The sequence below is a fragment of the Clavelina lepadiformis genome, chromosome 3, assembly GCF_947623445.1.
Source record: "Clavelina lepadiformis chromosome 3, kaClaLepa1.1, whole genome shotgun sequence".
Lineage (NCBI taxonomy): Eukaryota > Metazoa > Chordata > Ascidiacea > Aplousobranchia > Clavelinidae > Clavelina > Clavelina lepadiformis.
Genome location: NC_135242.1, coordinates 20,517,618 through 20,650,699, shown reverse-complemented (window position 1 = coordinate 20,650,699; position 133,082 = coordinate 20,517,618). Strand labels below are relative to the sequence as shown.

At 37.5% G+C, this 133,082-nt stretch overlaps 16 protein-coding genes and 1 long non-coding RNA gene across 24 annotated transcripts; 7 read left to right on the top strand and 10 right to left on the bottom strand.

Annotated features, from left to right (window-relative positions):
- Window positions 1-2,928: 2,928 nt before the first annotated feature.
- On the top strand, window positions 2,929-6,193 carry LOC143450601 (uncharacterized). The gene is made up of 11 exons (XM_076951212.1): window positions 2,929-3,066; window positions 3,140-3,271; window positions 3,390-3,491; window positions 3,769-3,963; window positions 4,072-4,199; window positions 4,325-4,445; window positions 4,562-4,684; window positions 4,903-5,022; window positions 5,140-5,201; window positions 5,338-5,542; window positions 5,777-6,193. Exons 1-11 carry the CDS (start codon window positions 3,024-3,026, stop codon window positions 5,854-5,856), a joined length of 1,311 nt encoding a protein of 436 aa, XP_076807327.1. The 5' UTR covers window positions 2,929-3,023; the 3' UTR covers window positions 5,857-6,193.
- A 1,066-nt stretch (window positions 6,194-7,259) lies between these two features.
- Window positions 7,260-13,567, top strand: LOC143448930 (endoplasmin-like). The gene is made up of 18 exons (XM_076948893.1): window positions 7,260-7,404; window positions 7,950-8,067; window positions 8,153-8,294; window positions 8,416-8,532; window positions 8,633-9,019; window positions 9,208-9,363; window positions 9,485-9,643; window positions 9,753-9,890; window positions 10,727-10,804; window positions 10,964-11,127; window positions 11,228-11,399; window positions 11,504-11,749; window positions 11,837-11,907; window positions 12,019-12,084; window positions 12,400-12,478; window positions 12,557-12,712; window positions 12,875-13,036; window positions 13,162-13,567. Exons 1-18 carry the CDS (start codon window positions 7,353-7,355, stop codon window positions 13,177-13,179), a joined length of 2,481 nt encoding a protein of 826 aa, XP_076805008.1. The 5' UTR covers window positions 7,260-7,352; the 3' UTR covers window positions 13,180-13,567.
- A 3,205-nt stretch (window positions 13,568-16,772) lies between these two features.
- Window positions 16,773-24,117, top strand: LOC143449297 (cAMP-dependent protein kinase type II regulatory subunit-like). Of its 4 annotated transcripts, none has more exons than XM_076949437.1 (10): window positions 16,773-16,931; window positions 19,587-19,773; window positions 19,951-19,998; window positions 20,349-20,485; window positions 21,281-21,387; window positions 21,659-21,818; window positions 21,950-22,051; window positions 22,213-22,359; window positions 22,571-22,697; window positions 23,285-24,117. In XM_076949437.1, the coding sequence occupies exons 2-10, from the start codon at window positions 19,680-19,682 to the stop codon at window positions 23,404-23,406; spliced, it is 1,044 nt and encodes a 347-aa protein (XP_076805552.1). In that variant the 5' UTR covers window positions 16,773-16,931; window positions 19,587-19,679; the 3' UTR covers window positions 23,407-24,117. The 4 variants fall into 4 exon arrangements, with proteins under 4 accessions (XP_076805552.1, XP_076805554.1, XP_076805553.1 ...); XM_076949439.1 differs by lacking the exon at window positions 16,773-16,931 and adding an exon at window positions 17,737-18,632; XM_076949438.1 differs by lacking the exon at window positions 16,773-16,931 and adding an exon at window positions 17,737-18,727.
- A 202-nt stretch (window positions 24,118-24,319) lies between these two features.
- LOC143449298 (alkaline ceramidase 2-like) lies at window positions 24,320-26,567 on the bottom strand. The gene is made up of 7 exons (XM_076949440.1): window positions 26,206-26,567; window positions 25,773-25,903; window positions 25,463-25,583; window positions 25,171-25,312; window positions 24,871-25,008; window positions 24,641-24,778; window positions 24,320-24,558 (listed from the first exon to the last, which is right to left on the bottom strand). The coding sequence occupies exons 2-7, from the start codon at window positions 25,872-25,874 to the stop codon at window positions 24,393-24,395; spliced, it is 807 nt and encodes a 268-aa protein (XP_076805555.1). The 5' UTR covers window positions 25,875-25,903; window positions 26,206-26,567; the 3' UTR covers window positions 24,320-24,392.
- A 3,880-nt stretch (window positions 26,568-30,447) lies between these two features.
- On the top strand, window positions 30,448-38,294 carry LOC143449900 (pseudouridylate synthase PUS7L-like). 3 transcript variants are annotated; one of them, XM_076950231.1, is made up of 10 exons: window positions 30,448-31,128; window positions 31,398-31,553; window positions 31,781-31,940; window positions 34,054-34,164; window positions 34,307-34,367; window positions 34,444-34,590; window positions 34,652-34,784; window positions 35,152-35,501; window positions 37,135-37,425; window positions 37,979-38,294. In XM_076950231.1, exons 1-10 carry the CDS (start codon window positions 30,480-30,482, stop codon window positions 38,249-38,251), a joined length of 2,331 nt encoding a protein of 776 aa, XP_076806346.1. In that variant the 5' UTR covers window positions 30,448-30,479; the 3' UTR covers window positions 38,252-38,294. The 3 variants fall into 3 exon arrangements, with proteins under 3 accessions (XP_076806346.1, XP_076806347.1, XP_076806345.1); XM_076950232.1 differs by having other exon boundaries at window positions 34,054-34,209; window positions 37,135-37,388; XM_076950230.1 differs by having other exon boundaries at window positions 34,054-34,209.
- Window positions 38,295-46,000: 7,706 nt separating this feature from the next.
- LOC143449337 (A disintegrin and metalloproteinase with thrombospondin motifs 9-like) lies at window positions 46,001-83,969 on the top strand. Its single transcript, XM_076949493.1, has 41 exons — window positions 46,001-46,700; window positions 47,778-48,310; window positions 51,708-51,873; window positions 56,424-56,884; window positions 61,130-61,219; window positions 64,557-64,681; window positions 68,487-68,527; window positions 69,918-70,023; window positions 70,159-70,308; window positions 72,451-72,589; window positions 72,700-72,816; window positions 72,921-73,066; window positions 73,180-73,243; window positions 73,408-73,545; window positions 73,668-73,805; window positions 73,986-74,202; window positions 74,451-74,641; window positions 74,868-75,011; window positions 75,091-75,197; window positions 75,275-75,350; window positions 75,491-75,643; window positions 75,881-76,045; window positions 76,206-76,370; window positions 76,443-76,665; window positions 76,753-76,976; window positions 77,094-77,264; window positions 77,407-77,619; window positions 77,829-77,966; window positions 78,167-78,328; window positions 78,573-78,749; window positions 79,488-79,664; window positions 79,916-80,086; window positions 80,393-80,575; window positions 80,803-80,988; window positions 81,100-81,336; window positions 81,563-81,657; window positions 81,805-81,938; window positions 82,456-82,547; window positions 82,623-82,727; window positions 82,820-82,911; window positions 83,063-83,969. Coding segments are annotated over exons 1-41 (6,735 nt in total). The 5' UTR covers window positions 46,001-46,378; the 3' UTR covers window positions 83,064-83,969.
- Window positions 79,713-82,999, bottom strand: LOC143449338 (uncharacterized). Of its 3 annotated transcripts, none has more exons than XR_013114558.1 (3): window positions 82,005-82,999; window positions 81,510-81,920; window positions 79,713-81,309 (listed from the first exon to the last, which is right to left on the bottom strand). It is a non-coding gene; the product is annotated as an uncharacterized LOC143449338 (long non-coding RNA). The 3 variants fall into 3 exon arrangements; XR_013114559.1 differs by having other exon boundaries at window positions 81,506-81,679; window positions 82,005-82,579; XR_013114557.1 differs by having other exon boundaries at window positions 81,510-81,679; window positions 82,005-82,570.
- A 1,155-nt stretch (window positions 83,970-85,124) lies between the features above and the next one.
- On the top strand, window positions 85,125-86,438 carry LOC143449589 (CD209 antigen-like protein D). The gene is made up of 4 exons (XM_076949854.1): window positions 85,125-85,363; window positions 85,517-85,556; window positions 85,662-85,812; window positions 85,961-86,438. Exons 1-4 carry the CDS (start codon window positions 85,289-85,291, stop codon window positions 86,223-86,225), a joined length of 531 nt encoding a protein of 176 aa, XP_076805969.1. The 5' UTR covers window positions 85,125-85,288; the 3' UTR covers window positions 86,226-86,438.
- Window positions 86,439-87,624: 1,186 nt separating this feature from the next.
- LOC143450711 (CD209 antigen-like protein B) lies at window positions 87,625-88,806 on the bottom strand. Its single transcript, XM_076951367.1, has 4 exons — window positions 88,628-88,806; window positions 88,497-88,533; window positions 88,192-88,342; window positions 87,625-88,065 (listed from the first exon to the last, which is right to left on the bottom strand). Exons 1-4 carry the CDS (start codon window positions 88,709-88,711, stop codon window positions 87,801-87,803), a joined length of 537 nt encoding a protein of 178 aa, XP_076807482.1. The 5' UTR covers window positions 88,712-88,806; the 3' UTR covers window positions 87,625-87,800.
- A 2,696-nt stretch (window positions 88,807-91,502) lies between these two features.
- Window positions 91,503-93,073, bottom strand: LOC143449588 (C-type lectin mannose-binding isoform-like). The gene is made up of 4 exons (XM_076949852.1): window positions 92,885-93,073; window positions 92,771-92,807; window positions 92,539-92,686; window positions 91,503-92,439 (listed from the first exon to the last, which is right to left on the bottom strand). The coding sequence occupies exons 1-4, from the start codon at window positions 92,972-92,974 to the stop codon at window positions 92,175-92,177; spliced, it is 540 nt and encodes a 179-aa protein (XP_076805967.1). The 5' UTR covers window positions 92,975-93,073; the 3' UTR covers window positions 91,503-92,174.
- A 2,775-nt stretch (window positions 93,074-95,848) lies between these two features.
- Window positions 95,849-98,863, bottom strand: LOC143449446 (C-type lectin domain family 17, member A-like). Its single transcript, XM_076949657.1, has 5 exons — window positions 98,308-98,863; window positions 97,343-98,219; window positions 97,041-97,077; window positions 96,813-96,960; window positions 95,849-96,590 (listed from the first exon to the last, which is right to left on the bottom strand). The coding sequence occupies exons 2-5, from the start codon at window positions 97,436-97,438 to the stop codon at window positions 96,332-96,334; spliced, it is 540 nt and encodes a 179-aa protein (XP_076805772.1). The 5' UTR covers window positions 97,439-98,219; window positions 98,308-98,863; the 3' UTR covers window positions 95,849-96,331.
- A 2,286-nt stretch (window positions 98,864-101,149) lies between these two features.
- On the bottom strand, window positions 101,150-102,297 carry LOC143449378 (regenerating islet-derived protein 4-like). The gene is made up of 4 exons (XM_076949554.1): window positions 102,087-102,297; window positions 101,932-101,968; window positions 101,597-101,744; window positions 101,150-101,518 (listed from the first exon to the last, which is right to left on the bottom strand). The coding sequence occupies exons 1-4, from the start codon at window positions 102,189-102,191 to the stop codon at window positions 101,254-101,256; spliced, it is 555 nt and encodes a 184-aa protein (XP_076805669.1). The 5' UTR covers window positions 102,192-102,297; the 3' UTR covers window positions 101,150-101,253.
- A 3,424-nt stretch (window positions 102,298-105,721) lies between these two features.
- Window positions 105,722-107,133, bottom strand: LOC143449016 (C-type lectin domain family 4 member M-like). The gene is made up of 4 exons (XM_076949034.1): window positions 106,929-107,133; window positions 106,649-106,799; window positions 106,408-106,543; window positions 105,722-106,345 (listed from the first exon to the last, which is right to left on the bottom strand). The coding sequence occupies exons 1-4, from the start codon at window positions 106,992-106,994 to the stop codon at window positions 106,081-106,083; spliced, it is 618 nt and encodes a 205-aa protein (XP_076805149.1). The 5' UTR covers window positions 106,995-107,133; the 3' UTR covers window positions 105,722-106,080.
- A 940-nt stretch (window positions 107,134-108,073) lies between these two features.
- Window positions 108,074-109,939, top strand: LOC143449017 (C-type lectin domain family 4 member M-like). The gene is made up of 4 exons (XM_076949035.1): window positions 108,074-108,833; window positions 109,193-109,217; window positions 109,285-109,438; window positions 109,501-109,939. The coding sequence occupies exons 1-4, from the start codon at window positions 108,771-108,773 to the stop codon at window positions 109,766-109,768; spliced, it is 510 nt and encodes a 169-aa protein (XP_076805150.1). The 5' UTR covers window positions 108,074-108,770; the 3' UTR covers window positions 109,769-109,939.
- A 1,224-nt stretch (window positions 109,940-111,163) lies between these two features.
- Window positions 111,164-117,197, bottom strand: LOC143450348 (uncharacterized). Its single transcript, XM_076950857.1, has 9 exons — window positions 114,694-117,197; window positions 114,269-114,433; window positions 113,991-114,102; window positions 113,790-113,912; window positions 113,347-113,554; window positions 112,510-112,719; window positions 112,115-112,229; window positions 111,636-111,791; window positions 111,164-111,421 (listed from the first exon to the last, which is right to left on the bottom strand). Exons 1-9 carry the CDS (start codon window positions 114,866-114,868, stop codon window positions 111,303-111,305), a joined length of 1,383 nt encoding a protein of 460 aa, XP_076806972.1. The 5' UTR covers window positions 114,869-117,197; the 3' UTR covers window positions 111,164-111,302.
- A 4,172-nt stretch (window positions 117,198-121,369) lies between these two features.
- Window positions 121,370-125,418, bottom strand: LOC143450247 (aldehyde dehydrogenase, mitochondrial-like). Its single transcript, XM_076950708.1, has 11 exons — window positions 125,281-125,418; window positions 125,085-125,189; window positions 124,678-124,818; window positions 124,397-124,526; window positions 124,198-124,259; window positions 123,879-124,044; window positions 123,432-123,611; window positions 123,113-123,297; window positions 122,315-122,482; window positions 122,021-122,178; window positions 121,370-121,822 (listed from the first exon to the last, which is right to left on the bottom strand). The coding sequence occupies exons 1-11, from the start codon at window positions 125,332-125,334 to the stop codon at window positions 121,675-121,677; spliced, it is 1,497 nt and encodes a 498-aa protein (XP_076806823.1). The 5' UTR covers window positions 125,335-125,418; the 3' UTR covers window positions 121,370-121,674.
- Window positions 125,419-125,549: 131 nt separating this feature from the next.
- On the bottom strand, window positions 125,550-132,432 carry LOC143450246 (aldehyde dehydrogenase 1A1-like). The gene is made up of 11 exons (XM_076950707.1): window positions 131,986-132,432; window positions 131,721-131,825; window positions 131,144-131,284; window positions 130,577-130,706; window positions 129,484-129,545; window positions 129,087-129,252; window positions 128,527-128,706; window positions 127,977-128,161; window positions 127,530-127,697; window positions 127,289-127,446; window positions 125,550-126,523 (listed from the first exon to the last, which is right to left on the bottom strand). Exons 1-11 carry the CDS (start codon window positions 132,034-132,036, stop codon window positions 126,367-126,369), a joined length of 1,503 nt encoding a protein of 500 aa, XP_076806822.1. The 5' UTR covers window positions 132,037-132,432; the 3' UTR covers window positions 125,550-126,366.
- Between the last annotated feature and the right edge of the window lie 650 nt (window positions 132,433-133,082).

Genomic DNA, 133,082 nt, shown 5'->3' with positions numbered 1-133,082 from the left:
TTCAGCCTATTTTTATCCCAAAAAGCCAACCAACTAACACTATTGTTTTTATGCCATTGGAATTTATCATGATTCCATGAATGGAAATATTGTGATGTAATAATGCTATTTCGGCTTTGTTGATCAGAAGCTGAACTTTTTAACGATCACTTATCGGTAATAAAACTTACTTTTATAAGCACAAAGTTTTAAAATAGCCTTTTAATACCTGGTGCTCGGACAAAAACCGTCACAAACAAGATATTTTTGTCACGCTGTAGGAAAATTAAAATCTTAAAACATGATCAAGAAGGTTGTAGTTGGAAAAGATAGAAGTATCAAGAAAATGTAAAAAGTGCACACGTCATCAAAAAATGTCAAATGTTTGGAAAAAAAACGAATGAATTTGACTAGTTTAAAGGAGAAAGTACACAGGAAGAGTGCTTTATAAGTTCACGCATAACGAGAAATTAAACATGGGCCTGATATCAGACTATCCGGTTACGGATCATTAATTATAACAAAGTTTTACTCGTCAACCTGCAAAGAATTGATTTTAAACTAAAATGACTTAATACGTCTAATCTGCCGGAATCTTCATCCTCAGTTTGAAGAAATCTTTAAACGACTTGAACCCGGAGACGATTCCTCACCGATCGAGCTCCGGTTGCCGAACTCGGCTCTGTGCATTTTCCGATGAATCCGTTTTTACTTTGTTTTTAGTTCTTAGCGGTCTTTCTCGAACCTCGGTAACCTTTTGGAAACTTTGTCGTGGATTCTTTTTATGTCGTTCTTTTTGTTACCTTGATTTTTGAAATTTTTTTTTGATTCTGTATTCTGAGGAAACCATGACAAATGTCCATTTTGAAAAGCGGCCAAGCTAAGGAGCATCTCAATGAATATTTACCGTACCCGATAACATGATATCCGGTTTATGCTTAATTACTGTGTTATGCCGGAATTTATCGAGTTCTACATTCTTGTGTGCTTCATTCGTCTTTAAACAGGTTAAACAAATATCACCTTTGGCATCTTTTATTGCGTTTATTATACAGTATTTTAAAGCTTTGTGCTTCTAAAAGTAAGCTTTAATACCGCGGTAAATTCTCATGAGAAATTAGGGTTGAAACGCTTTGTGGGAAAACAACAAGCGGAAGCTGCATTATTACATCAAAATATTTTCATTCATGGAATCATGGCAAATTTCCACGGTATAAAAACAATATAGTTGGTTCTTTGATGGTTTACTGCGATATCGGACATTTCGTGCTTCTTGCGGTGAAAATAGGCTGTGTAGTATTTTGAGCAACAATGGTATAAATAGATAGTATGATTTATACAATTCAGTCGATGTTTCTCGGTACCAAGTCCCAATGTCCTAATATCTTTATTTTCCAGCCGGGAATCTTTCCAGTCCTAAAATATTATTTGTAACAAACGAATAGGAAAAAACAATCGGTAAATGGAACGTTTCCAAAAGTTTAAACTTTTTTCGTCTGTCGTTAGAGGGCTTGTATAACACACCATCTTTGGTCAAGCCAGATAATGCAGTTATCTATCTTCTGCGAAATTTCACTAATGGAATAATTTTCAGGGTTTTCGTTTGCACAGAAATGTTTGGAGTATGTATATGCATTGCGATGTTTTTGGAAAACAAGGTCAAATATACTTCAAGGTTGGATTTGTTTACACTCTGCTGCTAGAAAGCTGACGTGACAAACTTTTCTCATAAAATTATTTAAAAACATTTCTTCGGTTATAAGCTTATTGACTTAGTGACGTGACAATAGCTATCTTATAAAACTATTTTGTTATAGTTGTTAAATTCCAAGTTTGCTTGATACTTCTATCTTTTCCAACTACAACCTTCTTGATCACGTTTTAAGATTTTAGTTCTTCTACAGCGTGACAAAAATATCTTGTTTGTGACGGTTTTTGTCCGAGCACCAGGTATTAAAAGGCTATTTTAAAGCTTTGTGCTTCTAAAAGTAAGTTTTATTACCGATAAGTGATCGTTAAAAAGTTCAGCTTCTGATCAACATGGCCGAAATAGCATTATTACATCACAATATTTCCATTCACGGAATCATGAGAAATTCCAATGGCATAAAAACAATAGTGTTAGTTGGTCGGCTTTTTGGGATAAGAATAGGCTGAAACCAAAAAAAGGAACAAACCTATGTTTAACTTGATTTCTGGAGATCGGTCAAAGTTTCACATAACATAGTGCCCAGTGCAGTTTGTTTTTCAGCCTGAAAAACTTCCAAGCCTATAAATTATCATTCGCAAGAAAAATCATAGCAAACAACGACAAGTTGTTGGAACGTTTTTCAAAAATTCAAATTCGAACAAACTGTTTTCAAAACAAATTTCTACAGTTTTTATCTGCGAGAAGAAGGCTTATAACACTTTTACTCACGCCCGGTAATATGTACCTTATTTTGGCGATGACGTTTCTTTTATCAATTTTGTACCTTTATTATCAAATAGAAAAACTTTTGGGTGTTCGTATAATGAAGAAACTCCGAAAATATTGAATTGGGAGAGAGATTCGTAATGTTTTTGAAAAACAATGTCAAAAATATTTCAAGGTTAGATTTGTTTACACTCATGATCTTAACCAGCCCTTCTGCTAACAAACTGACGTGACAAACTTTCCTCATAGAATTGTTTAAAAACATTTCTTCGGTTATAAGCTTATTGACTTAGTGACGTGACAATAGTTTCCTTATAAAACTGTTTTGTTCTAGTTGTTAAAATTCCAAGTTTACAAGCCGCTAAGTTACATGTTTTTGTTTGACTTACAGCCGGAAAACATGTGCACGAATTGTATATATACCAGGTTGGACTTTCAATCTCCATCAGTCGTCTCTTACATGGAGACAGTGAGCACATTTCAAAAAGGTTTCAAAACCTGACGTAAGCTATAGAGCTACATGGCAAATAGAATTTAGCGAAGTTGAAACAGGGATCGCGGACAAACTATAATATATCTGATGTGTTTTGCAGAGTTTTTATACCTGATTTAATTTGAATTCTCAAAAATGTTTAAAAAAGTTTGTGTTTCTCTTCTCTTGCTGTGTGTTGGTAAGTGGAAATGGCCTAAAGCATTTAACGCGATTTAGTTGCATTATAGCGCTAACCACAGTTTTATTTTCAGCAAAAGCAATCGCTGTTCCCACTGGATGGGGCTACATCGTTCCTGATCCAGAGGGTCGTTGCACGGGGCGGGAAAGCCCCGACCACTTCGCTATTCCCGGGATTTGTGACAAGTTTTACCGCTGCGTTTACGGTAAGTGATACTGAATAGCATGCACAATTGGTGATACACAATGTTTAACCTTATGAACAATATGTATATGCTTGTGCCGTAACTTGATCTCCTTCATATAATAACTTTATCACTGCAGGTTACTTGTATGAACACCAATGTCCGGACGGTTTAGTTTTCAATCCTTCCATCAGTGTGTGTGACTGGCCACGAAACGTTCGCGGATGTGAAGACGGCGGAGGTTGGTGTTCTTCTAGTTACATTTTTTTATAAATCTAAAATTGTGAGTTGTGAATAGAATTTATAGCTTTGTTGCTCTGAAATGCTTTGTGTTAGAAATATTTATATTAAGCATGTTTGCAGGTTTAAGCATAAGCATGTGCAGCAGGTAATTCCTCACTTATTCGAATAAATATTTTAAACAAGTTATTTCTTTTCTTCTGCTTTCTGTAAACAGTAAAACCTTTGCACACATTGGAACACAAATAATTTTAACTTCTATGTTTGTTTTGTGACAGATAAGCCAACTTATGTTGGATTTGTATTGGACGACTCGGGTTCAATGATCAGCGAAATCTCGGCAGTCAAACAATGGATGCAAAACTGTGTGAGCGGAAGTTATGCAACGTGCGCTTCTGCGCCAACTGGCGGATGGATTGTTTCGACTTTTAATGATCCATATCCATCTGGATCTTCTACCCCATATCCACCAAGTATATAAAAAGATTACAACGGATAACTTTAATTATTTATAGATTAATGACTGGTTTTTCATTTTTAACAACAACCATGAAAATAAAAAACACTTGTTTGGGTTTCAGCTTTCCCGTCTTCCTTCTTCACTCGTTTCGGGCCATCTACTGATGCCAGCGCTGTTGTCGACTTCATCGATGACATCGCGGTTCACAGCGGGTATGACTGCCCCGAGTATGCATTCTTCGGAAACAAAGTGAGTCTTCGTTAAGAATGAAGGCAATTGATATACAATAAAGTTATAACATATTAAGTGAAATAGAGTTTGTTGAAACTTAGATAAATTCAAGATAACTAAAGTTGAACTTTATGAACTCTCAGAATGCGCTTGACGTCATCCCTGATGACAACGGCGGCTGCAAAATATTCTTTTTCTCTGACGCAACAGCCAAGGACCCGTCAAGCGCCCTTGCTCCTCTTATCACTCAATTTGCCGCCAAAGGTAAGAACCATGAAGTATAAAAGCACGCAACGTCGCTATGTTGATAAGATGTAGTTGTTTATCGTCCTACATGAGTTCCAGCTCTAAGCGAATGAGCACGTTGCGTTTAAATCCAGGTTGTTCCTTCATCCCGGTGCTGACTGGATGCTGCCATAGGTGCGAGGATCCTTGCGCATCACTCGATTCAACTTATTGTCACGAACACGTTGTAGATGACAGAAGTTTTGGCTCAAGCTCAGGTAGACCTAATTATTCCAGTGTCTGGAAAATCACTACAAAAGCTCATAGTTTAGTCTGTGATAAATATTTCTATGAATTGGACCTGTAAGTTTCGTAGCAGCGTAAATGATGTTGAAAGATAAGTTTATTTGATGGCCAAGGGCCAATGCAAGATAGATGTTTAAATCGATAAAAAAATTCGTTTTTATTAATTAATCTTGTTCATGTTTGCAATCAGGCGGATTTGAGGAGCGTGCTTACTATGATCTTGCTTACGTCACCGGAGGTTCTATTTATCTGACGGACAAAGCCAGTGCCGATGATCTTCTGAAATTTTTGGAGGACAAAATCACACTTGGTAAAATATGAAACTTGTTTGCACATTCTAAAACTTTAAATTATATTCATAATTGCTTTAAATGATTTGCTGGTCTATGCATCACGCAGTAAATGTGACGCACATTTTTGGTTACAGGATTCTGTCCGACCACTTCTATCGCTGGACCACTTCCAGAAGGTTATACGAGTAAAACTGACGTAAGTGCTTATTGATGGTTACAGCAATACGTATAATTCAAATGTTAAACGAGAAATCATTATATCCTCAAAATATCACCAAATGCATTTTATTCATTCATGTTAAGTTCTAATACCAAGACCACTTGATTTTTAGTGCGAGTCAACCGGATCTTGCTGGGACAGCAGCGTTGGTAAATGCTACTGCTCGAGTGCAAATGAAACCTGTTCCCACCACCCTATTGTTAAGAAACCAAAATGCCTCGTCACTGACGTTCACACGTTTAAAGCCGACCCAGAAGGCTGTGCAAGATATTACGAGTGCGCAAGCGGCAGGCAATGGAACAGGCCGTGTGCACCAGGTATGGATAATTACAACTTAGTTGATGGTTTTGTACATTTTTCGCAAAGGCTAGCTTTTATTTTTAGTAAAAGAGATGATTTAACATTGTATTAAAATTAAAATTTTTTAATATTTCTACACTTTTAATTCAATTTTTTGTTAAAAATCGCTTCATTTACTGTTAACAGTAATTTCATTTACTATTAACGGGTTCATGGAAGGAAATTTTACTATCGTGTTATCTTGTTTTCAGGAACCGTATTTGATCCTGCTGTCGGCGTTTGCAATCACCCTTACCTTACAGCTCCACCGTGCGGAACTAAAACTGACTAAAAACGTTCTTATTGGAAGATTTTGACAATGACTAACTGACTAACACTCTTTTCTACCGATCTGATGCTGTTAAAAATCATGATTTAATTTTGTGTAATTGTTATTAATTTCCAAGGACTTACTGTAAATGTTTAATATAATAAAAATAATAAATAATCGAGTACTAAAGTGCGGACATTTTTGTAATCCCTTTTACGATTTTGACAAAATCATGTTTGTTTGTTTTATGTGTGTTATTTAACAATATTTTTGTGACTCTTACGCATTATTTGAATGGAAGTATGCATGATTTTTCGTGTTTCAGTAATAATATTAATTATCTTTCTATAAAACGAAAGTTTCTATTGTTTGAGGTAAAGCGTTAAGAAAAACATAAGTCAGAACAAACCTTCTCAGTATCATTGTATTGTTTAAAGTTTGAAAAAGTTAAGTTACTGCTAGGCCTATTTGCTACAACGGGATCAAAATCCTCTGAATCTTTTTCATTGAGCTTAAATAGCTCTGCGTACAAAAATCGCATTGAGTGACGGATTCTTGTGCACTTCATATGTTCTGGAGTATTTCCAATGTCAGGTTATATCGGAGATCTTAAATTTTTGACCGCTATGACCAAATAAGGAAGTTAAGACAGATGAAATCTCTTTTACACTTTACAGGTAGCAGTGTAAAAGATTGTAGTCTATCCGTGATTCCGTGAACAAGTACCTTTTTAACTAATCAATATCTATCAACAAACTACGTTTAAATGATGGGCCCATAATAAGACAATGATTTATGCGACTGCAAACCCGTAAGTAAACCGACGCTGTTGATCGCTAATTGAGTCCTTTAAAAAGTACTAAAACCTTAATGTCCCCTCATCCAGTTTAAAAACTCTTGCGTTAGTTAAAACATGCAAAGCTCATTTACAGACAACTACACTGGGATTTTCCTGTACTGATTTTGAATTAATCGTTGTGAAAACTTAGCAAAACAGCTGTTTCATGTTTTTTGTTTGATGTCTATGACCTACTACACATGTTTTCTTCATCCTGATTGTTTACGATTTGCATCAACCAATCAAAACAAGCCAAATTTTTTTGTCGATGACGTATGTGATGTGGTTTCTTGTGATTGGTTAAAAATGTTAACGTTGAATAAGTGACTTGTCATGGATGATTGAATGGTCACGGGAGACTAATCACAAAAAGACACGTTTTCTAAAACTCGGTATCTCATATCAGAAGTTCATAATATGCAGCTTGGCAGTATTTGCTCTGATCTTGCTGGAACCGGTACTCCTAATTTAGTAGTTACAAAGACTTGGAAAACTATTACTGTGAAGACTTAGTTGAAAAGCAAAGCGTATTTGCGGCCAAGTGATAACTTTCTTTTTGATAAGCAAGCCAATTCCAGTATCGCTTAATGCAGTAGGTGTATAATGTTTTGTTTTTGCATAGGTTCGGTGGGTTTATTTAGATTTTCTTTACTTAGGTAGATAAATAAATCTAGTTCAAATGTGTAAACAATTTTGGATATTTGCCTTGATTGCCAGCTGCCTATTATTATGTAAGTAACACAACGTAGGCTGTTTCCTATAGGCCACCAACAGTACAACGTACTATCCTAAGACAGCGTTTTCTTTGTTAATAAATAGCCTATTAGGTTTAGCCTAGGGATGTGCCATTTACGAAGATTCAGCTTGCAAAACTGATCTTCTAAACGCATTTCAGTAATATGGACTTAGTTGATTACAATTTATTAAAATAGGCCTACTGAAATAGGCTATTTCGTGAATAAATGAATCATGCTTAATTTGTTACATTTTTGGTTAATAAAAGTAAACTTGTGAAAATTACCAAGATTTTTGCAACGAATACATTGTATTTTCAATCGGACATACGACCCAAAAATTGTACGTTTTGCAGTTGGCTTTGCTTTATGCAAAAATTAAGAGGTTCCTTGTGAATCTGCTTGCAATATTCAATTCGTAAGAATAGCAAAGGTCAATATTCATGCATATTTGGATTTATGTTCAGTTCGGTACATCCCTGTGATGGTATTACGGATTTTAATTATCCATCATAACTAACTCGATGGTTGTTTTTCTGCAGCGGCATCCCAAGTCCGATCTGAAGAGGACGATGTAGCAAGTGATGACACCCCAAAAGTAGAAGATGACATTGGTAAAGCGTCAGAAGCATCAAAAACAGACGATGAAGTTGTGCAGAGGTAAGAAAAAAGTTCTTAAGGTATTAGTTCACGTTCCTTTAAGAAGTAGCCTGATTTGTTAAAAAAAATTAAAATTTTTCTATAGAGAGGAGGAAGCAATTCACATAGATGGCTTAAGCCCTAGTGAAGTGAAAAATCTCCGTGAGCAATCAGAAAAGCATGTTTTCCAAGCTGAAGTGAACAGAATGATGAAGCTCATCATTAACTCCCTTTACAAGAACAAAGAGGTGCGTATTTAGATGTGGTGTCTGAACTAGTTCATTTATTTTAACTTCGTATGCAATTTCTATGAAAGTGTTATGTTTATTCGTTTTGGATATAATATTAGTTATAAAAAATTTCGTGTAGATTTTCTTGAGGGAATTGATTTCCAATTCATCTGATGCTTTGGACAAAGTTCGAATCATGTCACTCACTGACAGCAGTGCACTTAGTGCAACTGATGAAATGTCAATTAAAGTTAAGGTATGGTAATGACTAATGAGTGTACATCTTAAGCTGATTTATTTCGCTACTAAATTGTTTAAAAATTAGGTATATATATAATGTGTGAACTTTTGTGTAGGTCGACAAGGAAAACAACGTACTTCATGTTACTGACACTGGTATTGGCATGACTAAAGCAGAACTTGTTAAGAACCTGGGAACAATTGCAAAGTCTGGCACCAGTGATTTCTTTGAGCAAATGTCCAAGGCGTCATCAGAAGACTCTGTGTCTGATCTCATTGGTCAATTTGGCGTTGGTTTCTATTCTTCATTCTTGGTTGCCGATAAAGTCGTTGTAACGTCAAAGCACAACGACGATTCTCAATACATTTGGGAGTCCGATTCAGAGTCTTTCTCTGTTGTCGCTGATCCAAGGGGTGATACTTTGGGAAGAGGAACCACTGTATCACTTTACTTAAAGGAAGAAGCATCAGACTTCTTGGAACATGCAACCATCAAGTCATTGGTATTTGCATAATACTTTATTTAGGAAAACAAAATTTGGTTTAACCTTCTTTCATTCTGATCAAAAAGCTTAAGTGTAATAATGTAAAAAGACTATTCAATATTAAATATGTAACTATTTAATTGTATAATTGTTGTTTTTGTTATATTGTGATAGTGTAGGTTAAAAGCGGTTTGTTTTCTTTTCAGATTGAGAAGTACTCCCAATTCATTAACTTCCCCATTTACTTGTGGTCGGAGAAGACCATCAAGGAAGAAGTCCCAATTGAAGAGGATGAGGCAGAAGAGAAGCCAGCAGAGGAAGAGAAAGATGAAGAAGCTACAGACGATGACGAAGAAGCAGAGGTTGCTTTTCTTTTGATTATCTTGCTATAAAGTTAAAGATTCTACCTGACGTTTGTCCTAGATTTTTGCATAATCATTGGATTGCTTGTTAGACGTAAAATAATAAAACAAATGGTCACAGGTTGAAGAGGAAGCTGAAGAAGACAAGCCCAAGACTAAGACAGTTGAGAAGACAGTGTGGGACTGGGATCTCATCAATGAAGTGAAACCAGTCTGGCAACGACCTGCAAAGGACATCACAGATGAGGAATACAACAACTTTTACAAGTCAATTACCAAGGTAAATTACGAAAATACGTAATTTGAAGTTTTGCCGTTCGGGAATAATACACGAGTTAGTAATGTTGGCTAGTTAGTGCTAAGTTGTTGTAAAAACATAAACCTTTCAGGAACATACAGAACCTTTGGCAAAAACTCACTTTGTCGCCGAGGGTGAGGTTTCATTCAAGTCTATTTTGTTTATCCCGGCTGGCGCCCCACATGGCATGTTCCAAGACTATGGACAGAAAAAGACCGATTTCATTAAGGTCAAATCCAGACTTGCTGCATGCCATTTCTAACCCCACACTTGCAACCTTGTTTCTTTGTCGATTGATTTGGCATGAACTTGCATGCGCTTTAATTTTAAACTGTTTGCTTTCAAAATAGTTTTTGTCTCTGCATGTTTCCTCTGTAAGACAACCAAGGAACCCCTGGGTCATACACACTTCACAGCAGAAGGTGAAGTTTCATTTAAAAGTGTAATGTTTGTGCCAGAAACAGCTCCAAAAACTATGTATGATACGAGTGGAAAGAAGGTTGACCATTTGAAGGTAGCATAATCTTAATAAAAAAAATAAACACTTTATGCAATGCATAAAGTGGGTTTTGGTAACAGAGGAATGTGCATTTGATTTGTTGATTTTACCTTTATGCTTCACTGACATTTGCCATTTTCTAACTTGCATGGTTACTTAACAGATGACATTTTATGATTATGCATAAACAAACTGCATGCTGTTGTCTTACTAAAGTGTGCCATTTGATGTATTTAATTGCTGGCTTGTTGCATGGACTGTTCACTAGTTTGGCTTTTACTCGCACTTAATAGTTTTAAATTAAAAATTTCTGTTTTGTTGTTAGCTCTACGTAAGAAGAGTGTTTATTACTGATGATATGCGGGACATGTTACCCTCTTACCTCAAATTTGTATATGGGGTGGTGAGTTAACCACATCGGTAGTACCTGGGGCCAGCTATTGGTGAGAGGGGTCCCAATATACAGTGCCAATGCGGAAAGCTGCACTATTTTGTACTGCTTTCTTCATTGATATGTTGGGTGTAGTTGTAGGCATAGTATATTAACCGTAGAGTTCATATAACAGATGTACGTTCGACGTGTCTTTATCACCGACGACTTCCAAGACATGATGCCCAAGTACTTACAATTTGTTCGTGGTGTGGTAAGTGCAATGGTGCATTTCTTAAAAACCACTCGTTGTAGCTATTAGTCAGTAAACATTTGATCAGTATGATCAAACTTTTAACTGGAATGTAGAAATTTTACACATTCCGATATAATAGTCTCAGTCTAGATGGTGATGTGTGTCTGCATTTCCCAGGTCGACAGTGATGATCTGCCTTTGAATGTTTCGCGTGAAACTCTTCAACAACACAAGCTCCTGAAAGTCATCAAGAAGAAGTTGGTGCGCAAGGCTCTTGATATGATCAAGAAAATTGATGCTGACCAATATGTTGAGAAATTCTGGAAAGAGTTTGGCACCAAGTACGATCTTTGTCATAGCAAACCTTGATTTCACTAACATCCTGTTTAAGTAATGTTAAACCCTCAAAATATAAAAGTCCATGTGATTTTATCTCCGCAGTGTCAAGCTTGGTGTGATTGAGGATCACAGCAACAGAACAAGACTCGCCAAACTCCTCCGCTTCTACACTTCCAACCATCCAACTGATGTGAGCAGCCTGGAGCAATATGTTGAGCGCATGAAGGAAAAACAGGAGAAGATTTACTTCTGTGCTGGGCACGGCAGAGAGGAGGTATGTCACTACGCCGTCTAATCAACTCTTATAACTGTTGGTAAGCAGAGAGAGGGTATTGGGATTTGTTATGTTATGTGCTTTAATGGCTCTGCTTTTTCTAGGTTGAGAACTCTCCATTTGTTGAGCGTCTTCTGAAAAAAGGCTACGAAGTCATCTATTTGACTGAACCGGTTGATGAATACACAATCCAAGCGCTCCCTGAATTTGACGGAAAGCGTTTCCAGAATGTCGCCAAAGAAGGTCTTGGTCTTGATGAGGGTGAAAAGGCAAAGGAGCGAAAAGAAGCTTTGGAAAAAGAATTTGAGCCCCTTGCCAACTGGCTTAAGGAAACTGCTCTTAAGGACAAGGTACTTTTTATAACAGTTTAAAAGAATTAGATAAACACTGCAATTTATACTTACTATAGTAATATACTTCATACTGTTTCTTTGCAGATTGAAAAGGCTGTTATTACTGAACGTCTTACTGACTCTCCCTGTGCATTGGTTGCTAGCCAATATGGATGGTATTTACTATTAACATACTGCATTATTAAATTGACGGTAGTATTATACCGCAAAAGCAATCCATGATATCCATGTTACATCAGTTAGGGTGACACTTTTCTTTTGCCTAGGTCTGGCAACATGGAACGCATCATGAAAGCTCAGGCTTATCAAACACAGAAAGATACATCATCTAAGTAAGTCTGTTTTGTTTTAAAGGTCCCCAAATATGGAAAGATTACAAATGGCCCAGCGCTACCAAAACCAAAAACAGTCGTGAGTGCTTAGAAAGTGTAGCAAGCCGAACATTTTGCTTTTGGCAATACTCATTCCCATAATTAGCAGACGGAAGGAAATTTAGATTCATTGGTAGTTGGACCTTGGTTGCATCATTTGCATATATGATGCTTCCCCTTTAGTTCTTAGGTGTACTTAGTGCTGTATTGATATTTTTTTATGTCCTACTTGGTGGGATGTGTATTTTGTTCTTACTGGGTTTGTTTTCATTATAGCTATTATGCAAACCAGAAGAAAACCCTGGAAATCAATCCAAGACATCCTTTGATAAAGAATCTTCTTGAAAGAGTTGAGGTGCGTCTCTTGAAGGCAGATCTTGTAATTTGGGTAAATTATTATATCGGTTTAAATTGTATTTATTTGTTTCTTCAGGGTGATGCAGAAGACAAGCAAGCCGCTGATATTGCCAAAGTTATGTTTGACACCGCCGTGCTTAGATCAGGATACAACCTTAAAGATTCAGTTGATTTCTCCAAGAGGATCTTAGACATGCTTTACAGCAACCTTGACATCGATCCTGATACTCCAGTATGTTTTTAAAACCTTGTGTTCCGTTAATATCTTTGCGAAAGGAAAACGATTGTTCTGATTTAAAGTTAATAGTTTTACTGAAGTCTTGGCTTCGATGCCTCCGACTTCCGATTCTTTGTCTTGAGTTCATCTTCCGACTCTATGTGTTAACTTCATCAGATTGAAGAGGAGCCAGTAGATGAAGAAGCTGAGGAGGAGGAAGAAGAGGAAGTGGACGCCGATGATGAGGAAGAAGTTGATGATGATGGTGATGAGGAAGAAGGTTCGGAAGAAAAAGAAAGCTCAGAAGATGCCGCTGCAGAAGAAACCGAAGATGCAGAGGTAAAGAAATTCACAACTCAATCTGACGTAGCAGCGTTACTCAGCATGGTTATGGTATATAGACTTTTACATATCTAGTTAGGAATAATTTTTTGACCAAGATGCGCATGTGTTTTTTTTTTCAGGCTCACGATGAATTATAAATCGCCAACAACCGTCATGCAGTTAACAGGAACAGCTGGCCACTTTGGTGACAAAACCCTCAAAATAAATTTTTGTTGTGGATTTTTACAGGCTGTAGGTATCGACATTTCGTTAGGAAAACTTGCCTATGATTCTACCATGTTTCCAACGTTTTTTGTTTAGTTAAAAGCTAAGTCTATAATTTATTGCGAATATGTTCCGCTGTTTTGCATTTCGTAACCGGTTATTGCGTCATACAATAATTATGAGGTATGCATCCTCTCCACCATTAGATTAGCATTCTTCTGGCCCCTCTTGGTGCAAGACACATTATATCGAATAATGAAGCGTTACCGAAGCCTTTGATTGGTCATTGTGGTTATTTGCCAATAAAGTTTTTCACTGAAACTCTACCTGTGTACAACATAAGTTCTATATCTTTTTCCTGCAGTTTTTCTGCCAATCTTACCGACTTGTTCATCAGTTTGTTTAGAACTGATGTATCAAATCTGGGAGGACGCATTTACGTCAGAATTACGTCAATGTAGCTGGTCGCGTAAGATAAAGAACAGCTGTGCTAGAAAATTTGTTGACCTTCTTAAGTGATCTAACTAAACACATGCATCCTTATTAACAATAAACCCTCGCCTACAGTTTTGGCTCTATTCGGTAAAAAAGTAGATTTTGATACTCAACTTACCGCACAACAACTCGGGTTAATTGCTGGGTCGTACAGCTAGTAGCTTGGTTTGGTCAAATTAAACAAACGAGGTAAAAATCCATACTTGCATGAGCCTACAAACACTTTTCATTGTGGAGCTATGCGCCGCCGAATGACTACAAGAATATTCGTTATAAAATCTCGGATATATTTTCAGCATTGCACTGTTCTGGTCTGTTAGAAGATGATAGTTTGTTGGTATATTGAGTGTTATTTTTAATTTATCTTGTTCCAGAGAGCAAGTTTAGATAAATTGTTAACGGTCCTGTGTTAAATAATTATGTTTCATATACACTACTTATGTGCATCGCGCCAAGATGAAAAACGTGAAGACGCATTATTATCTATGACCTAGAGTGACCAGCTGCCCCCAGAAAATGTAGGATAAATTTTAGATGTTTAAAATGGCACATGTCATACCTGATGGATACCATATATTTCTGCACAACAGCGTTGGTTGTTGCAGCCACTTGCAACCGTCGAAGGTGTAATAACCTATCCTATCTAGGTCCGCAGGCATGCTCCGCCAAAAATGTTGGATTTAGAATGGTGCAGAATACATTAAATTTTGTTTTTCTTTCTGAAATGCAGTTTGTCAGGGAATTTATTTATCAATTTTGCAATCGTTTTGCACCAGTTCATCGTCAATTGATCAATTGATCGAGAACTTTTAAGTTACCATATAGCCTGGAATATATGAAAAATATATGAAACGCATGACAGTTGGTGCCATGTCTAATGACATGTATTTAAACTTTCGAATATAGTCCTATAAGGCATAAGCTATATGGCAGTCATATGTGAAACATACGTTGCAAAAAAGTAATAATTAGATTGAAAGTTATGCATAAGTTAAATTAAGCGTACTGTGTTGTTAGTGCGGGTGACACACACAATTTTGCGTCATAGTGACGTCGTCATCCACAAATGATGACCTCACACAAAGGCAAGGAATAGTTCGCCGCCATTGCAAAGGCTAGAAAGAGGATCACCTTACTACGCCAGGCGAGTACAAAAATGAGGTTTGCAGCGCAATGGTAGAGACAAGAGAACGTTTTTGCTTTCATAGTTTGGAAGTTTGTCTACTTATTTTAATTCAGGATTGTCAGGACCTAATTCTACTGACCGTTGTACTTCTTAATTTTAAATCTGAGATTTTAGTATTTCAACTTGCGTGAAAAGTGAAACCGTTTGCCACAAAAAGAAAAGATCCACATTATAATTTTTAGCTTAAGTTCCAGATGTATTTTTAGGAAGAATTTAACTAAGAATGAAAAAGTTTTCTTTCGTTATGATAAAAAAATTTTCGTTTATAGCAAAAACAGTAAAGTAACGCCCTGCTCAGTAACAGCAGTAACAGTAAAGTAACGTCCCTAATTATGTGTAGTTGTGTATCATTGGCGTACGCAGGGGGAGTGTTTTGGGAGTAAAACCCTCCCTTTCACTGGCAATTTACATGTAAAAAACTAGAAAATTACCAAATTGCGAATATCATTATATGTACAATGTGACCTTGCAAAACCCTCTTCATGAAATTTTTCTGCGTAGGCCGATGGTGTGTAGGCTACTATATAGAAGTAAACTAAAATTGAAATATTTTCTTAACTGAAAACGGCTAATTTGACCTTTATGAATGAACTTTGATTTAAAACTTAGTAGTGTATGATAACAAAAAGCTCTGTACATAAGAAACTTATCCTGCAAACATTTTTGCTCAAACAAGAAACTTTATAACCACCAAGTCACCAAGTTTCTAAACCTTCAAGCCGAGGCTTCTTACAGAAAATGACCGTCATCATCAGCAAATAACAACAGCAAAAAGTTAGCTGTTGGAATCTGAATAAGTCACTGCATAATTAATGTTTAACCTGGATAATTTCTGTCCTGTCGAATGATTTTTCATGAAATGGGTCCAAAATTTTAGTGATAATTTTAATTGAACATCCAATCATTTCATAAATTGTGCCATTGCATATTTTTCAGTTTGAGTAATCCACACGCCGTATGAGCTTCGTGTCGTACTCGATATAGGTTAATTGGCTATGTTTATTCACACAAATATAACAACCCACTCTGTGCGTCACATGACGTCATGCTTTCTGGACAAAAGCGTCACCACACTTTTCTGCAAAAACCGTGTAAACTTCAGACAGAACTGTAAAAGCAGGTTGACAATGCCATGAATTCTATAATCGAGTTTAGTGAAGAAATCAACTTGCAGGATGTGATTAGTCATTTTACTCGCTCCCAGGCTTGCTGTGTCGAAAGTTTATCGAATTACAACGTGTTCCAAAGCAGGAAAGCAATTTCATGCCTGGTTGGACTTACGTGTACAAGCCCTGGTCGACCATTAGAGCACTTCAGTTATTGACGTGTTTTTGTTTGCCTTTCGCTGAAAAGTTGCTTTCATTGCCTTTTTTTAATCTATGAACTCCAGGTTAGAATTGACACAGCGAGGTGCGTTCTTATATAAAGAAGTTCGAAAGAGAGTCCAGAAATATATCGACATGGGAACTGTTGCATTGCAATTATACAACAGATTGCAGAACTAAAATTAAGATTTATCGGCAATTCCGAATTTTCTAATAATCCTGAGAGATTATGCGTAGTGAATAAAACTGAAGAAATTGCCATAAACGTTTAGCCACAATTTTTATTGCGAAGTTTGGATTCATTTAGGGACCCATTGATAGTAGCCTACTACAGTGGCGCGACTAGAGAATGCCTTCATTGCTAGTTTTGTTTGTTTTGAAAAGTCAGAAATAGTCTCAACGTATTTGTTTGTAAATTGAAATGGTTAAAATGAATTTTATATTTGAAAAACTGTTTTAAAACAGTATTTCCATTTGTCGTATTCACTTATCCCCTTTCCTAGAATTGAAATGATATGTTGCTCAGAAATTTTGCAGATCTTAGAAGACTGACAATAACAAAACTTTAACTTGTGGTAAAAGCAGTTTATAGATCGAACTCAAGCACAAAAGCTACTTCTGCCTACGAAGCACAAAGCATTAAGCGGGAAACTCTGTAGACTGTTGTCATGCACAGAACGTAAGTATTTTGCAGTTTACTGTATATTCACTTCGACAAATAATCCGATTAAAGTTAGTTGTTTCGTAAGGGTTATGTTGTAGATATTTTGACGTTATCTGCCAAAGGGGTTTGCCTTTTTGTTATTCTAGTTATTGTTTGACCGAATCAACGCTGTATAGGCCTAGTTGCTCTGTATACATAAGGCACACCTCCTAAATGATTTTGCATTCCATCCGATCATACAAAGGTACGTTTCTACGTAATAGCGGTCTAGCAGTTTCAACATGGGTTAAGATACAACTGTGGGGTTTATCTTGGTTTAGCTTCAAGTGTTTGTGTTAAATGTATCACGTGAAAGAGTTGATATCATATTTATCGGGTGATTTCCTTTGCCAACAAAAGCGGCAAAAAGTCTAACTGACGTGTACTACCCAAACGGGAGCAGAAATCAAAAAGTCGTAAAGCTGGATCGTAAAATAATACTATTACGGGTTGGATGGAATAAGACAGAGACAGTATTTAGTTAAGTATAAAAAAGTTAGGAACATGTATGGTTTTGATGAAATTATCAAGCTAGTTTTGAATTTATACCAGTGATGATCTATTATTCTGTACAGTACTTAATATACTGCATGAAAACGTGTCCCCACAGATGTTTCTTATTTGAGTTGATTTGTAGAATGCCGCCTGATGGGTTCTTCTCTTTCAGTGCATGTGTGCCGTCACAATTGCTTTTTATTGAATTGACGTCATATGACGTAATTGGCTTCGTAACAGAAGTCGGCAGCCGGTAGGCAGGCAGTAGGCCAAGCAGAGAGAGAGAGCTTATGTGACAAACATGCGTATAGCGATTGCTTTTGCACTTATCGGTATCGGCTATTTTGATGTCTGTAGTTTCTTCGAAACAGTTTTTAAATCAGTTAGTAACTTCTGAACTGGGTTAGTGTTTTTGCAGCCCGTTGGGCGCTGATGATTGAATGCGTTCAAAGGAGCAAACCCCCATGCAATCAGGCTAAACATTAACTTACACAGGAATAAAATGGCCAAGTTATTAAATATCTGTAACTTACATAACTTCGGTGTGAATTGCAAAAAATGCAGTTTTTAAGCTAGGCAAGGTCGCCAACAAGAGTCTACGTTATAGTCAAACTTGCTTTTTTGCGTTCTTTGGAGGATGGGTGTGTACCGGCCTCGTGAGTGCACATGGCACGCAGTGCATAAAATTGGCTTATTTTTACCCTTCCTGTCGCTTGTCATCGATATATAACTGGTAGTGAGGTGAAATAAGTTTGTGAGCGCACAGTCAACGCGGTGTAAGCATTCAGCTTGCGGAAATGATGATTTTACTTGTCGTCATATCTTGTATCATGTAACGACGCTCAAAACGTTATGTTTCTTGGCTTTTCCCTTTTCGTTTTGTAGGTTGTCTGTACAGACATGTCAGTCAGCACGCTAGGTTGTGTGCTAGTCATTCTGGTGGTTTTGGTTAGCATTGCTGCATTTAGGCTAGCTTACTAACACGCTTTCTATATAGAAGTTGTTTTTTATAACAAACGAGGCTCTGTTGCCTGTTTTCAAGGCCTTTTACTAACAGTTGTACTTCTGTGTTTCAGTGATGCACATTTGCTTTGTATTCCGACTATAATATATTTTTCACAGATTTAAGATCATCAATACGCAATGTTCTGAAATTTTTATAAAGCCCCACTTCAATTTTAGGTGATAAAGTTTATACAAAGCTGTTTTGTTTGAATTTTTAAATGAATCCATCTATGATTGATATGTTTTAGCATCAAGATTAAGCCAAGAAACTGGTATATAAAGTTTAGTTTTGAATTTAATACAACTACAGTAATATGGCTGATATTCCGGTACCACCTGGATTGCATGATATGCTCCAGGTTCGATATTATATACATATATTTATGTCGTACCTGTGTTGCTGTGATTGCATGCTCAACTTTTTGTTTGTCTGGTTTTAATAACTTTCGTTGTGTAAGATATTTGAACAATCGGTTAATGTTTAAAATGAAAAAGTGGCACTGTAAAAAATTCTAATATAACTTTCACTGAAAGGGTGTAGTAGTTGTATCATACAGTAGTTAATCAACATGGTTTTTTTTTGCATTTACTTATTTTCATTTTTGGAAACATTTAATTTTTGCAAGACTTTATTTCAAATTTTTTTATTTAGAATATCACAAATGTTTACTTTTTGTAGATACTGAGTGTATGTTTAAAACATGATGCAAACAAATATTACAGCATAACAAATAAACAAACTTTTTGTATAAACTCTTTCAATGTTTTCAAACTAATCCATAGTAACTAACAATCCTAGTAGTAAAGAATGGTGTCTTTACTCTTTAACAAGGTGTACTTCCGATATGTTAATATCAAGTGTTGTCAGCTATAATTAGTTGTTACCTTAATAAAACGCGTTCCTTAAATGGTTTGTCAGGCGAACCAAATAAATCACCGAATCAAGTAACGTGGTTAAATTTAAAGTCTTGTATATATAATACTGATTGCGTTGTTAAGGTCTTTCATCCTTCAGAGGTTTAATTATGAGTGTCCAGAACAGCTCCTTTTCCAGAAATGGTCTCTTTATAATGTCCATTGTATTCATAAGTGGATATTGATCTTGTTAAGCAACATCTTGTTATTTTTAAGGGCTTCGTGGTGAATGTATTGCGCCATCAGCCAAGTGACCTTGTAGAATACGCCGCTCAGTATTTTTCCGATTTGCTCGAAAATCGAGATCAGATGAGAGGAGCTGATACAATGGGGAGATCAGCTCACCAAGACGAAGTTGAAATGGCTTGTAGTGACAACGATGATTATATGGATGAAGCTGAAGGTTTGACTTGAAGTGAAAGTTATGGTCATAGACTTGTGTTTCTTATAATTTAAGCTTTTTAAAATATATAGTTAACAAAGCATTAGTCTTACTATAATGGCATATAACTAGTCAATTGATGAATATCGCTCGGAGTAAGAGTTATTTAAAGTTATTGATTTTTGCATTTGTTAATAGAAATGGCAATGATGGCACGTCGAACTAATGCTGGAAGAAGAAAATCAGGTAAGTGGCCCTAGTTCCAACATTTTCGTTTTTCAGCCACACTGTGTAAACTGCACTTCAGTGTATCCGCATACTAATATTTTCCAGTGGCTTAAGCCTTAAGAGCTTTTGAGCCGCTCGCGGTTGTCATGAAATGTGATCAAGTGCCATTCATGATTTTGTATGATGTGTCGAGTTGCTTTAGTGTCATGAATGATAAAAAGCACCACCGATCGATGTAAATTTTCTAAATAATCCTACAAAGATGGAGTACAATTGTAACAGAACATAACGGACCAATGAAAACAATTGGAATGCTTTCATTCTAACATCTTCAAAACATTTTGAAATTGTCGTGTAACATTTTGCAGTGAGTGCTGAGGGATTTGATCCTGATGCAGATGATGAAGATGAGGAACAGAGAGTTGTCCATCCAAAGACTGATGAGCAGCGGGATCGTCTTTCTCGTGTTATTTCAAAAATGCTCATATTTTCAAGCCTTGATATTGTAGGAAATAGTTTGTATTTAGCCCTATCTAATTATACCTATTGCACACAATCTACATATTACAAATTCTGTTCACTATATATATGTATATTTGTAACTTTGAAATATACATCAGGTGTATCTGTATCTTGTGTAAGTTAAAATTTGAATTATGGTATCGTTAATTTATTCAGGCTATTTAATGCTATATTTTTTGTGCTGATGAAAACACAGTCATGCTTTTTCGTGACAAGCTACTAATATAAGAATCCACCGTAGTGATTTTTCGTTAATATTAGGAATGTTCTAGCCAGAATTCTCATTAAAAATTATTCAGAAGTCTATAGGCACTTAGACAGTGTCAAACTGTATTGAATCAGATTACGATTGTCATTTGGTTTGACCATGAAGAATAATACATATCATAATGACTTGCGTGCACGTAGCATGGTATTGTCACTGGTTAAAAGTCGCAAATCAATATGTCGCGATTCGCTCCCCCAATCAATATGTTATGTGACTGTTAAGTCTATCTACCGTAGCTTAAGTCCTCTAAATTTGTGTACTGATCAGGCAAATCATAACAGATCAAATCAGTTTGAATTACACCTGTTAAACTGTTGTCTTGCAAATATTTGCTAAACTTTTCTGGAGCTGACGTAAAGTAATTTACATTCCAACTTATCTGCCAGTACCCCTCAAATTTTCGTGGTAAGCCAGGAATTTAACTACATCTTGAGCTATGTATGCAGGATTGCAGGTGGTACACTCAACGTGTAACTTCTGTAAACAAATTTACAAAGAGTTGTTTTCCAGGAACAAACCCAGTTTGTGCTTGATGCGATGTTTGAGAAGATTGTACGAGCCGGTGATCATGTTATTGACGAAGGGGATGATGGGGATAATTTCTATGTCATAGAAAGGTATTTTTACAAATGATTTTTGTGCCTATGCAGCCAAGCTAACAGCCTCGTATTGTGGTATGCAGTACTGTATAAAAATGGCAAGCATACGTACATAATTGTGAGCATTTTTGCTTAAAGTTTATGCTGTATTGTGCAATAAATATACAAACAATATTTTAAGCTGAAACACAAACCCATTGGTGCTGTTGGCTGCAATAGAGATTGCTAACTGGCTTACCCTAACAAAACACATATGACTTGAAATTTTACACATATCTTGGTTTTCCAGGGGAGACTTTGATATTTTCATCAATGATCCTGTAAGTAAAGTTTCTGCTCATAAAGGAAGTTACAAAGGTACTGGTGCTTTTGGAGAACTTGCACTCATGTACAACTGCCCTCGTCTAGCTACCATTATCGCCACCACTGACGGGTCTCTGTGGGCTATGGTAAGGCTTGAAATCTAGCATTATATCAACTCTTTGTGTGACTCAACAACGACACTACATTTCACAATAGACCATAAGTTATGTCACAAATTCTCAATTTTCGGTCGAAGAATACGATGTTATGTATACAGGATAGAACTACCTTCCGAAGAATAATCGTAAAGAATGCTGCGAAGAAGAGGAAGCAATACGAAGACTTCCTTGCTACTGTTCCACTTCTTAGCACATTAACGGTACAGTGTTTAAAATTGTTACCTGTCATATTTATGTCCTTGAATTATTAAAGATGACGTCATATGACATTAGCACCAGCAACCCATATTCTCGGGTTTGTAGCTTCTAGCTTTTTTCATTAATTGACTGGATTTCGGGTCATGCATTTACATCTGTAAAGGTCGAGGAAAGGATGAAAGTTGCCGACGCCATGGTAACCAAGAGTTACGACGATGGCGAGATGATTCTAAAGCAAGGGGATCCTGCCGATTACTTCTACATCGTGATCGATGGCAAGGTCACCGTGAAAAGGCGGGGAGACGATCAGGTATTTGGGCAACTTTTACTACGCGTATTGCACTTGGATTTCGTGGAACGCTTAAGCCAATTATCCTTGTTAAAACGGCGAGTGTCCTCTACTCATGGCTGCATTCTAATTACATTTTATGCTCTCCCGTTTTCAGTGTTAAAATCTTGTTAGTTGTGTAGCAGATGTCGTCTGCTAAACGCAATCTGTCATCTCCATGTTCTCGTTTCAGAATGATCCCGAACACGAAGTCACACTTAAACATTACTCGGCCGGAGAGTACTTTGGAGAACTCGCGCTTATCCAGAATCAACCCAGGGCCGCTTCAGCTTTGGCAAACGGCCCTTGTCAATGTGCCGGTAAGTTTCTGATTTCAGTAAAATCAAGTGAAACATTTGTTTAATAACAATGCGTGTTTTCGTAACTTGTAAATTAAGCGCGGACCGAAATTTTGGGAAAGTAAGATAAACACGGCGTTGTTGAGGCAGAAGTACATATCCTACTACCTTTAAAAGCGGAGCTATTATTGTCAAAAAGTGCTAATATTGGCAGGGAAATCGGCGTCGATTTGTAAAACAAACATAGATCTGGCGCGCTTTTGTTAGACCCATTGTTTTGTTCCGTCATAACGCCCTTAAACCTCTTTTCAAGATCGAGCACTTAGCAAGCATTTAGTACAATTACAGCTCATTTTTTATCTGAACACAATAGTTAAAATGGTTTGCTTTTCGGCCTTGCTGCTTTTCAATGCAATCTCTGCATTTACAATTTTGCTTACAAAGAGTGCTAACAATACCCACAAGACCAGGTGATTGAACAAACACTTTCTTAGGTGCTGTGCTAAAATCTCTCTTTGCTGCAATTATTTTCAATTTGTTGTAATATTTTTTTATTTCTTTTAAAATTTATGAAAAAATACCAAGTTTTCGTGTAATTTTTTTCTCAGTGCTCGACGTTCAAGCTTTCGAACGTCTGTTGGGGCCGTGCAAGGAACTTCTAATGCGTAACATCCCACTTTACGAAGAACAGCTAAGTCAAATCTATCAAGATATGAATATGAACGAGTAACCTTTATCGTATTGTGCCAGGTTTTTAATATTTAAATCTTATACCTTTTTATACGAAAACAAAAAAGTAATTTGAATATAATCGAAGAAAAACAACGTCCAAACGGTGGTAATTGCTATCGCCAACTGGTATAAGGTGCTTCTATTATCTCGGGACCTCTTCATGCAATAATGCTTTCATGGCTTATCCTTAACATTTGTGGAATTTTCTTATCAGTTTGCAGTTATATTGCTACATTTAGGCGAATTGCCCTTCGTGCTTCGACAATTGCGTCTTTTTCAATCGACTTTCCGGTTTTAGCGAAAGTGTATTGCATCCTACCTTCAAATGTAACGCGTTATTACAGAAAATGATTTGATTGGTTGGTATTCAAAGCGCTTGAATAGCCGCACTGTCATCAAGCGTTCGAAAGTTAAAAGAGAATTTATTCTAAGTATTTCACTATAAGTACTCTACTCTAAGTATCTGAGAACCAGTGTAATGGCTTGGTACGTTTTTAGACACTTTTATTGAAACAGTTACTCCACTGTTACAGTTCTCTATTGTCTGATTGGCCACGCTGTCATTGGTCATGCAACACATATTTCCAGAAAAATTAAGATATACGTATGTCGACTATGATTCGCTAGCTTGTATGATTTTGCATTGTACGATTCACTAGTTACTGGTTCGTTTGTTTTATTTCGTTAATACATTCCATGTTTTGAGTTGTTTGAAGCGTATTCCTGAAATATTGTGTAGAGAAATTGGGAACGACATCAACGCAGAATGTGTTAAATGAGCAACTCATGCCGTTGTTTGTCCTCATTGCACATGATTTGGTGCAGTGTAGTTTTGATCGTAATGAACTGGTCATATTTGAAAGCCAGTTAAGAATTCCTCTCGTAATCCCACGTTAAAGACCTTATGTACGTTCTGTAGCACACAATCAATGGTGTATTAAATTAAAGACAGTTGCAGCCATGCATAAGATGTTGTATAATCTACTAAAAGTTTTTTTTCTTGAATTCAATGGTCCAAAGTCCAATCCATTTGTTATTGCACAGACCACGAAATTTTAAGGTTGGATTCTTATGTGGTACTTGCTCCAGAGCGTAACAGTAAGCGTAACTGACGCAGCCGTTGCAAATTGCTGCCAGAACCACGACGTGCCTAAAAAAATTACAGCAACTGATGAGCAAATTCAGATTTGTCGCGTTTGACCATTTCGAGCTTTTCAAACATTTTTTCTCACCAGAAACAGTGAAAATAAGGGAAATTAATCTTCAACCAGAATGAACATAAAAGCTTATCGAGAGCCCAACACGTAAGTGATGCAACTCCAAGAGCAGCTGCAGTTTTCGAGATGTGTCTTAGTGTTGGGTTTGGACATCTGTTAAAAACGCGCACTGGTAATGAAACAAACTGTTATCAAATAGCAATAACAAATAACAAGAAATTAATACAAGGAGCAATACAGCTTACGTGCCGTATCCGTGAACCAAATACCCTATTGCAGGCAATGCGAAAACCATGAGGGTAACATGGTTAACTTCCGGTCTTACTATGCTCAAATAAGTCGCCGCTGTTCCCAATACCAACATAATTAGTTGAAATATCCATCTGTGATTTCATGAGTTAAACATTAGCAAAAGTAATTACCAAGGTTGGTGGTACCTATTATGATAATCAAAAATTGTATGTTCATGGTTAAAATGAACAACTACTTGGCAAGTTTGCATTTGCCTTTATTGAGTTTACACGTTGAATTTTTATGAAACAAACCTATTTTGGGCAAGGCAAGATGGCAAGTGCGCATTGGGCATCCACATCGCAATAAAGCCACAGCAAACCCATAATATGCTCAGCTCGTCCAGTAGTTGTCCCACTAAACTCAAAGTCGAATGAAAATAAATCGATCCAAGCCCTGAACGTTACAAAATTAGTAATGAGTTGGCCCGAATTAAACCAGTTATAGCTTACTACAGTGTATGTAATAGTGATAAACATGATTATGTTGAAATTAAATTCCGTTTCAAAACATTGCACACGAATGCCTTACATAACCTATACCTACCAACAACAGCGAGCAGGCCCCACACTAAGTTTATGGCTTCGCAATTGGGTACGTTTTTGGGGTAGTCTCTGTGAATGTACATGAGAATCGGTGGAAAAATTACCAATGGAAAGGAGCTCACCTACAAAAGCCAGGTTTTGGCAATTAGGCTACTGATAATAGAAAAATTATCGAGTGTCAATATTATTCGCTCTTCTCTGATTACATTAGACTGACTATACACTGTTCTTGGTAGTCTAAGCGTTTCAGCCGTCATATAAGAATGAGTTAATAAACACTTTCCAATAAAACAGTAGGCCAAATGGTTTACCGTATTCCAAAACTCTGTTATGTAAGGCGATATGACGTAATTCGGTTCACACCAATCAACGTCCGAGGAAAGAGGTTCAAATCCTTCAGTCGGAAGTCTCATGATTTTTCAAAAAATCTACAGTTTTGAGCCTAACACAGAAAAAGTCATAAAAGTTTTCAATCACCTCTGCACCAATGTACGAAAGTGTTTTCCTATATTTTACGGCAACGCTCAAATATGAATCGCATTACTATATAACGTGATAAAATGAAAGCTCAACATTTTCCCGATCTAAAAGCGCTGCCCCACACTAATACACAAAAATTTATACCAACACAAAAAAATTAAATTAAGGAGCAAACCCACGGTTAATGTCCAACTAAATATTGTAGATTCAAAATGCAGATAGAACAGAATCTGTTTATTAGAGTAATGGCCGCAGACTACTGACCTATATGTTACCATTATCATCCAATAGACAAGCAGAGATGCAATATCGTTTCTGTTGAAAATATTGCATAACGCTAAATGGATCAACATTAATTTTGTCCTATCTGACTTCATAATGATAATTTATTGACTTGCAAATTTGTGTTGAGCATCGTTGAATACTTATCTCCAGTAAACTTTCGTCTTCCTGTCGATCTATTAACTTTGCCTAGTTTTTTTTCTCAACATTTTGACTAGACGATTTTTAAACCGAGCACTCCTCCAAATGTTATAATTCTATTTCACTCACTTATAGTTTTGCTCTGCTGAAAGATTTCTCTGAATAATCCAAAATTATGGTCAGTTATCTAGATCAGGGTTTCTCAAACTTTTTAGTTCTGCGACCCCATTTTAGAAAAGAAATTTTTATGTGACCCCTTGATGGGTAGATATCATAACAATAAACGTCTAATTACAAACCTCAAGTTGTGTTTTGTCTCTGGCAAAATCATACAAGTGCACACAATCTACCAAAGTACAGTAGCTGTAGCGTACAATAATAAATGAACCGCATAATGGAAACAGCAAAGCGAATAAAAAATTAACAAAAACAATTTAATTTATTAAAATTGAATTTTTTTCACGACCCCAAACGGGGTTGCGACCCACAGTTTGATAAACCCTGATCTAGATTACTTGTAACTACATCTGTTGTGATTAACACGGCTTCATCCATTTCATTGTGTTGTTACGAACTCCGTTTCTCACGCATTACGTAGTTGCCCCATCATCGTGGTATCGTTTGTAGTGTTTTTATCAATTTGCGCACCTTTTGCGTTTTTGTTCTTATCTATGTTGATCACGTGGTTTGGCACCTTCATTAAATATAGAGGTTGTGCGTTTTTTTCTGTGAGGTTAAGTCGGTGTTTGGTTGTAACCAATTAAATGTGGCTTTTTAAAGATCATCAGTTTGTTTTATTGGCGTGACGACTCTATAGTTACTCACAGTTAAGGGTACTGTATTGCGGTTCTCCGTAAAAGTATAAATTTTAGCCTGGCCTCATGAACGAGAGAATTTTCGTTACAAAGTTTAAAAGCAAGTTTTTCCTTGTACATTTATTTTTTTATCCCTCTCGTCATACCAACTTTATACTATCGTTTGTCATTCTTAGAAACCGGTTGAAATGTGGTTGCTAGACTTGCTATACAACACAACGACATGTCTCACTATTCGGCGCTTTGTTTTACGACCAGACAAAAGCGAATATTAAGCCCATACGGATACGTGATAATCGAAAAGGGTCGGCCACAGTTGATCATTTATGGTTGATCAGAGCGTATCACTGTACAGTGTACAGTTCATATGTTTGACTGCTAGTGTTACCGGTAGAATATAAAAATGCCAGCTGGCAATAATAACAAAGAAGAAAATTGATTCTTAAAACTTATCAACAGTACGGTAGCCTAATCAACCACCGGTATGAACGTATTATTTCATGTAAATTAGAAATGTGCATCTATCTTTAATAAACAAGCTTTGTTATATTATCTTCTGCAATACCGGTACTTGCACCGTTTGTACGTACATCGATAGCTACGGTACCGGTGGACGGTAGAGGTTGCGACGGTAGCAACAAGCAACTAACTGTACCGTAAACGTCAAAAACTGAGGCCACATTAGAACAATAAACCCGTCTGCAACAAACGTGGATAACATAGCAGTAACTATACTTTTGACTAATAGCAATTATACTGATTAATAATAACTGCTAAATTTAATCAGTTTCGCGGTTTAGTCTTATCTCTAGGCAGAAGATAGGCCTACTATGTCATTCCAATAAAACCTTTCCTATTTTAAAAGGGGGCGTTTCTGTAACCTAGAAACAGCATCTATTACGTCACTATGCATTTAACTGCTTCATCAACAAAATCGCAGACCCGCACAAACCTTAGGGTTGTAGTAGCAAACGAATGTTAAACACATATTTTACTACATACATTGCTACCAATTTACAGTTTAACTGAATTTAAAAATGTACAAAATTAATTAGAAACTGTAGGGTGCCCCAAGATGTTAAATCTGCCTTCTTTAGGAAGACAGTAAGGGTTTAAAAACAGCAAAATTTTGCAGTAAATCCAAAAACCAAGATTTGAAAATTTTGAAACACATAATCACAGTGGAAAATGCGTTTTCAATGATTTTATAAAATTTGAAGTTTTCCGCATCACGGTACGTTTTGCAATAGATCGACCCAGGGCCTGGCAGCCGCTACAAGAAAACATTTTGGCACCACAGACGTTTTCGTTCGACGTGATACAACTTGCACAATTCGAATTTGTTTAAATCTGCTCTGGTTTTCATAGAACCCTATTTTCTTGTATAAATTATGTAATTTAGAATACATGGATTAGTGTTTGTTGTAACATAATCCAACTTTTAATTTTCAGATTTAGAATTACCTAGTTTGACAAATTTTTTCAAAATTGATACAGTTTGTTACCGGCCAACATTAAACCACAACAAAAGCTTTGTAAGCCATATGTAATGGTACGCACTGAAACATAAGATTTCAAATTACACTGGTTGCAGATTTTTTAGTTTTTTTACGCCTCAAAAGCGCATTAAAACGAATGTAAAAAATGAAATCTTTTTTATCCATTTTTTACGCTTACGTACAATAGCTTGTAGTTTATAGTGTACAATTTTGAAAAGCAGTAGGCCTATAATGCAATTTTGTATCGTCATGTACAATGATTTTGAAACGCCGTATAAACTGCCAAAGTAGCGACAAATAAGAAAATGTGAAGAACGAAAAGGAATGAAGACGTTAAAATGCCTATAGTTCCCAAGAATTTGCTTCATGATGGAGCATGGCTCAATAATTTCCCTAAATATGCTAGTGCATGTATTTCACCTTGTACCTTTGAACCAAATTTGGAAACTTTTTTATGAACTCACACCAAAATGTTTATGTTATTTGATGTTTTGCATAAGGTAATTTCCCCATTTTCATGAGCGAACCACACACCATTGAAAAATTTGTGATTTAATGCATACAGTACATCATATACTAAAATTCTTTTTTATAAGGTGGTGGTGATGAGCAGACACTGATAATAATCATACCTTATAATTGTTGCACAAAGATATTTAAAAAATACAGTAAGACACTAAGACAGGCTGCAATAAGACACAGTGCAGTGTACAATCAAAGGATATTTGTCGATTAGCCTATGTAGAATTCGAAAGTTTTTATACTAACTCAAGCCCAACCTTAAACAGTGTAATTTCCAGTTTATCAGAAATTTCTTACCCAACATACCTGTTTGCCGGTAATTGACTAATTGTCTACTTTTAACAACATTGTTCATAAGAAACACTCAGCTTTTGGTGAGTGGTAGGGTATCACAATTAATCTTTATCCTCGGATTGAGGAAAGTTTTTGCTTGACTTATAGGACTACTGATCCGAGACCCGGGTACCTAGTTTTGAGCTAGCCTTTGTGCAGGTTCCTTTACTGCAAGCTTTTATGTATTTTTAAAACTTTTTCTGTATTGCCTGAATTTGAAACCATTCATCAAGACCACTGAACAGGAGCTTGGGGGCTGGGGCGCTAATGCCTTGCCTGAGGGCGATACAATGGTAGGGCCACTGAGGATTGAAAACGAACTGCATGTTAATGTTAACCAAGCACTCTAACCACTCAGCTACCGAGTTGACTTACTGATGTAGGAAAATACAAATTATGTAAGGGGTTACATATACAGGGCTGGTGGTTATTGTACCATATAGACCCTTCCTGAGTTACTGACTGACTGGCAAGACTTTTTTCGATCGTCAATGCTTAAAAGTGGACATTTTTGCCCCACTTCGTATATTTTTAAATTACAAGCAATCTGTGCATTGGATTGTAAAGATTTCGCTCAGGTGAATAGCATACTAATTTTTTGCACGAAAAAAAAATATTTTGCCTGGTACAGGCAATCGAAAAAATCTTACCACCCAAAAAAATGGCAGGGGTAACTCGGAAAGGGCCTATTTATTGGAAAGTTATTTTCAATTGGTATATTGTGAAATGCCATTAAAAAGAAATTAACTGAAAAAAGCTTGAAAGTAAATTTTTTATTCGCAATTTTTGTCACTCATAAAGTGGCACACAATGCAAAATAGTCTTTCAAAAATAGATGTGTAGTGGCCTGGCGCACGCAGCCACGGAGTCAGATCATTAATTCGGCAGGTAAATTACGTCCGAATATCATAAGTTAAGACTGATAAACAGTGCAAGTCCTCTGCAGATGGAGAATTTACTTTTCCTGCAAAATAAAACTGTTGGTTTTGTGGCTAAAGTCAAATTGCATCCAAGTGATTTTAAAGTGGCTGAAATTAATGAAGATGATATAATCTGCTGTGGGGAAAATCTAGAAGAGATTTCATCTAAAAATCTTGCCAAGCCGACGATCTCTTCACAAACTGCCGAAAGCATTATTGATGGTGGTGTTAGGAAAACTTTAGATTCACATGATACATGTCCTGACAAGAAAAGAAAGCTAACTGATTCACCGCATGAAAACTTTTCAAAACCATTGGACTTTAAAAGTGACGTTGAATGGTGCAAATCCACCTTGAGTGGTATGCTATTACCTGAAACTCTAAAATGTCTTGATTTGATTGTTTCAAATCCATTAGAGATGCACCAAGCTGACAGACTGTGTACTCTTGGCAGATTTCCAAATAAGAATCATCGAACTTTGCTTCATAAGTGTGTTCAGTTTTTATATCCCCAGCTTGCAACAGTTACCGAAAAAAACAACGAAATCTTTCTGGAGCCTTGTTTGAAATTTCAGTCGTTTGAACCTTTTATGGGAAGAATTGCTGCTGTTGCCTTCATGCGTTTTGTTAATATTTTCAGCAAGGACAACAATAACAGCGCATTTGAAATAGAAGGTACTGTATTGTACTATGTTTTCTTATTGAAACAGTATATGGTAAACATATGCTATATTAAATGACTGTTTTTGCACACGATGACCAATGAATCATCTGTACTTCAAAATTAAACACATGAGTTTTCCCCCTTTGAGACATATTTCTTGCAGTTTTGCAAGAAAACACCATGTGCTAAATAAATTCCACATATATCAAGTTTTGGAAGTTAATCATTATAAACTTTGCCACACCTATAAATCACTTGATTTAAAGTAATTTTTTTAAAGGAAATTTTGATAAGGATACTCGTCGAAAGATACACCATGAAATTGATCAACATTTTGGGAAATTTTTGATGGCAAAAACTAAATCAAATGGAGCAATAATTGAGGTTAAGAGAAGGCCAAAGAAACAGGGTGGCAATACCTGTCAAACATACTGTCGTAGGTTCAAGTAGTCAGTCAATTTGTTTGAGCTTAACTGGTTAATTTAGGTCTATTCCAGTAATTATATATTCTGTAAGCTCTCTTATTATAACTAAAATCACATATGTGCTTTCAATGTAAATTTGTTCTTTTCAACAACTTTTTGATGTCTATGTCACTTTCTGTTAGTGTAAAAACTCTATACTTATACTGGTATGAACCATTATACAAAAACAAATTTTTAGAATACACATTTTACAAACACAACACTGAGAGCTTGGATGCCGTTCATCAACTGGCAAAACACTTTGACCTTCGACCTCATCAGTTTGGTTTTGCCGGCATCAAGGATAAACGAGCTGAAACTTGGCAGAAAATGACCGTGCAAGGAATTCGTAAGGAAAGGTTGGTACATGTACCATAGAGCTATAAAGTAACATGAAACTATACTGGCCGGTGATCTGATTGCAAGTTTTTCTGACTCGCTTTTAAGTATAATGATCTTAGTCATTGCTAAGTTGCAATACGCAATTGCGGAAGTGCTAGTGGATAAAACGTAAATGGCAGTTGTCTCTGATGAGCAGTTTTGAGAAACGGTGCCAATTTCAGGTAAGACCTTAAACTGATTTTTTGCCCCCATTGTGTCAATGAGGAAAAGAAAATGATTGATGATGATGATTGTTTGAAAACTCAAAATCACAAATAGAAATTTAGCAAATGCAAATGCAAACAATCAAGCTCAGTGGACAGCGCTTGGGTTGTAAAGCAGCTGAGTTTAAGTCCTGCGGAGATTTTCCTCAGTTTGAAGATAAACATTCCAATACCACCATAGAATTACAATGCAACTATTGTGTATTGTATAATTATAATGGAACCTGAATTTCCTGCAATGTATCTGTACCTTGGCACAGTTTTCAGTTGGTGATGCCAGTGCTCTTGTCAAATAACATTGAGATAAATATGCCTGATAGAAAATGAAATATTTTTACAGCAGTTTCAAACCAGTCAATTTTGTTCATTGTAACTCTTTGTCTTATAGTTGAAATCTATGACATGAAGTTATGCAGCAGAATTCACTTAACATGACCACTCGCTTTATACGGCCATTTTGGTACAGTTTTGAACTTTGCCGTATAAAATAATCTGTTTACTATGGCCAGTCTTTGTCTTCTATTACCACTTTTCTATCATTTTCAAAATTTCATGCCAACTATACAATGTGACGGTGACAATTGTGCAATTTATTCTCAATTCACCTACTGACATCCACCTTCATGTTTCTCTATAATGTTAATGACATGTTTTTTTGTCATTTTTTTCCCAACTGTATCGATCCTAGCGTAGTGAAACGGTACTTCAACAGCTTTGGTTATTGTGACCGTTCGTATATTATGACCACAATGGTTTGGTCCCAAGGTGGTTATAACAAGCAGAGTATATTGCTACAGGTATTGGTGGGCTGACCATTTTGCTTGTTATAACCTTGCTTGATCAGGGTAATTAAGAACTCTTTTATTGTAAGAATCACGTTAAATGCTTACTAATGCATGATCATGGTTGCAAGAATTTGCTAACATTATTTTTAGGCACAGAAAGACAATTCACCTAAAATATTCCTTTACAAACAATGCATGACTTATCTTGTATGTCCCAAATTTTTACCGTTAGATGGCGTAACGGAACAGTGATAGCACCAAGAAAACCTGGAAGCAGCCAGTGTGCACAACGCTGTCCATTTTTCGTAGGAAGTTGAAAAAAAGAAACCTGTAGCAAGACGACATCGGCAATAAAAGTTTTTGCCACAGCTAGTCAAACACGCTTTTCCGCGTTGCGTACGTCGTAAACAAGAGTACAAACAGCGATTATTACATAGCTATGACGTGTGAACGAATACAACGTGGATACGAAGTTATTACCCGTTGGCCCCTAGCCGGTTGCCCATTTGACATTAACAAGGCGTTTAGTTCAAAAGTTTTTTAAACATCTGTCGCCGTTCCGTTTAATTATGGCGGGGATTAGTTCGGATCAAAGGCAACACCTGGACCGCATTGAACAATCCTAATAAAGCAGCCGCCTGTCACTCATAACGTGGATATTACTTATTCAAAGGCGTGTTTGATCTGAAAGGAATTTTTTTAAATATTTCCTCCTTTTCTGTGAATGACTTCCAAAATAAACTTTTTAAACGCTTTATTGGTTTATCTTAACTTATGTAAACAAAGCATATTGTAGATAAATGGTTAGAGGTGTTATTGGTCGAATGTTAATCTTTCACTGAAACTGACGTTCTATTTATGCAGCATTGCATAGTTAACATATATTTCTACATTGAAGTTTTGTGTTGTAGTGTGTTGGTAAATATTTGTAATTTCTTGCCATTTATCTTGGTGAAGTTTTTCAAATGTATGGTTAGAGGGAATTATCTGCTAGCAGTTATTTGTAAACTAATAACTTATTGGAATGTGCAAAAAACTTGCTTTTTTACTTCGTCTTGTTTACGTAATTTTATTCGTTCCAGGCTTGAGGCCTTGTCACTGACTTTGCCCGATCATCTTAAAATTAGTGGCATAATTGTTACGTCACGTCCTTTGCGAACCGGTCAGTTGTCCGGAAATCGATTCATCATCAGGTTAAGAGATGTGTGCATGCCTGACAAAGTCGCTAATAACAATCAGTGAGAATATTTCAATTTTCTATTTCAATGCCACTGTGAATGGTTCTTGGATGTCTTGTATGAATCTTAAATCAAAATTTTCATCATAAAATTACAGATCTACAGCTTCAATAGTTTCGTTAAAACACAGCGTGAAGCAGTCTTTAGATTTAACAAAGGTAATTTTTCGATCGCTTTGGTTTGTTATAACGTCAATCAAAGTTTTTGCAGTTAACGACAGTTTTGTTTGATCAGGAACAAGGGTTTATCAACTATTTTGGAGCCCAACGATTCGGGCAAAAGTTGAATGAAGAACTCCAAGGAGAATCACGTGATAGCTTTAGCCAATCAGAAGTATTTGAGGCATCGTCTGTTGGACTTGCAATCTTACGTCATGATATGGTTCGAAAATTTTTTATCTTTTGCTTTTGGAAAAATTTCTATATTTTAACATGCTTTGCAGAAAATGGCTATCCACACATTGCTGCGTCCAACTCAAAAACGTCATAATATCGTAAGCGATGACGAAACGATGTCCGACGTGACCACCACCAATTGTGCAAAACGTTACTTTCAGGACACTGGCGACATTGAAGGTATGAAATAAGTTTTGCTTGAAAAGATAGTTTTTTGTCGAGCTTTTACCGAACTGCTTTCGATAACTTCAAGAAGCGAATGCAAGTTCGAAACGTATGTTATAGCAGTATTCATGTTATTGGTAAAATGTACATATACTGTACATACGTACTAAGCATACAAGTACAAAGAAATTACGATGTGTTTATACAATTATACATTGCATTTTGGGATACCCTATATTCACGTTGTGTTATTGACGCCGTACACGTATTATAATCATAGATTTAACACCCACTGTAGTTAAGTAGGTAATAATAGTATACCGGTAGTTAAGTAGGCCCTTTTGATCAATTTTAGTTCCCAATACAATGTATTCATTATAAGGCGCTCTGAAGAGATTAAGTCGTCACAGAGTAAGGGAAGTCAGTATACTCCGCGCTTTACGTCACTTTGGAGCAAATCTGCAGGAGATCGACGTCAGCACAACCGAGTGCAAAAAAGCTCCTGCGAAGAACTCAGCGTCGGCCGCCCAGGACACAGCCTCGGATTATTCTCAGCGCGCTTACGTGAAAGCTCTTTTGAGTCTACCACACAATGCCCTTGTCTTCTACGCGCATGCGTACTGCAGTTTTTTGTGGAACAAGGCCGTCACCGAAAGATTACGTCACTACTGTTATGACGTGGCTGAAGGGGATTTGGTGGTGCAGCGAGGCGAAGAACTGAAATTAGACCAGGTTTGTCATTAAAATTAGATTTTTAATTTGATTTATTGAGGTAATTTTGCTATATACTTCACAATACGTGAATTTAATGTCAATCATGTCTTTCAATTTTATTTTATGAATCTTTAAAACTCATAAAAAAATTTCCATTTCCATAATTACGCAGAAAATCTGCCTGCCTTCGAATTAATCAACATCTTTATAAAATACTATTGTATTTCGTTGAGAAAATCCAATCCCGCTTCTTGCCTTCTACTGTTTAATATCTTATCGCTGTAAAATGGTTAGCGACGTTCTAGGAAACGTGAGATTAAGCATAAGTATATATCAGGTTTTATGGATCATATTTTGCCGGATATTTTTACTTACCAATCTATCAACTTTCGTGTTTGCAGTAATAATATAACTTGGTCACAGCACACACACATCGCCCTTAATGCTCACTTTACAAACTGTTTTGTGGAATGCGAATTGCGATATTCCCTGCCTAGTTGGGGCCCATTTACCCCCAATGTCAAGCCATAAATCATCTGACAAAAATCTTCCTTCGTGTGTGTTCCATCCACCGCATGCTTCCATAATCATGATATACTAGTTATTATCACGTCACATTGCCTGATTATGACGCCTGTTTTCCGTTTGCGGTTGGATAAAGTGGTCAATGACCGGTAGTACTTACAAACATACACGATGATAACCTTGCTAGGTTGAATGCTGCAGCAAGTGGCGGTCGATGCCGGCATGAAATACGTTGCAAGCATAACGCGTTCAGAATTCCTTTGTGCGCAGTTACAAGCATCGCAAACCGCATCTCAATAACTTCTGCAAGCTCTATTCCCACTACTACATCGTTTTCATCCGTTTCCGCTGATCGTAGTTATGATAAAAAAGCCCCACCTTGTAGCTTAATTGAGTTCACAGCCGGAGAACCAGAGTTGCTGCAACCTCTATGTCTATAATGTTTACGTAACATTTAAGTCAGAGCCTTTATTACGCAAAAGTATGGTGGGCTCTATGCCCCAAATGGGAATCCATCATTTTTCTTATGCTGTACAATACACATCCAACTTCGTTTTTCATGAAGCAAATAGGGCAACTTCATTCGGTAGTTAAACTCCAAGTAGTTAAAGATTAAACGACGCTAATGAGTTGATATAAGCCCCCGAATAGTTTGCCGCGCATACTCTCATCATCTAATCTAAACATAATTTTCTCTGACGCTTTGCCTCAGAGTTCCGATCGAACTAAACTCCACGGCTTTAATCCAACCGACTGGTTATAATTATAGGTTGATGAATAAACAACCCACACATTACTTTTATTACTCACGCGCAAATGTGTTTGGGAAAAATTAATATGCTGTTGGTCAGTAACCATGTGCTAGGTCTTTAAACCTTATAAACTCCGAGTCGTTTAGATCTAGCAGAATTCTTTGATACATTTATCTTTAAAATAGTTTCAAATATTGTTCTTACAGAGAAGGACATTTCCCCCAGGCCTATTATCTCCAAGATCCAATGCCTGGTGGCATAATTTGACCTCATTAATTTATTACATGTTATGTTGTGCTGTGTTCGTAAAACTCAATAATATTCAATGGTTATCAATTTCATTTTGTCAATTAGCAAACACTGATAACTTGCAGATCCACGTCGTGACGTCAGATGACATCACCAGCCGGCGTTTTCAGTTATCTGACGTCGTATTGCCATTGCCTGGCAACCGCATCCGATTTCCACCGAATATGAAAACGTTTTACATCAAAAATCTGCAAGAGGATCGGATCCTAGGTGACGGATGCGAAGATGTAAGCGGAAGTTTTCGCATCAACTCTTTGAAAATCAATCTTCCGGGAGCTTACAGAAGAATCATCGAATTTCCTCGAAACTTATCTTACAAGTTTGTTAATAATCTTCAACCTTTTAAAACTTTTCTGGTAACTATAAATGTCCAGTTAATTTGTTAGTTAGTTAGTTAAGTTATTGATTAAGGTTGGTTAGTTGATGATGATTTCTGATGGTGTCACGTATCATGTATATGTAAGGTTTCAATAGGGTAGGTTTGCCGTTTTATCCATAAAACACTGTTCATGCTTGTGTGTTTTATTGTAGGCTATGCAATACACGGCTTCTAGGTTTTTTACTGACTTAGTAAATGCTGGGAGTCTGGTATGGTTGCGTTTTGTGACTGTAACCGTTGGAATGAAAATTGCTCACATTCTTGCTTATTTTTGTTTTCCTGTTTGAACAAAAATCTTTCTGAAATTTAAACTGTGAGCAATTTTGTTCGCTTCGCTTGCATCGTAAATCATCGTCCACGTCGCTTCTGGTAACGATAAGATTAACCAGTTACTTTGCAGAAATCCCAAAAACATAAACAAAACGTCTGCATCCATTAGCCTTTAAGGAAATTGCAAGAGACTTAGGCCTATACGACAAAACAACGCAGCTGTATACCAGCGATTAATTGCAATAAAACTTTATTTGTAGGTGGATGGCGGGAGCGGCGGAACGGGAAGTAAAACAGCACAACGTAGACGAGTTTTTCCACGATTTACCAGAGCCCCCTGTTTGCGACACGGTGCAGGTTTGGAGTTCGAATCCCGGCCAAGATGGATCTTCGATTTTAAAGTTAAAATTCGATTTAAACTCGTCGTGTTACGCGACCATGTTTTTGAGGGAAATTTCAAAAGGTGGAATTTCGAGATAAAAATTATGGCATTCGACAAAGTATTAAAAACAATTTTACCAACGTCTTCTTGAAAGCGTTTTTACCTTGTACAGTTAATTAAAAATAAACACTGTTGTAAAAGTCTGTGTGCTGGGATAAAGATAGGCTGATAGCTTACAAGTATTGTATCAAACAAGGCAGTAAATAACACAGGCTTGTAGCGACGAAACAGAGAACAGCGTCAGGTGTCAGAACGTACATGGTGAATGTTTCAACTAAGATGTTCTTTCCGTTGAGCGGATGTTTGTTTGTAATTAATGCAGTAATTAAAAATAACTTTTTCATGATACGTAGAAACTGTAACATGACCTTGTAAGGAATTTGTGTGGTTGAACACGAATTTAAAACATGTTAATGGAATTTATCGTAGTTGTTATGCGATTATCGCCAAACAACAAAAGATTAACGCTTCGACTTATGATTGGTAAACGAGATTTTTCGAATTGATGTTTACGTCTGCTGTTACGTAGGCTTTTTTCTCCCATCTAAACTCAGAATTGAACGATCAAAACACAACAAAAGCAGAGTAAAACATCACAGCAAAGTTCAAGTGCGACTTACACACGATTAGGTTTTGCTTTTAATCAAATCTTGCTCTTTAGCTTCAAAGAGATGTGATTTGAAGATAAAAATTACGAGCACGTACAACCAGCCAGCTTAAGTCTTAAATCGACTATGTTTGGCCATACCAAGAAAGCTTGTTGATAATGGAAATCCACTTTGGGTGCGATAATGGTTCGACTTTTCTGTGATTTGATCGAAATGTATCAACAAGTGGCGAAGTGTGTGTTTGTATCTGGATACGCTGTCAAGAGTCAAGACCGTATAGTATAGCACTGTGAAGTACAGAACTTTCTGCTCGGAAAAAGCTAGTCGCGGTCAGTATTGCAGAAACTATTACTTGAAATTATAAATTGTAAGATCGGTTTGCATCATGGGCAAATTGTACATTATTTTTCACTCTACATACAGTTGAGTATTGAATAATACATAGGATTACACGCATAAATAATAATACAGATTTGAAATAACATTTTTAACAAAACTAATTTTATAGCAAAAGTGGAAACAAGTTGTGGGAATTAGTTTTAAAAACTTTCTCACGTTTAAGAAAACTCTCGCTCGTAATAACATTTAACATTACTGCAATGGGCGTTTTCGTAACCTAGCGTAACCTCAGCACATGCTTTATTTCATCACAATGGCATAAGTGGGTTATGGTCGTTTGCCAAACTAGCCTTCAAACCCCATTTGTAACGTTTTGTCAAAAGACCGATATTAGCTTGTTTGTGTTAAGTTTTGTCAATTATGACTTTGCAAATAGAATAAAAAGAGCTTCTGGAATGTTGATAATCGTGAAGGTTGGTAATGCTGACTGCTCATACGCTTACCACATCCCTGAAATCTGCTTAATTTGATTTTGAACAAGTGAAGACAGATTTTCAATCAGTTAAAATTAGCACTAATGGACTTAGTAACACGAAACCTTCTTGCTTGATTTTAACTTTTTGTTTTCCTTAGAATACAAGAAAAATGTGGGCCGCCCCGATACGTTCCATTGTGCAGTTTGGTGATTTTAACCGAAAAACAAACTGCTAAATTTTCTGCAGTTATTATTTAAATCTTCTATTCTTGCTTACTTTGGTTTAAATGTGTTTTTGCAGATATCCCATTATCTTTGATTTTTTTATTCATGCACGCCTTTAAGCGTTAGGTAAAATGCAAGCGAGTCCCTTTCGCTATTCCTAATTACTCTAATAACTTTAACAATGTAAATAAAGCGTTGTTTATTTTGAATATATATTTTCAATGTGACAACCACAACTTTTTAATAAAGATAAACAAACCTAAACATCCATATCATAAATACCACTATTTCATACCGCTATTTCATTTCGAGGTTAAGTTAACTATTTTTATCGTCGCCAAAATTTTTTTTTTAAATAAAGCTTTATTGTGACATATTCATATAAATCGCACGTGACAACGATATCGTCTGGCTGGAAGCATCCATTTAAATTTTAAATGGTGATTGTCAATTCATCATGATTCGACGTACAATTGCCCACTTGTATAATTATAACTTTAGTCATTTCTAGGTAAACTTTGTTTTAGCGCACATAAACTGGTTGTTGGGCGCCAGACGCTTTTCCAAGGTAGCAAACAAATAACTATTTTTCTATTCTGCTTATGGAGATTCCACTTCTATAGCAATCAGAAAAAAAATAATACTTTGGAAATGGCTGAACTGAGGATTAAGCTTTTCTTTCATTCTGAGTGTATTCGCTAAAATTTTAGCTCTTTGAAGTGCAAGGGAGCGTGGTACAGATCAGACTGTTTATTTAGGACCCAGAAAACCACCACGGAAAGCGATCGGCATTTCGATCTTAGACATGAGAATTCTATACTTTTTAGATTACGAAACTTCACTACCATGATCGCAATGTTAATGTTTACTGCTGTCACATTTATGTATTTTTATAACCTATTGGGATGTGTTTGAGTTTAAGTCGTCGGTTTATGTTTGCCACTTACTGTGCTGCTTGCGACGTAGGCTAATATTCACGTATACACCAGAGTGACCACTTACCAGTAATCAACTATACATGTGTTTCTTTTTCTTTAAGAGAGGTCAAAATATTTTGGAGGTTTCTTGTTTATTTCGACTTAACTTGGTCATAATCTTGTTCCTAAGTGTAGATATTGTCATCACTTTAACGTTGCGTTGTACGCTTTGGCCCCTAGTGTTACATAAGGTACATTCTTCACAAGGCTGCCTACATGCATAAACACTTATCAATTTAAAAATATTTTTTCGTTATCTTTATCGAAGAATTGGTGGCAATTAAGTTACAGCAAATTCTTATAAAAGTTGTCGCTTATCTTTTTTCTGCTGAAGCTTATATGGTTCCTATCAGGGTGTGACTTAATTGTCAACACACCGGTGATTGGGGTGCTTGGACGATTGGCAAACAACCTAAAAGCGTTTTTTAATTAACAAATATTTGTCGCCAAACTTTCGAAAATGTTCTTTTGATCATCGTCTCAGAGTCAGGCTATGTTTTACGTGTAGTTGTTAGCGTCGGGGGATTAGAATTACATTGAAAGCCGTAACTACGTAGAACCCAAACCGCCAATGCTATAAATTGCATCTGCAAGCAGCATATGTGTATTTCATTGTACTTTATTAGATTATTTTCTTGCAGTTCCATTGAATTTATTTGGCCAGTTGCTACAACAAAACTCAACCAAGTATACGAATGATGAAAACTGACACTGCTTCATTACATTAAATAATAAGACACTATAGATAGATCCCGAAACGTTATGAATATTGTACCAGGCTGCTGAAAGGCAGTTTAATGGCGATTTCGGCCCATCATGAGTTTTTATGCTCGCTATGATATGACGTGTTCTAGTGGTTTCCTATTTAGGCGAGTTTTCGAAATTTTAATAACCTTTTGCTGGGAATTTGGCTTTAACTTTACGCCTGTTCGGGTATCTGAGATAACGCAGTAAGCAATTTGTTCTACATCTTCAAGATAATGAGATACGATTGAAAATTGAACCTAAAAATAATTCAATTTTCCTTCCTGGCTACATGTTCTCAAATTTTTGTAACTTCAGTTGCAAATTTCAGGTTATATATTACGATAAATCTCAAATTAATTTTTCAAAAATCGTTCCTGTCAGAGAATTCTGTTTTATGTAAAAAGAACTAAAATTAAACACTTTTTGTCATTTTAAACATGTTTCATTCTTTGATTCGTTCTTGTTTGACAATCGATTATTCAAATAGTGACCACTTCATCATAATTCAGTCCAATTCGCGCCCAGGGACTCCGCCTTCTCGTCCATTCAGACAAACGATATATAGTCCACATTTCTCATGTGTTTTGTGATGTCACAATGATCCTTTATGGCATCATAAGTGGATCGGACAGCACTGAATATAGGGAGCCCAACGTTGTACAAATATTAGCTGTGTTTGATGCGACCTGTCTTCCGAAGTTTACTTTTCACAACGTTTGAAACGACATGGTCGGCGACTACAAGACGCTGCTTCTCAACAGACCTTTTTTTAACCATTTTCTTAGCAAAACCCAATGTTATTTTTGCAAATTTGTCATCGTCAAATTTTTATTAACTTACAATCAAAGAAAGTAGGTTAAATACATACAGGTGCGTATACTTTTGAACACAGTTTTCTCTGGTTTATTAATTTAGTAAAAGCAGGTAACCGACACCCTTGTTTACACGGTAATGTATAAATAACAGATAAGAATCATCATAGATAGACCCTTTTCTAACACGTGTCCCGACGTATTTTAAAGTCTATTAAAAGTCGTTTAAACAAGGTCGACCCGACAAGTTTCGAAGACAGCTTCAGACACCAACTACCGTTTTCTTAATTGTCTGGACGTCAAAGTTTGTTCTTGTGGTTTATCTTCGTCATTTATGGGCAAGACGTCTTCTCGAAAGTAGATGGTCTGTTAGTTTTTTACTACAAATAAATATGTTTGTTGATCGCGGTTAGTTTTTAGCGTAGGCGTAGACTGGCTTCCTATGTTAGGTTTACGACTTCTATAACTTAACGTTTAGCGTGTAAGTTCATTTCAATGTTAAGAAAAAAATGTCAATGTTTTTTCGAAAAAAAAACACTTCGCATAATGTGATTGTTTAACTTTTTGAGTCACGCCGGACGGCCTTGATTTGGGCTACATTAAGGTCGGCGCGTTTTAAGTGTGTACGAAATATTGCTTTAACTGCATTGCTTTCCACTTGATCAAAGTAGCGTTTTGAGAATCAAAATTTTAACTTTGAAAAGATTTCATCTTCAAAGAAGAGTAAACATCAAAATTGCCTGATCTCGCTAAAGTAAGCTACCGCCACAAAGACTTTAACCGAGATGCGTACGACGGAGCGGGTGCAAAGTGGCTTTTAAATAGCATTTCTAAACAAATATCAGATTTATTAAACTTTTCGCTCAGTTAGAATGTTTGTAAAAAAAAACCTTGACCTTCTACTTGAGATATTACGTCATAATTTTGCCCACACAACGCTATAAGATAGAAATCATGTTTTACCTTTAATTTATGATGACTTTTATTGACAGCAGCCATCATAACCAACTGTCTTAACAACGGAAGTGTTTTCGACCCTTTCAAGTACATCGACGTTGTATATACAAATTCTGTTTTATTTTAAAATGATAAATTCTTGATGATTTATTGTACTGACGAAGAGGTTTCCTAGAAGCGGTCTCCATATCATTTTGTACATGACAAGGCGTTTGACAGAAGAAAAGTTTACTTAGAATAGTTAGAAGTGTATATTTTTGGTTGAGGTGGTGTCATTATTTTAATAACTTCAAAATTCTGATTTAACTGTAAGTGCATCTGCGTTTACACCTTATTTTGTTGATGGATGGTTTAAAATTCGTTTGGTTTAGACCTCAAGGTCGTAGAATTTCAATAAATGGAATTCTTTTGTGCAATTATTTCAAATTGTTTGGATGTTTTCTCTGTTTTGGGCTATTTAGTGTGATTTATATGGGAGAAATGAACCTATTCGTATTAACGTCAACAACCAGCATATTTGACCTAACATATGTCAAATTAAGTTGATTAGCGGGGGTAAGAGCTAAAGGAAAAAGAAACGAACATAACTTGTTTTCAAAAACTATGCCTATACCAACATCATACCAGGTCGAAATGAGACTTGGCATTTATGAGAAAGCACAAACCAACTTTATCTTTGATATGAAATTGGCTTTTAACCGGCTAACCCAAACATTCCAATCTCCTTGTTTAACCAAACCCACTATCTTCAACAAATTATTTAGTTTGTTTCGCTTGTTTTCAACAGATTCCTAGAGCCTTTTTGGGATAGTTTCTACGGAAAATTAACGAAGAATGGATACCCAGCGGATATACTGTTATCAAAGAAAGGTTTTGAATTGGCTTTCATTGTCAGAAACATGTTCAGCTTTCAAACGCAAAAACATAATTTTATTTGAAGTCCATAACGTAATAGCAAAAGTTTACCAATCGTAACCAAAAACAATAACGAAATCCATACGTACCAATACAGTTAAACAACCGCTGTAAACGTGTTGTATATAACATGGTATTTACTTACCTGTCTTCCACGCTATATTTAAACAAGGTTACCACTTCGTAAATAACACCGTTTTGATATGTACCATGGCAACGACATTAAACAACTACTTGCATTTTAAAACACAATACGAAACGGCATAGTATCAAGAAACGAACCAAGTTGAACGAAACGCTCAACACAAGCTCGCTTGGTAAATGTTGAATCTTTCTGAATGGATTCGACGCCGGTTGCCTAAAACATCAAGGCGTGTGAATATAAAAGGCTCGTAGTAAAAAAGTGAAGTGGTCGCCGGCAAAGAAAAAAGCGGCTATAAGAAAGAAACCAAGAAATAAGAGCTCGTGCTGAAAAGAAGTGCAACCAGGGCAAGAGATACAACCAACCGCTGTTGATGCTTATGCCTTCGACTTGGGTGCGATGATTAGACCAATGGTTTAGACTTTGCTGGAGGTTACATGGGAAACTTATCAACGAGTGTAGTCGGGAGTTTACAGTTCAAGTGTAAACCAAGTTACCGTTGTCTCATAGATTGTTTCGAGTTAACTGCTAGCAAAGATAAAGATACAGAAACTAAAATATTGCGGATTTATTTTGTATGTACTGTAAGTGTGAAATGCTGCATTTTAGGCGATAGCTGTAACCACATTCGAACTACTGTGTTTGCTTAATGACATAGCAATCAGGTTGCGAAAAGTATTAAGCAGTCCACAGCAGGGATAAGAAATGCGTAGCTATTAGGACAACTTCAAAGTAGCATTTTACAAAAGCCTGGACTGCAGCGCATTAGTGTAGACATTTCATTGCTTATCGCAGTTCTTATCTTCCTTGCGGGGTTACCGAGCGACCAACTCCCGCAAAACGCGGTGTCCCACCCGATCCGATTACGGACAAAGGCGACTGGCCTTCCGTCGATAGCTTTAATTATCAGGACAATCCATGCAATTGAGACGGAAACTGTTAACAATTGCTTCCGTCATTGGAATGGTATTGGAGCAGTTTGTAAAAATTGCTCACGCAATTTGACTTGGGAATTCGTGACCCGACCACAACGTAGAGAAAAGGTCCTAGTTAACATTATTTACTTATTAGTCCTTTGTTAGATAACAATTGCGATTGTGTGGCTTGTGCGTGCCGACTTGTCAGCTTAAAAAGACGGTAGAGCAAGGTCTTAACATTTGTTTTGTCGCCGCCTTGCTTTATGCTACTGTACCTTGACGTATAAAACGTTTAGTTTTAATCGTCCCAAGTAGCTTAAAGGTTGGTTCTCGGAAGCTCTGAAGTGTATTAGACCCAGTCAGACAAGGTAGAAATTTTATCTACCTCATTTGAAGATCTAGGTTGTACCTGTAATCAGATATAAATTGCACAGTATGTCGTCGTATGATTTTGACGTCGTGAAAAGCACACGCTCGGCAAATATACTTAAGCCGGTCTCACGCACCAGCATTTCAATGTATCCAGTCTGCCAGTGTAGACGAAGGAACGGTTTACGTGTTGGTACAACGCTGTTGATTGACCAAATACAGTAAGATTCTATCCCAGTAAGAAATCAGCTGACGGTGGCAGTGCTTTAATCACGAGCGATAGTTTTGTTTTAAATCTTTAATGAGTTGTTTAATGAATAACATTTATTGTTTTTGCTATTGGACGTTTACAGGGGAGCTAGTTTGAAGCATACAATCACATGTATGACATACTTTCTGCTATTACCTATTCTGTTATTCAACGGGACTTTATCGGGCAGAGCAATTAGCCGACGTCGACAACAGACCAGTCCTTCTCTATCTCCGCTACTTTAAGTGTGGAAGCATCTTGAAACTTGAGCTTTAAAACGGGGCTAATTGCTTCTTTGGTTGAGGGACTCGTTGCACCAGATTACCTTGAATTTGTTGAAATGTAATGGGAGAAAACTGTCATTGTTCACGGCGATTTGGGTCGTGTTTCGCCGCCATTTGCAAAAGTTTTTTACAATACTGCCAATTTGGAATTCTCATGGACTCCGTTTTTGTTAAAATCAGCCAGAAAGAAGGAAAACTGAAATGTTTTTAACTTTTCATTGCTTCCGTTTAAACAAAAACTTCAGCCCGGGCAAGGCTGGACGGTTTGGGCGAAGGAAACCGTCTTGTCCCTCAAAGTCTACCATGCTGCTACAGGGAACCGAATTTTTTATCGGAATTCTGTTATTATTATTTTTATGTCAAGTCGCGGCAGTCCGCGGTCTGACCCAGCATGAAACAATTGACAATTTTGCTCGCAATAATATTGAGGATGTTTTGCGAAATGCTAAACTTCCAAATTTGGAGTATTCGGCTCGGAATAGTGATACGCGACGCCCAAAGAAGCCGGAGCGACTGGTCTCAGGTTAGTTTTGTTATCACATCACCTTTAGAGGTATATACGAAAATGTTAAAGAAAATAACAACGAACTATCAAAGTGTGTCAATCAGAATCTTATCTTCATATTCAAAGTACCGCTTTTTACAACTTTTGAAGACCTTACACTGAGTTCTTAGGCTTTTGAGATTAGCATTACGAAATTGCTACTCCGTGTTCGGTGTTAACAAATTGCTTCTATCCGTGTACCGTGAAATTCCCTTCTGTAACGATCACCTTCTCACTTCTTTTCCGTTTATTTTCTTGTTGCTAATTACCAGTTTATCCTAAGGATTGGCATAACCGCAAAGTCGTCATTGTTCTTGTGCTGTATTGCTTTTAATGTACGATGACCACATGTACACGTCATTTAGCTTTGAAGATGTGTAAGTCGGTGCTTGTAAACCTTTTTGGAATAGTACACCTCCTCATACGATGTTAGTTAAAAAAAATAACACCCCAGTCATGTCCTATAATGGAAATCTTAATGTTGCAAACGCACTCAATCTGAAAGCATGAGCTTCGGTTAGTGAAGTTTTTGGGACACTTCTCTGTTTATATCGCATACGGAACGTTCGCCAGCAGTCAGTTTACATAACCAACGTGGCCAAAATTGATTCGTTAATTACATCGCATTTCAAAAAGTTCATCTCAGTCTAAGTTTTTGAAGGAATTAGCCGCTATGCCGCACGACAATTATTTCTGGACTATTTGAATAATAATACGATTTTTGTGATTGCGTAAACTTTTAAAAACTGTTATTTGATGAACAAAATTTAACCCACACTTGCTCACTCTGTGATGGTACATCTTTAAACTATTCTCGTACACTCTGAGGTTTAATGTACAAGAGGCTGACAAGCGCTGGTTCAGGAAATATGCGGATGTAATAATCATCTCAACTTCAGTATCATTCAAAGCATAAATGTTTATGTGTGCATTGTTTATGGGAACGCGGGCTCTATAATGATTCGATTTAAGCTTCCTCCGAGTTAGGGAGCTGAATAGACTTTTTTGAGATTTACTCCCAAACTTTATTATTGACAACCATTTCAATCTTTTCAGAAAACGTCGCTCACGGCTTTGAAGAGCACGAGGTGATAGTTCCCATACGTCTTCATCACGTGACCGGACATCCGGTTTCTCACGGACGTCACTTCCGAAAGAGAGCGCGGGGGGACGACGATCATCCAAAGAAGAGGAAAAGAAGAGATGTCGGAGCGCGGGAGGAAAGAGAGCACTACTTGAGACATCTTTTCAGACTCTCAGAGAAAAATGACACCAACGACGACAACAAACCGTTTTATGACGTAATACCCAACCAATATACGAACGATTACGTCAACGACTTCGTCGAAGAAGAAGATGACGATTTGGATCACAGATTTGCAAATTTCTCCTTGGATGCTTTCGGAAAAAGATTTCATCTTCATCTAACGCCCTACGAAGGGTTCCTCGCCCCCAACTACACCCTCCAGTACATGGGAGACCCCAAAGACGGGGCGATGCATCCTGACGTTCCGCGCCATTGCTTTTATTCGGGATTTGTCAACGAGCGCGAAGATCATCGCGCCATCCTGTCTGTTTGTCGCGGTCTGGTAAGTCGATATGGATTCTTCTGTGTTTAGTCAAGATGAAATAATTTATACAAATTGCGTTTTAAAATTACTTTATGTGGTGAATTCTGAATTTATCGCAAAAAAGTGAAGTTTTTATCTCTGGTCTTTTGGGAAACACTTTTAAGTAGTTGAATAGTGGCTCATAATGATCATTTTGAGTCAACAAACTGTTCTGGCTGCATATATGTATGAAGCTGTGTTAAAAATCGCCATAATTTCGATTTATGATATATGGCTTGATTCCATCGACAACTGCCTGACATTCACTGGTTTAGTGTGACAATTTCAATGACGAAAGCGTCGTCGCCGATGTCCTTAGAATCGTATCTAACGACGCTGTTTTGCGGCAAAGGTAACTGTTGGCGTAGTGAGCCGATTCGAGCGGTAACTAACAGACAAAAGAACATGCACGCATTGTAATGTGTGATACAAATTACTGGCGTGGCCCATCTACGTTTCGCTGATTTTGCTTTGTTCTTGCCAGGGCGGTGTTTGCAAACTTCAAAGTCTTCAGACAACTATCTCATGCTGTCAGCGCGTGGCGACCCATGACTGCTTTGTTTGTTTGTTTGTATTAAGCCGGATGTGTTATTGTTCCGTTGCGTTTGGTCTTATCCCTGCAAAATGTGCCTCGAGGCTTCGAGTTATTCGATCGAACGCCGATTTTGAACAGCGCTACTTACGCGCCGAACTTATGACTCAAAAGTCGCTCGACCGGCCGTCAAAGGCGACCGCTTTGGATGGTTGCTGGGTTCGCTTGACTCGCAGATAATTTTATATGATAATAATTCTTCGAAAAGCTGCGCATTCTTTGACAAACATTACCGTGGCTTTTCCTACAATTTAATTTTTCTACACTGGCAGGTTAAAATGCATTGATGCTATACATTGACATACCTGTACATGTGCTTTCAGTTGCCAGATTTCTAGTATTTTTGCGCTGCTGCGGGCGTGGTCCCAGCTATGCAAAGCGATTCAATGCTCCACCTTACAGCGGAACATCAAACGGCGGAATGCGGCAAATAACATTTTTCAAGTCCTGTGAAAAGATAATAGCAACTTGATAGCGTAAATGTCGCAAATAGAACACTCTCACCGCCAAATATTTGAAAATATTTGAAGAGGCAATGAAGGTACTTTTGCTATTTGCTTACCGCCAATAACGTAGCTGTCGGAAGTCGACGAGTTTGGTCCATTGCACAGCTCCCGAGTATATCCTACAAATGTTAGATTAGATTTATTTCCTTTGGAATTTTGTGCGTTTTTGCATTGACTCTGCAAAGACCAGATTCAGTTACAGCTCATCGATTCTGCCTTGTTTTCATTTTCAATACTTTATTGCGGGGATTTGCAACGTTGTTGCATTGTCGGGCTAAACCCACCATGCTATGTCGGCACATTCACCATGCATGCATTATGCTGTAGGGCCAAATATACGATTGTCGAATACTCAATGCTCAGATTTGTAATTCCCCTAAATTGTTGTCTCATTCATTTCAGTAATCTTACGCAACACTGGATAGCGCATTGTTACATCGACAAACGACCATTGTGAGATAACGTCGCGCGTGACCCAAGCTTGCTAATCTGGCTGATATTTGCAAATAAACACCCAAATCCGTTTCCAACCGCAGTTTCGAAGGGTAACCATGACAATACATCCTCATTAACGGAAGTCAGATGTTTTTGGCATCTTAAAACGGTTTAGAAGCTCGTTTATGCCAAAGCTCATGGCAATAGACTTGTGTAACTTTGCGTATGCTGTTGCTTGCTTTTGCAAGTAATAATCATAGTTCTGTAGCCTATTTGTAATTTCATTACCAATCACTAGATATTAGGCTATGACAGTGAAAGGTACGAACACTCCTATATTGCTTATCTTTCTAAGATCAAATTCAGTAGATCAAAAACGTGTTTAAGTATTTTGCAGCATTAATTTTTAAGATTGTACCATATAGTCGACCCTTTCGAGTTGCAACGACTAGCACACCGAATGGTTCGTTTAAGTCTAGATTTAATTTTTAGATCTTCTAGATCGCGGTTTTCCGCTACAGTACTTAAGCTAAAAATTAGCAAGGTGCCGCACCCATGCAAAACACGACCTTTCATACAATTTCATGATACAGTAACATGTCACATTACCACGGAAGTGCTATCCAGGCAAGATTAGCGGTATTACAGGCGTCATGTGTGCCGCTATTGTGTTTATTTTTTACATTGATTTGTAGTTTCAATCTATTTTCGGTCGTGAAAGCTTATTTTTCTGATTAAACATTCCGATTCCTTGTTTATTGTCAGAAATCGCTGCTTCTCAATAGCCGTGTGCGTGTAGAATTTACGCTATTATCCAAACGAACTTCGTCAGAACAGTGTAAGAATGAAAGGATACGAAAGTTCAGTTTGGATTAATTGCATTTTTGCTTTAAGACTGATCATTGTAGGCCGACTTGCTTCAAGCTGGGTGGTATAGCTTACCGTTCAATAGCATCATTGGCTGAAGTTTTAAGGTTGCTTCTGTTTAACATTAGATGACTTTCCAGGGATTTGTATGCAGGATGTATGTTAAGAAAATAACAGGGTTTTACGTTTTGCTGCATGCGTGGCTTCTGGTCGAAAAGCATCAGTGATTTTGTGGCACTCCGCGGCGCCACATCAAAGGCAGCATACCGACCACTTGCAACTTTAAAGCGGCCGAATAAACCTTGGCGTATTGCCAGGACGCAAAAGTTGCAGGGGTATTTTTAGAATCAATAACAACGCGTGTTTTAATCCCCTTGCAAGGCACAATAATGTGGCCTCTTGTATGTGCATATCAAAACACGTGTATGTTTTTCCTACAAACAAACTTTTCCCAAACTGCTTCCGTTTGAATATCATTTTTCTCGTAACAACCTCGTCATTTAGGCTAGTTTCGTCTGAAAGCATGTTTGGATTTGCCAACGCCACACAAAGACTGTTGCTCTGACCCATGACCCGCAATGGTGGGAGGTTTGTGAATTTTCTTAACACTTTCAAACCACATATAACACTGTAGTGTAATTGCCGTGAGCAAGTATACAGGGTTTTACGCGTTGTAGCTACCGTTGCTTTTGGTAACCGGATTGTTTGCAAACATTTGGAATTAAGCGAATAAACCCTTTGATGTAGGGTGACATTCAAAATGAAAATTGCAATTAAATATCAGTTTAAAAGCTCAAATTAAAGAAAAATTTGAAGTTAAATATGCTTATAAAAATTGACCTATTCCTTTTAGAGGTGATTGGGCGTTATTACGTAGTATTAAATGGTTAAACAGAGCTTACGCTTATTGCTACGTTTAGCGCAAAATTTCAACGTGTTTATGCTATTATTCAAAACATGCTGTTTTGTTTTTCAGTTTGGTGCATTTCGTACCGACACTGACGACTACCTAATACAACCTGAGGTTATGAGTTCCAATCCCAACCGGGCCGAGGAAGACGAAGAAGGAACGAAACCTCATCGAATTTTCAAACGAAGTGTCGATGCTGCGAGAAAAGGCAAACAATTATGTGGATATACTGGTTAGTTAATTTATAGTTAACATGACGATAACTATAAAATAACAGAATTGTACAAGAATTGAAGCCTTGGACTCCTTAGTACGAGTAATTTTGTATAAATGTCATTTAAATTATTTGAATAAGAGATTAATTTAACTCGAATGTAGATGTTTTCTATAAGTAACTTATATTTGTTGAAAATTCAGTATTTATAACTCATTTTTTTATTTTATTGATTTTATATCTCATTTCATTGTTGAATTCTTGTTCACCGTTTGGCCTTACTCGCTGGTTATAAGTTTAATTGTTTTAACACGCTGTGATTAATCTTCGTCAGTCTAAACTGACAGACGTCGGTGGATTTCCCCGGTGACTGTGACGTCATACTCAAAACAGTACACACGTTTCTTTTTCCTTGTGTAAACATGCAGTTGTGGATGATTGTCTGTGCAATCACTTGTAATGATTGTGACATCATAATCCAGACGGTCGCTCGCAGTTGTTGCGGAATTCGATTTACGACCTAACATTGGAAAAGCAGCTGTGGCGTATGCATTATCGCGCAACAATCGAGCATTATTACGTTGCTTTGGGAGAAAGTCAGAGCGACAACTTACTACGGAATGTATAACTTTAGATTAATTGTTTAACCCTGGCTATGTTAAGAAACCAAAAAACTTTTTAACCACTGGTATTGGCGACATAGCATGACGTGGTATTACCTAGATAAATAGGTTTAGCCCTATTTTAAACCCACGGGTATAGATGGGTAGCATTATGTTAAATCCGCAATTTTACAAGGATAGCAACCTAAAATTTCTTATTGGTCTTGCCCTCTTCTAACAACGCCTTTTCATGGGAAATTATCCAACCATGTACTTCGTTTCCGGCCTTCCTTGTAATTTAGCCCCCTTCCCACCCTCTGAAAAGAAACCTGGGTTGGGCGTCCGGTGGGTTGCTATTTGTCCTATTTGAACATTACGTCATATCTATCGACCATGTCTTACAAAAAAGAAACTTGCAACCTTACGGATGTTGTATAAACGTAGAAATTTTATAGCGGTTGCCATCAAAAAAACAAAAAACTATGACAAACTTTAAGCATCTCTTTGCAGCTTGATGTGTTTTCTGACCTTGATCATTGTTACGCATCACTACGTGACAATTGACTTGCTATCTGCCGTAAAGGAACAATGAAACTGTCGAGACCAAGTCCTGTTAGCATATAAACAAAAACGTTTAAGGTATTTGCAATGGTTTCCGATGGATTTTAACTAAAGATACCGATTGGCGTGCAATTGTTTCTGAACTGTATGCAAAGATTTGAAAGAGAATATCAAGCATTTGTGGTGAAATTTTATACTAGTGTTTAGATAACTTCAATTTGTTCTGTATTTTGGTCAGTGGTGTATCGCAAAGATATATCGGCATACGTAACACTGTTGCATGAAGTCTTTTATTATTTATTCACCGTGCTTCCGATGTATTAGATAACGTTCGGAAACTTTTTCTTCTTTAGCTCCTTAAAATGCAAAGGCGGATGACATATATTACGTCATAATCAATCAATGTAGTTCTTGTCTGAGCCACCCGCGTTTTATGAAGATTGAATAGACCAACTAACGACGTGTAACCGGTCGTGTGAACTTCTGTCGCGGTCAGCGCTGTTCTGTTCAACCGGTAGGCACAGCAGCCTATGTTTTGTCACAATGCCACCCTAGTGTTACGTAGACGTCGTGGGAAAAAATTAGAAAAGTAGAAGTATGGGCAACACTGCGCTAGATCTTTGCAATTTTTTTCTATCCTTGTTTAAACTTAGGTTTTTGCAAATTTTTCGGCGGCCCTAAGTCTACCAAGCCGAAAAGATTAACTTACTAAACCCTAAACATCAAAGCGACATCACCAGATTAGCTTATGAATGACTCCTTTGAAATAGGGGACAAATTTGGGACGTGCTGCTAGCGCTTTTCGAATTATTACCGGCCCCCGAAAAATTAATAATCCCCAAACTTGATAAGCCAATATGTACACACACTTTGTTTTCATCCTCTAACAATTATGCTTTGTATTATTATGACGTGACGATGGTCGCTGCTCAACTCAACGTTTTTAAAATAAATGCGTTGATGAAAGCTGAAACAAACACTTCAAAATTACCTTAATTCTTGTTTTCCAGCTCTTTAAGTTGGTTTATTGTTTTCTTTTTGTATAAATTTGCGCTTGGGTTAGGGCTATAGTCGCAAAAGGTTTCCAAAAAGCTTCTCGGTGAAACTTTATTATGCAGTTTGTGCATTTAACCTGCTTCGCTACCCCACTGTTCTTTTGAGGCCTTTGTACGCACGTCATCCACGCCCCACGTTTGTTTGCGTGGTACATATTGTGACGTCACATTTTACTTCGGTTTTTAAAGAAAGTTGTATTGGTGAGCAGGGGTTTATGAAGAATTATGATAAAAAGTGAGTTGTTACGTGTTATTACTCTTCGACACTTGTCAGTAAAATATTAATATTTCCGTCTTTTATGACGGTATCATACGTCATAGGCAGACTTGTCGCGTCACAATCGTCGTTATACCATGAATGATAACAACAAAAACAGCTGATTTGAAAGGAGAAACTTTACGTGCAAAGATTTAAAAAAAGTCTGTCCTTTCAGACTACAGTTATTTTGTAATTTACGAAAGTCACTGCGCGGCCAGTCACGAGCTATAAACTCATAATCTAAAAAATTACAGAGAGTTCCACAAGCTAATAAACTGCACTGTTACAGGAAATCCACCTACAATGTGAGAAAAATATTTACGAACGAAAATCCGGTGGCTTACTCTCATATGGCTAAATCTTGTTGCAGTGCTATTGAAGTAAAAATAACTTCTTGTAACTGCTTTCATGATGATCTTTTAGCTCAGTACCGTAATACACCAAACCTGCGTCAAACCAAGTCTTCTGCTGGTCATAGACACATTTTAACTAGATTAAAATTTTTTTTATTGCTTAAAGAGAAATTCCTGGATTTTGTGAGAATAAAAATGAAGGTGCGGCGAAATCCTAGTTTCCTAGGAGGTCATCCGTCAAAACGACCGGTGACCTTTTTTTACGGTGAAATGTTATGTATTAACTTCTTGCCGTTATATTACTTTGTTGTCTTCTTTTTGGGGTAAGAAGAATGGTGATTTTCTTCCAAAATTAATGGTCTTGGAAAAATGAAATCGCTTTTAATTCTGTTTAGTTATTAAAATTACCATAAATACTTTTCTGTCTGAAATCAATCAAGCGACAACTTAGGCCTAATTGGCTCTTATAATGTCATATTGGTCACAGACATGAGAGATATACCGAATCGAACACGAATCCTAATATTACGCTTATGTATGAATAACGACCTTTTTTGAATTATTTGCGAGTATATTTCGAACTTCAAACACGCATAAAACAAGTTATTCTATAATACATCAATGAAATTACAACTTTTAGCATAATGCACTTGCTCGCGAGGCATTTTGATAAAGGGCAATGAGCAAAGTTGTTAGATTCGACTCGAATTAGCACGATTATCAAAATCTGTTTTTGTCGTCTCACGAATCCAAATTTTTTTGATTTGGAACAAAAAAAAAACAGCCAAGACGAAAAACCATTCTGTCTCTCGCCCTGTAGTGTTTTGCAAATCCGGTTGCGCCACGTTTAAAACTGATCTCGCTGGAGTTGAAGAAGCTGATGGCGAAGAATAAACAACCATTAAAGACCTTCATATATATATATATATATATCGCTTTTCCTTTGGGAAATGAGGAAACGTGCCGATGGCGAAGAACAAACGTTTTAATTTCCGCCTGGTGTGCTCTCATTTTCCTGTATTTAGTTTATTTTTCATGAAAACCTGCTTTCCGTTTCTTTAGTGTTGTATTTTATTAAGGTTACGTTTACAAAGTTCCTGTTGAATGTGAAAATGTGACACTAAGTTGTGTAATGACCGTTGACCACCTAGTAGGCTGGCCACCGACCACCTGCACATCCTGACCGGTCCATTGTCTGCAAATCCGGGCGTGTCCGAACAAAAAGTCATCAATAGTACGCGTTGAAAAGGTCATAATCGTCGTTAAACCCGCATCGGGGCCTGGTCGTTAAACCGCGTAATTGTGTTGATGCTCAACACGGAATATCGCCTATATCAAGTAAGACAATGGGCATTGTTACAGATCAGATAGTTGATTGTGCGCTCACAAGGCCTACAGATGTATTGTTCCATGTTTGTTGTTATTAGATGATAACATCACTTTGAGGAAGTACTTGATCGCCCTAGGCTTTTCTTTTCTTTGTTTTGAAACCGCACAGTCATCGACGATTTAGCGGTTGCAATTAGAGGTTGACATGCCACGCATTTCTTGCGTTTATTCTCCTGCGCGCTTGCATGCCTCAAATGCGTCGGTGCAATTTGCATGCAATACTTCTATGAACAGTGTTCAATTCGCAAGGTTATGCTTTTCAGGCAACGTATGTAAAATCGTTAAATATTCAGACAAATCACAGCTGGGTTATTAATAAGTAATAACCACATAAAATATTGTTTTGTAGATAATTCCGATTCTTCAAAGCCCGAGTTCACAGGTTTAAAGCATGACGTCATAAATGGCCTCGGTGATCCAATTGGAAGGAAGAGTGAGAACCCGACACGTCACCTTGAACGTAAAAGGATCCAGAAATACCAACTCAGAATGCATCGACGCAAGATATCGCGATTACGTCACCTTCTCAACTTTGAAAACGATCCGGTAAAGACACGATGGGTCCTGAAGAAAATTTATAAGCTTTCAAAACTTGTTACCGGAAAACATCTCGACCCCTTGTCGTTAAAAAAACCCGTGACGTCACAAAAGGAGCGTATGAAGTCACATAAAAAGGAAAGTGAAACTTTGTCGAGGAAAAAGCGATACCTGTCCTATCCCCGTAACGTTGAAGTTATGGTTACCGCCGACAACGCTATGTTCGCCTCGCACGATGACGTGGAGCATTACGTATTGACATTGATGGCGATCGTAAGTATTATTGTGACGTAATAATCAACAAAACGCCAAGTTTAACGACCTTGTTAGTTTTAAAAAAATATTTTGATGCCACGGAACTTAGCGGTATAATTTTATCAGTTAATTACGCTTTTGATAATGCATCTTGGCGGCTTTCTCAATACGTGATCTTTTTCTCCATATGTTTTTATTTACTTTAGTTCTTGTTGAGTTAACTTTGATTTACAAGACAACTCCCGCGTTGGTTCGAGGAAAGTTTTTGACGAATGCTTTTCTCAGATACATATTACATACCAATCTAATTTCTTATTTTGGATTAGGTTTGTTTTTTTCTGATTTGAGAAAAGAGAAATTCCTTAAGAATACTTTGATAAACCAAAGTTATCCATAAACGTAATGGTTATTAGTTGTTACTCCCAGAAAAAGAATTTTTAAGCTGTGAATGTTGTAATGTGATTTGTTAGTGTCTTCTGATAAGTAGAATTTAAATTGTAATCTTCTTGCATTTGTCATGGAGTCTTATGATAATGTCAAGTGCATCATGATTCGAGCCGCGTTTCAATTTTTAAAACATCTTTTCATTTTTTTCGGTGCTTCGCCTTTTCAATCCGTCAACTTTCAGTCGTTGAGATTGTATCGAATAGGAATTTTCTTTTTTACTGTTTTCAGTTCGTCAATTGAGAGAAATCTTTTAGCCTAGTCTTACGTCGTACACGCAAAAGTGCCACGTAACAATGCAACGAGCGTGGGAAAGACGGCGTTTATCTCGAAGTTTGCTGACCAGCGTTAAGGTTTCAAGTCAACACATTGACAGTATCAACTGTGTAGATGCTTTTTCGTAAAACAGTTACAGTCTTTCTATTTGAATAAGTTCAAACCAGCTCCAGTAACTTAGCTGTCGTCAAGTGGTTAATGCTGAATCGCTTGGCTTGATCGTGATGGAGGTTTTGTGATTTATCCGGGTCCTGCTTTTCGTAACGGAAATTACAGCAGGTTTAACTCAATATTAAAACTGTAATTTGCACCTACATATCGTGCATAATAGGCAATTTGTAAAATTTGTCGGATATTTTGCATTACCTACGAGGTTGCAAAATGCCATTTTCGGAGTAGAAAGTTATAAAGTTAAATTTGTTATTAAGCATATGTTCAACCGCATTATAATCATCGCGTGTTTAAGTGAAATTAACGATTTCTGTGGTCTCGTGGTCTCTTTAAATAGCTTTTGATACATGTGTTACGTGCAACACAATCTGAAAAAAATTTTATTGTGCCAATATCGCCGTACCCTTTGCATTTTTACAAAACAATTTCAAAAGATGTCATTTCACCTTTATGTCCTCCACAACTGGTAGACGACCCATATACAGTATCGGCATGTGGCCATGCAGATCAGATAAACAAATATACTTTCGAGTCTCAATTTCCTGGTTAAAATTCATAATTAATTTGCTAATTTCATTATTTTTTCGCCTCGTGAGTTTTTTCAGTTGAAGGAAGTATAAACCCACAACTTGATTCGGTTTTTCATTTTCCCTTTGTCTTAAATACACAACCTACTTCGGTTTTAAAAAGGCATAGAAAGCGGCCATTATGACGTATGCGACTATTTTCTAATTTAATCAAGCGAGACAGTGCGATTGTGACTTTGAATTTGCGGAAACTATACAAACCGTAACGTCATCGTTCATTCCATTGTGACGTGTTCTGCTTGCGTTTTTTCTTTTTTCGGAAGAAAGTTTGTTTGTTTTGCCAATTTACTGATTTCGGTTATTTTAAAAAGCTAACTGGGTCGGTTCTATCTTGACGTCATTCCGTTGTTGGTTTATCGAACAAACAAACTAAAATATAATTTATCTGTCGTGTCATTGGTCCTTCTGTAACTTAATAATCCACAATTTCCTGTTATTATGAGGTGCGGTTTGACCTGTAATGTAACTTCTACCGCAGACGTAAAACACAAACCGGTGATTATGATCGAGTAATAATAAGGAAAACGTGTTCCAGTTTGATTTTAATAAAACCTTACATCATAATGGATTTCCCGTACGTTTTATTAACAAATAAAGAGCTTTTCATAAACTGCGTTTTTCCAAATTTCCGTTTTTCAGTTGGGTGGTATATTGCGGAAAATCATTAGAAACATCTGTTGGCTTCATGAATAGTCTACTGTAGATCCCTTCAGCGTTTTAGCAAAAAAACGTTACCAGTGATTATTTCGTCATAATGGTCGTTGACAAGCGGATGAACTCCTTGCGTCAAGATGATTACCTTAAAAGTCGTTTCCAGTGCCATAGGTCATTTAAAGACATCAATCCGAAAGTGTGAATTATAGCCTGGTTGTAGCCCAGATTACTGGCTGTGTAATAATAATAACCCTCGGGCTGTCGAACCTTTGTCTTTTTTGGTATTCTTTTAGATATTTTGCCAAGTAAACACGTGTTGACTCGCAAATTTGAAGAAAAACATTACATATGTATAGCTTTTTAGTTATTGTAAATGCTTATAACAACAACGTACACTTTACGACGACAACTTGCACTTGAACGGCGGTTGAACATTTGACTAGGTTGTTTCATACCGTCTGAATGGCCGAGTATGATGTAATTTCCTAAAAATAGGTGGAGGAAGAGGACTTGATTGATAAGGTGTGATTTTCAATGGATTGTTGATATGACTTCTGGCTTTGTAGTTTCAAGAATGCACTCACGGGTGAAACGCTCTGTAACTTTGCCCGAAGCCGAGTGGCAAATTGAGTGCAAATTAAACAGTCGAGTTGGGAATGTCTTTGTGAAGTTTAAGCCAAGCTTTCCGCAACTGAAAAGAAACGACCAGCAAACGTGCCCCATTACATAGGAACCAAAACTAAAACCTACAAAACTCGTTTTTGTGAGTCGAACCTACTAACTAAAACGTTAATAAATTATGAACTCGCGCAGATATCAATTTTTATACGGAAGTGGTTATAGACACGATACTCCGAAGCCAAAAGCTGTCAACAGACCCTTCTAAAGGGTCCTCGATGTAGGTACTTCTCGGTGAAATGTGTTATTCTGCCAACCGGGTGCGATAGCAAAGGAAAAGGTGCTGACGTTAGTTAGGAAATGAGGGGTAAACCACAGAAACACTATTATCTTTGAAGTGTATTGTCTTAATTGGAGCGTGGTACGCCCTGGTTTTTTGAAGGTCGTTTATTTGTTGTTTTTTTTGACAATATTAGGCGCGGTAAAACTTCATTCCATTCACTTATTATGCTCTTGCTTTGAATACTATCCCGAAAGCGACCCCCAAAATGTACAAACACTCAATCATAAGATGACATCACACAAAGACCAAATATTTGTAATTGCGTATTCATTATTACGTAATACTAAATACATTTACAAAATTATTTTTATGTTCCCGACGATACACACGCTTATGGTAGAGTGTTCGTCAAATTCGACAAATGTGTGTAATTTTTTTCTCCTGATTGATACGTGCTTTGACCTGCAGTTCGTAGCGACGTCTGGGAGCCTATTTTTGGAAATCATCTGTCTTGCTTTTGTAACACAATGCCAGGTTTTGCAATGCAACTAAAATTTTGGGAATTGGTATCAGATGAATCAGACAACCGCTCAGAGGAAACGACTGATATCGGATATAGTAATTGGTCTCTGTTTCTACGGTAAAAGATGCCATGTTTCTCTTGTGAAAAGACTGACGAGTACCGGTGTTTGCAAACACGTTTTTCATACTTGGTTGAGTTTTTTCGTTTTAGTTGCGATTTTTTGGTGAAACTCGATATGCTGCCTTGTCTGGGCCACGTTTTGCTGAATTTGTTTTTAACTATTTGGAATATTATCGATATGTGACCTAGTTAACTGTGTTGGCTTTAAAAAATCAGCAATTTTGCCCGGCAATGTTAAGACTGGTTGGTGAGTGCGAGCCGGTATTACTTTGATTCTCCATGTTTGTAACTCACCCTTGCCAAATAATTTTCACACTTTTACCATCGTTTTTCGTGAATTTGTTATAAGTCAATTTGTGCTTCATTTAGCTTCTCTACCATTAAAATCATGATATATATTCTACAGAATCATAAAATGTCTTGGTGTGAATTTGTTTCTAACGTTAATGTTTGTAGTGTTGTGTCGTTAGTATTCCAAGTGAAATATGATCCGTCCCAACGTAGGACAAATACATGGAATATGCTTTTACACCCTACACATTATAACATACTTTCAAGCACGTTTATAAACTTTCTTCTATTCACAGGTCAACCACGTGTACCACGACCCGAGCGTCGAAAACCAAATCAACATCATTCTCGTCAGACTTGTGGTGGTCGGGAACTCGCAAATCCACGTGAGTTTTCTTCCAAATTTTTTTGGAGTGATTCATCGGGGGAATCCCCTGCGATATTATCTTTTCTCATTGGCCGGCGTCATATTTTTGGTCGGTCCTGTTACGGATTTGTCGTCGTGTATACGAGAACGTCACGTTTTGGTTGCAGGGTTTTATAAACTCTCGATGCGAATTCTTAAACGGTTTGCAACGCGGTGACGTAACTCATTTGTGGAGATGGACGCGGTAACCGTGCGCCCGTTATCGGTATCGCATTACATTTTCAATTATTTCTCACACCGCCTTTATCAGCATTTAAGGTTTTAATGCATCTGCGATTGGGGGTCTTACGCATCGGACCGCGGTTTACACTTAAACGTATTTAAGAGGGCGTAACGTCCTTCTATTTTTTCTAGGCCCGGGCCAGGTCCGCGACTGGGGTGGTCAATTACCATCAATCACCGACAATGTATGTTAAATTGCTCTTGCGCAGGGTGTAGCCCCATAATTGGGTTGCACGGTTGGGTGTATGGAAAAGTGGCTGCTACTTTCGTGCAGTTTTCGGTCGCATATTTCAAGTAGTAAAATCAAAAGGTTTTCGTGGGAAAGGGGTCTTAGGGATATTAATTGTCATTGTTTTGTATGAATACACGGGCTGAATTTCGACGAGAAAACTGTGGTAACTCCGTTACCGTTGTCACTAACGGCGTTTCGTTTCCCGCACTCAATCCTTTATATGAAGAATTATTATCCACACAACGCTCTAGCAGGCGACAGATTTTGCCCCCGTTTGACCTCGCACTTGAATTCGAACTTGGTGACAACACTTGGATCATTCCTCGAAATCCCTTTGCAGGCTTTTGTCGTGGTTGGGCTAATCCGTGAAATCTTGTAATAGTCCTTGAACAATATGTTATTGAGTTGCGATAATACCAGAGCCTCTTAACGCTACATGATACCAGAGTGAAGAACGGTCGCTTAGGTCCTCATAATTCCCACGATCGTCGAGTCTTCACTGCGTTTAAACTTGCACTTGACCGCATGTATAGTCGTCGAGTGCTGCTGTGATATAATTCTATGGGGCTTGAAAGCCTAATTTGATATTCGGTTGCATTTTCCTTTATTTTTTGTGCAATCCATGCATGTGTGCAAGTGCCACCAAAACTACACACGGTTATAAAATTTCTTCGTCTCTGACAGGATTTTAACTTGGTAAGACAATCTTCCAACTTTTCAAGATTATAACTTAACCACTTTGCAAAACCGTCGATTTTGGCAGTTCGTAATATCGACTGTCCGGGCAGTCAATCAATCTTGACCTATTAGTGGACGGTCAAAGATTTGTGTGAGATTATATATGGACAGAGAAAACCGCTTTGAAAACGGTAACCGCTAAAGTAACCGTATTACGTATTAAGTTACACTGATGCAACAGGTGTTCGTTTCTTCCTTATACCTCTGTCTTGAGAATTTGGTAAAATTTTAAGTGTTTTTCTTTCCTCTTTTCGACTATGGTTTCGGCCACTGCTTTGCACCGAAATAAAGAATAAGTATGTGAGAAAAAACACGTTCTGATTTTGTGAGGAGGCATGGTCTTTGCACATCACTTAAATTTCGTTATCGCCGGTTTACAAAACATTCCACCTGTCACCGTAATTGCTAATTTTTTGGCATTTTTGACCAATCTGTCATGCTAAGCAGTTTCACCGTTATGGTCATCTTCGTACTTGCAGATTTATCCAGCAGAAATGCGAACGCTTTAGATTTATCAGCCGTCAAAAGAAATGAAAATACATTTTTTGTCCAATTTCACACCTTTCTTCAATTTTATGCAATCGTCTTCAAAAAGATACCCATGCTGTGTCTTTTGTTGCATCATTTTTATAAACTTAAAATTGCACAAGTTCCATTAAGTATCATTTATCGCAATCATTAACTTATTTCATCTGGTTACATATTATAATGGTTATATACTTATGTATCTTTTAACATAGCGCGATAACTTTGAACCTTGTATTTGCAATTCTGAAACGCCCCGTTTTAACCACAGGCATTTCGTACACAGTGTATACGTCATTTGTCAAAATTGTGATGCAGACCTAATAAAGCTCATTGTTACGATATCTAAGTGCTTATTTTAAGCGTGAATTATCTTTAAAAGGGGCAGGACAGGGGTAGGGTAAGTTTTTGTGTTTATGTTGTTCGACAGATCAAAGACTAGTATTCGGCGCCATTAAAACGGCTCGTTTTCTACATTGCTGGATAAATTGCCTTTGCCCAAACTTAAACTTGAATTCCAAACGCTCTTCACTATTAGAGTCTTATATCTCAACCTTTTTGTCGCTTTATTTCTTGCTAATATTTGCGTGATTATTTGACATTGAACTTTTTTTCTGAAAACGCATTTAATTAATCTTTTTTACTAAGGTTGTTTAGTTCAGGGCTTCCCAAACTTTTTTGCTCGCGACCCCTTTCAAACTTCCGAAGTTTTCCGCGACCCTTCACGTTTAAATTAATAAGCAGTGCAGTGCATTGATAAGTAGTATATGAAGTACTTCGTGTAAAATTGGTATACGCTCTGCGACCCCGCAAGGGGTCGCGACCCCCAGTTTGGGAAGCCCTGGTTTAGTTTACTGATTCTATATGTTGGCGTATAGGTCACATATTTAAGACGTTCGATTTAAGTTCGTCAGCATTTAAGGGATTTGCTTAATTTTCCTTCTTTATAGAATATAGATTAAACACGAACAAAGAAATAATTATTTCAAAACCCTTTGCTTACGCTACACCACTTTATTTTGCCGCATATTTTATGCATTGGGCAACATATTGTTGATCAAAATCGCTTAAAGTTTAATACGTGCATTTCCGGTGGTTCTATGACTTTTACTACTTTTAACCTCTATTTGATCAGTGGTTCCTTTGTTTGTCCGCTTAAACATAAGATCTACTCTGCATTGTACCGCATAAAAATCTGGCCATGATTTACAGTAAAGTCGTAATAATTTAATGCTGGGCAAGCTATGTTCCGTAAACTGTATGGAAATTCCTGAGGTTGAGTCGTCGTAGTATTCATTGCTTCGCTTCGTTTTCTTTTTATAAGTTATGTCGGTATTCGGCGTTCTTGTTGACTTTTGTTATTTTAGTCTTGTGTGGGCCAAACCGCATTTAGACAGTTAAAAGGAAAGTCCGATTTATCTTAGGTCAAGCAAAGTAATATAAGCTTTATTTGTCAAAACTAAGCCAATTAAGTTATAGTTATCAATTGTCATTGATTAATTAATTGTTGGTCTCATCCCGCGATATATCTCATTTCCTTGGTTTTTCTTCCACATAATTATGATTTCATGTTTACCAGAACGGTCCGAGAGTGGAGAAGGATGCAAACTCTTGCTTGAGGAACTTTTGCGAATGGCAATTCCGCGAAAACGACCCGGACGACTCGCATCCCAACCACCACGACACAGCTGTTCTTATTACTGGGTGAGCATTCATTTGCCGATATCCCTTATCATCGTGATGCTACTGTACATATGTTATGAACCGATTACATACAGCTATTGCGTTCATCGTCGTTGTATGACCTTGCATACAGGTCACCTTGCGCATTGGGTCCACTCAAACCTTGTTGCGATTGATTTTCTTTGGGTAGTAATCGTTTAAATTGACGTGCACTCACTTCAACTCGAGTAGTGGCCTTGCGCCATTGCACACATAAAGATCTTACCTATGCTGTTCGTAAGCAAGGTTTTTGTGTTTTCAGTCAACCGCATACTTGATTTGATGGCAACTTTTACAAAAACCTACTTTACAAAACTTTTACAAAAACCTTTACAAAATAGTCTTATTCAGGAAGGGTTTAATAAGCCTTCCGCTACTAACTTAAATTGTTGTGAAACCTGCTTTGACCTTTCAACTTATACCAAAGGAAAAGTTTTGATGTGGGTCATGATCGGTTGTTATCAAACATTAACGCCAATTAACTCATACAAGGCGAGTTCGAGATTTCGATAACATGGCTCGGTGGTTGGTTTATTATGTAAAGTAACAACAACGGTTTGTACTCATGAGAATGCCACTGGTTGTTGAAAGTGATGACAAAACACAACTTGATTCATAATTTGAAAAGATTTTCCAGCAAGTTGACACCTAAGGTTAGAATGTTTACATTTATACGAACCTGGTATCGCCATCGCGGTACCCGCCAGTAAGATTATAACCCCGGTAATTTGTCGAATTATGCTCAATTATTGGTCATTACGATGACGGCCGCACGTGATAATGCCTCGTTATTATTAATTCAACGTGATGGGATTGATCGCTAAATGCTGAGTTGGTTAAAAACGTTCCTTCTTGGTTAATTGCACTTATTTCTGGCCCGAGCCGTTCGTATAAGAACAATATGAACCAAATTGGATTATTGCATAATTCAAATTTCTGCTTCTTTTTGCCTCAAAAAATTCAAATCACGATTCCTATAAAATTGCAACGTCACACAAGGTCCCGACGTAACCGGCGGTTGAACCATAAACAGAAATATTCAGGTTGAAATAATTTCAATGTTCGAAGATGTTAATACAGCCGGCTCCGTGATACTTGTACTAGACGAAGATTTGTAATAATCCAGTACAGCTTATTTACTTTAGCGAAAGAAAAGCGAATTTCTATTACTGTCAAAGGTCTTATCATAAAGCCCTTCTATCACAATGAGAACGCCCAAGACTCTTCAAAAAACCGTATGACGTCATAATGTAGATTATGTTGCCACAATTGACATAGCTTTGTGGTGAAGTATAAAGCTGCGTAAGTGCAGAAGAATTGTAATGTCAGTTATATTGGGATTATTTTGAAACTGAGGGTCTAATCCATTCCACTTCGGGTATTGTATTAAGTTGTAAATATGCTGGGAATTTCGGCCGATAAGGTGCGATTTTTGTGTGATAATGCATCTTGATTCGCAATTTGCATGGACCTTAAAAGGAGAAATGCTCCGCTATAAAACAATTTGTTTCTCGGAAACGAGAAAATGTCGAATTTCGTATCCTGATGAATCCGGAAATGTCAACGTACCGCTATTTGCAGAAATAAACTCATGACCTAACGAGAAAAGCACTCGACCCGGTCCCGTAATTAGACGGACTACATCAAACGACCTCCACGGCCTGCTGCCTAGTCCTATTACATCGCCTTTTGTTTTCTGGATATAGATCAATTTAGAATAATCCGATTTTGAAGCCAGCAATAAATCTGTTAATTACTATGGCGGTCCATGTCGAATATGGTAATCTTCTGTCAGAGAATCGGGCTTAGTTTACTGTTATGCTCAAGATTTTCTCACGTTTTTAAACTCACTGGTATGCCGGTGGAGTGTTCCAAAATCGGCAAAAAAGCAACTTCTCATTTCTGGGTTCTTTAGTTTTTTTTTGCTTTCCGTTTTTTACTCCTCTCTCGTTTTTTATTTTCTCACGGCAGGGCGGGTTGTGGCAAAAGACAGCAAAGTTATTTTAAGCAAAACTTTTCTGCGCCGTGGTTTGAGCTATGTTCAATCGGTTATCAATAACAAGGTTTTACTTGATTAGGCTTGCTGCTTATCTGTGCAAGGTTTGATTTTGAACAAACGGTATCGGACAAACTCACCTTGAAGAACAACCAAACAATACCAACTTTGTTTCTTTCCGACAGCCGAAGTGGCCTCGTTTCTTCTGGCCAGTGATAACATTATGCGCTGTCTGAGTTGTGGTTGTTGTAGTTCGGTTATTACAACACAATGTGAATATTGTGATTTCACAAACGCTCTTGTCTTAGGCTTGGAGGATAACAGGGTGCCAGTAAAAATTATGAAGAATTAGCCCCAATTAGATAAGTCTTGCAAAAAGGCAAAAATCGTAACGTTTGTGTTGCTACTGAAAAGCTGATGGGATCATTCTATGATATAATTAATAAACTATCGTGTGATTTCTTGCATCGGATATTACAGAAAAAGAAAATTGAAACTTGCCGGAGTAGTGGACTGTTTTGTTTCAACATTCTTCTTCGTGCAACTCATGTCCTCAAAAACTCAGAAAACCCAAAAATTTTTGTTTTTTTTCCTTTCGAAATGATTATGATCTAGTGAAGGAAAAACAACAGACAAATCTTGGATGTTTATTTTAAGATGTTTAAATAATAATCGGAAACATCAATTTTCCCTTCCATTGTTACTTGGGCAACGGCAAAGTCACGGTTTGTGGTCACCAAAGCGATCCTCTGTGTAAGCTTATATTGTTTGCTGGGCTATTTTGACAAATCCATCCATTCTTGCAACGCCGAGCTCTTGAATTTATTGTCTTGTCGAGATTGCTATCGTTTGATGGAGACTGGTTGAGATTTTGCGGCCAAGCGTTGTGTTTCGTGACAAATTGGCCTCTCTTGAAAACTTCAGATCAAAAAGTCTCGTTCCGTGAAGCCTTTTGTGAGGCAATTACTCGGTAAGTGTCTTTGGTGATGCAGGTGTCGAAAACATTCTGGAACATATGACGAAAATTTCACGAATTTAATTCAAAGCTTTTGATTGCCACTTTGGTATTTTTTCGTTTATTTCGTTCGTAATAACAAGTTTGGAAGATTGAAAGACGAGCTAAGTGTTTTCACACGAGTGCTTTTGGGCTTGCCACATATTCTTACCACATCGCTGCGCCACCAAATGTTTGTCCTTCTTAGACACCTAGATCTGGCGGTCTGAGATCCGATTTTGGTCCGGGTTTAGACCAGTGTGCGCTGACTGATTAGATTCATTTCTGATCTGCTTTGTCCAATAAGCGTCTTATTTCAAATGATTTGGCTTATAAAGATGGCCCAAATCTTTTCAAAACAGTTTCCCACAAATATGGTGGTAGTGATGGCATAATACCAATTGTTACGTCATTATACAAAACGACGTGAGGTCAAAATGTGGTTCAAGTACTGAATTATTTTTCACCAGTTTCTTTGGAATGTGATTACCATACGAAATTTATGTTATCGCTTTTCAGTCTTTTAAAGTGCTGTTCATGTCATAATGCTCTATTGTTACGTTACAATCAAGCACTTCAATACTGCGTGAAAGTGCTGTATTATATGAAATTAAATGTGCAAAATAGAATTCTGATAATCGTAGAAATAGTTTAGGATCGCCTCTGAATATTTCGACGACGTGTAGCAATGTAATAATATGCTTATTACATGACTTGCTGTTTTACTCTCAAAATATATCCAAATATTATACTACTAGTAACTTCACAAATAATCAAACGAAACAATTTTTTTTCAGGCAAGATATCTGCAGATCGACTTCGGCCTGCGATACGCTTGGTAAGTTAAGTTTTTATATTGAAGTCATCAAAAATTTTTGATATTTTCATGACAATAGCGTTTCCAGTTTGTCAAACGATGCCAAATTGTCGAGTTTATCATCAAGTTTGTCTACTTAGATCTTAAAGCCTCTTAAAGAGAAATGACATAATGAGCCTCGAAAATTTAAGGTTCAAAGGTTATCGCTTTATCACCTATGCTCAATTTCCGCTGTCCAGCCAGCGCATACAATTATTAGGTCAATGTCAGAGATTCTGGTAATTTCTTATGAGATAACCAGCGAACTCTTATATTTATGTCTTATTGCCTTTGGCTAAACAGCTATGGCAATTATATGGTGAAGTGTTCATTGAATTGACTTTTCCTGACGTTAGCTTTATCTTGTTATACAATTGGAAGTCTATTTTCTGTTGCTTATAACTTTCAGCGATAGACGTTTCGACCTTAATTAATTAATTAATTAATTAATTAATTAATTAATTATCCTTTATCCAAAGCGCCAAATCCTGTAAATAGGAATGATTAAACGGTAGACTAAGAGATAGTTAGGTTATACATGCAGCTGTTAATTGACAATAAACGCTCAACACTTAGCACAGCTTGCTAAATTGGCCTTTAATTTGATCCACAAACACACGTGTTATGCAGGTAATCCATTTTAATCTTGACCGAAATTATTTCCGTTGTCAAATTTCAAGTGATTTGCTCTGTAATTCCATTGTAAATCTTTATGTGGCATTTTTTGTACACTTATTCATTGCTTGGGGGGCAAATAGTTTTCTTTGGGTTGTTCAATGAGACCTTTGTCTGCCAGTGTTAGGTTACGATCGAGGGGTACGGTGGAGGAATTTTATTGAGGGCTATGCTGTTTTCTTCCTCTACTCTAATTACCACACAAGTACAAGAACAATTTCTAAGATATATTTTTTGAGAAAGGACAAAGAGTCTTGGAATTTTTTCTCTTTTCCGTACATTCTACACGGCTGCTACAGGCAGTAGCCGGTATAGCTTTTTTAGACCCGAGAAGTTCACAGCGTAAACTGAATGCTTTGTTCTGTGCAAAGTGCAAATTAGCTTACGGGGTTCTATGCTGTTGAAAAGCAAAATTACACATTTCTTGTGTAGTTACATCTGTGCTTATAAAGTGTTTTTGTGGAAGTTAGGGGCGTTGATTCAATGCATTGTTGCATCAGGCCTTGCCCTCTATTCATTGCATTTTTGTGTATTGTGACGCAGTATTGCGTAACAGGCTAGTTGATTTTTGTCGTAAGGAATGACTTAAGCTTGAAACTGTTACGCTTATCACGTCCTTAAATATCCTGTGAACGTATAGACTGCTACTGGAAACGAATTTCGAACTAAAGTCTAAGCGTGGTTCGTGTCGTTCCAGGGTTAGCAGAGCTAGGAACGATGTGCGATCTCCGTCGAAGTTGCTCGATTAATGAAGACAACGGACTGAGCACAGCTTTTACAATCGCTCATGAAATTGGACACGAGTAAGGAAAATTGTTAACTTTTCTCTGTTTCTGCAGTAAACTTTCCTAATCTGTCTGGGTGTTAGTTGTAAACAAAACAAAATTGTTAAGTGTGAACAAAATATTTGAAAGTTACGTTTATTGGTTGCTACCCAGATTCAACGCACCACATGACAACAACGAAAAATGTTCGGACGCCAGTGGGCGCACAACGGCACTAAACGTAATGTCGCCGACTTTGGACAATAACGCCCACCCGTGGACTTGGTCGAAATGCAGTGCTCGATACATCACCAGCTTCCTTGAGTACGTCGTTTGGGTTATGTTTTGATAGTAATTGTAAGCTTTTCTACGATATGTTTTTACCTTGTTTGCCTGATGAAAAAGTTTAGCTATTCAGGCACCACCGCTGTAACATTGCTGGGTAAAACGGTGGTCAGATTAAATTGAGCTATTGATTGGCTGCTTACCCCTTACGCATCAGCGCAAATTAGCTCTCCTGTACTGCTGTTGTTTTGTTTGTGGAGAGGCATTTTTGCTAACCCTACACCACTAATCACTTTGAAGTGGACTGTTTTTGCTTCAGCTTTTGACAGTTTTATTGTCAGCGCATAGCATTAACCATATTAAAGCCAATTATTACGTCACGAGTAGGTGTTGTGGGTAAATAATCAAAGCGTCTGTCTAGTTTCACCACTTCGCGCTTCCTGATTATGACAAATGACACACAAACGCCATTAAGAACTTGTTTCATGAGCCACTTTTACTTGCTTGAAATAGGCTGATATCTTACGTTGGAGTGTGGCGTTATACATAAAGTAACGCATTTGGACGCTTAACACTTAACAAAAATATATAACGTGCCTTGAAGTGTAGTTAATAGCATCTTACCGTTATCTTGCCAGTATGCATGGTGCTGGCATGCCGGCCTAAACTCTGAACCCTCTGTTTAGGGAATTTAAACTTGGCGGTTTGCAGCTAAAAATGGGAGCTTACAGTATATACTAACTAAACAAACCCTCGGCGTCTTCTGCTGCTTGAAAAGTGGTTTAATTAGCTGGTTTGCAAAGCAAAACATACGCTGTGTTGTGTCGTGGCGGCACAACTCGTTTTTCTTGTACTTGACAGCCTGTAAGGTTGTCAAAGATGAAAGACATTTTTACCACATGTAAGCCCCCAGTGGGTTAATTTATTTTCAAAGGGGCCGCTGTCTAAAGGTAAATAAGCAACTGATTAAACTACCTGATGCTGTTAGCGGTTTGCCGGTTGCTACGCTCCACTGCTACCGGGCATTGGAGTGTTGAGTTTTCTTTTTTCTTTTTTTTCATCATATAACGAGTTTAAGGAAATAGCAGGCAGTGACTACTGATGATATCTTTTTGAAAACCGCCTCCAAAATGATTTATGTACATTTTTATTTAAGATTTTTGCCGTGGACGGTACCTAAGCCGGACATTCTGGAAAGCAAATAAACTCCCTTTGTCCGTCTGTTCCGCTTGTCACACATAATTCGTATCAATCACATGCTTGATGACATCATAATAACATCAATGGCTCACCTTCTGCTGCAAACAGTCGTGGTTCTGAGATTTACAAAATCGACCTTTTTGGAAACAGAAATTTGCAGCAGTTCTGCTTTGAATAAGTGTAGTATGTGCTTTGCTATTTTTGCAACCTTGAATCAACGAAAAAATGTGCTCGCAAGTCCAAGGCCACGTGCTTTTAAGTCAGTTTTTTTTCTTCCTAACTAAGAAACATAGCAATGAATTTTGAAAAAAAATCTCAAAGTTTCTTTAAACTCGCACACAATTTCTCAATTTCCACAAAGCTCTTGTAATTGTCTCTGAAGAAACCTTCGCTGCCCAAGTGAGGTTGTGATTGACGTTGTAAGGTTGATTGCTTTCAATCAACCTGTATGATGACCCAAGTCTACACTTTATGGACTATCTGAACTTCTCGAAGATTTTATGTTGGCTTATTTAAACAATCAACTTCTAGAAGGCTATTAAGTCGATCTTATTACGTCAGAGGTTGTGCATTTTCTTCGGCACCAAGTTTTCCTTCATCAAAAGGTTCAAAGTATTTGTCTTTGAATTCTGTCAGTCAGTAGGGTGGCCCCAAGTAGTTGCGTCAGCAATATCCTGTTAGTTTCTTTTACCCAAACGTAAGGGGTTAAATAGGGGACATTCCGCGGCTTTGGTAAAAGCGTTTTTAACATTTCTTGCGTGTTTCGGCAACACCACTGATTTGTGCCTGAATTTACAAAATTCATTTTTGCTTCCAAGCAACAAAGCCTAATCAGATGATGTATTAGCACAGGCTGAATTATGCGGACTTATACCCAAGTAAGCAGAGTTGAGCCATAAAACAATGAAAAATGAAATTCAAGTCTTTTCATTTCTGAAATTAGCTACGAATATTAAGTTAACGTTCATTTTTATATGATAGTAATGGGAATGGCCAGTGCCTGCTCGACGCTCCGCCACAACGAGTGTTCCAACTTCCAACCGAGGAAGCTGGCGAGGTGTTTGATGCAAATGATCAGTGCGGATTTGTATATGGGAAAGGAGTCCAGCAATGTAACATTGTAAGATCAACATTCTAAGTTGTTATCTAACTCTTAATCTCTTTCGAGCTAATGATAATATTAAAAAAATCTAAAATAAGTATTTTCTTTGAAACTATTTTTCTCTTTAGTTCCAAGAGACGTGCGCCCAGCTTTGGTGTGGAAGCCAGAACATCACCCACGGCTGTCGGACCCCGCGACTCCCACTCGCCGATGGGACCCGGTGTGGGGATCGAAGAAAGAGAATGGTATGACGTTGTAATGACGTACGGTTTACCTAACAATTGAAATAAAAGTTTGAAAGTTTTCCGTCCTAAATTCGATTTTAATGACGTGGGAATCGATTTTGCAGTGGTGTCAGCGGGGCCAGTGCGTTCCAGAAGACAGACACAGGGTCCCAGTAGATGGGAGTTGGGGCGAGTGGAGTCGATTCGGGGATTGCTCAAGAACATGTGGGGGCGGAATCAAGACAGCGATCAGAGAATGCAACAACCCAAAGTGAGTGAAATTGTTGAAATTAAGTCGATTTTAATTTGCTTGAAGTAAAACGAACATCTCCTTACTTCGTATGGCCACGAATACACCAGTTAAGCGCACTGTGCATTTTTTAGGCCTCAATATGGTGGGAGGTACTGCACTGGAAAGAGGAAAAAGTTTCGCCCTTGCAACTACCAGGTATCATATTTATCACTCTCAGACTTTTAATAAAATTAACAAACTAATCGTTATTGATACCACACCAATGTTATAGTTAGGCATCAAACTCCTCGAAACTACTGCTCAAAGTTGATTTGCAAAGTTGCAAACCGGATTTAATTTAGAACGAGTTTTATTGTTAGGAGTGTCTGGAAATCCGAGATTTTCGCGCCCAACAGTGTGCGGCCTTCAACAACTGGTCACGTCATAATCGTCATCGAATCAGAGGGATTCCTACGAACGCGCAATGGATTCCTAAGTACGACGGAATTTTGCTGCAGGTGCGTCTGGATACCTCCCTTTATTCCCACCTTACCACCCTCTCTTCCTGGATCCTGGCAACCCCCTGATCTCTCACTGTTTAAGTTTTTGGAATTTCGTGTTATAGATGATTTCTATGTAGGATCGCTGTAAATTGATTTGTCAAGTGAAGCGTGATGACCAATATGCGGCCCCTTGGTACGTCCTGAAACCTAAAGTGATCAATGGCACTCCTTGCGGACCGGATACGTCCGATATTTGTGTCGAAGGGTTATGCAAGGTATTACCTTCGATTTTTAAACGTCATGCCTCTAGATACTTCATAGCAAAGTACAAACCGCCGCTACTAATTAACCATTTAATTAACAACATTGACATCAAGTAGCAAGTTTGCTGAAATTTTTTACTGTATATTGTAATATATTGGTTGTAATATATATGTTACACTTTTTCGTCTAAGATGGCGGGCTGTGATCACGTGCTAAACTCCCGCACAACGGTAGATAGCTGTGGAGTTTGCAATGGTGACAACACCGCCTGTCGCACGGTACAGGGCAGCTACAACGCTGGCTACATCATCGGGTACAACCAAGTGATTGTGATACCAGCAGGCGCTAATAATATCGTCATCACTCAAACGTCGTACACTGGAGACCCCGAAGACAACAATTATCTGGGTGGGTGCAAAATGCGTTTTCCTTTCTGGTTATTTTCTTGCTAGCATCTCACTGCGTGCAAGCATGTTACAAAATAAATAAAATTCCCTCGTCAATTACTTGACGTTCGCAGCTAAACATAATCCGACATTGTCAAAATGATTTTATGTCTGAAACGAAAAGGAAATTCAAAACGACTTAATATAGTAGCTTATATTGTTTTCCTAAAAAGCGTTCTGTTACCTGATGGCATCATATTTGGTATCTAGCTCTGCGGGACACGCGCGGGAACTACATCCTGAACGGGAACAGGAGCGTGATGAAAAGCAGACATCGGATGCATCGGAGGAGCGCGGGCAACAGGATAAACTACTTATACTCGTGCGATTACAGCGGCACCGATAACACGATTGAGAGGATAAATTGTTCCAAAGCGACAGAGATTGATATAGTGGTTGAGGTGTGTGACAGAATGATACCGTACGACAGATTTGTGCGTTGTGATAGCTTTACATTGTTTTGTTTTTATCACACATTACTAAGTAATGGCTCTGATAGAAAGACTGGTAAACTGACTGTAATAGAAAACATCAGACTGTTTTTTCCATTGCAATTATACTTTCTGCTCTGCCTAATGTGGTTTACGGTGTTAATATTTCCCACTTGACCTCTTCTTTCTTACAAAGGTTTTGTCTGCTGGTGACCTCATGCCTCCCAACATCAATTACAGGTACAATGTCCCGATTAAGGATCGGGTGACTTACAGATGGGACCCCAACGGACCGTGGAGCCCCTGCAGCAGTGTTTGCAACGGAAAGACAAAAGGAAAGGTGAGAAATTTACCTTAATTTTACCGGAAACGTTATTTAGCGTGAGAATGCGGCGTATAATTACGTTGTTGATTTTTAGGTTCTGTGCATCCGTTCAGACCAACAGGTTGTCCCTGATAGGAAGTGTCAACATTTACCGAAACCGACCACTATTATTCGATTTTGCAACACCGAATGCCAGCTTACGTAAGCGGTTTTCTTGTCAAAGATTAGACCAATAGACATATTAAGAACTTTTAAGCAAAAGCTCTCTTTTACGCTAGGTGGCATCAGAAACCGTCGGAATGCTCCGTGAGATGCGGAACCGGAAATATCAACCTGGATTTCGAGTGCAGAAAGGTAAATATCTTGTTTTGAAAACAAGAACAATTGCGCTTATTCTGCCGGTATTGACAAAAAACTTTCCTTACTACTACGAAGTATGAACACTGAACGATAATCGTTTCACAACATTTCACAAGTGATCTTGTTTTCTCCAGGTCACCAACACTTTCAATGAAGACGGATCACCAGACGACCATGTTGTGGAAGTGGTCAGCGACGATCTTTGTCCTCAACCAAACCCAAGTGGGGTCGGCGTGTGCCAGGGAGAGTGCTTGCCCACAAGCTGGGAATACGGGGAATGGAGCGAGGTTTGTGATGTCATAACACTTTGAAATGATGTAATAAAATTGCTTGCTATTGCTGAGAGTAAGGTGTTTTCTTGCAGCAGTTGTTGTGCATGCTGCTTCTTTTTTCTTTATTTGGCGTTTAATATTGATATAACGATTATTTATTTAAATGTGATGAAATTAATATTCCCATCTTATATATATAACCACTCTCTCCCAAATGTTCGCGATTTAATATAAGTTGCTTGTACTCCTTAGTGCTCTCAAACGTGTGGCGGTGGAAGCCAAACTCGTACCAGTGTCTGCCGCGATACCAGAGGTACAGAACTAGAGCCGAGTCATTGTGAAAGTAGCGAGCGCGTCGTCTCGAGAACATGTTCCAACTCTCCATGTGCGCAGTGGGTCGCCTCTGCTTTTTCACCGGTGCGTAGTTTTGTGTTTTAAATCTGCCCTTGGTCTGCTTTTTACCACGAACCTTGCCCTTTCTCTAGGCCAGGCTACACTACGGTCACACCAATTAATTACCTGTGCCTGTGGTTGTTTAGTCTCCTTGAAATAACGTTATCATTTTTACGTCATACAGTGCATGGTGACGTGTGGTACAGGGATACGCCATCGTCGTGTGTGGTGCAGCAGTAGTGGTCGCGTGCGACATGAAAGAGATTGTAATATCCGTAGTAAACCGGCCTCCACTGTATCATGTAAACTCAACGACTGTCCAAGGTGGACGTACGATGATTGGGGCCCTGTAAGTTTTTTCCGATTACTTTATTATATCATATTGATGTTCAACCCTTACGTCATAAACGTTTCTTTTTAGTGTTCGTCCTCGTGCGGAGAGGGCACATCCGTGCGCCAGTATCGGTGTGTGGATTACCGGGATCGACCTGTAGATGATGAGGAGTGTGACAAAGCTCTTCTTGAAGCAGACACGCGTCCTTGCGCAACGGGAAGATCTTGTGGCATCTGGGAGTCCTTCGGAGATCTGTCGATAGTGTGGAGGGGCCTAGCCGAGAGCGGAATGATGCAATCCACGAGAAAACGTAACTCCCTTAACCCAGGCTCAATTGCGTTTCATGGATAACGTCATCAATGTTGTGGTAGCTAATGGTTGTATTTAAAACTTGTAGTTGTAACTACCACTACGGAAAAAACAACGACCACTGCTCCAACTACTACTACTGCCACTACGACCACCACTACAACCACCACACCGACGACAACTACGACTACGACAACTTTTGTGGCTAGAACCGAGTATGTTCCACCTGTCCATAGCGACCCTCGGTCAGGAATATTTGGTATTAGCAGACGCCGTGAGGTGGCGCAGTGGAGGACCGGAGCATGGACTCAGGTGAAAATCTTCTTTTATTACAAAGTCATTTTACATTATTTCAGTGACTACAGCTGGTTAAAACTTAACTTATTAACTAGTTAAGTTGTAATTAATCGATTAATTGTCCTTATTTAGTGCTCTGCAACTTGTGGTAAGGGAATACGGCGACGTTATGTCAGCTGTAGAGACCACGTGGGAGACCGGGAAATCACCGAAGAGCTATGTGGAACTCCGAAGCCCCTGGCCCGCGAGGAGTGTCAGATCCAGCCCTGCTACGGACTATGGCGCACTAGTTCCTGGTCCCATGTAAGTTGGCAGAAACGGAAATTATATGACAGTTTTGTTGAAACAAGCACAATTTGGTGAAATCAGCAAATCAAAATTTTGAGTATTCTTATTATTTTTTGTGTATTCTTATTTTAAAAAAAAGATGCATTTTACTTTACAGTGCAGCGCCACGTGTGGCCAAGGCTCCCGTTACCGACGTGTCCTGTGCGCTTATAACCGTCGTTACTATGACGACGCTTCCCACTGCTCTCATGAACCTAAACCGGCGGATACGGAATCGTGCGAGGCCAGTGTTCCTTGCAGCACCACTATAACGATACCTACTACTACCACGTCTACTACTTCTGCTCCTAATACGGTGGACCCTGTCGTGGTAAATAAACCAATTGCATTCTGGCTAAATGTAGCTAAATCGATTTCGGCAAGGAAAGATTAAATGGTTAAATATTTGTTTATGGGCCACTCAATAAACTTGTGTTTATTCCAACGCTGGTCAGGTTGACCTTTTTTTACAAAAACCTTTCAGATGATATTTCCTTCATAACCTTTTTATTTGAATCAGTTTTCAATTTTTTCTTTCAGAACCAACCCATCGAGGATGACGTCGTTCAACCTCGTTCCGGTATTTCAATGTCGTTCGGAGGTGATGACGTCACAATCCTCAATCGTGCTGAGTTGGAAGGACTTGATGGCCAGTGGAGGAGCGGTCCGTGGTCGCAGGTAAACGTTTATTTCAATTATATTCGTTAATTAACAGACCATTAATTATTTGGCAAGATATTAGTAGATTCATAGTTTTTCGGTATTTTGATTTTACGTGATTTATTAGTTAATTAATAATTGGTTAATTTAATTAGATATGAGTTAGATAATTTAGTTAGTTAATTTATTAGTTGATTGGTTATTTGTACGTTTTGCAGTGTTCAAGTACTTGTGGCGGTGGGACTCAGAGAAGAACGGTTGTGTGTCAGCCCCCAAGAAGGGGAATGTCTGAAAATTGCAACCCCAGGAACGAACCAGAAAGGATCAGGCCTTGCAATCCTGGTTTGTGCCCCCGTTGGAAATACGGAGCGTGGAGTCAGGTGTGTGCTTACAAATGATACGCGGTGATGGGTTAAGTTAGGGAACCATTAATTTTATAAGTAATTTTATAAAACTCCTTAAAATAAAATTGAGTGATTATTAATAATATTAATGTTTCTTCATGTTAATTTTACTTTTCGGTTAATATGATCGCTCAGATTTATATTTTCGTTTTTATACTAATACTAATACTGAAAGATCATTAAAAGATTAGTCTTAAGAATACCCTATTTTCCTTTCCAGTGTTCACGGTCATGTGACGGCGGTCGACGATCGCGTCGCGTTAATTGCGTCATGTCCGACGGAAGGGCAACGCACGATCATCGTTGTGACGTCATGTCACGTCCCCTGGGGGTCGACGCTTGCAACATGAAGCCCTGCCCCGGGGAATATAGGTGGCGCAAGAGTGCGTGGAGCGCGGTACGAGGAGTTTACTAATTTCGTAAATTACTAACTTGCTAATTACTGGTTGTCTTTGCCAATTTAAGGTGGCTTGCTTCAAGAACATTCCCTCATTTAAAACTTAAAATCATACATTTTATTTTGCTTTGGATAAGCGAAATCATTTGTTATTTAAGGCTTGCTTTATTATTATAAATCCTTTACATCAAAAAAATGTCTTTCTAAATTTTGGTCAGAAACAAAATTAGAATTGCCAACCGGTTTGCTCCGTTTTATTTGTTTTAGCTGCCTATTTCAACTTCTCCCTTATTTTGGAAATGTCTTGTATAATGTAAATTAATTGATTGACTTCACCTTTTTTATAAAATTTACATGTACGTTTCGCTTATCCGTAACAATTGATTTTGCCAAAATGTAAACATTTGTGATGTTATCTCCGAGTATAGGGTAAAGCTTACTTTGTGATACCGTTAACTCTGATCACCGAGTTGTTATCTATGGTGCTATAATTGTTATTGGAAAGCTTTAAACTCTAACTTGGCTGGAAATAATAGCTACCTAATTAACCTTTTACTAACAGTCACTACAGTTTGACTGTTAAAAACGCATGGTTCCTACTCAATGACCATTATTTAAACTTTCCCGGTATAAATATAAAGTACCGGTAATTTTTTATTAAATTCCATCATGTAGGTAGTGTCTTGAATGTAGTTTAAAAATTAAATACGTCATAATTTATCAATTATTACGTCACAGTGCTCAGCGTCGTGTGGCAGAGGATTAAAGAATCGTCAGGTCACGTGTGTAGATGGGCAGAAGCAAGTCGTGGCTGATGAAAACTGCGCCAGCGTGCGGCGAAGAAAACCGAGAAGCGTGAAACGTTGCGTAAAGCAAAGAAGATGTCCCCGCTGGAGGGTTGGCAAGTGGAAATCGGTAAATACAACTTTTTTGTCGATTTTAAACGTTTGAGTTGTATGGTAGTATACTGAGACTGAACGTTTTATTAGTTTTTAATTCTATTAGAAATCTTGCTCACACAAAGGTGCTTTATCCCTAAAAAACACCAAAATATAAAATGCAAACACAGTATTAGTCAAGCAATATTTTGGAATTCTAACAAGTAATATTAATACAATAAGCAATAATCTTCAGATACAAGTGTTAATTTCCAATCTTGTTTTCAGTGTTCGGCCACTTGCGGCAGTGGAGAGCAGCACCGTCGAATAAGTTGTCGTTACAAGAAAAAGAGCATTGTTGATCAGCTTTGTGACACAAACAAAAGACCAAATGATGTCAGATCCTGTAACGTCACTCAATGCACCAGTTATCAGTGGGAGATTGGACCATGGTCAACGGTAAGTGATTTTCATTTGGCACAACTTTTATTTTTGAGAAAATTTATAAACCACAGAAACGGAAAGCTATGCAGCTGGGATAATTCTATTTTAAGAGTGTTTGTCTTGTTTTTCGGTGTTTTAATAAAATTGATTAATATTACCGTGATAAAAGGTAATTTTTAGCATATTCAACAACTCACGTAAATAGGTAATTTCAAATGTGGCGAATCCTTGCCTGGCCATGCTCGTTTTAGCTATAAAATTACTTTTAAGACATTTATACGCGATATTACTTTTAATATATAATCTCCTGATGGTTTTTAGTGTTCCAAATCATGTGGGGAAGGCGTAATGACGCGACGATTGACGTGTCGAAGTGCAAATGGTGACGTAATCGCCGACACGACAACCTGTGAACAACTGGTATCAGATGAACCGCCGTCAGTGCAACAAACTTGCAACAACGGACCATGCGCAGCTGCTTGGAATGTCGGTGCTTGGTCGGAGGTACATTTATGCTGTGACTTTCAATTCTCTTTTCCTCGATGCGTTATCCACGGTTGTCTTATTACAACTACTGGCGTTCGTGAAACTTAACTATAGGTTATAGCAACAAATAACAATCATAATATCGTCTACGAAAGCAAACCGCAGATAAAGTCTGTTTTTTCGAAACACGTTTTGTAATCTGTTTAATCTTTCGCCACTCATCCGTTCTTGTTTTTTGCTTCCAGTGTTCTCTGACATGTGGACCCGGAATTCAGCGTCGACCGGTCACGTGCTCTTACGTAGACCCGAAAACATACGTAGAAGTCAACGTCACCACATGTGACGTAACCACAAAACCCTATGGAGTCCGAGATTGTGACCTTGGTAACTGCAACGCCCCAGTCTATTGGAGAGTTGGGTCTTGGAGTGAGGTAACTTACAGTCATTTTACGATGTTAGGTTACTATAGGTCGCTGCTGTTAGACATGGTACAAATATATCAAGTCCTGCAGCCCCGGTCAACAAACATATTTTCTATTCAGTGCTCAGCCACGTGCGGTGTTGGCGTGTCGGAGCGACGTGTTGTGTGCACCGATCACGCAACTCAATCGACGCTAGGCGACGCTGTCTGTCAAGCGATTCCCTCCTTTCGTCCTGATCGGCGGAGGAACTGTCGAAGCGAGCCTTGCGTGCCTAAGTCATGTCGCAGCCTTCAGACACAGCATCGTGTGACGACAGACGGCGAGTACTTCCTGAAAATGAAGGGCAAGATGATAAAGGTTCGCAATTTAACCGTAACTGCTCTTCTTGTTGTCAAATGGGCGTCGAATTTTGGCCAATACGTTTGTAATTAGAAGGGTTCTTTGAAATTTTTCCGCGTACAATATGAGACTGGGCGTTTCAGGAACGCTTTAGCCATATATTAATTATATAGATCAAATGACGTACTTACTGGTCATCCAGCTATGAATTTAGCGGTTTCTTGAACTGCAATCCTTTTTTCAGATTTATTGCAAGGACATGCATACGTCACGGCCGTCCGAATACGTCACACTCGTCAGAGGCAGCGATGAAAATTTTTCCGAGATTTACGGATACCGGTGAGTGACATCATCGCTCCGTCTATTGAACAGTTGAAATAAAGATGTTGAATTTTTACCATTATCATAAGCATAGCATACTCGAACGCAAACATTCTTGTGCTTTAACTTTCTAGTTTTATTGCAAGTTCTTTTGTGACGTCGTAGGTTGATAAATCCAGACACTTGTCCAATGAACGGAACACGTGACGAGAACTGCGCATGTCACAGAGACTACCCGGCTGAAGGTCGGACTTCTTTCGAGAAAGTTCGATTTGAGATCGCTACCATGAGAATCATAGGTGAGATATGGCTACAATAGCATACGAGCGTAGCAATGTTATACCAAACTTCGCACGATAACATACCTCGCGATTATCGTCCGCCTTCGCACTGTATTGTCCATATGAAATTTCTAGTAGTTCTAGTTCACTGCTAAATAGGCCTACCGCCCATATACTCACTCCTGCTTGTACCTTACATGTTTACCATTCGGCGTTAGTTTCAGACTAATGGTAATTTTCTTGTTCTCGAGTCGCGGCACGCCGCATTTGCGTTTTGCTGACAGCTGCCTAAACTAGTTGCAACATTGTGACCTAATTAAGCACGACAGCTGGGCTTCAAACTCGCTCTCGTGAAGATTGAATACTCATTGTCGAAACATTTATGCAGTTGGCATAACAATCCGTTGTTGTATTGTTGGTGCTTTGAGTAACGACTGTGCTAATATTTATACCATACGTTTAAACCAATTCGTTGCAAGGGTCCAAGGCATTCGGAGAATGTATTTTTTAATGCTGTCCTATTTTTTGTTTCTAGCTTCGGATTTTTCATTTGCAACAACTAAGCACGGCAAACCTGTTCCGTTTGGTGTCGCTGGAGATTGCTACAGCAGAAATAACTGCCCACAGGTGAGATAGAAGAGTCGGTTGTTATTTACTGATTTCTTGCATTAGAATGTAATTTTAAAACTGGACCCTCTTCAGGGCACGTTTCAAATCAACCTTAAAGGCACCGGGCTAGTAGTCAGCGCAAGCACTAGATGGCGCTCGTACGGAAACAATGCAGTTCGAAAGACCCATCGAAGTCACGTGAGTAACTTAGCTGCGCAAATTTTGGCGGTTGTTATGACTCAACACACGATATTATATGACGCAATAATACGTCTATTATCACATAACAGAGCGGAGATATCGTAGTGGGAACGTGCGGAGGTTATTGCAGCAGATGTCAAGCCGATCCTATTACCGGATTGAGATTGGACCTTGAGCCTTGGTAAGTTAATTTTTAAGGTTCAAAACTCGAACGCGTTGGAAAATCATTTTGGTAACGGTAATCACATTTTTTACATATGCGTCTCTAATAATTTCTAATGATTGTGTTAAAATTTTACGTTTGTTTATTTTATTTTATCATTTTTTAACAGAAAAATCACCGATTTAAAGCCTAAAAATGGAAGTGACTACCTCACGCCTTTTAGCCAATCAGCATTACTGACATTTTAGACGGTTTTTTCATTTATAGTTTCACATTTTCCTACTATTTTTATTTTATTCCTTATTTAAATTTTGTAGCCCGTTTCGCGGTTCCATTATTACGTCATTATTTCTGCATGATTACGTACATGCTTGTTGATGCCCTCACTTGTTGAGTTTATAGCAGAAGTTTGATTAATTGCCATTTTTAAGCTAAATTATTAGTCCAAATTTTCATATGCATAATTTCTAATTGGTGCTGTGTTTCTTTATTGCTTGTACGTAAGCGTGGCCTCAAAATTTAAATTATCAATTTAGTTGATATATTGCAGTTCCTTTTTTATCAAACTTGTCAGAATTATTTGCCAAATTATGAAAATAAGCATTAAACTTTGTAAAAAGTTGTGATTTTCCCTGCGCCTTATATGATCAATTTCAAGTTCAACTCGCTTTTTTCCACGAATCGGTGGATTCTCAATTGTCCTAAACGTAATTAGGCAAATCCAATACAATCGCAGCAACGCATAAAGCTCTTAACTTTTCTGGACGATCTGTCAAAATGTATTTTTTTTGGTAATTAAGATTTCTGTTGTGCATCCCGTTTTTCTCTTCTTATCAAAGTGACGTCATTGTGATTGTGACGTAGTCAGCATACGCTATCGCTGCTTTGTGTTTCTTTATTGCATACCCCAAACAGATTTCTATATAAGGGGCTGGCCCCTTTCTATTTTTATTTCTTCTTTCCCAAGTTTTTTTTTATCTTGCATTACTGTCTCACTATTTAATTTATTCGCGCTTTTTAGACGTCGCATGATCACATTTTCAGCTATTTGTAATAAAAACAAGCCTGCCATGATGCTTGCTGGGTCATTGATACTGGCTCATATTTTGCTGTCGCTATATAGTGTAAGTTTAGCACATCTCGCTTTTTGCTATTTCGTACTCAATGACACGGTATTCAAGAACGATTATATCAATTAATTTAGTTAAATTGATAACTTTAAAGCTTAAGTGATGTCCTACACTGCATGCAGCCAACTAGCTGCAGCAAGCGCATTTTGAGCAATCAAAAGGTCGGCCAACACCGATCAGGAAATGAATTTGAAGTAGAATGGCTAATAGTTTCACTCGTTGACGGGAATTTACCTCGATTATTTATAGCATCCTTGCTTGCTGTAAGTTGCGAGTCTGCAAATTGAAGGCAAATAAAGTTGCACAAACTTTCTCTTGCAGTCTGGTCAAAAGTCTACAAACTGTTTCATTCTAATCAAGACAGCAGCCCTGCTTTTCCCCCTCAACGCATTATTGCATTATTATAATGTCACTGAATTTTCGCCGCTAAATGCGGAATCTTAGTTGTTATTACTAAAGAGCTGGATGTATGGAGATTAATTTTTTACATCAGTGTTGTTCCATGATGTAAAAACCCGGATAGGAAACCTAGGCTTTACACATCAGACCCTTGGTGGTCTGCAACAGAATAATTTTTTATAAAAATAAAAAGAATCCAGTCAAGAGGAATAACTTGTTATAGCTATGTCAGTTAATCACTTTATCAATTCAAAATAATTTACAAATGCTAAACCCTATACTCTCCCAGCTTGGCCAAAGTCATAGCTAGTTAATAGATCGGTAAATTAGGCGATATTTTATATAGCAGATTCTCATTTACCTTGAGAGTTGTAGATCGTATAACTTTCTTTCATTTAACTGGAGGAAGCTTAGAAAATTATCATAAACATGCAAGCAGAAACCTTGAAACGTTAAGATCTATAACAAAGCATATATTTGTAATAGTACATTGATGATATCTACCCAGTGGGTAGTTCCCACTGTACGGCGGCACCTTACTCAATACAATTTAACATCAGCAAAATCCCCAAATAATGTAGTTGGAAATTTTTTCAACCGATTCCCACTCTTTTGGTGTGATAGCAGGAAATACTTGACTTCTATTGGAGCTTGATATCGAGTTCTTGCAACAGTAACGTTCAAAGTTTATTTTATTTACATTTTTACAACTTGCTGCCAAATAGGATTTAATTTTGCATCGATAAAATTGTCAAAGAACCCAAGTAAAAGTCCTGCTGGCATCGAAACAAGAAGTACTTGCGACCGGTTAATGCGTTGATAAAACCTACAAGAACTTCAAACCTTCTCAGCTTCATCAGTGAAGAATGTCGTTGATTCTTTCATTGGCGATTGTCAGTCTTTTAAGTTCAGCTAAAGCAAATTCAACAGGATGTACTGAGGTAAGCAATATTTGCTTTATAAAAGGCGTACTTACTTTTACTATTTGTTGCTTATTATTGCAACGTATTTTTTAACATAAGCTCTATCACATAAAAAAAGTTGTTGTAACAGTTACAATATTTATTGCAAATTTTTATGTAAACATTTGTCAGGAGGTCAGGCTGTCCATACGAAAGGAAGTTTATCGGGAACGTGAGTTTTATTTGTTTTGAGATGTAGATAAAATATAGTAAAGTATATATACTATGAGCGTACGTGTTGAACTTGGTTCTAATAAATGCGTTCTGCGGTTTGTAGTTTTACCAGAAAGCGGATGGTTCGTATTGAATGGATCAGATTATGCTTATAAACTGACTAACGAGAAAACAAGCTGGAAGCGAGGAAGGGAATTGTGCCGGCAAATGAATGCTGATTTGTCGGTGACAATTAAAGATGACACCGTGCGCTGGTAAGTTTCCAAGGTTGAGAAACACTTTTTAAGGCTGTGCCCACAGGGTAACTCTTTTTTGCAACTTCTTAAAATGATATGTAAATATTAGTTCAGTCAAGGATTTCTTGATGTGTTTTCAAGGAAAGCTTGCTCCTTTTTCTTTCAGGCTGGTTGCCCCTCACGTCTATAGAGGTCCAGAATGGATAGGACTTTGGGTTGGACTGACCGATAAACATGATGAAGGTCGCTGGAAATGGGTTGACGGGGAATTGGCAAGAGTAAACGACATCGTTTGGTCTTTTTATGAACCCAATGGAGGGAAGGGTGAAAATTGCGGCGAACTCTGGGGCGAACCAAGATACTTTACAATAAACGACGCCAGCTGCAATGGTGTCGCTAGATTTTCACTTTGCGAGTTAAAATTTCAGTAAATTAAACTAATAGTAATTTGAAATGTATTTATCGAACTTTTGTTTGATCAGTTTCTGTTTTCCCTTGGTGACTATACTTGTAAAAAAGTGTGCTATGGTTTTATGATATATTGTCATATGTTGTACAAACGCCAAACAAAAAGAAGTTATACAACCTACTGCATTCCTTATAACTGGCCCATAAATATAATTGTATCCTAATTTGTCACTGCACGAAATTATTTTCATAGTGTGCGGTTTTATAGTCTTATTAGTATAAATTATAGTCTAAAATCTAAATTATAGTCTTAGTTGCTAATTTCTTCCCATAACGCCCAATTGGACATAGACTAAACTCCTACGACCTACACTTCTGACTTCAGTTGACTACCGCGCAAGGAAAGCAACAGCAGCAGCATGTTGTCAAGCGACTTCATTAATCTATGACATAACAAGAATCTTCATCTACGTCACAATGAAGGCCAAAAACTGAGACTTTTTGCAATTTTCTTTTGTCGATAACTATAGCTAACCACGAAACATTATTTAAAAATACCTTACCAGAATGTTCGGTTAATTCTTTTCTTTCAAAAAAGATCAGCTTGTTTTTAGACTTGCCCCTCATTTTAAGGTTAAGTGTACTATAATAATGTCCGGATAATAACTAAGTTTTACAAGACAAATTTTTGGTTTTGGTTCTACAGGAAATGCTTCCTATAGAAATATGCAAGAAAATCAATAAAGTGGTTGTTTAATTTAGTTACTCAACTCATTCATGTAATTAATTTAAAAACATCTTATCACTCGGTTAATTCTATTTTATTTTGATCAAATTAGAAATTAGTTGGAAAAAATTTCTTAACAAGCAGGTTCGCAATTGACTCAAATTTATAGATTAAAAACTTAATTTCAAACAAGAATTATTATTTGCCTGAAGGTATCTTTACCGTGAAGTATGTTTAAAGGCGGCAACCTATTTTAGTCACTCTCTTAGCAATGTTGTGTGTTTCTTGCCAATCTTATAATGCTTTGGATACTTTGAAGCCGTTGAAGGTTTGTTGCGAGCAAGTCATGAAAGCAAATGCTTTTTGCACTTTGATTTTGGAAACGTTGCGTTTGATTTGTAAGCAGTTAAGTTGTCATTACGAGAGACACAAATGTTGTTGATCAGCAATGCTTTCGGCAAAGAGAATGCTTCTCAAATATAGCATGTAATTTTTGAATTCGATTTGTCCAATAGGTATTCTGTAAGTGAACCAATAGCTTTATAAACTTTACATCCTTTTGAAATGCTTTATACATCCTTTTGCTTTTTGAGTAACACGACATTTAACGCAAACATTATAAGTTTCGTAGAGAATCTGGTTAACAGTAGGCCTACATGCATAAGAATTACCTGCTTAAACACTTATAGTTACTGTTCATTGAAAGAATTTTTTATTTCCAGGATAAGTCCAAAACGGTTTAAATAAAACACAGGAATATAATTGTTAGAATTGTTTAATCTTGTTTAGTTGATAGTGGTATATAGCAGAACCAAACAAGTAGCACAAAACAGAGAGAAAAGCTCCTTTATACTTGTTGCAATCGCTTCGATTACCAGACAATCTTTCTTTCACACAAGGCGTAACGGCGAAATCGACACTGAGCATCGTTAATAGTAAATCTTCTGTCCTCTCCCCACATCTCTCCGCAGTTTTCTCTGCTGTCACCGTTCGGTTCTTGAGGAGACCAAAGGATTTCGTTTTCGATTGCCAAGCTTCCGTCCGTCCACCTCCATTCCGAGTCTACTTTCCGGTCATTGAGTCCGACCCAAAGTCCGATCCAGACTGGTCCCTTGTACAAGGACTGTCCGATTTTCCTGAAGCACAAAGATGCTTTAACACGAATACACTGTTTATGTGCTGCAGAGTTAGAGTTATAATTCTAGCTGAATTATATTTTCGTCTCGTGTTTTAGAAAAAAAAAGATAATGTTTTCTGCTCACCATCTTAAAGTGTTATCCCGGACTCCAAACACAGCAAGATCCCCTCCCATATTTTTGCACTCCCGTCTGCCGATTCCCCAAGATATTTGTGTACGGGTGAGCTTGTAAGCGTAGTCGGGTCCAGCAATAAACCAACCATCGTCAAGTAGCTCTGTTTAAGCGTAAACAATGCTTTGAGATATATTGGTTTAAAATTTTATTCTTAATTGTACTACTTCTTGTGTTTACTTCTTTTTTTGAGTTAAAACTACACAACTTATAGATACTTCTGAAAACACCTCAACAATGGTAAAGAAATACGTCACCTTGTCTAATTTCTCTTTCACTCAGTTGACCTGAACCCTAGAAAATTATCACAAACTTTATGATAACTATGAATATTAAAACCTTATAAAGCACTTTAATTTAGAATAACACGTCTATGGTACCCACTCACTTCAGTATTAACAGGCATTGTCCAACATGAGGTTATCATCAGAGATAGCATAAAAATCAACGACGGTTTGAGTTCTCCCACCATGCTTCTTTTCAAGTGATAACCTTTATACGAAACACTGATCACCGTAGAAAAGCAATGATGAGTGCGACGCAGTTTGCTCACAGCCGCCTTTTATACTATGCTCAGGACAGAGTATTTTATTTGAAAATGTAATGAGGAACATATAATAGCCCTCGGGTTATAGGCCTACTCATTCATGATACTACAAATATTCGAGATATATTATCAAACGCACAAAGATGCCATTGAGAGTTTCACAACCCCGCATATGAAACTTGACAGCAAGTTCTTGGCCTCCGACAAACTTACGATTTGTTTACACTTATTTGTTTTGCGCAAGACTTGCGTTTGAGTAAATTTGGAGGAAAGCGCTTTTCTTGTGTGGCACAATATGTCTCAAAATCGGGTTCTTAATAGTTATATATACAGCGATTGTTAACATTGCTATATGTTGGTTTCAAAACTGAATGTTCAATAAGCCCTATACGTATAGCACTGAGTGGTACGTATAAAAGCCTATCTTTTTAAATAAAAACCAAAGAAAAGACAACAACAAAATTTAAATCAGATAACAAAGGCCTGAGAAAGCCAAATTATAACTTTGTAGAAAAGTTTGTTTTTTACAACCAACTTGTCCTACTGCCCTTGCGACAAATTTATGCCTCCGAGGAGATATTTTTTGAGCTTTAGGTCAAACAATTGTAATAGGTTAATAAAGAGCCTTGCTTAGAGAGTCCCTGGCAACCTATGAGTCACATTCTCTAACGTGAAGATAAATTTGTTTTCATTTTTTTTCAAATCCACGCAGATATTTACCACAAAATTACAAAAGAACTTTAAAGTAAAATGTTGCTTTTAAGCATCATTTTCTGTTATAATTGTTTACTTGTTGAGACTGGCGTATTGATTTCCTTAGCCTATTGATCTGCTTTAAACAAAAAGTTTTTGTCAATTACCAATGAAAAACGGCGGCCTTCCTTTAAGTTTCATATGCGTGTTGGTGAAACTCGGTTTATGTTAGTAATTGGACTTAAATATCTGGAAAGTTTGTGGTAATAATTCTCAGAAATCCGTTAAATCGTTTTAAGTTTACAGTCATGAAAATGTTTGAAAAAAAAAAATGAAAAGAGGCCAAAATATACGGATTTGAAAAGCATTGAAAGACAAAATCCCACAAAACATTGATGATTTTACAAACAATATTCAATATTTATTAATACACGGCATTCTCCTCGGAAATATTAACATATCAAAACGATGCTTTCAATCCATCTGTGCAAATAAAACACACGAACCATTTAGAGAGTTATTCTTCTTTCACAGAGCCAATGTCGTTGTGCAGAGCAGGGGTTATCATCACAGTTCTCCACAGTTCTCCACAGTTCTCTAATTGACGTCCGTTTGGTTCTCCCCTTGCCTATTTTACTGCGTCACAGTTAGCTCAGGTACCGTCGAGCCAAACTCAAACCGTTTCCACCGATAAATCGTGAGTCCGAGCTAGACACCATCCCAATACAAATTGCCGATAATGGCAATACCTACTTTCCTGCGAAATCATTGAATATTGAACTAAAGCAATCAATAAAATATTGAAACTAGCAAAATATTCAGCTTCATACAATTATCACGTTAAGTTTTTTCAGGTCAGCGAAAAGACATGTTTTCCTCACTTATACTTTCAAAGTGTCGTTTTTGACTCCTACAAGTGCTAGGTGTCCGCCCATTTCATCACAATTCTGCTGGGTCCTTAACCAGTAGTCTGGCTTCCGCTGGTGACTTTGTAAGCGTAAGAGTCTGTCAGAAATCAACCATCTTGAATGTGTGCTGAAATTAAAATATGATTGCATAAAAAGTCAAACTTCAAACGAGTGAGGACGATGACGCCATGAGAACTTTATAAGTTTAATTCACGCATAGAGCGAAAAAAACTGGATATTGCAGATATGCTTTAAATCTTAACCGATTTTTATGGAACCAAACTTACTTTGTCTAGGTCTAGGCTTCCTCTTGGTCGGCACCTGAACCCAGCTCAAATTTACCAGCGATTAGTATAAAAGCAAATTATGAAGTGAAACCATATCTTAAACGAAAATCTTGAAAAATGGATCAAGAAAATGTCCTACAAATTGATTTTACCTCCTGACCGTTCTCAAGTTGCGATCCACGCGAACTTTTCACTCCCATCAAACAAATGACTGCGCAGAAAAATTCCATCAAATTTCTCATATTTTTTATAAAGTTTGGGGATTTCTTTCAGCGCAGTTCTGAACGCAAGAAAATTTACGTCAATTAATGGCTTTTAACCCATTTTATATAAAAAACCTACACTCTCGTGGAAGAAAATTGTGAAACAGCCGCAAGTAATTCCGAAACGCTGCACGTAATCAGGTGAGCCCCGTTATTTATCAATTTTGATTCAAGTTATGAAACGTTTCTAACAAACAACGAAACTGTTCCACGAGTAATCGTACCTCCACATACCCACGCAATTTTTTCATAGGAGTTGTTGATGCTCAATGTATAATAAGTTAAACTCACGCTCGTTTTTTTAGCTGCAGGGCAATCTTTTTTATTGCTTTAAGCAAACCACGCAGCATTTAAGCAGGGATCATCTATACCAAAAAGGTTTAGCGATGCGGCTTATTAAGGCAAACCATTCAATAACATGATTTAAAATGTTCATATCAAGGCCGTTGCACATTGCAACTTTAAACCGCCCACCTATATCAAGTCTATACGGAATAAGTGATTGAAATGAAACACAAATCACTTTAAGCGAAATCTACTTTATGAGAAGCAGCTGACGTAAATCTCCTGATGCTCACTTGTCTTTGAACATATACGATTTTAAAATAGTAACAAAACAAACAGTATTTCAGTATAACAGTTACTATGATTTATCGGTGACAAAGGACATGCACAAATTCTTCCAACTGCTTTTCACTTACTCAGTTGATAAATTAATAATTACACGATTTTATTGCTTAAGTTATTTTTATGATTTATATAAACGCTGCTTCGGTTGCGACTATCGTTTTCACAACAAATTGCTTTCACAACAAATTGCAAATTTAAATCAAAAAAAATACTATCAAATTTATTAAATCAAGAAAAAGAATACCAGTATGTCTCAGGTTCTTGAGAAAAAAATTTAAAATTTAAAATAAGCTTTTTTACTAAGTGGAATAAAATCAATGTTTTAACTTTATGTTATAAAAATCTACTCAGAGCAAACACGCCAAGCTTGTATTTTTGCTTACAAACGACGACCAAACTTTCTAAACTTTGCATGAGATACAAAGCAATAACGAGCAATTAAGGCGTTTTACTAGAAGCAAGCTTGCATTATGTTATACAAGAATTTGCGAAAAATATTCATTCATGAATATTGAGTATTGTCAGTGACTTTTTTTTAAAGAACGTTAGTGATTTAAAGCAATACATTTGCAGGAGAGTTTGTTGAGAACAAATTTACAAAGGAAATTTATGGAACAATTTTTCTTTCACATAATCCTTCACGGTGCTCAGAGCAAACATTATCGTTTATAAAATAACTTCTGAATTCTCCCCACAGTTCTCCACAATTCTCTAAACGATGTCCGTTCGGTTCTTCTTTCCCCCATCGAACGACGTCACAGTTGGCTCTGGTACCGTCGAGCCATACCCAAATCGTTTCCGCCGATAAATCGTTGAGTCCGAGCCAGACACCATCCCAATACCGATCACCGATAATAGCTCTTGCGAGTTTGCTGTATACAGAAAGATTAAATGAATGAATTTCCGGAACTTAAACGTTTTTATTGTAAAACTGTTTCGTTTAAATCGACTATTTTTCTTTCCTCTCTTACAGTTTTAAAATGTTGTTTCTTATGCCTTTATGCGCAAGATGTGCTCCCATATTTTTACAAATCTCCCGGGTTTGCGACCAATTCTGGCTTTCATTAGTGACTTTGTAAGCATAAGAGTCGATCAAAAACCAACCATCTTGAACGAGTTCTAAAACAAAATAATGATGTAATTTAAATGTCAAACCAAAGTAATGACGTAGTAATGACAACGTTTAATAGGATAAATCCTTACCGTGCCTTAGAGCTTCCTTAAGGTTTTCGCCTGAACCCTGTGATACATATCAGAGGTTGTTATCTAGCCAAGACATATAAAGCCTTCAAGTTACAAACAGTCTACTTTACTTACCTCTTGATCGTTTTGAAGTGGTGACCCCCACAAGCTCTTCACAAGCGACAAGTAAATGACCAAAAAACAAAGAAACATCACTCTGTCCATTGTCTTTAAAATGTCGAAATTTTGAAATAAGTTGCAACGATGTTGTTAACTCCAGAAAGTCTTTGTGCAAAAGTCGCTTTTTCTGCGCTTTTTGTAGAAAGCTACGTGCTCCTGAAGAAGGTATAAAAGTTTGATGACAATAATAATGGTATGTGAAAGAGCCGCAAGCGATGTTGTGAAAAGTAAAAAACGCTGCACGCAGCCGGATGAAAAGTTTCGTATGAATAATTATAACCATGCAGTAAATATTTGTGAAACTATAAAGTAAAAGACAAAACCGTTCAATGTCTATACCCAAGTTTGTTTGTGGTATCATCCTACGCATGAATTCTTGCCTTTGCTTTGCTTTGCTTTGCTTTTTAGCCTCAAGACAATTTAATAATAAGGCGCGAAGCAGAGCACAGAAAACTTCAGTACTTAACTTTTTGAAAACATAGTGAGAAAATATGACACCCTTTGCATTTTTTTTCATAAAAACCGGTATCATAAACCGAATTCGCAATTCGTTAGATTTTGCTGTGTGAGCAGTCTATGTATTTTGGCTGTACACGTGTTTGCTGATTGCTGTACCTTGTAGTAAGTTTATAAACTTTGTAAAATTGAGTAACGTAATTTCATTTTATTCAACGTTTTCCACGCTGCTTTGCAACATATTGGTGTGTGTCAGTATACAACCATAAGCACGGATAATGTCAGATATATCTTACAAGCGTTTAAAGAACAAGAATCATTTAAAGGAATCACGCAAATTTTACAAATACGATAATCACTATCTATGAAGTTAACTTGTTATAACAACATTACATTTGTCAATTGAATAATTTGAATAATCACGTCATAATTACAACGCGATTTTTCTTTCACACAACCCATGAAGAAATTTAGTCACAACAACCCTCGTCATTCATCATAAATTTCTCACCCCACGTCGCTTTTTCTGCGCTTTTTGTAGAAAGCTACGTGCTCCTGAAGAAGGTATAAAAGTTTGATGACAATATTAACGGTATGTGAAAGAGCCGCAAGCGATGTTGTGAAAAGTAAAAAATGCTGCACGCAGCCGGATGAAAACTTTCTTATGAATAATTATAATCATGCAGTAATTATTTGTGAAACTATAAAGTAAAAGACAAAACCGTTCAATGCTTATACCCAAGTTTGTTTGTGGTATCATCCTACGCATGAATTCTTGCCTTTGCTTTGCTTTGCGTTTTAGCCTCAGGACAATTTAATAATAAGGCGCGAAGCAGGGCACAGAAAACTTCAGTACTTAACTTTCGGAAAACATAGTGAGAAAATATGACACCCCTTTGCATTTTTTTATAAAAACCGGTTTCATAACCGCGTTCTAATTCGTTAATTTTTGCTGTGTGAGCAGTCCATGCATTTTGACTGTACACGTGTTTGCTGATTGCTGTACCTTGCAGTAAATTAATTATAAACTTTGTAAAATTGAGTAACATAATTTCATTTTATTCAACGTTTTCCACGCTGCTTTGCAACATATTGGCGTGTGTCAGTATACAAAAACCATAAGCACGGATAATGTCAGATATATTTTACAATCGTTTAAAGAACAAGAATCATTTAAAGGAATCACGCAAATTTTACAAATACGATATTCACTATCTGTGAAGTTAACATGTTATAACAACATTACATTTGTCAATTGAATAATCACGTCATAATTATAACGCGATTTTTCTTTCACACAACCCATGATGAAGGTCACAACACCCCTCGTCATTTATCATAAATTTCTTGTTCTCGCCCCACGTCGCTTTTTCTGTGCTTTTTGTAGAAAGCTACGTGCTCCTGCAAAAGGTATAAAAGTCTAATGACAATATTAACGGTATGTGAAAGAGCCGCAATCGATGTTGTGAAAAGTAAAAAATGCTGCACGCAGCCGGATGAAAAGTTTCGTATAAATAATTATAATCATGCAGTAATTATTTGTGAAACTATAAAGTAAAAGACAAAACCGTTCAATGTCTATACCCAAGTTTGTTTGTGGTATCATCCTACGCATGAATTCTTGCCTTTGCTTTGCGTTTTAGCCAAAAAACAATTTAATAATAAGGCGTGAAGCAGAAAACTACAGTGCTTAACTTTCTGAAGACATAGTGAGAAAATATGACACCCCTTTGCATTTTTTTATAAAAACCGGTTTCATAAACCGAGTTCGCAATTCGTTAGATTTTGCTGTGTGAGCAGTCTATGTATTTTGACTGTACACGTGTTTGCTGATTGCTGTACCTTGCAGTAAATTAATTATAAACTTTGTAAAATTGAGTAACGTAATTTCATTTTATTCAACGTTTTCCACGCTGCTTTGCAACATATTGGCGTGTGTCAGTATACAAAAACCATAAGCACGGATAATGTCAGATATATTTTACAATCGTTTAAAGAACAAGAATCATTTAAAGGAATCACGCAAATTTTACAAATACGATATTCACCATCTGTGAAGTTAACATGTTATAACAACATTACATTTGTCAATTGAATAATCACGTCATAATTATAACGCGATTTTTCTTTCACACAACCCATGATGAAGGTCACAACACCCCACGTCATTTATCATAAATTTCTTGTTCTCGCCCCACGTCGCTTTTTCTGTGCTTTTTGTAGAAAGCTACGTGCTCCTGCAAAAGGTATAAAAGTCTGATGACAATATTAACGGTATGTGAAAGAGCCGCAATCGATGTTGTGAAAAGTAAAAAATGCTGCACGCAGCCGGATGAAAAGTTTCGTATAAATAATTATAATCATGCAGTAATTATTTGTGAAACTATAAAGTAAAAGACAAAACCGTTCAATGTCTATACCCAAGTTTGTTTGTGGTATCATCCTACGCATGAATTCTTGCCTTTGCTTTGCGTTTTAGCCAAAAAACAATTTAATAATAAGGCGTGAAGCAGAAAACTACAGTGCTTAACTTTCTGAAGACATAGTGAGAAAATATGACACCCCTTTGCATCTTTTTATAAAAACCGGTTTCATAAACCGAGTTCGCAATTCGTTAGATTTTGCTGTGTGAGCAGTCTATGTATTTTGACTGTACACGTGTTTGCTGATTGCTGTACCTTGCAGTAAATTAATTATAAACTTTGTAAAATTGAGTAACGTAATTTCATTTTATTCAACGTTTTCCACGCTGCTTTGCAACATATTGGTGTGTGTCAGTATACAAAAACCATAAGCACGGATAATGTCAGATATATTTTACAATCGTTTAAAGAACAAGAATCATTTAAAGGAATCACGCAAATTTTACAAATACGATATTCACTATCTGTGAAGTTAACATGTTATAACAACATTACATTTGTCAATTGAATAATCACGTCATAATTATAACGCGATTTTTCTTTCACACAACCCTTGATGAAGGTCACAACACCCCTCGTCATTTATCATAAATTTCTTGTTCTCGTCCCACATCTCTCCGCAGTTCTCTAATCCAAATCCGTTTGGTTCATTTATGTCCCATTCGATCGTATCCGCCCTGCTACCGTCCAGCCAAATCCACTCAGATTCCTCCAATCTGTCATTGAGTCCTATCCAGATTCCTTCCGAGTACCGGGAGCCGATGATAGCTCTTCCAACTTCCCTAAAAGATAATGTAGACTTTAATCTTTTCAATACGCGTTTTGCGACCCCATTGCAATGCGCTTGGCTCGCTTTTGTACACAACATTTATCCGTCTTGGCTAAAACTAGATAGCTAAGTTTAGTTCAAAAGTTTCCATCGGTAGAGAAAACGATAGAGGTGAGTGGTAAGCGCAAAGAAATATGTTATGCTATTTATAAAAACATAAGTATTCCTATTTTACCTTTTCAAAGTGTTATTTCTGATGCCTTGGTAGGCGAGGTATCCGCCCATCTCTTTACAAGACTCCCGGGTTTGTAACCAAGAACGACGGTACCTTGTTACTTTGTAAGCATAAGAACCGATCACAAACCAACCATCTTGAGCTAAGACTAAATAGAAATTATGGTTATTTTATGCATTTGTTACGATCAAAGCTTGTTGGTATATGCTCTATATGTCGAATCCTTACCTTGTCTTAGAACTTCTTCATAGAACTCATTCGAATCCTGTAGAACAAAGTTATTTGCAATAGGGTATAAATATCAAAGCAAAACATTTGGAGCAAAAATAAAAACTCAATAATCTTTTCGAATACATTATTACAACAAACGTTTCGAGGATAAAACAACATTTTCGGAGATTAAAACAAAGCTTTTGCTCTACTCTTTACAAACTATTCACTTTTGCTGCAAAGTATAAGCTGCAACTACTATTAAGCACCAACATAAGATGCACAAAGACATTGCATTTTTTGCAAATTTCCCGAATTACCTGATCGTCGTTGTCAGACGGCGAAGCCCATGAGCTCTTCGCCAACATCAAGCAAATAATTGCAGAGCAGATAAGAAAGATCAGTTTACGCAGCATGCTTTTCCCACAGGTCTTAAAATGTTGAAATTCAGTAAAGTGATCTTCTTGATTCGAGAATATTTTGTGTTAACTAATCGCGCTTTTCTGCACACTTTATTGACAATCCTATCCAGAAGAAAGAAAAGAGCCGCAGGCTACGCCACGAAAAAGTCATGCACGCGATGCGGAGTATCAAGTGCTCCGCGAAGTTTCCGTTATCAATTTTTTACTTGAACATATATACGAAACTCGAAATCTCGGTTTTATCAGCACCAACACAACCGAGCTCTTTGTTAACGTTTGTATGCGTTTTTGCTTTGTTTGCCAAAACCTCCTACGCGTCTCATTTCTGCTACATCCTGCATGTGTTTGTTACTGTACAACGGCTTGCGTTCGGACCTGCGGGCACTTTTTGTTGTTCGGGTCAGTTTTTCAATTTATTTCGTATAATTATTAAGGCAAGACACACAATACTTTTATTAAAACGTTTTGTGGTCATGTTGTTAATAAGCAGTGCTGCACTTATATGACTAGAAGAGATACGTAACTTATAGCTACATACTGTACGTTTACTTTAGATTGCTAAAACATACATACATTTTGACAAAACACAATATGGGTGCAAACCATTCTGGCGGGCGAAATAACATGCATTTTAACTAAACTGAAAACTTTGGTAGAGATATTGCGATGCCGTTGTGCACTTTACCACCCGCATGCTTGCGCGTTAAATATGGTCTTGGAATATTTGTCAAAGTAATGTGTAGCCTATATTGGACATGCGAACCGGTACCGAGCCCTGCGAAATAAAACCGTTGATTTACCAATAACCGGTATGTCAGGTATAGCCTTATATATGTAACATGCTATTTTTGCAAAGAATTTACCTCTTGAATCTGGTCGTTTTGAACTGGCGATGCCCACGAACTTGTCATCAGCGACGAGCAAATGATGCAACACCAAAAAACGACAATTTTCTCTTTAGAAATTTTGATTCGTCGAAAATCAACATAAAAACTCGCTTTACTTGCGAGCAAATGACGAATGAATTCACTTTGGTTATAGGTTTTGGGCAGAAAAACTTTGTTTAAATCCGAATAGATTAGGCTACAAAGCTACATATAGTTTCCACTTTAAACGAAACAACCGCTCTTTTTCTATAACTTGCAAACAGCGCACCTTGTTATATGCTATACTTAGCACAAAGGCCTCTCTAAACATCTACGATGCCAAACCTGCCCACACATATAATAACGCATTTTCATGGCTTTGTGGTAGTAAAACTGATGCTGAATGAAGCTTTTCTTTTCAGTTAAGAGGTAGAAGTGTCAATTTAAACCGCAAATCTTGTGCAAACCAACTTTTGTATTTAAGCTCAACATCCTCACTTTGCGACTGTGAAAAAAAATTAACTTGCCGCTTGTAATTATTTGTTCTTCAACCAAATTTCAACCTCTTAGCTCGTCGGAACAAAACGTATGATAAAGTTTTATGATGAAGCTTTAATGAAACTAAAGTGCATTTTTTTTCTCGCAATCTGCAACGTCTTAACTAGCACTATATGCGTCGATCATGACAAAACCTCGTTTATCCAAACACACCCCCCACCATTTTACATCCATTTTCAGAGAGTAAAGACGATCAGTGAGATGAACAGAACGTTGTGCACATTTGTCATGTGACTCATGTATATTTCGAATTAACTAAAGGTCTCGTGCACTGCACGTTTATTTAACTGTAAAAATCGCCCCTATATGGCACTACGCGTGCAGAGTTGGTACCGTTTCCACCGGAACCGCTATCTCCTTTAAGGTCGTAACAGAAATAATAAATATGCATCTCCCCGAAACTCTCGAGTGTGAAACGCTTGACATGACGATTTTACTGGATATAGTAATTAAACAACAAATTTGACGTCACAGGAACGCGATCATCTTTGAAGAGGGGTTTTTAGCACAAAAACTATAATTGCTGCAGTTAAACGCTCGCTCTACGCGAGACGAGCCAGGGCCTTTATGGAGATGAGCCCTACCACGACTAAATCGTTAAAATTTGCGAAGCACTTCGACGCGAACCCGCGTAAACGTTTGTATGGACCGTGTTATATTTAATGAACAGTGATTTGTAAATTATTTTTGTACATATTTGTGCTTGTGTTTTTTGCGCTTCAATAAAATACACTATACTCGTCATTACCTCATAAAAATTTTCCTAATCATGTTTTCGTGTAACTGTGAAACTCGGTGCGCTTATCAGAAATAACCTTGTATTTGTAGTTAATCTTGCACTGCTGACAACTGCGTAGGTTGGCGCATTTTTAACTTTCTTACGCAGTTAATTATGCCAAAAGCGACAAAAGTGTTTATAACAAATGTCAAAGAAGCACCTCCCACTTATGCGGTTTCCTCATATCTGATGCAACAAGTTACGCTTAGAAGAAATTTTGGATTTGGGTTTTGGTCAACGTTTTAAAATCTAACAGAGCATGGTGTGGTATTTTTGGTCGCGGGGATCCCGTATTCGCTTTTTCGTTGGGTAATTTTTCTTTAAATACCTTCTGCGCCTACATGACAATACACTTCCTATAACCATCGTTCCACAAACATCGTTTGCAGAGGAATTTGTTAAATTATATGATTCGAAAAGTAATACTTTAAACTGTTTCAATCAATGAAGCAAGTAACAGATGTTTTGACGCAAGTCTAAATCAGGATTTTGCCATGCGCCATACTCTGGCTCATTCCATGCATGATTGTTCGTCGTTTATCAAAAAATCATTTTCATTCCTGATTTAAGCAAATTTAAACAAACAAAGTTCGCGTTTATTTTGTATGTATATTCGCAACAATGGTGGAATAACTGTGAACTAGATGACGTTTCAAATTTTAGTTGTTCGTTGTTCACTGTCTGCATGCGTAATTTATGGAAATGGTTTCTTGCAACACTGTGACGCACGAATTAATTTGTAAACGATAAGGTATAGACAAGTCAGTCAGGGTCCTCGCAATGAGAGGGTTTTAGGGTTAACTGGCCCCTCTTCAGTTTTTAGATGACCCCCTGGCGGCAGCTTATCTTTTCGTTTCGTCGGCACTTACATTAATTGAGTAACTCGAAAATGCAGAAAAACAAAACTGTGGTTTTATCCAAATATTTTGAATTAAGGTCAGCAAAAGATGATATAATTTATTTGAACATGGAATGTCAGTTTACGAATGTGATAACACAGATATGTCACCATGCAACAACTTACTATTTAGCTGGCGACACATTAACTCTACAACTTGTCGGCGCTTGCAAAGGTTAAATTTAAGTTTGTTGGCACTATAGCATTTCTGGTCAAACGTCACCTTTGTTGTCAATGTGCTTTGTTACCGGTATACAGGGCTCTTTGACATTTTTCTTTCATAATTATGGACAAGTTTTGCAAAAGTTTAAACGAGTTTATTTAGGGAATAATTACTTTGGTCTATACGTGACCGGCCTATCTGGCAAGATTTATACAGAACTGTGTTTTAATCGCTAAACATGTTTCAACAAGCTATCTTGAATTTGGTATGACGTTAAGGCGTAAGCAGTTGTGTATTATTTGTGTGTATCTGTTGGGTTTCTCAAGTTTAGGTATCTTTTTTAATAATCAAGCATATTTTTAGACCGAGCGTGTGCTGTATAAACGCTTTAAGCCAAAGATTTTTTAAGAATTTCCTGACAGCATTTTAAAAATCACGAGAATTTAAAGTCAACGATTTTATTTGGCTCAGTTTAGGCGCAACAGAGCAGAGAAAACTTTATCAACTTGGAATTCTGTCTTGACGCCTTTACAAGTTCAGGAGGATTCAAGACACAATTTTTCTCTCGCACAAAGCGTAGCGATCATCACAACACGGGTTATCATTCATTGTGAATCTTCTGTCTTCTCCCCACATCTCGCCGCAGTTCTCTCTCCTGCCTCCGTTGGGCTCCTGCGGGGACCAAACAATTTCGTTGTCTGTTGCTAGGCTACCATCAGTCCACTTCCACTTCATGTCCGTTTCCAGATCGTCGAGTCCGACCCAGAGTCCGATCCAAACCGGTCCGACGTACAATTCCCTTGCAATCTCCCTAAAGAAAATGAAGAAGCGTGTCAATCAGCGATGAGGAAAAGAAGATGCAACAGATGGAAGATACCAAGAAACTCACCACCGCAGAGCATTGTCTCTCACTCCGTGGACGGCAAGTTCTCCTCCCATTGACTGACAAGCGTATCGGCCAGCCCACCAACTCTGTCTCTCTGTAGTCAGCTTATAAGCGAAGTGACCGGTTAGGTACCAGCCCTCGTTGGTAAGTTCTAAAGATCAGATAAATTTATTTCGATACAAGATCAACATCATGAATAGGTTTGGATGAAGTAAGGCAAAAAGTTGGGTAAAACTCATTTATGTTTGAGTTTTATTTTAGAGACTGGCTGCAAAAGGTCAAATAATATAATGTAATTAGCGTATACGTTTTGCCATAGAAATATAGCTTTAGCTTACGTCGTCTAATGTCTTGGTTAATTGATTCTCCAGAACCCTGTAAAAATATTTTGAAAACTTCAGAGAATGTACGAAAGCATATTTTATAAAGCAGTATTCTACGTGGCAAATTGATCTCATACGTTTTAATCAAATCTGGTTTCTAACGTATTAACCTGTCCGTCGTTGCTTTGATTCTGATCTAACGCCACTGGGTGGGCCCAAGAAGTGCTTCCGATGTAGAAAACAACAACCAAACAGAAATACATCATCTTCAGCATCGTGCAAACGTTGGAGTCTTCTTTTCTAAAACAAGACCTTGAACTTGAACAAAGTAGCAGAAAAATACTCTTCCACTGAAAAGGTTTGAGTGAATTGGACAATCATAGCTAACATGATCTCTTTTATAGAGCGATTTTTCCGCGGTTTTAGGTTGTTTGTTAATATGCGCGGAATTGCTCCCAGCCAGGATAAATTTCGCATCGGTCGCACCATAAACACATCTAACAGTTTTCAGTACCGTTTGCGTGGGCTGCGCTCGTATAAAACAGAAAATATTTTGGTGCAAGCAACTTTATCTGAACTTTTCTGAAATGTTGCCTACGGGCAAGATCGACGTCATTTATTTTAGCATGTTACAAAGTTGTCCTGTGCAAAGAAATGTACCTGTAAACATTACTTCGATTGTGTGGGCTTTAAACAGAAGAAAGTTTAGCGTCAAGATTTTGTTGTTTCTACGTCGTGTTTTTGGTGGTATACTCATCATACGAGATACAGTACATGGCGTTGCCCATTGTGAGCGAGCTTTATGGCCTGTGCATCTGGAGGGATCGGAGTAGGCCCCAATTATCATGTTTACAAATTATCAAGACCTGTGCACGTAAGCTACTTAACTATTCGATGATTTTCGACAAAGTACAGCCTTTTTATTTTCTTAAAATTCGAAAATCTACTCCGTCGCTGTCTTGGTTGTTATATATTGTGGAAAACAAAGTCACAGTCGATTCTTTATTGGTTGCTAATTACAACGTTTGGACAATATATTCGTAACAGGTTGAAATGAACCTTACTGTAATGTTTTGCAGCAGCATGTTAATATTTGGAGTTTATGTCAAAAGAATATCTGCTTTTTGTTACCACAATTATTGATTTTCTTATACTGTTCGCTGAGCACTTTACTTATATCTAAAACAAGATTCTGGGATAATAATTTACGTTCCCTCATTGGTTAACTTGTAACAACATACCACCACGTTCAACCTCAAAGGAAACTATTTTAAACGGTTTCTACTTTTTTCAACTTTGGAAAACATTACACTGCAACTTACCAGCAAATAGAACAAATTTTTGTTGAACAAGTCGTTGGTATTCTACACTAAAAAAGTTAAATTTGAAAGCTATAGGGGAGGGTGGGGTAAAGCGGACCACCTAAGGCTTAAATCGTTACAATTCACTGATTTCACCAAAACATTTGACTTGTTTGTTTTGAGAGTTAACTCTAAGGTATTTCGCTAATTTTTGAAGTGCCCTTTTATTGATTGCTTGCTTTCTTACATAAAAATTTTTTGATTTAAAAGCACCTCCAATAGTCCACTTTACCCCACATGTGTGGGGTAAAGTGGACCACCGTAAGTTTTGAGTAAACAAGGCAATTTGTTCCACATCACAATCAATTTATTTACAAATTGTCATCATAAGCGAAGTAGTTATGAAAGTAATCGCAGTTCACCATCAATTTTTAAAAACATAATTCACAAATAAAGTTGTCATCCTCTTCATTACACCCAGAGCAGGCTTCATGCGCCCATCGCATGCATTTGGAGCACTGGATCCACCCATCATTCTCGGATGATTTGGAATACATTTCGTTGCAGTAAAAGCATTCTGCATCTACGTTGTTATCACTTTCATCGACTGTGTCCTTCTGCTGCATTGATGACCTGGAAACCTTAGCTTTCTTCATAGAACGCTTTTTCGATGAACTTGTTTTACTGCTGTTGCCAGATACCGCGGATTGGCTACGATTCGTTGCAGCCAACTGCTTCTTGTATGGTGAACTGGTTAAAATAGCAGTTGCACCTCTCTTAGACTTCCTCTTTTGCGAGTGTGAGTTGCTTTCTGCATAGGAAGCAGTTCAACAGGACTTATAATTGTGAAACTGGGATTTGCATCTTCAGGAGAGGACGGTTGGGCTACATCTATTGGCTGTGCAGGTAACGATTCAGGCATCTCGGGAAGACCAGCCGCATCTAAGCCAATATTTCTGCCATCACACAAGTCAATGCTAGTTGAACTAACATTAACGGAGTAAGATTCGGTGTTGGTTGGAACAGGATTAATAGGAATATCAGTAACATCCGATGGAGCAAAGTCAGCCTCTCCAAAAACGTCAGGATTGTAAGGTACGATTCCACATTCCTTGAAACCGCTGATGGCATTACTAGCAGTTGACGCACGGATGTAGGCATTTCCAAATAGTCTTCCGATTTGAAATTGCGTTACAACTCTCCCTGGGTTGTCTCAGGTTGGTTGATAGGTTGGTAGCCCATTCTCTTTTCATTTACTGCCCGAATGGCGATAGTCATAGCCTCTTCGGTCCAAGATTGTTGAGTTGATGTCCTTTGGCGGTTACAAGGCATTCTACAAAACAGGATTACAAGATAAACATCACCTAATTCGGTCATGAAACTATAAACAAGAAAAAGTTAACGACGGGGTAAAGTGGACCACCACTGGTCCACTTTACCCCCACCCCTTGGTTACTATTATTTTGACTGTTGGCCAAATTTTGGCTAGTCAGTAAGCGGAATGAACCTATGTAATGCGTACGTGATACAGTAAAACTCCTTTCTACCATTCAACCAAACTTCTACCTTATGCATGTAAAATAAAATCTAAGTTACAAGACATACCTTTCAATAGATCAGAGAGTACAAAAAACGAATTCCGTTTCTTTTCTTGCCTTTTTTTCCACGTAACCTCGAATAATGGCGTGTGCCACCACGTTATGTCATGCTTCACTAAACTTAGTGGTATCCGCGTGGTTAAAAAACTTTATTAAGAAAATAAGAGGGGTGTGCCACTTTACCCCGTTGGTCCGCTTTACCCTACCTTCCCCTACCTCTGAGCCGGAAAATAGCAACTTTTCACTTACTTTTGTATTTAAAATACTACAACCACCAACATGTACGAGTATATACAAAGCGACACACATATGACAAACGCATAAACCGCTTAGTGATACAACAACCGCACGATGATTAAAATATAACCACTGCTGTGACAACCAACGCGTTATATTGTTCTTTCAGCTCCTGTCTCCATTGTTAATGGGTTTGTTAATGGGTTGGGTTAATGGGTTTGTTAACGCTGCATACAATTGCAAGACGATCATTTTAAACCCGTTTATAGTCTTTAATTGGACGTGTGGTTTTTGTAACTAAAAATCAATTAATTTTACTTTTTTTACTAAATGTATAATTAACAATCACTTCATTGATTCAAATAAATCTCTTCTGTATTTGTTGTTGTTGTATATTTGTGTCATTATTTTTTGTTTTAGTGTTGCTTTTTGTAGTTCGATTATTGCGTCATCATATTTTATTTGCTTTTCATTTCGAGTGCTATTTACTTAGTTTTTTTAAATAAACTTTGTTTTCCAGTGTCTTTATCGATGCTCGGCAATAAATTCGTAATGAAACTATTTATTTGTTCTATAGTTTTACGGATATGATGATTATGTCTAATGGAGGCTTGCGTTCTTGGTAGGATTTATCTTCTCAAAAAAATGACCAAACGACACCCAAAAGTGTAAATCGTCCGCCTTCTTGAATTTATTAATTATTTGCATCCATCTGGTAATATTTTATGAGAGAAAAGCTTTATTCAATTTGGTCAGTTCGAATCTCAAAATAATTGGCCAAGATATGTGCAAGCTACAATATTGTCATTAATAGCTGCTGAGATCGTATGTTTGTTTTCTATTGAACTTTAGGCATATACAGTGTACAAGAATGACGGTAGCTTTTTAAAATTTTGCCAGCTTTTTCAAAAAAAAAACGATATGATATTTCAAACGTACAACTTCAAGCGCTTTATAAACAAGCAAAACTTTAATCGTCACTAATGCAATAAAGCCAAAGCAAGCTCTGCTAGAACATCTTTGGTCGTTTAGGACTCAATCTTCTTCTCACACAAGGCATAACGCTTGTCACAACAGGGGTTGTCATTCATCGTAAATCTTCTCGCTTCTCCCCACATTTCGCCGCAGTTCTCTCTCGTGTCCCCGTTCGGCTCTGAGGGAGACCAGACGATATCTTCATCTTTGGCGTCTTGGCCGTCAGTCCACTTCCACTTCATATCTGTTTCCAGACCGTCGAGTCCGACCCAGAGTCCGATCCAGACGGGCCCCACGTAGAGCTCTTGCGCCACCTGCCTGTGGAAAACAAACCCGATGAATTATATTTTTATGCTCACAAATTTTCCGACAAAACCCACCATCTTATTGCGTTGTTTCTAACGCCGTTTACCGCGATGTCGCCGCCCATTGCTTGGCAAGCCATTCGACCGGCCCACCAGCTATGTTGACCGACAGTGAGCTTGTAAGCAAAATCTCCGGCCAAGTACCATCCATCTATAAATGAGCCCGGTTAACCAATCGTGTTTCAACAATGAAATTTCGAGAGGATTTTAGCATACTGTCATGAATTCAAAAATCCAAAGCGTACCTTTTACTTACCCTCATATCCAGGTGGGTCGGTTGGTGGGTCGGTGGTGGGTGGATAGGTTCTGGGCGGATAGGTTCTGGGTGGATCGATAGTTTCATAGGTGATCGGATCGATGGTGAACGGAGGCGGAGGTAGAATAGTAGACAGCGGTGGGAAGTAATGCTTAAAATAATTGTTTAAATCCTCAAACATGACGTGTCTGACACATCACACATCTGACAAATAACTAGAAACGCCAACAAGAAAAAGTTACGGTATCGTATTTAAAACGAGGTTAAACCCTTCACTTACTTCGTGGCGAATCGGGGTGGCCAACGTAACACCAAAAAGACATAGAACAAGAGAAAGGGTGAACATCGTTGTTTTTTTCTGACAACGTTCAAATCTTCAACGGTCTAACCAAAGCATCCACGTTCAGAAACTAACTCTCTTCTAAGTTGACCTCAACGAGTTTGACAACTGAGGCTTGAGAAGTTCTTTTATATGAAATTTTTCACCATACGCCAGCACGTTTTTAGACGATAAAATCGTTTTCCGAGTTTACAAAATTCCTCCGCAAAAAACTCTCGTTTATTTTTTCTCAACTTGGATAATTTTAAGATTGTGTGTGTGGTTGCTGCAGGTGATATAAGTTATCTGACAGTTGTGTCACCGTATAAGAAGATTATTGTCGAGATGCGGTTTTTGTTCCGACGCCTTGTTATCGTCATAAACAATTTGGGCTGGTAGTTCTTACTCCAGGCCGTAAGCGAAATTGATAATTTTCCACTTCACAGTGTATACGGTGTTTGTTTAATGGAAAGGTCAAAGCGGAATCTGACGTAGATTAAGGTTTAAGACAATTAACTTACAACCTTTCAAGTACCGGAAAGTATACGTTGTCACATGTACATCAAGATTTAAGTGATAAAAAGAGACTTTTGCACGAAGTCAAATTGTTTTTTAAGCTTGCTAGCCTACGATTGGTGATGTTTTTTTATTAAAGTTTAATACGCGTTTACAATAAAGCCTACCACAACTGAAACTATATTATTAAAACTATATTAATCTCTTAGCAGGCACTTTTAACAGAGACTTTTTACGTAGAAATTTCAATTGTTCAATGCAGCATTTGTATTGTATGTATACATCTTATTTGCAACCTTTCATTTTTCTAAATGCTTAATTCTTTTTTAATTGCGGTGGTTATTGGAGGTTTTGTTTTTGTTGTACCAACACGATTATTCCGTAAAATGTTTAAACAATTGAATGGCATTTAGAAACCTAGGAAAGGTCAATTTATTTGTATTACAATCCAGTTGATTCCTTATAGATACGTCGCTCCTGCTTGTTTACCGTACGTTCTACTTCCAGTATCGAGTTAATTTTACTGCAATTATCTACTAGTGTTGTAAGCACTTTAAACTTTAAAGCACTTATTTTTAAAGGCACTCTTGATTTTTTAGTTGAACCTTCTAGAGCAGTGGTTCTCAAACTGTGGTACGCGTACCACTAGTGGTACGCGAGAGCTTTTTAAGTGGTACCGCGTACCGCTGAACATGATTTTCGATGTGCTGTGAGTAATGTGTTGCCCCGGATAGACAAGCTTGTGCAGAAGAAACAGTTGCTTCTATCAAATTAAATTGTGTTTTCTTGCTATTCATTGGTGTTATGGTATAGTAATAACGGTAATAACTAATAAATACCGGTACATTTGAGTAAAATAAGTCATTCAGGAGCCAGGTGGTACGCAGTGTAGCAAAAAAAACGAACGAGTGGTACGCGATCGCAAAAAGTTTGAGAAACACTGTTCTAGAGTCTAGATCTGGAGTGTAGGCCTACTCTATTTTAAGAACTTGACTCGACCACCGTTTTATTGCCTAAGGCGCCTGCAATAATCCTTTTGTAACCGCTGCTTGGTTTACGGGCAGGATAGCGGAAACAATTCAACTTTTCATAAAATTTTTGTTCTGTTTGCTTAAATTTTGCTTTGACGTCAACAAATGCTTTGAAACGTCTCCAACGCCCTTTGCAGGATCAAAAAGGTCCAACGTTCATTTGCAGGTTACCTTTCAGGCGAGTTGTACGTGTCCTCGGCAGTTCTGTTATATGTCAGTAGTCAACAGGTTTTGCATCTAACGAGCTTGTGCAAAAATGCTGCTTGTATTGCAACTTCTTTGCATTTTCTTCGTGGCTTTAAGATCAGAAGCTGCTCGGGTACGTTTTTAGTGTATTATTGCGTATGATAGGCTTTATTAATGTATTGGAATCACATAAAGCCAAAGGCTTTATTTGTCATTGAAAACTCCTTTATCTCTATTTAATTCTTCACTCCGTTGTCTATGCTATCGCTTATTTCTTTCTTCCAACCAGCACAACATTTACAAATGCCCAAATTCTTATATTCCAAATATAGTCATGCTTTAATTATATATTAGAAAAATTTCATGCATGTACAATTTCCCAAAACATATTTTCAGAAGAGATGGCAATTAGCTTAATAATGTTAGTAACAATAATTCTCCTAGTATACAGAAACATGAGTAATTCGCCATTTAAAATATCTCATTTTGCAGGGAGGTTCGCAAGAGAAAGTTAGAGGTAAGAAAACTTTATTACAACACATATGCAAGAATAAATAATACAAATTTATTTGTATTATGAAAAGCTCTGCTTGATAATGGATGGAAACTTGTTGGACCAAAACATGCATACAAGCTTACTCTTGACGAGGTCAACTTCTCAAGAGGTAGGCAGATATGTCAGTCCTGGGGCGGAGATATTGCCGTAGAAGGAATTCGAACTAGCCCCAACATAAGAAGGTGAGTCCAATTGACTTTGACGTTCAAAGACAACATTCAAAACGCTGTTCACTTTCGCGTAGGAAAGTTGGACGTCATCTGTATAGGGGCCCAGAGTGGATCGGCCTTTGGGTCGGAATAACTGACACCGACGTGGAAGGTTCGTTTAAATGGCTAGACGGGAAACCGGCACTGAACAGTGATCTCCCGTGGTCACCCAATGAACCCAGCCATTCGACAGGAGAGGACTGCATCGAAATTTGGGGCGCAGAGAGAGACTTCACACTGAATGACGTCAGCTGCAACGCCCTGCGTTATGGGTTATGCGAGAAACTAGTCTACGATGATTGATAATTAAGTGGTGTAGGTAATTGGCTTGAGGCTGACTAAGTTCCAACTGACACAGTATATATTATGGCCTAATTATATTATCGATGTGCTTGTATATACATATATTGAAACCATGTATTTAAAAGTATGTGTAATTCCTATTTACATCAAATACATAATCTGGTGACTCTATAGCCTAGTCTTAAAAATTGGCTAATACAAATGGCTGCGTTTGCAAAACATTTTGTCGTATAAAAAAGAAATATATATACCAACACGTCTAAGTTTTGCATCTGGTTGCCTGCATGCGCTTGTAAAACAACTGAAAAAGACAAAAACGACGGAATTTGTTTTTGTTTTATCAACACACGTTTTTATAGATATGACTCAAACTATAATCGTGGGCACCGACTTATACAGGATAGCGCTCCCGCTATAAATTTCAGCATTTCTATAATAGCGAGAAAACGCGTTTGCAAATCGCATTTTTCGTCCTTCTAACAATTTGCCAACACAATACAACAAAGCAAAAAAAATTAAAAGCTTTTTGCAGATATTTCATACATGCTAACGAACGTCTTGTCTTACCGTAAATGCGGCACAAAGACAACGTCAAATGTTTATTTTAAGTTCTTTAAGCAAAGAGCTGTGGGCAGGCAATCTATGAAGCACCGGAGTTGGAATGTGATGATCGGGATTGTGGACAAAGAAGTCTGTTGTGGCATAATACTTGGCTATGTTAGTCTTGCAGGCTTAAACATTCTATCGATGACCACTCACAACTATCTCCATCGTAAAACTTTGACTCTTGTCTCTATTCTGTTTCTTAACATTTGGTCAACCATCCATTTTATGAAGCATTTTAGATCACTTCGTCACCATCCCCTAATACTAGAGCTATCGACCGATGCTTCTTAATTATCTTGGTAGATTTTTTACTCAATACCAACACCAAGGCTATGTAAGGTAGTCGTTTTCGGAAACTTTTGATATCTGGAAAACTGGAAAATATTTATTGACATATGTACATAAATGAAAACATAGCAGAGAGAAACTTGGATTAGCGGAAGCCAGATTATATTACTAAAAGACTTAGTACCTTACTTGACACAAATGTTGAAAACACAGGAATTTTAAGAAGAAAATTGTAACACTGTGGTACACAAAAAATTTTCGCAATGCCTATACAGTGTAACAGGAACAGTCTATTGAAATTTACATAAAGTACAAAATATATGAGAGTGAATGTGAAGCCGCTTCAAAACATCTATAAAAGTACAGAAATCTTCACATTGCAATCAATCGATATAAACAAACTTTCCTCAGGAAAACTTAAAAGCGTCTTTTGCATAAACAAGAACGACAAATATTAGAGAATGCAGCACTAACTTAAATAGATTGTAGTAGCATACTTCACCAACTTTTCGAGTACAGCAATAGAATGTTTGTGAAATTATACCCAAAAAAGGTCCAGCAATAAATTGCAACAACAGAATGAAAGGCACTTTGTAAAATGCAGCAATAAAATTTTGGATTAAAACAGTATGAGCCACGTTCAACGCCATATCCTACACGTGTTATCTTTACTCCCGGTTAGAACTGTATCTCCTTCATAATTAAAAACGCAGCTAAAAATTTCATCTGTATGTCCCTCCAGAACTTGCAAGCATTGTCCTGTAATAATACCAGTAATTAGAAGGTTTGCTTTAGAAAGTAATATCAATAAACAAGACCTTCGCTGCCTAATACCTAACGAAGTGGTAAGTTTTGCAGCATTTGTTACTTATCTTTTGTATTGTTCAAAAAGCTATAAATATACAAAAGTTATAAATAAACCTATTGCATGTATAGATAAAAGCATCAATATATAAACCCCCATTGTCTGTACCAGTTGCAGTGTCCCAGACCCGAGCAGTTTTGTCGGCGCTCCCCGAAAGGACTCGATGTCCGCGTGGATTGAAACAAACCTTGGACACTTCGCCATCGTGGCCCTCCAGTACATGCACACATCTCTGCGTTCCAGCATCGTAAATCCTGACCGTACCTAATAAGTCGCATAAAGTGATGAAAACTGTTCACAATGTAGCTCATACGCAAAACAAACCACCTTTAGTGAAAGTGTTACTAAGAAAACATTGAGAGATCGTCTGAGTGAATCGTGCAGTAAGTAGATATCAGTTAAGAATATTGCAATATGAATTGCACAGTAGAAATTGTGTTGGTGGTAATGTGATGAATAATGAATCTAATTCGACTAAGTTTTAAAACAAGTCAAGATTTTGATGAATCCACCTAGATGATGTCACTGTAGAGTCACAGTAGCAAAAATTACTTCAGGCAAGTTCTACTGTGTTACAGCAAACTTACAATCAGCGGAGGCGCTGACAATTTGCTGCCCTGTCGAGTTGAACCCGATATCAAAGACTTCATCTTCATGACCTCTTAGTGTCCCGACACACTGACCAGTGCGAACATCCCACAACTAAATCATGAAAACATGTTTCAATTGTAAAGGTCATCCATTAGAACGAAATTCCGTAAATCAATTTATAAGTATTGTGTCGTAAAATGTTGTAAGCAAATTGTTGGGAGCTGTAGGTTATTTAAAGAATAAACATGAGACCAGAGCTAAGGAATGTGTTAAATTAAGGTAATAAGTTAACTCAAGCCGTCTATAAATGAAGTAAACACCAGTTTGTTGGTTTTAAAGCTTATTCACCAAATAAATTATACTTTCTTCAAAAAAAAAGATAGTAAAATACCTTGCATGATTTATCCATGGACGCAGTAGCAATCAGCGAGCAATCAAAATTAAATTGAGCGTTTGCTATTTCACCACGATGGCCAATAAGAGTGGTAGTCTGGGTGCCAGTATGCACATCCCAAAGACAAACCGTGTGATCAAAACTGCCAGTCAGTATTTGGTCACCTCGGCTGTTAAAAGCCAGTGAAATAATCTCACCAGAATGACCCTGCAACAATGGAAACTTTGCAGTCTGAGTGTATAAAGCAAAAAGTTGAAATATAATAAATAATTGATACTGTATCAAAAAAATGATGAATTCTGAGAGATACACTGATGTCATAAAGAAAAGAGTGGAGTCAAAGACGGCAAGGTTTCCAGAGAGGCCAGGAGTTTTGAGCAGGTTTTGGCCCCCTTGCATAGAGTTGAAAAAAGGCTGGAATTTTTTGCTTAAAGGAACATTTACTATCAAACAGCTATATCAATACGTCTAAACAAGTGGAAATAGTCCTATATATTCGTAGTGGGCCAACCTCTCATTAAAAACTGTATTTGAACTAATTGTTTTCTTGTGGCCATGAAAAGTTAGTAAAAATGCAATTGTACTGATAATTTGCAAACAACATGATTAGTCTGCATAAGGATGTAAATTTTCACCAAGAACACTGTACAGTATTTCTGCAGATTTTTTACCAACCAAAAACCGCACAAACCAGAACCACTTTTTTTGTAAAAATGTAAGTTTTTGTAATATTTTTTTTGAGTAATTGAATTAAAGCCATTGCCAATTTGATTCTCATTTTGAAATAACATTACTGCATGGGCGCCTAAAGTAGTATGGAATTACATAGCTCACCGCTAAAGTTGCAAGTTCACATCCTGACTGCACATCCCAGAGCTTAGCAGTTGCATCCATTGAGCCAGTCGCTATCACTGTGCTTTGAGGATTGAAAGCAAGACAGACAATTTCAGCAATATGTCCACGATATGTGAAGTAACACTGTCCCGTCTGAGCATTCCACAACTTGCAAGTCTTGTCAAAACTTCCTGTGGCAACTTTGTCTCTGTTGGTCAACAAAACAATTCCGTAAGACAAAGGTACAATTCGTTGAAACTTCAAAGTCAGCTGTAGCTACAAATTGGGATAAGAGTTAGAAGAGTCAGTTAATGTTGAGATGCTGTGAATGAAAAGGTCATTCCAGATTGGTCAATACACATATACTCTAACTGTATTTACAATGTGTATAACGTATATACAATAAAAGATATTTTGCACAAATCCTACACAGTAGTTCATACCCATATGGATTGTTGAAGGCAATCGCATAAACCACATTTCTGTGCCCTTCCAACGTCAGTAGTTCCTCGCCACTAGCAGTGTCCCAGACCTTACAGGTACGATCATAGCTACCAGTTATGAAACTAAACAATAAAAAGTTTTACAGACACTACTAATAATAATAATTGTCAGTAACAACAAAGCTATGTTATCATGGGCACCTTGATCCAGACTTGTTAAATGCAACATTGGTTAGTGGCAGGATGTGAGCTCGCAAAACTTTGAATAAATAAAACTGATGATCCTCCGAAGCAACCAGTTTCTCTTGTAATTCTTAACATGTAATTAATTGTGTTAATTATATAAAGGCCTATGGTTATTGAGCGACATTTAAGTATTTGTTTTAACATGAATCAAAGCTGTTCACATAAAAACAACCAACAGGTGACATACAAATTGTTAACTACCAAACTTCATGGCCTGGCAATGAGCTTCTTACTAGAAACAAGTTTCTGAACTTGTGGGATTCTTGTTTTGGTAATTAAAGGTTCCTTCATAGAAAGGTCTTGAGCAACGGCGGCAGGATCATGTTCAGGCCTCAAGTCGAGAAGATCAATTGCTTTTGTCTTTAGTTGTTCACTCTGCTCATATTCCAGAATAATACCTAAATGGTAATAAAAAGTAATGATACAAAACAAAAATGGTACAAAAACTCGAAAGCAAACTAGTCTTGTTGGAAATATCATGACGTTGTTATTTTGACTAAAATTTTGGATAAAGGATAAGGTGATTACTTTTAGATAAAGTAATGTCATCGACAAGCTTTACAAAATTTACGCCAATGATGTGCTTGTCTAGAAACTTCCAATTTACATCGTTGCAAAAAATACAAATTTATAATAAACCTAAACCAATTTTACTTACCTGGCGGGTAATATCGAAGCAGAAATCTTTTAAGTCGCATAGCTTCTGACTGTTTATACTCGCAGTTAAAATAACTCTTTAATAAAATCCATATAATTACAAAGAATACTAAAATGCCATAACCCCACACAATAAGTAAAAATGCAGCTGCTGCTTCTGTCCTATAATAAAACATTTAGACTTTGTTTGACGAAAAAAATTCGGTTTTAAAAGTGAGTTTTCTAGAAGAATGTCATTATCATTCTTTTATCATATTCTTTGTAACACTCCTAAGCTGTGCCAATCGTCTACATACATTAGCGTATATGGTGCTGCAGGTAATTTTTCTCATATTTTGAAGTATTAAGTTCTACAGCAGTTAAATTTTCACAATCAAACTTACTTTCAACCATATAAGTTTGTTACACTTTTTCACCTTTCAGTAAGATTGAGTAAAATATCTGTACACCGTATCAACCAGACTAAAAATGTTGGTACTTTTCGAAAAGACATCATGCATGCAGAAACACAAATTTGGCATTATGGCATGCACCGGAAACTTAATTCTTTGTTTACTTATTATAAACTGGCATTCAAAAAACTAACTGTGAGTGCCTTACTTGTCTATTATAAATTGGTGAAAAAGACAAGCGTTCATGTTGATAAATTTCATTCGCACACGGTCACACATGCGCACTTTCCACTATGGTGTAACAGTATAGCAACCATAAAGGATAGGATGGTAAACACACTGTTGACACTCATCAACATGCAGCTTGCATTTTTTAATGGATACATCGACTTACTTATAATACAAAGACATGGAAAATTTGTTTGAACACTAATTTATAATAAATCAAAATACAACATCAGTAAATATTAGGAAGCAAGAATCTCCCACATGATGTGAGCTGTACTAAAAGTGGTAAGACTGCATGCCACCTTCACTCAAGAATCGTGAAACACATACAGTTTGGGTAGCAAGTGTCTAGTATACAACTACATCACGTGGTTGTGTACTTCCAAGTGACTTCTGCACAAGACCTATTTAGTCTTACCCTTTGCATGCACACAATCTGGGTTTAACATAGATGTGCACAACCACAAGTACACTGCTGAAATGAAAGTGAATTAACCAAATCGTGCATGACGCCAATTGATACGTCATTTTCACATGGCTATGCAGTGTGTACAGCCATAAATTACTGAGCCTTGTTGGACAAAATCACTTCATGACTACATCAACTATAATGGCAAGTGTAGCATCTGCACAAGATTTATCAACCAACTCACCAAACTTTTTCACAATCATGCCAATTTATGGAAAACAAACATAAAAAATCTTGTTGTTTTACTTGTTTAAATGCTAATTTATATGAAATAAACAAAAGGCTGAGTATGTACGCTAACAGTGCATTGAGTGGTGCTGACCAATTTTAATGTTTGGTACGATACAGTCAGATGGTAGGCTACATCATTTCCCCATAGTGGGAAGAGTAGCACATGCACATGTAGCACATCCATGAGACTCATCAATCTACACACCAAATGTTTTCATCCTCACGTCCATTTATAATAAACATACAAGGCAATTTAGGTTGTTTGAGCACCAATGTATAATTCAACAAACAATAAATTGAAGCTTCAATGCTTGCTGTCACACCAAAGAGAACGTCGTGGAACCTATGATTTCTCGACAAAAACTGACATAACCTTAGGATGACCAACAACCATTAGCCCAAACTGGAAAGTATGGCAGTTTTTGATGATAAATCAGGGCATGCAAAGATGTAAATTTTGGCGAGATGGTATGCACTGAAGCCTTAATTTTTTGGAATCTTGTATACAAGTGCACAACTACAGGATGCTTTTGTATACTAGATCCCAGCTACTCAAATTGCGACGTTATCTGGTTTTGCGCTAATATACTAGAAGACCCTTTTATGATTATTTATTATACATCTGCGTAAAGATAACAAAGTTCAGCTTGCACATTGATGAATCTCATGCGTGTAGGCCTCAGTGCCACACTATCCACAATGGCATAGCCTGTACCGGTAGCTTGTTTCATATGACCGTCATGGCATAAAATGTCGTAGGCCTATATATATGTACAAGAAATGGTGTAAATATACGTTATAAATTTTAGCAAATTAATCCCCAGGTAATTTAGATCTTGTAAACTTAAATTTTCTGGGAGAGTATACCTCGTACAAGTATTCTATTAATTTTGAATTATATCTAACTTCTTTAAAATTTCATATATTACTTTAAAGTGAAGTTGGTCACTCTACATATCCTACTTTTCACTTTTTTATACTGCCATGCGATGTACGGTAGGCCTAATTCATGAATTCTCATTTTTAACCTTCATACAGTCATACGCTATGGGAGTGTAAAAAGCAAAAGTAAAAGAGAAGCTTAGTATAAGCTATTCGTTTTTATCAAAATTAGTTAATTTACGTACCATTTTTCAACCTCACTTAATTATCAATATAGGTCCATATGGAAATAGGCTATAATAATAGAGCGCTTTCAAACTCTGTCAGTTCGAATCAACAAAGCTCACACTTTTACCGTGAAGCGTCGTTTGTTGTTCTTAGTAAAACGCCACCTGACGAGTGAAAATATATAAAATATTTACTGGGTAACGACAAAAACTAGGTCATACACTCTTGCTTTCAATTAAGTGGCATAGCTATAAAATATCACTATCTACTATCTGTTTGTTGATGTTATATCCAAAGACATATTGTATGTTTTCTTAACATTAAACTTGGTAACCGGGACTTGAGCGGTAAGGATTGAAGGATCATAGTCAAGTTCGAGTCGTGAAAAGATTTTCCTCAATCCGAAAATTAAAACTCCTGTACCATATTAAGGGCGCCCACCGGGTATACACGTTACGCTGTAGTGGCTTGGGAGCCACATCCGATACCAATATATCATTCGTGGGAAAGTATTCGCCAGTTGTTTATTGAAATGTTGTTTGTTGATGAAACTGCAATTGTCGCTTAATATTTGGAAACTTTCCCTAAACAACTTTATGTGAAAGCGCCGTTTAGTATGTTACCAGGTGATTTCATAGCATCCGAGTTTAAACTGTGTATAATCCCCATTGCCCAACGCTTAGTTTATCGTTTGCGATTTCTGACCTATTTGTGTATATTTTGTTGAATACTTCCGCTCACATCGCTCCGCTTTATAAACTCGTGCTAATATGCGAGTAGCCGCGCAGACAGAGATATCGAATCGTACGAACGTATTACGTCAGTCGTGTTAAAATGTAATTTGTTAGACTTGTTTTAATTGGTGAATGCTAAGTTTGTGCTTGTGTCATAATAATCGGAACCTGTACAGTTCCTACAATAAAGGATTGTTTTCTGATAAACTGTATCTGTTAATCGTAATAGCTTTCGGCTAGTAACAGTAGTAACACGTTAAGGTTAGAGATTTCTAACCGCACGCAACCACGGAGTCAGATCATTAATTCGGCAGGTAAATTAAGACCGAATAGCTAGTTAAATCAAGCAGCATCCTCCGCATTTTGATGACCACCGACGTTGACCCGACGTGTTTCAATGAAGCGGACACTGTTAACTTTATTCTTGTAAACAAGCTGATTAACAACAACGACAGCAATGGCTCCAGCTCAAAGTAGTTCAGTTTCTGACGGAGATGACGAAGACGACGATGATGACGACGCTACAACCTCTTCTGCCACATTCAGGACTTCTTGGACTGGTTGGAAAATCCTTCCACCGAAACGTTTCTCTGATTACAAACACAACATGTTCATTTGTTTGATGCTTACATGTTTCGCTTACATTTCCGAAGTTCTCACTACGTTCAATGAAGACAACAAGTTCCTACATTGTCAACTCACGAAGCTGATTGGCACACTCTACAAAGCAGTTGGGAAGATTTTCCCTACTGAGATACTGTCTTCTACTCTTGGACATCAAGCCATGGGTTCCAACCTTGGAGATTTTATGTCCAGAGCAACATGTCACGCTATCAACGGTACTGTCTTACCGTCTCTTGCGTACCGCAACGCGTTCAGTCAACGCCCTCTCATCCTTTATCGCGATCAAAACGGCCACAGCCAATACGGCCAACTCATTTCAGACAACATTGTCTTACCGGGAGTACATCTGCTGGAATCGTATCGACCAGCTAGAAGTTTTGTCTTCCGAGTTCATGGGGACACGGTCCTTTATCACAACTACACCTTATCGCACGAACATGTGCAGGTGCACCAACTCAACTTACCTTTGTCGACTATACACCTCAGCTACAACGCTCCCGACTACGAGAAGATTCTCAACGAGCTGCCTGACTCCGACTCGTTCACTGACTTTCAATCGCTGCTCAGCGCTATGTCTGAAGCCAACCTGCTTAAGGAGAAAATGCGAAATGTCATAACAAGTCTTACTACTACTGATGAAACTATGATCAACGGATCCTACGTCGCAGACACGTTCGCGCACGCCGCGAAACAAACGTTGCTGCTTGCATTGTCACAGATTACGAATCCATTTCTCTCAGCCCTTATCTTCATCCTGCAGCTACTTGCCATGATGTGGGCCTTCTGCCATACCATCGGGTTTATCCGATCATCTCCGCAGCATTTGCGGTATGCCATATCCCTTGTATCCCGTATTCGCGCTGGACGCAGCCAACGAGATGCACCTCCACAACAAACTCATCCGTCGCCCTTGCTTCGACGTTCTCGTGACCAACCGTCTTCTTCTGGATCTTCTGATGACGCGCCGCCCGCTTCGTCGCCTCGTGATGAGTTCGCGGACACACACAAACTTTGAGTTTCTTTAATTGTATAAACGCGTTTTCGGTGCCGCTAATGTCGTATGCATGTAACCTTTTACCATTTCCCTTTGTAGTTGTCGGCCGACATTTTTAGTATATCTCTCGTTTAGTACATGCGTAATAATACTAATAACTAATAACCTTCTCTTTGCTGCGTCGTTTTGTCTTGTGCTCGTATCGTTACCGATTTTCCGTCGTATTGCATGCTCATTGTTGTAATCAGAATATTACATTTTAATTGTCAATTTTTTTTGCCTTCCGTAGCGGGGGAGGAATGTAGTGGCTTGGGAGCCACATCCGATACCAATATATCATTCGTGGGAAAGTATTCGCCAGTTGTTTATTGAAATGTTGTTTGTTGATGAAACTGCAATTGTCGCTTAATATTTGGAAACTTTCCCTAAACAACTTTATGTGAAAGCGCCGTTTAGTATGTTACCAGGTGATTTCATAGCATCCGAGTTTAAACTGTGTATAATCCCCATTGCCCAACGCTTAGTTTATCGTTTGCGATTTCTGACCTATTTGTGTATATTTTGTTGAATACTTCCGCTCACATCGCTCCGCTTTATAAACTCGTGCTAATATGCGAGTAGCCGCGCAGACAGAGATATCGAATCGTACGAACGTATTACGTCAGTCGTGTTAAAATGTAATTTGTTAGACTTGTTTTAATTGGTGAATGCTAAGTTTGTGCTTGTGTCATAATAATCGGAACCTGTACAGTTCCTACAATAAAGGATTGTTTTCTGATAAACTGTATCTGTTAATCGTAATAGCTTTCGGCTAGTAACAGTAGTAACACGTTAAGGTTAGAGATTTCTAACCGCACGCAACCACGGAGTCAGATCATTAATTCGGCAGGTAAATTAAGACCGAATAGCTAGTTAAATCAAGCAGCATCCTCCGCAACGCAATGCAAGCAAGTACGTACTATTTTCCATCTCCGAAGACCAGTAATTTGAAATCTTTCACTGATTTTACACCACACTTATAGCGAAATATGTTCATTTCATACCTTGATATATATTAATCTCAGATTTGCAGCGGCCTGGGTGGTATTTTTTAATACCATTACATCATTTCTTGGAAAAGTGTTTTCTAGTTATTGGTTGAAGTTTATGAATTTGTTTTTTGCAAATACTTCAACTGTCATTTGATATTTGGAAACTTAGTATGAATAACTTCGTGTGAACACTCCCTATAGTACGTTCCCAGGTTGTTTTCCAGCATCTGTGCTGATAAGAAGTCTTTATTTGAAATGCCCGCTTCTTAACTTTAATACTGATTATTATTTATATATGTCTCATTATGTCAGCTTTAACTACATGTTTCTTACTTTGTCAAAATATTGTTTTTCCTGTTACAGCTGCAACGACTCGCAGCGCCTTTCTTGTGGAACATGTTAACTCCCATCGCTTTCGCGTTATATTAGAGTGAATCATCAAAATAGAAAGAGTTAACTGCGTGAATCAGCGAAATCAACAGGCGAGCTGTCTGAGCTAGTCATGGTGATTGCAACTCATGTATTAGACATCTTGTAAGCAGTAGTATTACTTATGTTTTTGGTTATTTGTAATATTGAGAAAGTGTACAGCACCTACAATAAAAACCTTTTCTTGTAAACTATTTCTGTTGTAATATTAAAACCTTTCGGCGGACAAAAGTTTAGAGTATTCTAACTGCACGCAACAATAGAGTCAGATAATTCAACAGGTAAATTAAATTAAGATACTCATAAAATAAGTGAAGGCTTTTCAGATTTAACTTAGAACGTACCATTTTAAAACATTCTGCGAACGTCCTAATCATTTCATATCATGTTAACTTGCCAAGTAGTATAGCTTACAATCAAAAACAAATACCAGTCTTCAATCAAGAAAGATTATATTAAAAGAAAAAATTAATACTATAGCGCCGACATTCAACAGCTTCGATTTGCGGTCTATAACTTTGTAACGACAGTAACTCATAAAGATTATACAAACAAAACTTTATTATACGTACAAATTGCAAAATCAATTAAATAGAGCTAAAATAAAAATACATGTAGGGCTCGGCATTGTTTCTACTTGAAATACATTTGATTTGTACAATTATTGCACTTGAATATGAACAAATGCACCGATGTTACATTTGGATAAAAATGAACCGGAATAATTAGAACCTTAGAAATTAAAGAGAAGGAGTATTTAGCTTGATTGTGACCACCTTCACTTGGGTGTATTCTCGTAGTGCATACTCGCTCAGATCTCTTCCGATACCAGACGCTTTGTACCCACCAAAAGGAGCCGTTGGATTCATGTCAAAAAAGCAGTTAACCCTGTACACACAATATACTGTATGATATAGTGCATGCTATGATGTAGGCTACAGTATAGGATAAGTAGGCTTTAACAAGCACAAATGGCAAAAAATAGTTTAAGCAGATGTGTTAATACTCATTAACCTAATCTTAACAACTCCTGTTAAATTTTTAGTCTTAATTCAGATGTAAGCTGATAGGTAATATGAACCATACCAAACGGTTCCGGCTTCTACAGAGTTTGCAATTTCCATTGCTTTATTTATATCATTGGTAAAGACTGCAGCTGCCAACCCGTATGCGGTGTTATTAGCACGTTCGATCACTTCAGAGACATCTTTAAATTTATATATCTGCTGCACAGGTCCAAAAATCTGGTATAATCAAACAACACCAGAAAACTTAATAAATAGGAGAAGTAGGTTATAACATAGGCCTATGACAATAAAAGCAACTAACACTAACACAATATGACAAGGCGCAAGTTGATACACAGTAGATATAGGCTACCTCTTCCTTTGAAACAGTCATATCATCCTTGAGATTAGTGAGCACAGTAGGCTGAACATAATATCCCTTTCTATCTTCAACTGATCCGCCACCGCAAAGTACAGTTGCTCCTTGATCTTTGCCGCTCTGTAGCAACCCCAGTATTTTATCTTTTTGTACTTTGCTAACCTGTAAAACAACAGAAAACAGCATTAAAAGAGAGATAGAGAGAGTTTATGTTACCATTTAAAACAAAACTAAAAAGAATGGTAACATAATTCTAACATAATTGATTGGTGACGGGCAGCAAAAATTAACTACAACTCAATTAATTAAGACAACACTGCAAAACGAAAACAGAGACACACCACATAAAAGAGGGATGTTGAACAGGAACCGAACCTTAACCTTTAAAACTGATGTTTTTGAAAAACCGAATAGGAACCTCCGCCAAATATAGTCTAACAATACATCTGACGTTTGTCTGAACCCGGACCAATCCGTATATATATGAGCAAGTTTGCTAAACTTGAACCAGGCACAGTGTAAATGTAGGCTAATACTAGGCTAGTAGTAGCCTGGGCTACCAGCTTGTAGTAGGTAGGCTACTGCTACGTATCAAATGCAAACCTGAACCGGAATATAGGATAGGTAAAACGAAACTAAAACGTAAGTTGTTTTTGGTAGCTTTTCGAAACCCTAATTTAGACATCAGTTGTCGTATAGCCGTGCTCCCCACCAGAGTAAGCAGCTGGATAGTACAACAAACAAACATATTCTGTGAAATAAACACTGCCCTTACTTTTATTTTAATCTTACTTGTGGTCCATGTTCGGTCGCAAATTCACGTGGGTCGCCCATTTGGCCTTCTTGGGCGCGCTTGACACTTCGCTTAACGAATTCGTCGTAGATATCTTCGTGGACGAATGTTCTAGAACCGGCGCAACAGACCTGTCCATTGTTTGAAAAAATGGCTGTGTGTGCCATCTGAATGGCATAATCCACTGAAAGTTTCAACAAATAACAAAAGCTTTACGCGAACCATTAAGGCAATTGAACAAGCCCAAACAAACAGGAAAACTATTCAAAAAGCTAATACAAGTAAACAAAACCACTAACGCGTGTTCCAAACTCTTACAATTAACATCCGAAAATATGATGTTTGGGCTCTTTCCACCAAGCTCCAAGCTCACTCTCTTGAGGTTGGACTCAGCGGCGGCAATCTGAATCTTTCTTCCAGTTACTCCCGATCCGGTAAAGGCGATCTTGTTTACGTCCATGTGACGAGATAGTGCCTCTCCTGCTTCCATTCCGTAACCTGCAATGACGTATATAAGTTATGGGCTGTACATGACGGAAGACTTATTTTCTAATTTAACAGTTTTGTAGCCATTATAGCCAACATCTTGTTGTTGAATATTGGCTATATTTATAGTTGACTATAAAGACTATAGTTAACCATTAATAGCTTTTTACGTTGTTTAAATAAAACGAAAAACTTTATTTTATTTCAAGCATAAAAAACAAGGGAAGTTATTTTGAAAGTGAAGAGAATTATTTGAAAGATTCAAAAAGAAGAACATACCTGGGATAACGTTCACGACGCCCGGAGGAAAGCCAGCTTCCTTGACTAGAGATGCAACGTAGAGAGCAGTGAGAGGAGTAAGTTCCGATGGCTTCGCCACTAGAACGTTTCCAGTTGCCAAGCAAGGAGCCAGTTTCCAGAAAAATATTATCATTGGAACATTCCACTAAATTAATTAAAAAAAATAATGATGCATTTTACAGCTTTATTGAAAAAGCAAATGATATATAAAGACTATAACACAAAGCTTAAAATTTGGTCATTAGCTACTGACCAACATTTTAATGGACCCTAAATAGCTATATGAGTGCTTTCTTACAGGAGTAATGGCTCCGCAAACTCCCATCGGTTCATGCCGAGTAAAGCAAAAGTGATCTTTATCTGGAAAAAAATATAATTTAGGGTCTGTACCAAAGAAAATAAACACTCTATATTGATTGTATCGTTCAATTTGAATCAGCATCTTGCCATAGCAGATCTGGTGGGTAACAATGCACGTTTAGAGAGCTTATACTTACCATATGGGATTGTTTTTCCGTGATCTTTGTCGCACCATCCGGCAAAGTATCTCAACGTTTCAATGCACATTTGTATGTCCCCTGCCAAAATGGTGACGTAATGCCTTCCGCAATCCAAGCTTTCCAGGGACTATGAACATATATTTTCAAAGAGTTTTCAAAGAAAGACACAATTCTTATTGTTTTCTTATTATTTGTCTCAATAAAAAGATTTTAATTATTTGTTTCATTTCTATATGAAACAAACACAATAAGAAAACTGAAAACTAACGAAAACAAACCGCAATATAATGACGATCACGATCAATCAAATCAGCTAGCTTGTTCAAGTAGAGTGCCCTTGTTTTGGGATTCATCGTTCTCCATTCTGACCCTGGGCTATAAGCTTTCTTTGCCGCAGCGACTGCTGCATCTACATCCGCCTACAACATGTACATAGATTGCAACCAATGTGTGGTACAATAAACCTCTCATGAACCGACAAAATCCAAATGATTTCCTATCTCTTCCTAATGTATTCCATCCTCGGCTATACAAAAGATTTGTTATCGAATGCAATGGATAAATTTTGCGGCGTCTTTGGGATATCACATGCAAAATAGGTTATATATTGCGCCTCCATTCGTTCGTGATACTGTATGCGAGGTCTATACAGTACAAAGATTCTGCAAAATAACAATAAAAACACCTTTTTTGCTCGTGACACTTGGCAAATTTCCTCGCCCGTGATTGGACTCTCAACGGAGAAAGTTGTTCCGTCTTTGGCCGGAACGAACTGGTTGTTGATAAACAACTACAAGAAAAATTTGCAAAAAGTAAGAATAGAAGAAACAAGGTGCTGACATTTGGTTTCATGCTTAACTGTGACACGGTGCAATACACACCTGTCTGTACTTGATTTCCGGGTTGAGTATAGCTGGTGGAAACTGAGGTGCCATGTTATTTCCAAACGATGCCCAAGCAGAAACAAATCTGTCCACAACCTACTATTGGTATAACTTCTGTCAAAAAACATTTCCTTTATTTTTAACTGCAAGCTAAACGTATATGCTGTGCAATTCACTAGCATGTGCCCTTTCCCAACTGCGCCTATGGACTATGTATATCTGGTCAGTGCTTACAGGCTACTTTATCCGCCCAACTAGTCTTTCAGAATCCTGGCGAGTGATGTAGATTCCAATTCCAAGTGGAATTGGAATAGACCGCGATTTTATTGAAACAAGCGTCTTATAATAATAATAAGCAGACTTATAGTAACCAGCCAGAATAATTTGAACCTTATGCTTTTCTGCATCACCCACAACATTATTAATTAGTTATAAGTAGGCCTAGTTATGTTGTAACGTTATGTACCTTTTTTTTCAATTAATATGTCACTGCCTTTACATTACTATGGACGATTGCTACAATCAGTGCCCAATGACACCAAAACCAACTCTCAAATACATCGCCTAGGCCTATTGGTGCTACATTTTACAATTTGCTACCGTCTCGTCAGCTTTTTGCAACAGAAACTGTAGCTAGGAATATGAAACGTTATGAAAAAAGAGCTTCACGGTAAACATACACCTGTTCATAAAATCATCTTTGCTCTTTGAAATGGGCGACTAGTTAACCATAAATTTGAGAGTTAACTATTAACTGAGCAAGCTACAACGTGACTTCGCAAATTTTGACATTTAACCCAGTATACCATCGAAATATTTATAATAGTCTATAATAAATGTAATCAAAATAAGAATTTTGAAAACAAGAAATTGACAGTGACCATAAAGGTGCAGTATTTCAATTACACAAAACTAATACTTGTAAAGTCCTATTATACAAATGAATAAAAATACTAATATTTACTCTAAAGTGTTTCAAATACATAAAAGAGTTTTGCTAGCTTATCGCGGACATGCTATACTGACGAAACCCCTTGCTGTATTGGGTTTAGAAAAGATAGCGGGTAAAAGGTATAAAAACATTTAAGAGTCCAGGCTTTCTGGTGAAGACACTTTCATGATAACAGACTTCACTTCCGTGTAGGAACGCAGAGCATGCTCTCCCAAATCCCTTCCAATACCGGATTGCTTATATCCACCGAACGGTACCGATGGTCTCATCGCGAAGTAACAATTAACCCTAAAAGAAAAAAGTAAAAAACGTAAAGTAAAGAGTATTCTACCACAAAATATATTCCATGAAACTTTTATACAAGCAGCATGCATGTAAGCATAGAAAATCTGCATAAAAATAACACCAGTTAAGCATCTTATGAGTTTAAAACTAAAACGATCAAACTGGATTTTTAACCCGGGGCATCCGTCAGGGTTCGTGATGAAAATTTAAAATATGATAAGAATTACGCTAATATCACATCATAGTTCAATGAATCATTTATCGCGTGTTTTCATCCCGTTGTTTGTAGTTTTCATTAAATTTGCACAAAACTTCCCATACAAATACGTAGAACAGTTTTTTCAACCAGTAGGCCTCAAAGCACGCCAAAAGGATACAGCGCAATAAGCGAATACCACAAAATGGGGCTACTTTAAACCTATTGTAGAAGCTATTGTAGACGCATGTTTGCAAAGGATTGTTTTTAACTTGACTCATTTGCATCACTTAATTGTCATTATGTAAGTGGGCCGCGCGTTTAAAAAGATAGAAAAGCACTGACCTATAGAACAATAATTCAGTTGGGACGAAAATATACTATCTACATTGTTAAACAACAAGCTTGACAAGCAAGCACTGCATGGTCTAATGCTGATTTCCATAACTTTCTTTGACACAAGCAAGAAGGGGCCAATGGTTTGGAAAAACTTTACTTCTATACTTCTAACTAACTATACTTCTGTAACGGAACACCGTCCTTCACGATTAAAACTGAAGCAAAATCCTTACCATACTGTACCGGCACACACTCCGTTTGCAATCGCCATAGCTTTATTGACATCGTTAGTGAACACGCCGGCCGCGAGACCGTAGAGAGTCTTATTGGCTCTTTCGATGACTTCCGAAACAGCCTTAAACTTAAAGATAAGTTGCACTGGGCCAAAGATCTACAAAGACGACGTAAGTATTTCAACCACTCGCATGGATGCCGATTATAAAAAAAATTAAATATCTGTCAAGCCACTTCGACCTCTTCCTTGGCTAAGAGCATGTCGTCTTTTAGATCTGTGATGACGGTTGGTTGGACGTAGAAGCCACCAAGCTCTTCCATCTTTCCTCCTCCACATCGCAAGCAGGCGCCGTCTGTTGTTCCTTCCTCGATCAAACGTAAGATCTTATCTTGCTGAGCTTTGCTTATCTTGCATAAAACAATGTATGGTCTTTCATAGCTTAGCAAATAAAATGATTGTAAAGGTCATATTCATGCAATAGTTTTAGAAAGTAGTGGGAAGACCTAATCAGAGGGCGATCTCGGAACGTAGTTGTTGTAATGATATTCACCCGAAACAATTTGGCCTAACCTTTTTGAAAGTACATGACAAACTAAACCAGCTTCATGCGCACTGAAACTGGAATCTAACAACTACATTTAAGGCAAACCCAACACATAGGTTGACCAACGTTATTTGCGAATTACCTGCGGTCCTTGCTCAACTTTCAGGTCCATGGCATCCCCAATTGTTCTCGACTTTGCTCTTTCGATGCTTTTCTTCACGAATTCGTCGTAAATGTCTTCGTGGACAAACGTTCGAGCTCCGGCGCAGCAAATCTGGCCGCCATGTGAGAAGATCGCAGTGTGGGCCATTTCAACGGCGTAATCGACTGTTGTCAGTAAGAAGATTTGTGTAAAATCAGATATATGAATTGCTAAAACTTGAAAATTAATACTCAACAATAGAAACACCGAAAAAGAAAAAAAACAATAAGAATTCCAGCATGCAAACATCTTGGACTGTATTTATAGAAAACATTTTATCGAAATCAACTTGAAAAATAGCTCAGCTTTCTTAAACATATCGATTACCGAAAGTGACCATCCGTCATTCACAAGTGATAAATATTTTCGCATTTCAAATTAAATATCGCACACGGGCTTAGAATAATGTTATATGTAACAGTTAATACCGGTAATTGCCATAGAGCACAGCTTTATAGGACAAACCGTAGTCGGTATAAAATGGTCTTACTGTCTGCGTCAGGGAAAATGATGTTAGGACTTTTGCCGCCCATTTCGAGAGTGACTTTCTTGAAGTTCGAATCGGCCGCAGCTTTTTGGACCAATCGTCCGACAGCGGTTGACCCGGTGAAGGAAATTTTTCCAACATCCATGTGATGGGATAATGCGCTACCAGCTATGTTTCCGAACCCTAAAACAGAAGTATTATAATGAAACCAAAATTTTACCACGCTGTATGACGTATGTAAATAGCGCATGATTCTGTAGTCACCGAAAAGAATCAAGTGATTTGAATCAACTGACTACGCACTGCATAGACTCATAATCATAAATAGTATAGGACACAATACTCAGACATACAAAATAATGCATAACTTATGCTTTTCCGTAGCCAAATGTTGTAAATCACAGCGTTTAGGCATTGTTTCAAATCATTCATTATTATCCGTTTAGACAAAAAAATATTCACTAGCCTGCACATTTACCATAATAGAAATAATATACGAGTCATGAATCATACCAGCTACCACTTTATGCCATAAGAATGCGGCAACTCTCACATATAACCACCTGGGACGACATTGAAAACCCCCGCGGGAAACCCGGCTTCTTTAATGAGCGATGCAATGTAAAGAGCCGTGAGAGGGGTTAATTCAGCGGGCTTGAGAACAAGAGTATTGCCGGCAGCAAGGCAGGGGGCAGTCTTCCAAGCCAGCATAATCAAAGGTACATTCCACTGAAAACATTAACGGTTAAGTAGCATATATTATGATGTCTATGAAACAATCGTTGGAAAATAACGTGTTTTAGTGAACTGATGAAAGAATTTTCCCTAAACATTTGTTATTGCAGTTTTAGTGGGAAGCGCATATCTTAGACATCATAAGAAATCATGGCAGTCATTGCCCATACGTATACCTGGCAATGAACAAAACATATACAGGACGTCATTGGAAGCAAAACTTACGGGTATAATTGCACCGCAAACACCTATCGGTTCATTCTTCGTGTAGGCAAAGAATCCCTCGTCTGAAAAATGATCACCAACATGTCATTTCTATATAACACCAGGTTATACGTTGATAAAATATTTGAGGCTTGTGGAATCACAAATATGTAAATATAGATTTTGTTTGTAGAAAATTTTTCTCAAATAATTCTAAAGGAAGTTGCGCGAGCATTCTCCCAACAATGACAATTTGAAGTGATTTAATGTCTTGAGGCGTAAACATAAACGTCGATTTCACCACTTGCGTCATGGATAACGTCAATGATTGTATCTTGTACCCTACGTGCTTTTGGTAGAAACACGCAAGAAGAAATAAAAGTTATTTACAACCTGAGTTGAAAAAACGGAAAATAGATTCAAAATTTCTGTAACTATTGCGCCCACTAAAACTACAAACGCTTAAAAACATACAGAACATCAATAAGGACCAAGCAGACGAACGTTAAGATTACCGTTGACCAATAACGTATTAAAACCTTTGTAAAATAGCGATATATTACATAATTGCAAGTGAATTTTTTTTGAAACAACGTGGCACAAAGGAAAAAGTATATACGAGTATTTAGTGTTTACACAACTTACTTTACCCACCATTTACTTTGCTTTACTTGCTTTTAGAAGCAATGGGTTTAAAAGCGTAAAGTACATCACCTATACGTATACACTTGTGATGTGCACAAAGAACACATATTATTATAGCGTAAGAAATTTATAAATAAATACTCTAGTGTTAAAACACCGTTTGTGTATTTATACAAATTTGTTTAAAGCTGGAAGCCGCTTTATAAAAGCTTGGTAAGCGCAACCAATTGTCAAAAAACGTCGTGTCATAGTTCACCAAAAACCAAGGTTTCCTAGCAACAGAAAATATATGTACACATATGTGACTACGCCATTTTCTCGGTAATCTCACCATTATAAGGTCACATAATGGCAAGATTGTTGTATTAAGCATGAACATAAAGCTCATTAAAATAAGAAATCTAAAACTGTTTTTAAAACTCGTTGACGTTAAAACTTAAACCATAATACTGATGAGTCATATTATTACCAACTGGAATAGTTTCTCCAACAAGTTTGTCGGTCCAGCCGGCGAAGTAACGAAAAACGTCAATAACCATCTGAATGTCACCAAGATAGACACGGCTGTAGACTTTTCCATTGTTCATGCTCTCCAGGGTCTATTCAGTTGGTTGATAGATAAACTTAAGCTTTTCAAAGTCTCATGAAGGTTATAAACCCTACAACTGCTTATGAGCACTTTGAATTTTATTTGTTCTTTTGTGATGGCGCTTACCAGGGCCGGCGTTTCAATAGTGACTTACCGCGATTGGTGAGGTGTGGATTATGCATGTACAGCATCCGCCATTCATGTGTGCCGTTACTATGCATTATAGAAAGGTCGATCTTTGCTTTGCATTTCAACAAAGGCGATGCTTATACACATATAGCAATGCTTATACGTTTAACTTTATCCTTAGTTAATTTTGTCATTTCGATTATTATGTCATCAGCAATATCATGTTGAAGATTGTGGGCCTAAACGTTTAGAAAGTTGCGAAATCTGGATATAAAAGAGCATTATAGCTCAAAAACATCTTTAAGTGATTTAACTTACCGCGAGATACGCTCTATCCCTTTCAATTAAATCCGCCACTTTGTTTAACAAATGAGCTCGTTGTTTTAAGGCCATTTTTCTCCATTCTGACTTGGGTTCAAAAGCTTTTTTAGCCGCTTCCACTGCTACGTCTACATCCGCCTATGCAAATTGAGAACGATTAAAATACATCGGCCTCGTATTACAATACTGCTTATGTATACTACCATAGACCTATGTAAGATAATTTTATCATGCAAATTACCATTACAATGATTACTCAATACACAGATCAAATGACGGCCAGGATCGGTGTTTAGACGTACTTCTATATAAAATTTGTATAAACTTTTTCTAATGTGAGTTTGATGTTGCCCTAATCTCCCCATGATGTATCAATACAATAGCTTAGTAAAGGATATGGAATTAAACAGTAAACAATAACAGAGTAGACCGTGGCCCTAACATGACGGTAGCACGACCGGTTAATGAAGTTTGGTTTCATATGGTTGATTGGATCGGTTCACATACAAACTTTATCATACTGTAGTTATTGCGAGAAAAAAAAGCAAGATCTTTTCTACTGGATGTATTTTACCTCTTTTGCTTCGGATACTTTGCACAGTTCCTTTCCGTTTGATGGATTGACAACCGAAAACGTTGTTCCATCTTTCGCGGTCACAAACTTGTTGTCGATGAACAACTGACCAAAAGAAACGTAAAGACGGGGATTTCCCAAATAGAAAACCGGATTTTGCCACGGTTCAGCGTCGAGCACAACAATAACAAAGTATACGGTATTCTAGTTTGTGAGTAGCGTAGGGCCGTAGGCTACTATCCGTACAATCAATAAACCGACTTACTTGGGTATATTTGATTTCCGGATTCAATAAGGGTTGTGGAAGCGCGCACATATTTTGTAAAACAAGTTTTCCGATATACTTAAAGTATTAAAATGTCTCTTTGTTGCTAATCATCGAAATACAGCACATAATGACTGATTAAGTTACATTAAGTACAGCAATTTATTTTGGGAGTCAGTAAAGAATAAATTGTTAAATACTAAATACTCGCTGCTGGCTTCATAAGGATTGACTCACTTTTACTATAAGCAAAAATCTGTTACTCATACTCCATCAACTAAACTGGTCTGCATATCTCAGTTTAACACACGAAAATGTCCTGATCGTAAGTCATAGAACGACATCTTATAGGTCTATAGGGTACATGGTATAAGTCAGATGCTAGATAAACTACGAAACGTAACTCTCTGCTGAATTTATTTTTACAACTAAGTATGCAGTAGCTTGCTATTAAATCCATTACACGCATGAACGTTTTTTTCATACATAGAAGTAAAATATTCTTCGTGTAATTTCTTCAATGAACTAAAAACAATTTTCCTATGAACTATCTCTACACTGCAGCAGTGTCTCATGCGATCGGCACAAAGCAAACTAACCTGAGTGATATGAATTACAGCTTAAACTAATGTGGGCGCAATAGGCTTCACTATTATGCGCGTGACTAAATAAATAGCCAGCTTCAAAGCGATTTATTTTCAGTTCTTAACTAACGTCTCTTGAATGGTTAGTTGACCTTTGAACCTTCGATACGCCTTCCATCAAACGCTTTTGTTAAAAAGAAAACGGTGTTTTTTCGAAGTGCTTTAAGTACTGCAACGCTAAGGTTTTAGGTGAAATAAACAATTGGTTTTGTGTAAAAACAGTGACGAAACCCGACGTAGATCGTATAGAGCAGTGGTTCCCAAACTTTATCTACTCGCGTACCATTTTTTGGTTCATGCAGCATTCTCGTACCACCTACATTGTAGGTGGTCCGACAAAACTCCAGAATTCAAAAAAAAATGATAGGCAAAATGTTTACTAAAGGCTCGTGAATATTAAACAAAAATTAGGCAAACTTTTACCGCCCTCGCTACAGTGCTACAGCATAACTA

Bases quoted from the DNA above. Each gene is read 5' to 3' on its own strand.
- LOC143450601 (XM_076951212.1), top strand. From the start codon at position 3,024: ATGTTTAAAAAAGTTTGTGTTTCTCTTCTCTTGCTGTGTGTTG. The intron at 3,067-3,139 runs GTAAGTGGAAAT...TTTTATTTTCAG, and splicing joins TCTTCTCTTGCTGTGTGTTG to CAAAAGCAATCGCTGTTCCC. The intron at 4,200-4,324 runs GTGAGTCTTCGT...ATGAACTCTCAG, and splicing joins ATGCATTCTTCGGAAACAAA to AATGCGCTTGACGTCATCCC.
- LOC143448930 (XM_076948893.1), top strand. From the start codon at position 7,353: ATGTGTAAACAATTTTGGATATTTGCCTTGATTGCCAGCTGCCTATTA. The intron at 9,020-9,207 runs GTATTTGCATAA...TTTTCTTTTCAG, and splicing joins ATGCAACCATCAAGTCATTG to ATTGAGAAGTACTCCCAATT. The intron at 9,891-10,726 runs GTCAAATCCAGA...TTCATATAACAG, and splicing joins AAAAGACCGATTTCATTAAG to ATGTACGTTCGACGTGTCTT.
- LOC143449297 (XM_076949436.1), top strand. From the start codon at position 18,770: ATGGCTGATATTCCGGTACCACCTGGATTGCATGATATGCTCCAG. The intron at 21,388-21,658 runs GTATTTTTACAA...TTGGTTTTCCAG, and splicing joins AATTTCTATGTCATAGAAAG to GGGAGACTTTGATATTTTCA. The intron at 22,698-23,284 runs GTAAGTTTCTGA...TTTTTTTCTCAG, and splicing joins CGGCCCTTGTCAATGTGCCG to TGCTCGACGTTCAAGCTTTC.
- LOC143449298 (XM_076949440.1), bottom strand. From the start codon at position 25,874: ATGAGACTTCCGACTGAAGGATTTGAACCTCTTTCCTCGGACGTTGAT. The intron at 25,313-25,462 runs GTAGGTATAGGT...TGTAACGTTCAG, and splicing joins GGGCCTGCTCGCTGTTGTTG to GGCTTGGATCGATTTATTTT. The intron at 24,559-24,640 runs GTGAGAAAAAAT...TAATTTTTTTAG, and splicing joins CCTTATTTTCACTGTTTCTG to GCACGTCGTGGTTCTGGCAG.
- LOC143449900 (XM_076950230.1), top strand. From the start codon at position 30,480: ATGGAGAATTTACTTTTCCTGCAAAATAAAACTGTTGGTTTTGTGGCT. The intron at 34,210-34,306 runs GTGAGAATATTT...ATAAAATTACAG, and splicing joins AAAGTCGCTAATAACAATCA to ATCTACAGCTTCAATAGTTT. The intron at 37,426-37,978 runs GTAACTATAAAT...CTTTATTTGTAG, and splicing joins AACCTTTTAAAACTTTTCTG to GTGGATGGCGGGAGCGGCGG.
- LOC143449337 (XM_076949493.1), top strand. From the start codon at position 46,379: ATGTTTTTAACTTTTCATTGCTTCCGTTTAAACAAAAACTTCAGCCCG. The intron at 48,311-51,707 runs GTAAGTCGATAT...TTTGTTTTTCAG, and splicing joins TGTCTGTTTGTCGCGGTCTG to TTTGGTGCATTTCGTACCGA. The intron at 82,728-82,819 runs GTGAGTAACTTA...ATCACATAACAG, and splicing joins GAAAGACCCATCGAAGTCAC to AGCGGAGATATCGTAGTGGG.
- LOC143449589 (XM_076949854.1), top strand. From the start codon at position 85,289: ATGTCGTTGATTCTTTCATTGGCGATTGTCAGTCTTTTAAGTTCAGCT. The intron at 85,364-85,516 runs GTAAGCAATATT...AACATTTGTCAG, and splicing joins ATTCAACAGGATGTACTGAG to GAGGTCAGGCTGTCCATACG. The intron at 85,557-85,661 runs GTGAGTTTTATT...TGCGGTTTGTAG, and splicing joins AAAGGAAGTTTATCGGGAAC to TTTTACCAGAAAGCGGATGG.
- LOC143450711 (XM_076951367.1), bottom strand. From the start codon at position 88,711: ATGGTGGGAGAACTCAAACCGTCGTTGATTTTTATGCTATCTCTGATG. The intron at 88,534-88,627 runs GTGAGTGGGTAC...ATAATTTTCTAG, and splicing joins CAATGCCTGTTAATACTGAA to GGTTCAGGTCAACTGAGTGA. The intron at 88,066-88,191 runs GTGAGCAGAAAA...TTTGTGCTTCAG, and splicing joins CGGGATAACACTTTAAGATG to GAAAATCGGACAGTCCTTGT.
- LOC143449588 (XM_076949852.1), bottom strand. From the start codon at position 92,974: ATGGACAGAGTGATGTTTCTTTGTTTTTTGGTCATTTACTTGTCGCTT. The intron at 92,808-92,884 runs GTAAGTAAAGTA...TATGTATCACAG, and splicing joins CACTTCAAAACGATCAAGAG to GGTTCAGGCGAAAACCTTAA. The intron at 92,687-92,770 runs GTAAGGATTTAT...ATTTTGTTTTAG, and splicing joins TAAGGAAGCTCTAAGGCACG to AACTCGTTCAAGATGGTTGG.
- LOC143449446 (XM_076949657.1), bottom strand. From the start codon at position 97,438: ATGCTGCGTAAACTGATCTTTCTTATCTGCTCTGCAATTATTTGCTTG. The intron at 97,078-97,342 runs GTAATTCGGGAA...TTTGTTCTACAG, and splicing joins CGTCTGACAACGACGATCAG to GATTCGAATGAGTTCTATGA. The intron at 96,961-97,040 runs GTAAGGATTCGA...ATTTCTATTTAG, and splicing joins TGAAGAAGTTCTAAGACAAG to TCTTAGCTCAAGATGGTTGG.
- LOC143449378 (XM_076949554.1), bottom strand. From the start codon at position 102,191: ATGCTGAAGATGATGTATTTCTGTTTGGTTGTTGTTTTCTACATCGGA. The intron at 101,969-102,086 runs GTTAATACGTTA...ATATTTTTACAG, and splicing joins ATCAAAGCAACGACGGACAG to GGTTCTGGAGAATCAATTAA. The intron at 101,745-101,931 runs GTAAGCTAAAGC...TCTGATCTTTAG, and splicing joins TAACCAAGACATTAGACGAC to AACTTACCAACGAGGGCTGG.
- LOC143449016 (XM_076949034.1), bottom strand. From the start codon at position 106,994: ATGTTCACCCTTTCTCTTGTTCTATGTCTTTTTGGTGTTACGTTGGCC. The intron at 106,544-106,648 runs GTAAGTAAAAGG...GCTCATTTATAG, and splicing joins CGACCCACCTGGATATGAGG to ATGGATGGTACTTGGCCGGA. The intron at 106,346-106,407 runs GTGGGTTTTGTC...TGTTTTCCACAG, and splicing joins AGAAACAACGCAATAAGATG to GCAGGTGGCGCAAGAGCTCT.
- LOC143449017 (XM_076949035.1), top strand. From the start codon at position 108,771: ATGCTGCTTGTATTGCAACTTCTTTGCATTTTCTTCGTGGCTTTAAGA. The intron at 109,218-109,284 runs GTAAGAAAACTT...TATTATGAAAAG, and splicing joins TTCGCAAGAGAAAGTTAGAG to CTCTGCTTGATAATGGATGG. The intron at 109,439-109,500 runs GTGAGTCCAATT...ACTTTCGCGTAG, and splicing joins ACTAGCCCCAACATAAGAAG to GAAAGTTGGACGTCATCTGT.
- LOC143450348 (XM_076950857.1), bottom strand. From the start codon at position 114,868: ATGTTTTATTATAGGACAGAAGCAGCAGCTGCATTTTTACTTATTGTG. The intron at 113,555-113,789 runs GTATGAACTACT...GTTGACCAACAG, and splicing joins GCCTTCAACAATCCATATGG to AGACAAAGTTGCCACAGGAA. The intron at 112,720-113,346 runs GTGAGCTATGTA...CCATTGTTGCAG, and splicing joins GTGAACTTGCAACTTTAGCG to GGTCATTCTGGTGAGATTAT.
- LOC143450247 (XM_076950708.1), bottom strand. From the start codon at position 125,334: ATGGCACCTCAGTTTCCACCAGCTATACTCAACCCGGAAATCAAGTAC. The intron at 123,612-123,878 runs GTATGTTCTTCT...ACGTCATTGCAG, and splicing joins CGTCGTGAACGTTATCCCAG to GTTACGGAATGGAAGCAGGA. The intron at 121,823-122,020 runs GTATGGTTCATA...TTGTGTGTACAG, and splicing joins GTAGAAGCCGGAACCGTTTG to GGTTAACTGCTTTTTTGACA.
- LOC143450246 (XM_076950707.1), bottom strand. From the start codon at position 132,036: ATGTGCGCGCTTCCACAACCCTTATTGAATCCGGAAATCAAATATACC. The intron at 129,253-129,483 runs GTAAGTTTTGCT...TAATGTTTTCAG, and splicing joins TTTGCGGTGCAATTATACCC to TGGAATGTACCTTTGATTAT. The intron at 127,447-127,529 runs GTCGAAGTGGCT...TCGTCTTTGTAG, and splicing joins TGCTCTTAGCCAAGGAAGAG to ATCTTTGGCCCAGTGCAACT.